Source organism: Columba livia, chromosome 18 (genome assembly GCF_036013475.1).
Source record: "Columba livia isolate bColLiv1 breed racing homer chromosome 18, bColLiv1.pat.W.v2, whole genome shotgun sequence".
Taxonomy (NCBI): Eukaryota; Metazoa; Chordata; class Aves; order Columbiformes; family Columbidae; genus Columba; species Columba livia.
Genome location: NC_088619.1, coordinates 7,394,547 through 7,501,701, shown reverse-complemented (window position 1 = coordinate 7,501,701; position 107,155 = coordinate 7,394,547). Strand labels below are relative to the sequence as shown.

Genomic DNA, 107,155 nt, shown 5'->3' with positions numbered 1-107,155 from the left:
GTCACAGGTGCCAACAGGTGGGCTGGGGCCCCTTGGTAGGTTCGACCCAGATGTTTCTGAGCTCTGCTTTATGAAATACCAAATTCCTCGTGGTTTCAGCCGTTTAGGAGGTTGCGGTGGGAACGCCGAGTTTGCCATGAGCGCGGGGGTCCTGCCGCACGTTAAACACCGACTGAGGAGCAGGAAAAGGAGGATGTGGGTACGTGACCTCGCGTGGAAATCAGTGGGGGCTGCGGGCCGGGCTGTGCGGGGCTCACCCGTCCGGGAGGGGTAGCCGGGAGGGGCCGGAGCCCCCGGGCGGGCAGGGCCGCGCTTCGAGGCCGCGGGGGCGGCGCTGCACGCCCGGCCCGGGTGTGATCAGCAACCGGGAGCCGCGACGGCACCTGGAGGCGGCTCCACCCCCGTCCCAGGAAGGGAGCGACCAGCGGGGCGGGAGGGAGGGAAGGAGGGGAGCGGCCGGATCCGACGGGACGAGACGGGGCTGCCCCTCAGAGGCTGCGCGACCCCGCGGGCAGCGGCCATGGCTTTCGGGAAGGCTCCGAAGGACCCGTTCAGCACCGTCGTGGGCAGCCTGATCGGTGAGTAACGAGGGGAGCCGGGAGGCGCCGGTCCCTGTGAGGAAGGCGGCAGGACGGTACGTCCCCGCTCTTCCCGGCCGGTCCGGCGGGGCTCGGCGGCGCTCGGAGTCCCCGGCCGGCTGTACCGCGGGTCCCCTTGGCTTTGCAGAGCGGGCGACGTTCGGAGCGCTGCAGACGGAGGAGTGGGGGCAGTTCATGCACATCTGCGACGTGATCAACGCGACGGAGGAGGGGTGAGTGGGGCTCGGGGGGGTGTCCCGGGGTCAGAGGGACCGGCAGCGCTGTGACCTGTCCCCTCTTCCTGGGGGAGATGAGAACAGCCGGGTTTTATCACAGGGGTAGCCACCAGCATTGCTGGAGGGCAGGGCACAATGAACAGGTGGCCTGCAATGCCTATGTAAAGTTACCCAGAACAAAATAGCAGCAGGGAGCAGGTGACTTTGGTTCTAGGAAGAGTTTTGCCGATTTTGGTGCTTCTTGCTCAGCCATCAGGACTTGCAGGGATTAGACTTGTGGTCCATTCCCCATAGACAAGCCTTAGTGATAATGTAGGTTTCTCATCTAAGTTGAACATATTTCATATAGCCTGTATCACTTTTGAAGTTAAGTACCCCCATGCTCTGCAACATCCAGCCTGGAAAAGACCTTGAGCGTTTGGTTGCCAACAACACTATTTAAAACTCTGTGCTTTTGACTGAATCACAGTTCCCTGTTAGGCACTTTCTTGGGAACAGAAGTGGCTCCTTGCACTGAACGGCCCCGTTCTGGTTTGCTCAGCCACTTGCTGCTTTGTGTGTCCTTGTTCCCACTCATAAGAGGAGGAGAAGATTTACTCTAGTGTGAGCTCTGCTGCAGCGTTGCATTGCAAGATCTCGCTGCTAGCAGCGGCAGATTTTAACACCAACTGGGCAGCTTTCTCCAGGAGACTGAGGTATGCCTTGGTTTCTGTGCAGGTTTCTTTTTCTTATCAGCTTTTCCTTCCTTTTGTTTTTTTGAAGCCCACACTCTCACCTGTGGTTCTTAGAGCTTGGAAGGTTGGTAATAACTCCCTTCTGCTCATTGCCATTAGCAGCAGCACGCTTTGACCCTCAGCGTTAGTTTTTATGGAGAGCTTCTACGCAACAGAGCTTTTTTAAATAAACTACTTCCTCTTGTGCACAGCTTATGCTTACAGAGGAACTCCTCAGAACTTCCTCCTAGGCAACTACTACTAGTCACACTCTGTAACAGGATACGAGGAACAGCAGAACTGCTGTATCTAATTAGGCAAATGGTTATTTTAATGCAATATGCAGCTTCTGACCAGAGCATTTGCAGATGCTTCAGTAAGAGAAGCAGGAATGGAATAGTAGTAGGTACAGCTTTCTGCAAAGGAAAGTTTTCTTCTCTGCTCTTGTCCATCACTTGATGCTCAACTGGTATGACTGGGCGTGACAAAGGATTAAGCAAAATAGAGCAGTCTCTTCTTTCTTCTGGTGAAATACAACATTCAAACTGAAAAATGCAGTAATGGTAAATACCCATTTAATTTCATTGGCTTTGAAACCTTTTTGACAAAGATTTATTTTTTTCTTATTGAAACATTGTATTTATGCCTGTTGCTCCATCTGAGGTACTAGAGAGATCCTGAAGAGACTTTAAGACATCTTGTTGTTGTTGATCACGAGTGTTGAGCTGGCCCTAATAATTGAACACTATAGATAGCCCATAGTAATCAGGCAAAACTGTTTCCTGCACGTGATAAGTTTGATACCATCTTCCACCCTTTTCCTCCTACAAAGATAGTTTAAAGATATGGGGTGTATATATAGAAATCAAAATGACTGGGCCAGAAATGCCACTATCTCTGGGGTGGAATGAGTTGTCCATCCGTACATGATAATTACTCAGATGAGTTAAAAGCATCCTGCAATTAGAAGATTGGAAGCTGACCAAGACACCTCTACCCCTGACAGCACTCCCAGGAGAATATTTTTTAATTGCATCATACATGATACAGCTGATAATTGTTGTTCCCTTTCACAGCAATAAATGCTAGATAAGTAAATCTACTGTACAGCAGTGAAATAACATAGTTTTGGAAGAAACTGTAGAGGGGAATAACTTTATTTCTCTGCACAATTCTCTGGAGTAATACACAGTCTGCAGTAACAAACCTGATTCACTGCTTTGTTACTCCAGCTCAACACTGGAGTGATGTTGCTGACATCAATGGGACAATTGCTCTAGTTTTATGTGGGTGTAAATACAGGGATGAATTTAGTCCCATATCTCAGGCCAGTATTTTTGGCTGTTGGATGAAGTTGTGAAGTAGAAAAACAATCAAACTTCACTGGTAACTTTTTTTCTACTTAATTTCTTGTCACAGGCCTAAAGATGCGGTTAAAGCACTAAAGAAAAAGCTTTCAAAAAACTGTAACCATAAGGAAATCAGGCTTACCCTGTCTGTAAGTACAGCTATGTTTATATTAATTAGACGCTAAGAAGGAAAACATTTTAAACGATAAGGCGGCATGCAAATTATCACTGATGCAACTCTCCGAGATGTTTTCTGTCTTTGTTTGTGCGTACAGCACTACCACAGTGCAGATCAGATGGTCTACTTGTGTTCCGTGGAGTCCTGGATGATTCAAATTCTTAAATTTAATGTAGCCTTCCCCCCTTGCCCCAAACCTGTGCTATGTAAAATAGTATAATCCTTATTTACTCTAGTGACCGTCCCTCTGAGTGCCCCACCTGTTTGTGAAAGATACAGAGGTTGGGATAGTACGTAAAAGCCACATTTGACCATTCCATTAGTCACCTTGTGGTACTGATCTTAGTTAAAGTAAGCGTGGTATGCAGCGTGGTAGAATGTGCTGTACTTGTTTTGTAAAGGTGTTATCGTGTATAAATGAGAAGCTTGAATGAAAGGGTAACAGTAGTGAGTTAAGCAAGGGAGCGAGGCACATGGTCAGCCACAAAAGATTTAGATGCTATGACTAAAGGTCGGAGCGGCTGGGAATGTCCTCACTTGAGATAACCTGGCCTTCAGCATCTGACTGTTTCCAAACTGTCCCAGAGTTTGGAGGGGTGTTGTGATTTCAGTCAATTTAAGATTTACAGGAGTACGTTTCCATAGCTCTCCGTTTTCCGCCACACTGATAACAAAGGCAGTAGCAGGAACTTCCCAACAGTGTCATAATTCCCAGGTTCCCCACTTGAATTACTCTTGACTACTAGTAGTGCAGCTCTGAGAACAATCATACCATTTGTATTGTAAGCTGTTGGGGATTTGTGTCTTTCATTATTTGTCTAGAAGTATTTTCTTTGCTGTTTCCTTTTTTTGATGTTGTAGAGGCCTGTCTGCATTACATTGGGTGCTACTCATGGGTTTGGTATTTGTTGTGCAAAATCATTATCTATATCAATGTATGCTGAGAAGTGATTAAGGAAGATGGGTGATTGACATTGTTGAATTGTAGGTCACTTAGCAATTGCCCAAGGGTCTCCTGATAAGTTAGAGATGCAGATAAATGTGTTACACATACTGATGTATATGCCTTCAGCTCATTCCACTTCCACACTTCTTTCTTGGCTTCCTCCTCCACTGTCTCATGAGTCAACTTTTGTGTTTTCCATGCGTTTGCATAACAGAAACATGCGGTTTCCACTGTAATTGCAATCCTGTATCAGATCTGCTTGCTTTCTCCTGCAGTCTTTGTGCACCTTAGTCCTCTTCTGAGTATCTAACACAGTCAGCTGGAGTTAGGATAACCCAATGCTTGGATTTCTGGAGCCCTTTGGATATTTACTCTGCAGATATACCCAAGGTGACATTATAGTGGGAAAAGAATCTTGTTTCAGATGTATCCAAGGAAGAACTTTACCACATTGACCTGGAAGCCTATGGTATTTACTTACAGGTGGAGCGTGTACCACGTTTCAGTTGTGCTTGTAGCTTGACACTGTTTTTTTTACCCTTCCTGGTCCCTTTCTCCAAGTCTGCTCTCACCCACTCACATGTACACATGTAACTGTACCTCCCAGTCAATCACATCCTTTTGGCCCAGTTGCTGTTTTCTGACTGCAGGTTTCTTCTTGAGTTCCTTGATCTTTTTTCTTCTTGTTTGTTTGTTCTTCTGTATTTTTTTTTAATTCCTTCTTTTTAAATAAGTGCCAGCCTTTCCTCTAACACTCCCTCTTCCTGCTTTGTAAGATATTGCCTATGTTTCCTCCAGTAAATGTGGTCTTCCAGCTTTTGAAACTTTACATCAAATTGTCTCTCCTACCTACATTAGATAAAACTAAGAAGGCAATGGATCTATAAATCACTTTTCTTTTGGAATGTACTTTGGTCCACTTTTGTTTACTCAACCTTGAAGTTCTGGAATTTAATCTTTCTAATGAAACTGCCAAAGGAACTTATTCCCAGAGAATACACACAAGAGTGAAATGTGAAAGTCTTCATCTGAAGTAGCATGACTGCGCGTGTTAGCCCTGATTCTGTCATCGAGACGTTAAATCTCAACAGTGCCTTCCTCCTCCTGGCTCACAGGCGCATGTTTATTTACTCGGAGGAGGAAGGGTGAGTGCCAGCTGTATAACGTGTTGGCTGTGGCTTGGCTTTGTGTACTCTGATCTAGGGACCTTACCTGCTGCTTGCGGAGTCACATGGATCGAGGTGTGTGCGTGTCGGAACACGGAGTTGCTCCATGCACAGCCTTTGATAAAGCCATGAGATCAGGCTCGGCAGCAGTGATTTGTCAGTCACGGTGAATAGGATTAGGATTTTCAGGCAGGAATCCAACAAAGTGCGTATGCATTATTTGACTCCTATTGCTAGCAGACTTTGGATACCTAAACTCTGTTTACACAGCGAGACACCTGTTCAGCTGTCTCCAAAGGTCTCCCTTGGGTCTGTAAAGCATTTACACAGTGCCCAACTTCTGGTGCCTGTAAGGTCTTAGGAGATGAACAGCACATGCAGGAGCAGTTTATTGAGCATGTCCCACTCTGTACCTGTGTCCACACGCACACTCTGACGTACAAAGAAATGGGGAGAAATTTAAGATGAAATTGTTGTTTCATTTTTGCACTATGTAGTTGGAAAATATTTTAAAGGAAGTTGTTGGTTAGATTTAAATTTTGGAAAGTTGTGGTTTTTTTGGGGGGGCAGGTTGTTGCCTTAGGCTTTTTTTCTGGTTTTCCTTTTAATATTATGTAAGTTTTCAGATGTAAAAAAAAAAAAAAAAAAAAAAAAAAAAAAGTAGCAAAATAGCATCACAAATGTGGCCTTCAGATTTTCGTTTGTTCAATTAACATTTCACAAAGCAGAGCATCTGAAAAACAAAAACATGAGGGAGCCTTCCTGCTCCCCAATCAAAAATGTCCAAGTCAATTTTATTACATTCATGGGATATGTGGGCAAAGAGGAAAAGAAAAGGACATTGAGTAGGAATAAAAGAAGCAGCTCTCAATTTTAACAGTTCTAAGGTCTTGCCTGTAATTTAGAGGACATTTAATGCTTTGGTTGAAGTTAATTTGCCCTTTCTGTTATTAAAACGTGTTTCTATTGAGATTCCATTGTGCTGTGTGGAGCAGTGGTTGACTTGGCCACCTTGGATCTATTCATTCCAATGGAACTGCTTGGGAAGCTGAAGTCCTATTTGCAATGTGAAATAACCATACTGAAATTCCAACGAAAGGTGTTATTACCATGAAAGTGGCTTGTTCATGAATGGTCCAGTTAAAAATAATTGAGTCAAGCTCTTCTTTTTCTTACACCAGCTGAGTTTCACTCTGAGTGAGTGGGCTGTACCGGCATAATTGAGTGGAGGATCTGACCCATTAGTTCAGTACTTTCATTCAGAGGGTAAATACTCAGTCCCTTAAGTAGGGAATTAATATTAGGGAGTAGCATACCAAATTTCCCATGCACTGGGTTGAAAATGTTTTACACAGACCATCTTTGAAGTACTGCGCAGGCAAATGATTTGGTTTATTAGCATATGTTTCATGTACTCTTTCAAATGAAAAATAATGATTCGAGCCAAGATTTTTTTGTAATTATCTCTCAGTTAGTTTTGTGCACAGCAGTCTGTCAGTGTCTCTTTGTTCTGCTCTGTTTTCAGTTCAGCAATATATTTTCTTCTGGTTTTAAGCCTCTTCTCCCATAAGTTCGTGATCACACTGGGAGAAAAATCCCCAAGTCCTGAGGCTAGAAAATGAGTTACTAAAATTATTTCAACTTAGTCAAATGTAGTCTGCTCTGAATAGGAAAGTATATTTAACCTACTTTTATCAAGATTACAACAGCATCCTTTAAATTCTGTGTAGCCTTTTGAGAATATATCTGTCTGTTGTGTGATTCAGGGGAAGTTTTGTCTCAAAACCTATGAAATTTGCAAACTTTTTTAAACTTCTGCCCTTTGCTTTCACCTTTCTATCTTCCCTCTTAAATTGGGATGGAAAGTAAAGAGATATTGTTGAAGAGCAAAAAGCACGAGAGTGACTTTTTTTCTCTACATGGGGCATCATAATCCTGTGGTCAATCTCCTGAGCCAGGGAAGATAAGTTCTGTTCCTGCTTCTGCACCTGATCTGACCTCAGTTTCCCATCGAGTCTTGTACTGGCCTGATTTCAGGTGATTGGGATGCAGTGACAGCTTTTGATAACTCTACTGTAATGTGGGAATTATAATCGGTCACCTTCAGGTACACAAAGGAGAAGTATTATGTCATTATCACATAGTGCTGTATTTGGTAGGGCGGGCATATTGTTTGCAGGGATCCTGCTCTGAGCATTCCAAGCAGAGTTTTGGAAGTAGACTTCTTCCGTGAAGATGAATCTGACAATTGGAACCATTCATCTCTTCTGTTTCAAATCAATGTGACCTTTAAAACGCATGGAGAAATTGTGCTCTGAGTTGTTGAATTTGTTCTTTTCTGGTTTTTTTTTTTTTCATTAGTTTCTCAGAGGGCGGATCAAAAGACAGGCATTTAGTAGCCTTATTTTCTTGTAGAGCTCTTCAGAATCTGTCAGACCAGGGTACCTATGTGCTAGGCAGTGAACTAATTCTATTACTAAATCCATACAAGTTGTTTTTTAAGCTATGGACAAATTTCACGCTGTTAAGGTACCATGTGTTCAGTAATTATTATGACACGGAAACAAGTGTGACCCTACTTCTCTGTAAAAAATAGTATAACTCTGGCTAACACATCTCATTTTGTATTGTGTTGGTGTAACAGTGCACACAGTGAGTTACTGTTCCCTGTAGTAACCTCATCAGACATTCTACTGAGATGGCTGGCAATAATCCATTCATATCCATTTGTACACTTCCCCATAACATTTGGAACAAATTAAACAAAAGGAAACAAAAGCAGTCAAGTTGTTTGGTGGATTTTTTTTTCCTAGTATCTAATAGAAGCTTTTTGTGTGTGCAGCTGCTTGACATGTGTATAGAGAACTGTGGCCCAAGATTCCAGTCGTTAGTTGTGAAGAAAGATTTCTGTAAAGACAAGCTGGTGAAACTGCTGAATCCGAGATACAACCTGCCAATTGACCTGCAGGAGAAAATCTTGACCTTTGTGATGGTAAGTCTGGAGTAAACAGTAAGTGTTTGTCTCTGTGGCATGGTAAACGTTTAATGATGCAGCCCGTTTCTGTTCTATAACATACTCATGGGAACATGTTCCTCAGGCAGACTGTTCTTGCTGTTCCTGCTGCGTGCAGGAGTAGCACAGGCTGGAAGACACGGGGAGGGAACTGGGAAACCATCAACTTCCACCCTTTCTGTTCCTGTCCCAGTCTGTGTCCCCACTGAGCCAGCAGGACAAGAGGTGACTGTGGAGCTGTGGTGGTTCCTGCTGCTCCCAGTGGAGTCACGTTAGGGGGAGTGGATGGAGAGACTGACCTGCCTTTAGGATCACGTGTTTAAGAGGTGCTTGTCTGACCCATTGACTGTCCATTTCTGTTCCTGTTATTTCGAAACTAGACGTGGGCCCGAGGTTTCCAAGGAATGGTGGATGTGAGCGAAGTAAAAGAAGTTTATCTAGAACTGCTGAAGAAAGGAGTGGAGTTTCCATCTTCTGCCACCAGCAGAGGGGGACCCAAGGTGGGGATACACAAGGATACTTCATTAACCATTGTCAATCAGCAACAGGATGTGTTAATTGTTTGAGCTCTGTAGATAAAGGAGGTGTGTTTGTTTTGTTGTGTTTTTTATTTAAGTGCTCCAGGGCACAATATGACCAACCTACTTAAGCATGTGAGCAGAAAACAGTTTCTGTTATAACAGCTAAGATAACAACAAAGAAACCTGGCCTATATAATAGTTTGTTTATTTTATTTCAAAGCTCAGATGAGTGGATGTGTTCTCAAAAAGGAATCATCTCTCACTTGAGGCTTTCAAAGTGTGTAAAGGATTTTGGTATGCCGTTTACGTCAAAATGAATGAAAGCTGAGTGCTCCAAACTTGTCAACTTCTGAAAGCTTCAACTAAAATGAGCAAGATCCAGATAGAGCAGATAGGAATAATTCAGATTTATCCTGAGTTTTTCTTATTGAATAGCAGAATGTACAAAAGCTTACGTATTGAAAGGTTGTTTGAACAAGCGGTGTGGAGAATGCTCTTGATAGACAATTTTTTTTTTTCTCACCAAGTACAGTAGAGACTAATCTCTGTACCACATGTATCTGCCAGTTAAAATCAGCTGCAAACCTTCTGTTGATCTCAGCAACAGCAGACCTGAATGCATTTTTTAGCTCAAGTCTGTAGAGAGTGAAGGACTTGAAGTGTGCAGGCTGGGTTTTGGATTTGGATTTTTTTAATTCAACTGCAATGCAAGTAAAGCTTTCTGCAGACGAAGTGTTCCAGCTTTTTGATCCAGAAGGCCTTTATAGTTCATCTTCTGCAGACACCCAGAGTTACCCACCCGACCTTTCCACTGCTTCCAAGTGTGATTGTATTCTAAGCTATCCTTCATTGTAAAATTGTAGTGGCACTTTGGGAAGGGTTCTCAGCTGTTAGATGGCTTAAGAGCTCAAGGAGCCAGCCTGGTCTTAGCCTTCCCACTTTATCCTGTGATGGAATTTCCTTGTAAACCCATTTTAAAAGTATCTGAATTCCAAGCCTCATTCATTACAAAATGGTCATTAGATTTATTCTTGTAGACCTTGCTCAACAAATTCCCTGGGAGTATTGATTATGAGAAAGCTAATGCCTAGTTGTCTAGTCTGACAAAGATGCTTTGCAGCTCTCTCAACTGGATGTGTTCTTCAATTCTTTTGTTAAATCCAAGCTCTGCTCTCTTATCTTTCCTCAGACTTCATCTCAGCCCTCTACAAAGTCATCACCATCTTCTGCTAATCCTGCAAATCGTTCCTTATTGCCTCTTCCCACAGGCCCAACGTTACTGTTGACTGCGGAGCAGGTGCAGTACCACAGGTTTAGAGGGGGGCAGGTCCATGGAAATGTACTGGTGATGGGCGATTGTGACAACCTGGGTGCTTAAACCACTGGTAGCGACCATCAGTTCAAGTGGCATTGTTCTGTATTTGGGGATTTATGTTCATTCTCCTGAAGATGTTTTATACGGCAGTGTTCCAAAACAAAGTAGGCAGAAGTGAGTTCAGTAAATGCTATGCTGTACCCCAGCCAGAAAGTGGAATCATTTACGCAAGCATGAGCATATCTAATGATGTCTTACAATGTTGTTATGCAAATCGGTAAAAGTTACTTCAAAGATAAGTGAGAAAGCCAAACTTATTTTTGCATAAGGCTTGTGTGAAGAGATTATTATAAAAGGCAGAAAGGAAAGGACACTTTACTTCCATTCCTGCTTGGCCTGTGGTTAACTAAAAAGACTAACAGTAATATTATCAAGAGGGATTAACTGTAAGGAAAATGAGCAGTACTATCATCCTTGGATCTTAGTTTGATTGCGAATATAAAAGCTAAGCTAATTCCATTAGTTTTCATGGTATGTCACTAGAGTGAAATAATGCTAATTAGGCCCATATTGTACCTAAGGCGGAAGAAAGTATGTACTAGAGCTAAGAATTATTCTGCTTGCTCAGTTCACCTACACAGTATTCTCTTCTGTTAACAGGTTGGGAAATTGTACAGTGAACTGGATATGGCAAAAATGAATGTGAGAGTCATGTCATCAATATTGAAAGAAAATGTTCCTGGCTCTGAAAATCCAGATGATATGAATCTTTTACAGGTATGTGACAATTCTTTGGTAGGGGCTATTGGTTTGATTTAGTCAAAGCTGATTTTAAAATATGTCTTATTTCTTGTAACATCTGGATCCAGATTGCCGAATAGAATCCAACAACAGGTTTCTGTCACTGGTTTTGCTCAGCTTTCCCCTGTTGCCTTCACCTTCCCGTGATATCATTATAGATAGTCAAGAAAGGAAAATACAGCTTGCAATGCAAATTTAAGCTTTAGGGAATTCCAAGGGCAAAGGGATTTCATAATAGAGCATTCTCTGTTAAACATGTTCTGTCAAACAGCCCCGAGAACATTCCAGTTGAACGCTGTTGCTTTGTGGGAAAATAGATGATGACACAGTCTCTCATATCCGTCCTGGAGATTTCTGTGCTCTCTTTATTATTACCAGTACCTTCAAGGCAGATGGAAGGCCGGTGAAGAATATGAAACATTAGTTTTATGTGCGTGACCTCAAAGACTGGGAGCTCACTGTGCTATAGATGAATCCATGTACTCTTAAAGTGTAGCCTGGAGGAAGTGTATTGCAATAGTCCAGTTTAGATTTGACAGTGAACGTGCACACATTCTTCCTCCTGTGACGTCATTTCTTCTACTTGCTTGTGCTGTATTTTCTATTTTAGAAATTTAAAATGCAGTATTACTTCAGTATTGCGATAGTGACCTATATCAATGGATATTTTTCTGTTTCATTTTGTCTGCAAGAATTTAAAAAGCTTTTATCACACCCTTATGTTTCTAAACTTGCCTCTGAACTTCTATGATAAGGAAGCATTTTTGGTAATTTTTCAGCATTAAATGTTTTGGAGAACTGAGCTAATTGTTGCAAGCTTTGGTGTGCATTTATTGCCCAGTGGAGAATTTTTTCTTTGCCAGGAACCCCGATTGGGTGCTGTTGGTTTGCCCTTGAGGTTGTGCTGTTTATGGGTTGGTTCACAGCTGGAGGTGAGATACAGAGACAGCAGCCGTTTGCCACTGTTGCATCTTTACAGGCAGTGCTGCTGGGCTGGGGGAACCAGACAGGAGACAGACACAACCTCTCAGTGGTTTTTCTTCCCCTGGGAATTCCTCGTATCTCCAACACTGTCTCTTTTGCAGAGATCTGTGGAGCTGAAGTCCAAGGAGGGAAGGGCCTGTGAAGCCAGGATGTGAGCAGAGTAGGCTTTAAACACAGTCAAGGCAAACAGCTGTTGTAATAGATCACAGAGGGTTTGTTTTGCCTGCACGGGAGGATAGAGTATAGGTTGTGCCAGTGATGGACGCCACCTAATCAGCCGACTTATGGCTGTTCTATAAACAATACTTCTGTACTGCTATTGCCATCAGGGAGGTTGCCAAGGTGCAAACTGGCCTCGATTATTTAACCAGCCAGAGAGACTGCGCTGGTTTGGTGTGCTCGGCTGCCTCTGTCCATCCATGGCAGGGGAAGCGTTTCGGGTTGTGAAACAGGAAAATTATGTCCTTGGTTTCCTGTCTCCTACTGCGGCCCTTCGGCATGTTGGCGCACAGATTAGGTTGCCACAGTAAACCAGTGGATTCTTATTGACGCTCCCAGTAATAAAATTGTTGGCAAAAGTTTGAGGACAGGGTGTGGAGTTCCCATTTGTGGGGGAGTGACTAAAAACTCATTCCTTCTGCGCTAATTTCACTGTTGTTCTTTTTGTTCTTTTCCTCCTTGCACCGGATGGTTTAAAGCACCAAGCATGGCAAGCTTGTTGCTTTAGCAATGTTTAATGTTCTCTTTTGTTTGTGGCTCTACCAGGATTGTTCGGATTAGGTTTTTGTTTTCAGAGAACAATGTCCTTTATGCAAAGAGCTGCTTGTTTAGGCTTTAAGTTGCAAATATTAAATTTCAGTCCTTCAGATTATCTGGAATCTCTCAATAAAAAAATTCTGCTAGGGTAAACTCAGTGCAACATATTTTCAGTTCTGTGGCTTCATTAGTGGTTAAGCTCCTCCTGTTCTCCACCCTGTTTTGAACAAGGCTTAAGGTGGCAGATCTCACTCGAGATCTTGTGCCGACCAGCAGCTGTAGTTAAAGAATAGCTGAAGCAGTGTCCGCCGAAAAGAATCACAAACTAGTGCATAGACATACCTGATAGAAATGTAGAATTTAAGTCCAGATCATGAGCTGGTAAGAATTATCACAAATTCATTGGAATCTCTGGTGATCGTTACACCAGCTGGCAGTCGATCGTTGTAAAACCCCGGTTTTCAACACGTAAGAGTGCAGGCATCATTGGGTGGGAACAGAACCTGGCAAATCCATGCTTGAAATGAGTATCTCAGTTTCTTTATTCAAAAGTTTGCCTGTATAATGGAGTCATAAGAAACAACACACTTTTTTAAATGCAAATCAGATAGTAAAGTGTGGACAGGTTTCAAATTTAAATTACAGATGTTAAACTGAATACATTTCTGGGTGTTTTATCCCGGGCTCTGAAGATACACGACTGGAAGGTACGAGACTCGTAATCCTTATGTAGATTTGGCAAAGGGGTGCAAAATTTCTTTTCACATAAATCATTTATTTACACGAAGTATATGGGGTTTTTGAGGAAAAATCGGATCACTTTGAAAACGATACCAGAACAATTTCTGAATAGTAGTGTGCAAACAGAGTAGTTTTCTTTCTTTTTTCCTTTTTTCTTAAGCAGAGCCAGCAAACGCGCTGTGGGGGGTGGGAAATGTTGGCTGAGATGAAGTTCCTGTTGCTAAAGAATTTGTTTCTTGGAACATGCAAATCTGCAGTGGAGAGGAATATAAATAAACCGTCTTCCATTTCAACTGGCAGTAATGCAAAATTCTGCTCACTAAACTCTCATCATTCCCCAATCAGCTGATTCTAATAGGTTTGCGTTACTTTCTCAAAAAGTGCGTAGAATAAGTGCATCCAGACTTCCCCTCTTAGAGCTCAAGATTTGCATTACGGAGCACTCCTGCCCTTCAGACTGTTCTCTTTTCTTCAAGCAGACGTTGAACAGGATCACATCCATGTGAAGCATCCTGCTGAGTTTAATCAGCTTCAAACAAGATCAAATCAAATTTGCTCTGCATCACCCAGAGGTGGTGGTGTTATTTTGCAATTTGTAACTTTGACTTTAGAGACAGAGATATCTTTGGAAAATAAAGGTGGGTCAAGAGGTAGGGCTTGAGTTGGGGTAGAAGTGTTGGCTGTGATGATAGGAGTTGTCAACCTGCCTTGCAGTGATCAAAGACATGCAAATAGCATAATTTTCAACGTTTGGTATGTGTATGGTTTGTATAAATTAAGGAATGATACTTGTGAGTCTGCAGCGCTCAAGCATCTTATCATTCTTCTCCAGAACTGAACAAATTGGGTGATCGCAGTTACAGTTTATTTTTTCTTCCTCTGGCAGAAACTGTATAAGACCTGTCGGATGATGCAGGAGAGGATCGTGGAATTGCTGGTGACAGTGGAGAATGAAGATGTGATAGTTGAGTTAATACAAGTAAATGAAGATTTGAATAATGTCCTCCTGGGACATGAAAGGTAAGGACAGGGCCATTCTCCTCACATTTGGTGTCGTAAGTGAATGAGCTCACTTAATGGACACAGATGGTCCCTACACCTAATGTTGATCCTCAAAAAGAAGGCAGATTTTTATCTAGAAAAAAAAAAATATATATATTGAAAAAAGATAATTTTATGTATTTGCCTTCCCTTAAACATTGCTTGCAAAAGTAGTTAGAGAACCATTAGAATGGGACAAAACAAATGAACAGCGTAGACAGGGAAATCAGATGGAGGCACGGAGGCACGTAAGCAAAAGTCACTTTGGTATTTGACATTCCTTTTTGGTGGTGCACAGTGTCACCAGTCTGCTATAAATCCTTTGGTACTGGCGATGGTCCTTATCTCTGTTAAGTGTATATACTTCCAGGAAAGAATATTTTTCTTCTCCTTTTTAAGCAACTTTGACAGCTTTACTGCAGAAACCAGCCATGGAATAGCATTCTGCCTCATTGCATGCTTAAGAGAGTTGCTTGATTTTTCTCAACTGGATTGAAACATGCTGTTCTACTTGTCTTACAGCAGAAAATGTTTGTTTGTTTTACACACAGAAGCACTGCAGTGCTTGCATTAACATCCTGTGTGTTCGTCTCTGAGATCATTGGTAGCATGACTAGCTGCTAGCAAAACAGGAATTAGTTTCAAACTCAGAATTCCAGTACTGTTTCCCAAAACATCATAGTGAATATACTCATGGAGACTACTATGGTTTAATGGGAACTAGCCTTCCGTGTTAAGTAGTTTATCTCCTCCATGGCTAAGAAATGTTCTAGAAATCATTATGCATCAAGTACAATGGTTCATTATTTAAATTTAACAGATCTAGAATTTAGTCATCTTTCCTTTTTAAACCTCTTTTGAATGATGCACTGAAAATATCACTAATTTTTCTAAGTGTCCTGGCACAAACTTCAGGCCTAATCTTGACAATGTTTAGTTTTCATTTATCCTTAAATTTTGTGTCTTCAGCAGTGTTAGTGTATTTTACAGCAACTGCCTTGTGTGCTCACTACTTGCTTTGGGAAGTTTTTCGTTTTAGTAAAGCAAAAATAGGATTCTGTTCAGCTTCCATAAATCCACTGAAATCAGATGTGGGCTTATAGTTTTTATATGACTACTGAATACTGGCAAGGCCAAGAACCTCTTGAACTGTGAATAGCGGCTTGTGGGTATCATTCAATAAATTCCTTATGAGAGACTCAACTGGTGATTGAAGGAGCAATTAATTGGTCATTGTGAAACTGGACAGAAAACTGCATTTTAGTACTATAATGTTATAGTTCATATGCAATGAGTCTTCCTGGTTTAGAGTTGATAAGTATTAAAATGTATTTGTTTAGTGTTTGTTGCAGAAGATCTGTTCTTTGGAACTCCCTCTGAGCAATGAGATGTGTAAAGGACAAACTAATTTTAACAAGTTGCATCTGTTTCATACTGTGTGTATGGTTTGAAGACAAGTCATGCTGCATTCTCTGTTTCTGGTTATTAACATAGAGTCCAAATTAAATCAGGAGCAATCACCATTGTGCAATAAACCGGCCTTGTGTGTGTAACAATGACTCCCTCTAGTGGCTCCACCAATTTGTTGGTTCTCCCTGTATTTCGGATAAATATTTATGTTCTGCAGTTGGAATGCTTTTTTTCTTGTGTTCCTACCCATATAGATATATATATATATATATAGTCTTTGTGAGCCTCACCAGTATCGTAACCCTGAATAGCAAATGCAGTTGTGTAGATCGTCTCATGTCTGTATCGCTTAAGGCTCTGACTTCTGAAATGGGTGGACCTTGTGGGTGCTGAATGTCACTGGCTGGGTCTCCTCTGCACCCATTGCAGCGCTGTTACAACTCCCAGTACATAAATATTCATGCAGGTGGATTTTCTGGCTTCCAGTTCTTGTAAAAGGTGATTTCAAATGCCTGAACTAATGAGAGGGCTGTGTCCCAGAGTAGATGTGTGGTTTGTCCTGAGATGGTGTGAGGGAACATGGGGAATCTCTGAGGATTGAAGCTTCCTGGAGCTCGGTTGGAAGAGTCTTCTGGTCAGGAGGAGACAGATTTGGCACAGTGCATGTTCATCTGGCATGAACAGAGGCCAACTTCATTGTCAGCTGTGCCTTGGTTTTGTTATGGAAGAAACAGGTTTCTGTCTCCAAAAGTGAGCCCAGGAACAAACCAACTGGTGTTAGAGGAGGTGATGAGAGGACCACAACCCTGGGCTGGAGAGAGTCACATTGTAGTGCTGACAGAGAAAAACACCTGTAGTGCTTTGATAATCAAACTTGGATCATAACTGGTTTCCTGCTCTTACGAACGACATCACAGAAATGTCAGAATGAACAGTTAATTCTGCAACTCCAACAGGTTCTCTCGGAACAGAGTTCGGTTTTTGGAGAATCAGAGGATACAACGTGAACGCGCAGAGGTGAGTAATTACAGATGAACTTGTGAACTGCAGGACTGTAAATATTCCTTTTTGTGTTCATTGTGAAAAATACACTTTTGATATACGCAGAATTTTATTCTCTAGTTGAGAGGTCTAGGAGGGAGCAGCCTGGTGCTGCTCGTGGATTTTCTAAAGCCTCGCTTGCAGAATTCAATGCAACTTCACGTAAATAAAATAGCAAATAATGTCAAATCTAAGGTGGAAGCTTGGTCAGGAAAATGAGAGAGAGATCTGTTCAAATGCTGGTTTATTACCTCCACAGCTAAACACTATTATCTGCAATGTACAAAATTAAGAACTGTGATGTTTCTTTTCATTTGTTCTTTGTTAAGCATTTATAGACTGAAATATTACTACATTATTAGAATTCATTATTACTGATGTTGTGGGGGTTTTTTTGAGTCAAATCTTTTTCTGAATTATGAATAATAGCTTGTAGCAAATCTTTAATGATTGTCCTTGCTAATTATGGTTGTTAATGATTGTTGCCCAAAGTAGTTTTGCACGTTTCTGCTTCTGCTAAGCCATAATTGTATAGCTGCCTAGGCCTCAATATGAAAATGACTGCATTGTGAATGCTGAAATACAGCTGACAATTATTAAGAAAAAGGTAGATGATGATCTTGTTTTCCTTGAACAGCTGCTATTACTACATTCTGGTTATGTGGGTGGATGTTTTTGCTTGATGGATATACTGTTGGGTTAGTTAATAGTCCAAATGGTGCAGTCTGAACATTTTTATATTCCTCAGGAGTCTCCGAGTTTAAAATACATCTTTTCTTTTGTTAATCTGGTGTGACCAAGCCCATATGACTCAAGCATATGGTTTTATTAAGATCTTTGGTTGGCTACATTTTTAATTCTAATACATTCACTGGAGAAACAAAGGAAACCCTTTTCTGTGTCTAGGAAACATTGTCACGATTTTGAACTTTTCCTATCCAAAACAGGACTGAAAAAAATCAGTCTCCTAAGTGTGTATCAAGTATTAAAACACAAATAAGTGGCATGAAAATAATTGCTCAAGATCAATCAGAAAGTTAATGTCAAACCTGTATTTCAGTAAGCTGACAATTGCTGTTTAGAATTGAGTCCCACTCCTAGTTCAGGATTGTTTTTCTTAAATTTTTGATACGGCAACATTGCTCAAACTGGTATTTTCTAGAAAGTATTGTTTTGTTTCATGGGCTATCTTCCACATGCACAAAAAAAGAGGAAAAAAATATATGTGTGTGTGTATATATATATTTATATATATATATATATATGTCTCTCCTGGTCTTCTCTCATACTTGCCAAATTTTATTACTGTGATTTTAAATCTTATATTCTGTGAAAACAGCAATTTGTTTAACAAGTTCCTTTCAAAACAAACAAACAAAAAAAAACTCACCAAGCTTTATTCCTTTTCTAATGTGAAGCTGTACAGCAAACAGCCATCAGCGCCCTCAAGGGATCTCCTGGACCTCTCTCCTGTGTCAACAGTGGCGAAAACTGCCTCTGCAGCATCTCCTTCGGGCCTTAGTAAGTGATGAATTCGCATTTCCCTGTGGTCTGGTGTCCTAAAGCAAACCAACAACAGCATAGTGGAGGAATCAAGAAGCTTCTTGTAAGAAAGGAAACAAAAATTATCCTTAACTTTAAATATGTTCTTTATATCTCCTTAAAAGAAGAACCAATGTATATAAGAAAAAAAGATAGTAAAAGGTTTCCTGTGATTTGTTTACAGTGGAAGCAAGAATCTTCTCTTTCCCCATTACTTAAATTTGAACAGTAGAACATGCTCCAGTTCCTATTACAATGAAGCCTGCAGAATACTGTGGTAGTTGTGTGTTCTGTAGACTTGGAAGGACAAAACAGAGATTGGCTTTTCTCATGCCCTCTTGGTTTCCAAAGTTTTTTTCAGGAGGCGCTTGGTGTTAAAAACTGTTCACATCTCCTCTAACTTCAGACTTTGTCCATAGTCAGAGGAGTGAGTAAAGCTCCTGACTTTGCAGAAGTTCCTCCTTTATCCACTCTAAGGGAGTCCATATATTGAAATTAAAGGTGTGAATGTACCCCCAGGAATAAATGCCAATAATTCCATGTCCATCTTTTAGAAATAGTGAAAGGAGTTTTAAGTGGTATCTACCATGTATGGCATTAATGATGGTGTTGGACATTTAAAGGAGATAAATGTGTTGCATCTAAAACCTTCTCAGAGTTAAGATTTTGCTTCTCATGTTATAAACAGCAATTTGTTTCAGATTCTTTATATGTCTTCCAAACAAAACTTTACCCTATCAATGTTCATAGTACAAGTAACTAACATTCACTTAATAATGTTTAAATGATCATTAATTATTGCCTTGAATTTCAGATTGCGTGTCTGCACACCCTGAAGATAAAAACAGGCATCATCCATCAATTTATCCACAGCTAGATTTACCAACTGCTACAAAAGCTCAGCAATTCCCGTGAGTAATCTCTTATCAAGAAATGGTAATGGATAACAGATCTTCAGAGTTATTAGTACTCTGTAATTCATCTAATGAGTTTGTAGAATGCTCTGAGAACACTGATTTACTACTTTTCCACGTTAGGCCAGTAAAACAAGTGAAAACTACCTGTGTGCTAGACCTTGCTTAACATGCTTGAAATTACACTGTTCTTGCAGCAGTGTTTAGTCATAGGCATAAATTTATCTCAACAGTCAAAACATACTTGAGATATTATGACTTTCTGCTTGAGTGTTGCCAGTGTTGCAGCGAAAGGGAGAAACAGATGAGTTGTATATGTCATTGAGAAGAATTAAGGTAGGAGAGGTGTCCTTGTAGCTCCTGACTTTTTATGTGAATGGGCCGCTGGCCCATGTGCCCATGCTGCTGTCAGTTGTGTCATAAGGTAAAGACAGACCAGCAAAAAAATAATATAACAAGCAGAATGTACAGTTGTGGTAGTTTCTCAGTCACTTTCAATGTATTACTCTCTCCTAGATCTGCAACTGAAGCACAAAACAATAGTGTAAGCAACACAGCTGGACACTCATATAGCAATGTGAGTAACACTTGTGTTCAGAACAATCATTCTTTGCTGGCAACTGTCAAAATGAGAACTGTTTGGATTTACCCCGACTACTGTCCAAATGCAATACAAAGATCTACTCTGTGGCCCTTCTCTGTACACCAGGGGACACTGTATTTGGTGACCAGGCCAACTTTCCTCTTCTGTTACCACAGATGCTAATATGAAAGCATATTTTCTTAGGTCCAGCACAATTTCAGTGGGGGGTTTGCGGAAAGCAGTTGCTGTATTATTTGTGTATTTGAGTATTTCCACACACATGAATGTGCTACAGATAAGTTCAAAACATCTTTTAGTGTTTTTATGGCGATAAGTTAGGTTGGTAACTGTTGACCTTAGAATTTACCTGCTATAGTTTGAGAGTCTAAAGAGAAGTCAGCACTTATGGAAGTTAAGTCAAACCAGTTCTCGCAGAATAACATGGTGATGTGCTGTTTTGCTTGGTGTCCTTAGTTGGCCACTCTCTTAAGCCCAGTGCCTCTGCATCCAGTAAATCTACAGACTGGAAATACTACATCGTTAAATGGACCATCACCAGCAGGTAAGGAATAAAGCAGACCACCTAACCTTCATGGAGATGTATTTTGCTTGCTAGAACTTAAGGGCTTTACATAATGTTGCTGCTCCCACCCTTTAACAGCCATTAACAAAATCTCATGTTCCTCATGTCTTCTCTTAAATGCATCTGTCCTCTGTAGCATTTAAAACAACTAGGTATGTCGGAGCTAATCTGCCACTTTTAGGAAGATGTAAAAAAGTAACATGCAGTAAGCATGCTTTTCATTTAAATATGGATTTATGTGCCTGTCTTTATTCTTCAGCTGGATCAAAGAACAAGTCACAGTCAAGTCATTACTATGAGATAATGGAATTTGATCCCTTGGCTCCCACAGAGTAAGTGACTTTTAAAATAGATGATTTACAGTTTTCTTAGGTGCCAAAGGTAAGAAGGCTTCTGAGATGGCTTTTTCTTCTGGGTGATAAACCAAACCACACTCTTCAGACTCTTAACTGACCAACTGGAGTACTAATGTTTTGTAAATTTTCTTCCGATAATTGGGTATAACCAATTAAGGAATAAACTTCTGTAGTGTGTTCATTGAACAGAATCTGTAAAAAAGTAGTAATGCTGTGTCAAAAACTAGCTACTAAAATCCTCTTTAGTGACATAAAAAGGTGAATAAAACATGGTAATTGTCCTAGGGGAGGAAGCTGATTGGCACTTCAACACAGGTAGTTCCATGGCAAGGTAACAGAAGTTATTCCTATTCACTGCAATCATGTTTTTTTAAGGACGTTGTTCTACTGCATATCAAGAAAATCCTCAATTTAAATGTAAGTTACAAAAGGGAGTGGGTGCTGAGGCTTTCCAGAGGCCAGACAGTCAGATAGAAAACCAATATGAAACTAAACGGATGGCAGAACTTTACTTTTTGCCAGTGAACTGCAAAAAAATTGAGCCATTACACAAAACCTTATTTCTGAGGAACCATCGAATTCTGAGGTAGAAAAATCCTCAACAAAGTTTGGTTTAGTAATTGCGTGACCGTGGCATGCTGGCCACTTGCATTTTGCAGTCCCATTTCCAGACTTCATCAAAAGTCATGATGTCCAGAGGTATCTCATGAAATGTTTAACCACAGAAGCACCATGGGATTGGCTCTTTGTTTCCATGGAAACCTGGGCATCCTACAACTGGTGCTACCCTGTTAGGCAGGGACTATAAACTCTTAGCAGTTCAAACTTCAGAAGGATTTTGTTGGTGCATTTTGTCTAAATGAAGCAACTGTGGTGCAGGAATCTCCCTGTTCCTCTTCTTTCAGAGCTATTTATGAAGAAATTGATGTCATGCTGAAGGCAGAAGTTAAAAAGGATGCTGAAGGTGGAGGTGAAGCCTTTTGCTGATGCTGGTCCTGTGCAGCAGTTCCTATAACGTACAAGTGAATAACAGAACAGTTTTGCTATTCGGACACAACAAACAACTATCAGAATATTAAGCTTTGTGGAAGTTGAAGAGTTACTTGAATCTACACCTTGATAACTTGTCCTGTGTATTTTTCAAGGTGATGTGCCCAATTATTTATTGAGTATTTTGGGGGCCTTTAAAATATGATTTCCAAATTCACCCACGTATGAAGTTAACACTTGACACCTGACACAAGAAAAAGGACTCTTGCAACTATAGAAGAAAGATTTTTCTTCCAACTGCTTTTTTTTGCTGCTCTACCCCTTTATGCAGCAAACAAAACAAAATAGAATGTTACGTTTACAGAAACTGCAGAATCCAATTTCTATTTTGGCCTCATTGCTGTCTGTGCTTATCTCCCTAGAAATTTATGATGGGTTTTTATATGGACGACTTTTCTAAAATGGATCCTCTTGATAGATACCTGAAAACACACTGTTCCTTTCCTACGGTCATATTTTGAATACAGATTGTTTTCTTCCTAAAAGCCCACAATATAGCTGAATTTTTGTCTTGGTAAGAACTTGAGCTGGGACACAAGGTGCTGTTATCCACACTTAACAGAACAGAAAAAAAAAACCCTGCTTGTTCCTGTGGTGTTGTTGCTTTTATTTACTCAGTAAATATTGGAGGGGATCAATCGTTTACTTCAATGTTCCTGCCCTGCAGAGATTGCTGTTCTGGTGAAGGAAAAACCAATCATCTACAATGCAGATGAGCAATAGTTATTCATTTATTTTAATCAAGTTGTTTAACCCTGTTAATAACAGTTTTATCTTTTAAGAATTAAAGTGCCTTATCTATTTTAATGCTGAATGCAAAATGTGCACTTTAACAGGTATAGTTCTCTGAATTTATAATTGATATAAAATTTGAGAACTTAGTTCGTGTTCATAGCTGATAAGCTAATTTTTGTGAAATACTTCATTTAAAGTGTTTATTATGTTAACTGTTTAAGTGATAAGTAGTTCTCAGTCGGTTATGCAATTTTGTGGCATAATATTCCAAATAAAAGCAAGCACTTACTGAGAACCCCCATCACTTTTGAGTTTTTACCAGACTATATGTGTATTCCAAGTACAAAATGCAGACAGTGTTGGAAGTATTTTAGTGTGAATCCATGGTGTTTCATCGCATGGTTAGCAATTTTGCAGCTTGCTGTAGTGCCATTAGAACGCCTTACTTCTATCCGAAAGACCTTGAAGAAGCTCGGGGTTTTTGGTAAGTGGAGGTGAAAAGGTAAGCTGCTTTATTATTATTTTTCTGGTATTATTGTCCATTGTTTGGACAGCAGCCTGAGAAAACTGCTGAAAAAGGAGGTGGATCAATGTTTTTTTTCTTCCACTTACAGTTTAGTTGCGTTGTTTCAAAGCCCAGCCCATTGAAGTGTAACAGATTAAAATAGGCTATTTCAATATGGCAATCCATAACCAATGAGTGCCAACTGAACTTTTCCATATATAAAGAAGAAACATGGTCACAAATAGATGGAAGCTCTGAAGGGAACTGGTTCGTTATTGAGGTTAGAGAGCTTGTTTAATATTGGGAATGTGCTCAGTATCTGTGCAAACTTGAGCTTTCAAACTGAGGGAAAAGCCCATGTTTTTATGGAACTGGCACTTGCCAGGATATTTGTTTTCTTGTGAAGCATGTGGCCAGAATAAAGCCATGTGTGGAAAGCTCCCATAATCAGCACAACTGTCAAAAAGACAATGAACAAAAGACAACCCAGGTAAGAAGTTCTGCTGGATCATATGCATCAGAGAGATGAATGTTTAAAAACTTTAATAAATACACAGTGAAGACCTGACATGAATGTCATGCAGAATCTATTTAAACACCACATATAATTGGTACAATAATGCATTTTAAAGGTAGCATCCATTTATTTGCAAAAAAAGCACTTTTGAAATTATGGTATGCAGACGTAACTGAGACTAACTGGAAGTTATTCTGATATACCCATGACCTTTATGGAATCCAAACCAACCAACATTAGTCTTACTTTCTTAGATCTCCTCTGCTGACGGGGTAGAAAGAACTGGCCTAGCAGATGAGATACTGGGCCGAGATAAATTCCTGCCTGAAAATGAGGAGGTCACTTGAACTTGCTCTGCAACTCCTCATGTGCAAAGCTGTGATAAAGTGTTATTATCCTGACCCCACAGATAATGACCAAAAGTTGCATAAATATAGGCTAATGTGTTCGGATGGTAAACAGGGAACCTCAGGTACCCCTGAGCAACTGATGGGCTGCTGGGCAGGCGTTGTGGGACTTACTGTCTGAATGTGGTTGGTTTCCTTTTGGTTTTGGGGGAGGCTCCTATATTATTTAGCCTGCAATTTAGAGTATTTGTTTATGTACTACCTTTCCCTTCAGAGCATTTCATACGTAAGCCAAGTTTATCTGTGTAGAGGTGTACAGCCCTCTGCAGAATGCAGGTGAAGTCAGTAGCAGTACAGATATTTTAAATGGGTTGAACACAACATTGAAGTTTGAAGATGTTTTTTCTAAATAGAACCCATACGACATACATTCAAATTACTGTTCCACATTGAAATGATAAGTTTGAGAGCAGCCTGCTCTTACCAAATGAACTACTGATTCAGTAATAATTTGAGAGAGTGCATCATCTTCTGAATCATCGTATCCTCCAGTGCCACAGGAGGGTTACATAGCAATACAGTCTCACTTTGTTTACTTTTGAGATTTCATGAACTGATTAGTTACTTTATTAAAAGGTAAAAGCAGGTACATAGAAGTTATTCTTCAGAGCCAGAAATGCAATTTTAGATGTGTAATAAACTGATTTGTTCCTCTGTATTTAAATGAAGATCTCAATTTACCCTTGGGTTTAAAAATTTGGCTCACCATATTCAGATAACATGTATCACTTTGTAAAAAGATGGCTTCAGAAAACCTCTCTCTTCCAGGAACAGTGTGTTCCTTTCTGTTGTCTGATGAAGAAATACTATTCCTAAGAAATAATATTCCAGCTACATAAGGTTTCTTCTTAAAAAATAGAAGTATGTGCTTTTATAAGAGCAGCATGTGCCCACAATGGTTTAATAATACAATTTCATATTGCACAGTACTCCTGCAGTTTTTTTCTTCCACGGAAATATAGTTTCACAACTGGTAGCAGAAGTCAAATTGTGTAGAGATTGCCCATTACTGATATCCAGGAAGCGGTAACTTCTGTCCTTCCTTTGCTTCAAAAAAGGTGTAAGAGAGGGTGATCAAATCAACGTTAGCCATTTTAGGGTCCTCTACAAATTCTGGATCAATGTAGAAAAAGACAGGCATGTCCACTTCCTCTTGAGGATTTAGCCGCTGTTCTTCAAAACAAAAACACTGTATGAAGGAGGAAAAACAAACACACCACAACAATTAAACAACAGCTATGGTAAACTTTACCAAAATGAAAGCTTTAGCTTTTACAATCAACTCCTATTCTACTGTTCCTGTACATCCTTAAAATGCTGGGATGGAGCAGTAAGACAGCAATTCTGTTCCTCTTGTGTTACAGGAAAAAATAAAAGCTTTTATTGAAGTGTCTAAATCTGCAACTTGGGCAGGCTACTTCACATCATTACCACCTGTGCTTGAAGTCAAGTGTACTAAATATCATGTATTTAGGAGCCACTGTACCAGCAGGTACTGCAGCTTGGTATGAAGGCAGTATGGATAAGAATGAACTGATGCACCATCACTTTAAAAAATCAAGTTATTTTCTTAAAACATTATAATATAAAGAACACTAACCAATATGAAAATTGTAAAAGTTAATGTATAGATAACTATTTTCATTCATGTAAACAAAAAGGAAACCTTTGCTTTGTTCACACTTACTTGTATTTTATTGAAATACTGCCCTGCTTCAAAGGGTATTACATTGTAGGTAGAGATTCCAATTATTGCCTTGTCAGTAGGATTCTTTGCTTTATAAAATGCCAGTGCAGTCTCTCCTGGTACCACCTGTATAAAGCAATTGCATAGTGATTTTTAATACACTGCAGCCTTCCACACCTCAAACAGATTTCTTTGTATGCTAGCTACAACTTGTTCATTTTTCTCTTTTGCTGTTTCAGGCTGCTTACTTTCAGAATTATTTTCCTTATAGACAATTCACCCCTATTCAAAAGTAAAAGCACCAATACTGTTATACATGTGCATTTTTAATATTACCCAGTTTGCCACTGAGACTTCTATTATTCTCAGTGTAGCAGCATACAGTGCTTTTCTAATATGTCACCCTCACTGAGAAGTTTCTTCTCATATTTAAGTGGAACCTCCTGTGTTCCAGTTTGTACCCATTGCCCCTTGTCCTGTCACTGGTTGTCACTGAGAAGAACCTGGCTCCATCCTCACGACACTCACCCATTACATATTTATAAACATTAATAAGGTTGCCCCTCAGTCTCCTCTTTTCCAAGCTAAAGAGATCCAGCTTCCCTCTGCCTTTCCTCATAAGGGAGATGCTCCACATCTATATATATTTAGTATATATGCACATTTTTATGGTGTATATACAATTCTGAACTGGAAGTACTGCAGAGCCAGGTGTCCCCAGGGGTGTGTTTTTCCAGCTCAGATTCGCAAATCGGGATCAAGGTGACTGAAGCGGGGGAGGCGGAACCTGGTGCTGCCCCGTCCGGGTGTGCGCGGTTCCACGTGAGGGTTCCACTCACGTAGATCTCGCTCTGCTGGGGCCTGAAGTTCCACTGCAGGCTGGAGTGCACGTCCGCGTTGAAAGTCACCCTGATGACCCGCTCCCTCACCGGCTTCATGCGCTCGATCTGCTCCGAGCTGTGCCCGGTGCCCGTCGTTCCGCCCAGGCCCGTGGTCTGTGGGAAGGGAAAGGCGGTGAAGGGGCCGCGCCGGCCCGTTCCAGCGACCGGGAAGGGGCTGCGGGGCTCCGGCGTACCTGGCAGTAGAGACGGTAGAGCGGCACGGCCGCGTACGACATGCCCACCATGCCCACGGCGGCGGCGGCGATGTAGGCCAATGCCGAGCGGTTCCGGCGCCGCCACTCTTCCTCCTGCCCGCGGGTGAAGGGGTTGGAGCTCCGCAGCCCGCGGGCCCCCCGCGGGGCCAGCGCTCGCCCGCCCGCCCAGAGCCCGTACCCAGCCTTCCCCTCCGGCCGCGGGGGTGCCCACCCTCCGGTACGGCACGGCCGGAGAGGAAGGGCCCGGCTCAGCGGCAGCGCCCAGAGCGGACCCGACCCCCCGGGGAGCCGCAGGCCCGCGCAGCGCGCCCAGCCCCGCCCGCACAGCCCCATCCCGGCGGCTGCTGCCGGCACCGGCCGGGGCGCGGAGGAGCGCGGCTCTTCTCGCGAGAGGTGGCGGGTGAGTCCGGGCACCGCCTCCTCCCGCTGCTGCGGGGCTGCTGATGGGGAAACGGGGCGGCCCCGCCTTATCCCCTGCCCGGCGCCCGGTCGCCGGTTTGAGGGGCTAGCGTGTGCGCCGCGTTCCCGGGGAGGCGGCCGGGCTTGGGCTGCGGGAGCGGGGCGGGCAGCCCTCGCCCGTCGCTCACCCCTCAGAGCGGCGCTGAGGTGCGGGGGCGATCCCTCCAGACCCCGCCGGTTGTCTGTCCCTCCCCACCAAGACCGCTTGGGCGGTAGTTTGCGCATCGAGGTAACTGTCGCAGCCCTTGAGGGCGGCGGGTTTTTGCACTCTCGGAGCCGCCCCCGCATGGCCGTGCACCCAGCCGGCTTTGTCCGAGCGGTGCCGGGGACACCGAGAAGTCCGCCAGGAGCGGGTTAACCGGGGCAGGCGCGGCGGGAGGGGCGATTATCCGCTGTAAGCACCTCAGCGGGGTCGGGGCGGGGGACGAGCGCCCTGGCGAGGTGATGGACGCCGGGACCTTCCTGGCCGGTTTCTTTGGGGCTGGGAGCGCAAGACCAAGCGCTGGAAAGTCTCCTTTGTGCCCCCGTTCCTCTTCTTTCAGCGCCGCGCGGCTGCGGGCAGCGAGGGGGCTTCGTCCCTTTGTGTTGCTGCCGGGCTCTCTGTATTGCGGACACTAACAACGATGATTATTTTTTCCCTAGTGGTGCTTTGATTACTGGTCAGTTTCCTCTCTTTGTGTACGGGTTTGTTTTTGTTCAGGCACAAATATTGACATGTTACAAAGTGGAAACTTTCACTGTTTGTAAACAGCAATAAGTTCAGGTCAGGCAAATTCACAGCTGCAATCTCTTCATGGGATGGGTCCCATACACTGTAGCAAACTTTGCTGTGGCGGTGCTTGAATTTATTGCTTTAGAGCATCTCTCGTGATGGGAATCACACAGTGACTTTGCCAGCTCCTGGTACTGCTTCATTTTCCATATAGATGTGTTGGATAAGAGAATGATAAAGCCTGGAGCAAAGCAATATAGTGGTGTTTCCCTTGTATTCAGATGACATTATTTTTCATCCTTTAATAAGAGATGTGAAAATGCTTACTGCAAGAAAATTTGTGGTATTCCAAAGGAAATTTAGCAATTTTTTTAATGCAGAAATACATACTTGCAGGAATTGCTTAGTGTGCTTGGTGGAGGCTGATGCCGTGCAGCTGGGGAGCTTGCTTCGTTTTAGCCCAGGTTTGTAGTGTTCCCCTGGTACCATTAGCACCTGTGGCTTTTTTTTGCCTGTGCGTTGTTTGAAGAGTTCCTTGTCTCCCTTTTACCGAGTCTTAGAAGTAATATCTTTTTCTGGTTTGTGGCCATGGCAGGGGTTAGCTGTACAGCTTACGAGGTCAGGAAGATTTGCTACTGATACAAACAGATATTTTTGCATTAGTGCTTTTGCCATAATTTTTCAAATGCTGGTAGTACTTTTATGATTGTGTTTCTTATGGACTTGTCATATGCACTAGTAATAATACAATGCAAATTAATGTTTTTTGCTATGTTAGTAGTACATAACCTTATTTTGCATGCCTTTTGGCCTATGTCATACATACTTCACATGACAACTCTATATACACCAAATACTAGACACTAAGTTAAAAAACATGAAAAGAGACACAAAACACCTTATGTTCAAAACAGCATTCCTTCCCACAATAACCTTTGCTGAAAGAAAAGTAGAGATTATTTTTGCCTTCAGCAGTTACATTACTTTATCCTAGAATTGTAATCTCACTTCATTTTTTAGAAGACTTAAATTACAGGGGGTTCAGGTTTACTCCTGATTCCTCACTCATAAAAGGACGTTAGGCTGCTGGATGTTTAGTATAATGTACTGCTAAATCTGAGTTGTTATCTGCTTACTGTTTTCAGCAATGAAGGGTATCTGTTTTATCATTATAATTCTCCTTTCTCACTTGATTTTAGCTGGTCAGTAATAAATAGGAATTGCTGTCAGGGTCTGAAAATAAACATAACCATGTAAATTTCAAAAAGTGGTTTCTCCTTTTTTACAGAAGTTATTATCTTGGTTACGACCCAGTGCTTCATGTTTCAGAATTCTTCATTTTGAACTTGTATTAAAATAGCGCACCTAAGAAGATGTGCAGTACAGATCCCCTAACAAATCCAGATAAAAAGTAAGTATTTTTCCCCACGCATGCAGAAATACAACAATTACTGGGTTGCAATGTGAAAATCACTACTGTTTCATTAGTAGGATCTTGTCTTGATGAAGTCGTAAAGAAAAATAACTTTGATATTGAAACAGTCTGAAGCAACTTTGTAGACAAACTCATATCAACACCAATTTACACATAAAGGGAAGAAATAGCTCTTAAGCTTTTCATTAAGTTAATCAGCACTTGGTTTGGACTGGTTCTGTAGAGATGAAACTCTGTGTAGAAACTCCTTAATGTTTCTGTGACATGGTCTGGGCAAGGGCAGCTCCGTAACTGCAGCATCTGCCGAGAACAGACTGGGCAGTGTTCGGGAGCGACAGACGATTTATCCGACAGACGGGATGGGGAAGGGGGGGTGGAAAGAAGAGGCCAAGTCCTGCTGTGTGATGCGTGCTGTGGAGCTGTTAAATTGGGTAGATAAAGGCTTAACAAAAGGGCTGGCTGAGGTGTTAGTGAGACAAATGGGTGATTCATGATGAACTCAGATGCGTTCCCTGGCAGGAGCGGGTGGGAGAGACTGACACTGACACATGGCTGGCCGTGCTGTCGCTGGAGCCGTGCGAGGCACGTCCACGTCCCGGCGTGCTGAGGGCTGCCGTGGGCAGATGGGTTGCTGCTGGGGATGTGGTGGGATTGCTGGGAATGGGGCAGGGTTGCTGCTGGCACTGTGGAGGTGGGGTTGCCCAAAGTGAGCACGACAGCAATAGTGTCTCTGCAGAAAGAGCTGGCTGTATGAATCCATCAACCCAGCGTGACTGTGAAAATGTATATAGCAAATTAACTCCTTGCATGTATATGGTAACTACAGTAACATAAGACACTTTGTACACTTTATGTATTATAATGCATTACTTATTGAGAATACTACCTCTGCATGCCTTTAATGCTATGCTTTGGAACCATCTTATTTTTTACCAATGCTATGGGATATATAATGATAATTATATTCCTTCTATAAACTATAATGTTGTCCATTTAAATGCTAAAAGTTGGATCAGATTCTAAATGGCAAACTTGGAATCAGTCATGATTGAAAATCGTAACTGCAGACCCTGCTAAGTGACCATGGCAACACTGTCATCAAAACCATAATTAAAACCAGGCACAGACAGCTCTGGCTGGACTATCGTGTTTCCTGTGCTTAGGCAGCAGAATACAGCGAATAGTATTCAAAAGTATTGTCAAACAATTTAGCATAGATTACGCCACTTCACAAATAACTTGAATTTTTTTGGAAAAACAAACCGCAAAACATAAAAAATTGCTTGCTTTTTTTACTGGAATCTGAAGAAGCAAACACTTCACTTGTCTGATGGAAATGCAGGGTATGTGATACAAAGACACATCTTTAAAACAGCTATGGTTTGCTAGATTCATGTGGAAAGTATAGTATGTGAAGAATTACCAGATCACTGTATTCCAAAGGCAATTTTTCACCTAAGAGATGAACATGAAAGGTGCCTATAACTGCTCTTTATCTACGTGATGGTAGAAAACTATCATTTTCTATCCTTTTTTTTTTTTTTTTTAATCTGGGAGACAGTATCAATGCACAATGTTCCAAGAATGTGCTTATTATATGTTAATTGAGGTTTACCTAACCTTTAAATAACAGCTTTCTTCTCTACACACGGGGTTAGCCTCAAACCATTCATGCTTCTCCACAATTACAATGTTGCTCAAGCCTTTTTTTCATGTTTAACAGTTGCCATATAATGACATATGTTTTCTTCTAATCTTTATGACCTAATCAGCAAAATGTATTTTAAATAATTAGTGATTTGGGGTAGATCAGAATTGTCTGTTGATGCTATATGATACTGCGTTCTTTTGGCTGTGGTCCTTAGTATCATCATGAATTTTTATCTTTTAGGGTTAGTGAACCTGAAAGGCTACACTTGTATAATGGACTTGTATAGGATGTTTGTAAAAGACCTTTGTTTTATTTTTAACCAAAAGATCTTGTGCATCTTGCTCCCAAAGATTCTGCATATCTTTTTGTAATCTGCTAAACTGTCCTGTAATCCATCTCAGTTGCTAAAGCGTTACAAAACTTCCTTTGGGAGAGGTGAGGTCATAATAACGTTGCCAGAAGAGAATAGTTATCTAGCTGTTTGAAAAAGAATCTTAGTTCGTTTGCTGCATAAAATAATACATGATGCATTTTGAAAATTTATTTACTGATAGTAGGTTTTATGGGGTTTTAAGTTATAGCATTTCTAGATCTTTCTGGAAGTAATGAGTAATTTGTGTTCCTCTGAGTAGGTTCTTGAGAGGCGGAGACCTTGCAAAAGAAGCAATAATGCCATTTTTCTAGGAGACTATTTTAGAAACATTAAAAGCAGCAGAGCAGCAGAATTTTAAGGTAAAGGGGGTTAGAAGCCTTGGGGATGAGTTCAGGAAGCTGAACAACGCATAGTTCACTTGGAAGAAGGGGTGGAGGAGCAATTGTTTGAACAAGTGGTGTATTCTTGACAATAACTAATAAAAAGGTGTGGGAACAAAAAGAAGCTCAACACTAGCTTGTATCTGCTTAAATTGCTGGGAAGTTTGTCGTTCCTGGTCTAATAAAAATCATCCTTTCACTCATTAATAATGGAAATGCGTAGCCTTGAGTCATACTTTTAATTGGGGGTGTGGTGTGTTTGCATTTCTGTTGCAGAAAACATGACACTGGAAACTAGCCATATTGGTCTGAGTGGTTTGTGTTGACAAATATTCCTGATACTGATACAAGTTGAATTTAGCTGATGTTCAGGACAATTTTTTGGAGAAAGGCTCTTTTCATTTTATCGTCTATAACCTCACCTGGAGCAAATCTGATTGATACGATGCATAAAATATTAACAGCTTTTCTTTCATTGGACTGGAATGCCAGTAATACCTGCAGGGTTAAACCAATTGAGGAAAAAAACTATGAAGGGCCACATTTTCATCACAGAATGCATGTGAGCAATCCAAATTATGCCAGTGGAGCTCTCCCACTTTGGGAACTGGGGAGGCTGTGGCATGTTCCCACTTCCACCACTGATCTGCCCCTGAATGTGTGGTGGGTCCGTTTATTCTTCTGTGTGTGGATTGCTCTACGGCCCGACCTCTGTATACATGAACACTCTATAGCACGTTGCCTATAAGCAGAGAGATCCCCTCCAGGGAACAATGATGTGCTAATGAAACCGCAGTCACTACAACTTTAAAAAAACCCAAGAGATAAGCGTGTGCATTCCCCCCCCAGCCAAGCTGTCCTGCTCGGGGCTCTAGATGCTGACAGATGCTGTCTGGTCACAGAGTGACTCCCTGCTAGAGAGGATTCACCTTTCTGCTTAAACAAAGCCCTCGGTGAACACAGGATATTCAGTTTTCGTTTTAAACTGTCATCTTTTAAAGCTCTTTCAGAAAGAGGGGGAGGAATAGGAGTGCATCTTCTGCTGCCTGGAAGAAAATAGCAGGTAATCAAACTGATGTCAGAAGCTCTGAAATTCTGAAAATATGTGTATCTGTGCAAGACCAAGCCTTGTTTCAGAAGAGAATCTTGCCTCTGGGAACAGTGGTATAGTTTTTACTTTTTCAACTACATTATTAGCAGTGTAATGACATAAATTCACCATTTTTATTTACTTGCACATAAAACACAGGTGTGTCAGCTTCCACTTCTAGGGGAAATATATAAACCAAATCCCGTGTTAAGGTTTGACTGTTGCATATCGAAAGACTGAAAATGAAATTGAAGCACGACAGAAGTCAGTAGTACCATGACTGAGAATGCAAATAGCGTAATGGCATTTGTTTCATTAATGCTTTCAGTCTGCTTTGTTGGCTTTCCCTTTTGTCCATAATCCAGTCTGCTAGGACAATTGCTTTAGAAAGGTCATGAGTTATTGCTTTTGACCTTGTTTGGAGGGAACATGTAAATAAATTATCAGAAGAACATGAGAAAATAAGCTTATTTTATTATTTCACTTGCCCTTGGCTGCTAAATATAGATTGTAGAGCAGTAAATGAAAGTAAATTTTCCCTCCTTTGCATTTATCGGTCTTTAAAGTTGCTAAGAATTGCCATTTCAAACAGGAAAAGTAAACATTACCTCGATAGGTGAATTAGTCCATGTGACGCAGAGGGTTTCAGAGCAGATTAAGCAGGCAGACACTCATCTTGAACACTGTCTGTTTGGGTTTGGTTTTAGTTAGGGGCAGAAATCGTCCTGCATGGAACATTTATCCAGCTGAATAGGAAACCTCCAGTGTGTTTTGGTTGTGCTGTCTTTGCTGCCGTACTGAAAAATGTCCTTGCTCTCACCAGGAGATGAAGATGAACCCGAGCGTTTTGATGGTCTTTCTCTCTTATACTGGTATGCTTAACCATTAGGTTCTGACGGCATTTTCCTAGTCTGTAATTGCGAAAAGTACAGTAAAGCTAATTTTAAAACTGTAGACATTTTCAGCTTCTTTTCATTAGCAGGCAGTTTATAGCTTAGATTTTTGTTGAAGTGTCAAGTAATATGTGTTCTGTGAGGGAAAGGTGTTATTCTAGATACATCTAGATAAATATTGTGTTTGTTCACATAAATGACTAATAATTTCTCAGGAATACAGTTCACAAGAATACCCAGAGCCAAATGTTCTGATAAGTAAAGCTGTTGAACTTGCTTGTATATGGGGCTAAAAAGTAATAGAAAAAGAAGTATGAAAGGCTTCATTTTAATTGCCTTTGCTGGAACATCTACACAAAATCATATGCACTTAGTTTATTAGCATTCCAGGACTGCAGTTGGAATATTGAGTTGAGGACCTTAGCATGGCAAACTCAGAGTGTACATTTTGTAGTCGTGCCTGTTTATTTTATCTGTTGCCTCACATCTTTTCTTCTTGGGGTGCTAAAAGCTCACTCACAAGTATTTCTGCATGGATTGTGGAGGAATGAGCAGTGACATCTAATTATTTAATTTGCATATTTTTCTACAAAGAACATTGAAATTATTTTATGTTACTGCTGCCAATTGGTTTAGAAGCTCCTTTCCTTATTTGTACTGTTGAGCATATTTCAAATGTTTTGGGGGGAGTGTTCTAACACTTCATGAATATTAAATAATGATAACATGAAATAACTGTTGGATGGGTGCTAAATCCAATCATCTTTATAGTGAAACTGTTAAAGCCCTGTTTATTTGATTAGAATTATGAGAAGTAGCTTGAAGTTCCATTTCTAAGAGTCATAGGAGAAAAACTAACATTGAAAGTCAGCAAAATGTGGTATGCTAAACAAATTTGGGGTGTTTGAAGATCTTTGTCTTTACTTTTTATGTGATAAAGTGATTTTAAACCACGTGTATTGGAGGGATTTAGTATTTAGAGGATACACACAACTAAATGCCTTGTAAAGGTGCCTGTTCTATGTGTCAGTTTTTCTAATCATGGGTGGCAACTTTATGATAATTTCACTGTTTCAGAGGTATCTTCTTCCTCTCCATTGCAAATTATTCGTTTGTATTTTCTCTGTATCCTCTGTCAGAATCCATTTGATGTCATTAGGATCTCTCTTTTGCAATATCACCTGTTGCTTGTAGAACTGTAGGTCCTTTCCTGTTAAGTGTTCTGTGCCCAGATTTGGCCACATTTCATCATCTTTTTGTGTGGTAGTACATAAATAGGTTCTACCACTGCTGGTGAACTCTGAACTTGAGACTTAAAGTTTGAGATTTGATCTTTTAAGACTTCACAAAGGTAAACTTCTGTGCGGGGTTGAAATAACATTTGTTCTTGTTTTTTGTTTATTTTAATAAAAAACTGCTGTGTGAAAAGTGTGGAGAGCATGGCAGAGCAAGAAACAGACCAGTAGCAGCAAAGGGCAAGACAGAAGAAGAATATAATAATGATCTACTTATTTTAAAGAGCAGCGTAGTTTGTTTTAGTTTTCAGAGATGGATACAAATCAGGACAGACCTGTAAAGAGCATGACTAGGATGTTGTCTTTCAGCTTCAAAACAATTTAAATTCATGGGATGGTTGAAATGACAGTGCTAGGTATTAATGCAAAATACTCTGCTGTTGTAGTATAGAAGTAGTTTATCGAAAGTGTTTTAGTAGAGAAGCAGCAGAGTCATGATTTATTGTTCCTTTCAGCCTGGGGTTAAGACGCAGTTGGGTTCACTTTTAGCCTTCCCAAGTGTGTCCTGTGCTGGGTTATGTGGCAGCAAGGCCACGTGCAGTCTCAGCAGCGCCCAAATACACTCACTAAGTTTCATCGTTTCTTTTTAGCCTATGAAACAAATCCTGCAAGAAATACTAAAATGAAAATGATGACATGTTTGAAGCATAGGCTCCGTGTTTGTTTCTAAAGGTGAATGATTAGCTCTGTTCTTATGGTCAGCCTTTCTCAAGCAAAGGCTAATTTTGCAAATACTTGGGAGTTTGAGGTTGTGGAACAAATTGTTGCTTTTCAGAGCAAGTGCTTTTCTCTTGATAGAAATGATGTGTACTCTGGCTTTTGCAGAAATACCCGGTTTCAGGTGTGGACTTCACGCTGTGTGCTGGATTTGGTTGCGTGGGAGGATTTGGGTCACTGTGTCCTCCACTTTGATCTTCTTTTCCCCTCTGCTAATGAATTCTAGTTGTTCCATTTCACTTTAACATCATGATCTAGAAAATGCAATTCACTGTCCAATATAGAACAATATGTAGGTCAAAGCAGACAATCCTGAGTGGTGCTTCTGCTTTTTCCTAGAAGGGATCTGATGAGTCTTCTCCAAATATGGTACAGTGGAGGACAAAGGAGCTATGGTGCAACTTAGATATTTTATTTAATAAGAATTCATCTAAATTAAAATAAAACATGGTAAAAGGTAATTTGATTTGTAGTAATTCTTAATACCTTGCATTCTCAGAGCAGTATGCTGGTAGTGTATCCAATGTAACTCTAAATTTAGGTTTCAAAACTCTAATTTGAGTTTGTATTCTTCCTTAATTCTTTACCATTATCAACCACCTCCAAAATACTCAGGCGCCTTCAGGCAATTTCAGGTGCCATCCTGGTGTGTTGCCTTGGGGTGGGAGGATGCACAGGGGAGCAGGCAATGGAGTTTGGAAAGAAGCCTTTTTTAAAACAGAGAAAGGTAACAATGTTGATTGAAGAAATAAGCAACTGTAGGGAAAATATTATGTTCATAAATAACCACAAAGTTATATGCTCAATATCACAGAATCCCGGAATGTCAGGGATGGGAAGGGAACTCAAAAGCTCATCCAGTGCAATCCCCCCATGGAGCAGGAACACCCAGATGAGGTTACACAGGAAGGTGTCCAGGCGGGTTGGAATGTCTGCAGAGAAGGAGACTCCACAACCCCCCTGGGCAGCCTGGGCCAGGTTCTGGCACCCTCACTGGGAAGAAGTTTCTTCTCAAATTTAAGTGGAACCTTTTGTGTTCCAGTTTGAACCCATTACCCCTTGTCCTATCATTGGTTGTCACTGAGAAGAGCCTGGCTCCATCCTCCTGACACTCACCCTTTAGATATCTGTAAACATGAATGAGGTCACCCCTCAGTCTCCTCTTGTCCAGCTCCAGAGCCCCAGCTCCCTCAGCCTTTCCTCACACGGGAGATGCTCCACTCCCTTCAGCATCTTTGTTGCCCTGCGCTGGACCCTCTCCAGCAGTTCCCTGTCCTGCTGGAACTGAGGGGCCACAACTGGACACAATATTCCAGGTGTGGTCTCACCAGGGCAGAGTAGAGGGGCAGGAGAACCTCTCTGACCTACCAACCACCCCCCTTCTAATCTACCCCAGGTACCATTGGCCTTCCTGGCCACAAGGGCCCAGTGCTGGCTCATGGTCATCCTGCTGTCCCCAGGACCCTCAGGTCCCTTTCCACTACGCTGCTCTCTAATAGGTCATTCCCCAACTTATGCTGGAACCTGGGGTAACTGAGTACTGAATGGGATATACTAGAAAATATTTTTGTACGCAGTGCCTTAGCTGTGGTTTTGGTTTAGTACCTGGTCTAAGATATTATGATGTGTTTTTCATGCCTAAATGCTAAACTGGAACAGGTAGTGGGGTTTTATTTCTGTGTAATTTTGTGTGTGCTTTATTTTCCCCTACTATCTTGCATTTGTTATGATTGATTTTTCATCGAGGGGAAGGGTTGGCACAGAGGTATCAAACAACATAAACTTGTCAGCTATAGAAAACTGGTTTTGGTTTCTGTTAGAGTTAAAAACGTGCTCACTGTAATTTCTTCTATTTTAACATAGCTCTGCGTGCATTTCTGTAATTAGGGATTTAATGACTTTTATTATATTCCTTAGGACTATTATGGGCCCTCATGGAATCAATCGAGCTGTTCACCGCATTTCTTTTTCTGATTGTCAAAACGGATTAGGTAATTATATTGCACATCCTGTTGATTCAGAGTAAACCAAATCTAAAAGCACCTGGTGAGCTTTTCTAGTTCACACTGTCATCCGTAGAAGTTTAATTTATCTGGCTTTCATGAATTCGACTGTAAGTCTATTTAGCGTAGTAGGTGGAATAACCAATTTCTTGCTTGTTTCTTCTGCAGGAGTTAAAATTATTGGAGGTTATCGGGCACAAACAGCAGAAGATTATGGGATTTTCATAAAGAGAATTCTACCCGGAGGGGTTGCTGCTGTAGATAGTAAGTAATTTTCAGATTTTTCTTACAAGCACACTGCATATTAAAAGCTGTCAAAAGAAGTCATAGTTATTTTACTTTGTGGCTAAGGATATTTAAAATAGCATCATTTAGTCAGGATTCATGATTTTGTGGTTTACAATAAGATAGAGAAATGAAGCTTGGACCCAACATGGCAAAAAGTTTTTCATACTCTCAGTTCTTGAAAATGTGAGAAAAAAAGAGATGTCTTTATTAATAGAGAAAAACAGTAATGTATCTATATGTGGTAACCTAGATGTATGCTAAGAGTGAAAATCAGCTGAAAGCTAATTCCACAGCTGTGAAATGTAAATTCCAGTCCCACAAATATTTATGCTATGTGTAAATAATACAAATAGCTAAATAACACTTTCAGTGGCTATTCTGTGCTTAATAAGACTGATTGATAATTATTAGTCTTATGACAATAATGTAGCTTAATTAGGATCAGAACCAAGTCTGCTAAAAGTCATAAGGTTGTTTATTGCATTAGGTCACATGAAATTGAAAGAAAAAGCCCTATTTTATTACAGTGATATAACAGTTGTTGATTCATGCATTACTCTTGATTTCATTACCAGGCCGTTTGCTTGCTGGTGACCTAATTTTGGATGTCAATGGAGAAAACCTAATTGGAGTAACTAATGAAAGGTATGTTTGTACTGATTACTAAGTGTTTGTTAGAGCTAGAATATTATATGGGTGCTTTTTGGACATTACTGACTGCCGATTAAAAGAGCACAACTTTACTGAGGTCCTTGGAGTTCAACTGGCAATTATTTTATCCTATTAATCTAATTCAACAAAACTATTGTGGAAAAGTGACAGGACTTCATATGCTTTTGTAATGACAGAATAAGCTAGTTTCTTAATGATGTAGATTATAGAATGTGTGTGAAAAGAGCATGAAAACATACTAAGCTGTTAAAATATCTTTATATCTATCCGTTGGTTCAATATTAGCATATGTAACTGATACAGCTAATGAGTGCCATTGTAATGAGAGAACGAAGGAGGAATTGTTTAGAAAAATCTGTAGAATACGTTGGATTGTTTCTGTAGCTGGGTCACCGGAGATTAATGCAGCTTAGAGTTGGAGATGTAAATTCAGAATTCAAAGGAAAATTATAGTATACATTGCTGGGGGAAATCATGAGCAATGAAGCATTTGTTCATTTTTTTCTGTTCTTTCAGCATCACTCACCGTGTACTTCTCGACAGGACCCTGGTATATTTATTTGGCTGTTTTTCCCCTTTCTAGGGCTGTTGACATTTTGCGAACAGCATCAGCATCCAATCACATGTCTCTGCTTGTTGCCAGAGATGAAGAAGCAAAGTAAGAGGAAAAAACATAGTTTCAACCACAGAACTAGTAAAAAAACAACACTATATCTAAGGTTGGGCGGGCAGGCTTGTGTGTATTTTTTTTCAGATTAGTTTAATCACAAAATTGCACCACATGTCACATTTTTCTGTGTAGTATTTGACACCGTTCTGAGACTGTTTGCATCAGTTGAAGTAGCAAGCTCAGACCAATTTTGGTTTAATGAAGAGGATTGAAATGTTATGTTACCAGCTAATACCATTAAAAACTATTTGCTGTGATTATGTTTTTAATACTTCGCACATTCTAAAATAATAATAATGAGAAATAGCTTAGACCTACAGTACCACAGAACTGTATGCTTTAAGATGGTCTTGCCTTCTGAAAAGCAGACGGATTTAGCTCTGGTTTCCCCTCAGAAGTTCGCTTTTCAATTCTTAATGAGCTTTGAATTAGTTTGGATAAGTAGGTTAAACTGTTCACTGCAGCATGTAGTCCAAAATATGTCCATTCTAAGGACATTTATGTTAAACCTTGCTTTAACCTTGCTGTCTGAAGTTACGCATATAAACCAATATTGGCAGAGAATCATCAGAAATGTGAGGATCCAGGTCTCTATCCCCTCCTGACTTAAATCTCTGGAGTAGACAGCTGTTATGTAACTGTATTTGAGAATCATTGCAAGAGTATCTGCTGTTATTTGCCTTTCCTGGGATGTTCCCCTTACAGAGCAATCGATTCATAAAGGAATCTTCTCTAAATTCCTTTAGCCTTTTGTCCGATTTAAGCTTCCTTTCTCTGCTCCTTTATACTTTTTGTATTTGACAGACATTTAAATGATGCTGTAGCCTCTGATCTCTCCTTTTTTCAGACTGCCTAGATATTTGTGAGGTCCACTCTTAATCTGCTTTTATCTAAAGCATACTGACCTAGTTCCTCTAAACTCCTTGAATAATTAAAATCCATCAGTCCTTTTACTGTTCTGGTCGTATGCCCAGTGGTCTGGGCAGAATTTGCCACTATATACAGTCCCTCGCTCAGACACCTGTGAATTAATTTCTTCTGACTGTACATTCCTGAGCTCAAAGATTATTTGATTTATACCCAGCTGTGTTGATGTTTGTTGCCTGGGTTGGGCATCAGTTCAATACATTTTGTCACTTAAATAATGCACCCAGCAGATTTCAATAACCCTCTGCAGCCAGTGGAATTACTTGGGAATTATGTTCACTCCAATCAGTTATGTTCTCTCTCTCTAATTCTATAATATTAATTTGCTGATGTTTCTGGGTTTACATCATTCTAGATTATTTTAATTTTTTTTTAATCTGTTATCACTGTAGCTCAGATTATGAACGTTTTTGATTGGTTTCTGCAAAGAACTTCTGCTTTTATTTTTAGTATTATTTTTCTCAACAGTGCACCTGACCAAGAATTGCCCTTTATTTAATCCGTTTTTAAAAAAAGATATTATAATGAAAAAGATAAAGCCCAAGCACCCACAATATTTAATACTTAATGATATTTACCTCGGATGAAAGACTGCACATTTCTGAGAAAGCTAAGTGGAAGTTAAAAATTTGCATCGGTTTTACTGATTCTTGAATAATTAATAAATATTCTTCTGTTCTCTTTTTTGAGGTGCCCCAGCTTTGTTTGCTGGTCTCTACTGAGTTCTTGTTCAGTGTAGTTGAACTAAAAGTGTTGCTTAAAAATACAGGTACACTTATGGGTATATTATCTGACTCCTTTTGATATAAATTACTTGTTCTAGACCTAAGTCATACCACTGGCTTTTTATCTTGACTTGACTTGAATTACAAGTTTTTAAAGTTTTATAATCCAGGGTAGAGAGAGGTAATAATGAAGCTTTTCTACCAATAGTCTGTTTCATTCATAGTCTATTGCTGTTCCATACTTTTGCTTCTGTATTGCGTTATCTTTTCCTGCCTCTTCCAAACGTTTGACAGGGCTTTTTGCTTTCACTGGAGGTTGAGCTTCCTTCTCTGAGGAAGGGTAACTCTTCAGTGCAAACAGGAGCAGCTTTCACAGAATCACAGAATGTCAGGGACTGGAAGGGACCTCGAAAGCTCATCCAGTCCAGTCCCCCCGCTGGAGCAGGAACACCCAGATGAGGTTACACAGGAAGGTGTCCAGGCGGGTTTTGAATGTCTTCAGAGTAGGAGACTCCACAACCTCCCTGGGCAGCCTGGGCCAGGCTCTGCCACCCTCACCAGGAAGAAGTTTCTTCTCAAATTTAAGTGGAACCTCTTGTGTTCCAGTTTGAACCCATTGCCCTTTGTCCTACCATTGGTTGTCACCGAGAAGAGCCTGGCTCCATCCTCCTGACACTCACCCTTTAGATATCTGTAAACATTAATGAGGTCACCCCTCAGTCTCCTCTTGTCCAGCTCCAGAGCCCCAGCTCCCTCAGCCTTTCCTCACACGGGAGATGCTCCACTCCCTTCAGCATCTTTGTTGCCCTGTGCTGGACTCTCTGCAGCAGTTCCTTGTCCTTCTGGAACTGAGGGGCCACATCTGGACACAATATTCCAGATGTGGTCTCCCCAGGGCAGAGTAGAGGAGCAGGAGAACCTCTCTGACCTACTGACCACCCCCCTTCTAATCCACCCCAGGTACCATTGGCCTTCCTGGCCACAAGGGCCCAGTGCTGGCTCATGGCCATCCTGCTGTCCACCAGGTCCCTTTCCCCTACGCTGCTCTCTAAGGCTGCATTTAAACTACTGCTAAATCCTAACAAAGAGGATCTTTTTGTTGCCACAGGAAACAATTTCATGACCTGATGGATAAGTATGGCTCTCACAGCGACACCAGCTCTGCAAGAAGTTCTCCAACACAACTATTAGCTGGTGAGAAATGGTGTCCTGGCCTCACATAACCATGCAGGGCAATAGTCACACCTCAGCAGAGTAGGAGCTTGCACTTAAAACTCTTCTCGTTTGGGGTGAGGGTATATTGGACAAAGCGACTGAAAGTCAGGAAGACACACGTTTCCTTAGGCTTTAACATTTAGTTTGTAGTTAAGCGTGTAATTTGATGGGTGTGTGTGTAATTTTCCCCAACTCTTTAAATAAATATCCAGCCACCTGCTTTCAGCAATTTAAATTAATGAATAATGTGAAATGTATCTGGTATTTGTAGATTAAATGTACCATAAGATTTCAAAGCACTAATAAAAATTTGAGCTAGAATACCATAAATTCTGATCCTCCTAGAACTGTTGCCTAATTAGAATCCCTTTATATAGCATAAGCAATTATTCAGTTTGGATTATTTTTGCAAACAGTTTGGATAAAAAGTCATCACTTGCTGTGGTTTATCAAATTATTCCTGCAACCCCGGGTGGCTCACAGTTCTTAGCTGTGTAGACTTAAGCTTTCTTTTAGTTATTTGATAGCTTCTAGTTTCTCTGTTTTCTGACATGAAAATAGTGCTCTTGAACTTACATGGGCTGGGATTTTGTGCTTTTTCCCAATTGTGTGTTTTATTTCTTTTTTTCATTATTTCTTTAAGCCAAATCTATAGACAGCCCTTCTTCTGGGTCATCCTCAAGGTCACAGAGTCCTCAGTTGCATCCGAAGGATAATATCACCACCATCAGCAAAAATAATTCTGTCCCAGCACCATCTCCAAATCTTGCAAAGTAATTTCCAAAACTGACTGTAACTGTCTTGTGTGAGCTGTAGAAAATGCTTTGTTTGACTGGCCAGGAAAATTTTGGGTTGAGTACTCGTTGTTCAAATTATTTATTTATTTATTTTTAATGCTGTACCATGTAATACCATTGATATTGCAAACTTTCCATTTTAGTATGTTTTGTTTTCTCATTTATTTATTGCTTACTTGGTAGATTTTGACCTTAGCATCTCCTAATGAATTAATTCTTCTGATTTACATGTACCTAGGTACTTCCATAGGCCTTGGATATGTATGTGGTAGAGAGGAGCTTTTATTATTATAAAATAATATATCCATTATTTTTGTCATTGGTGGAAGTAACACCTGAAGTTCCTGATTTTGTAGTAAGTAGGCAGTGTTACTCTGATACATATTTGTGAAATCAATAAGATAAAGATACCATATCGCTTGAGTCTTTATTGAGTATCTAGTTCAGTGAAGTAATTCCAGTTTTCTTTCTTCTCGTAGGGATAGTGCATTTCAGATTATCTCTGTTTGCAAAGGAACAAGCCTGGGTTTGAATATTGTAGGAGGAATTAACAGAAATGAAGGGCCTTTGGTATATATTCAAGATATTATCCCCGGCGGTGATTGCCATAAGGTAAAGACCTTTTTTCCTTCCCTTCCCCTTCAGTCACCTGTAGTTTTGGCTTCATTTGGTACCTACTTCTGTATAATATTTTATATATACAGTTATATTTTAAATACAAAATTTGTGTTTCTCCTCCCTCTTCTTTGAAAAGAATTATGTCATTGCACCATAGCATGGTTACATGGTAATGAAAATGATTCATTAATTCCTTTGAGCTAAATGAGGGTCTTATTCTCCAATTTACCTATGAGAAAGTAAGAAATAAACTTCTTTAAGAGGTTGCATGATGCAAGTTAAATCCACAAGGATGAGACAGAGATGCATCTCTTCTTTTTCTTGGACGTTTAAAAAAATCATTTTTCCCATAGACTTAATTTAGATGGATCCTTGCAGTTGGAAAGCATTGTGCAGGCAAATTAGAAAGAAAAATTCTGATAGTGCAGAGTAATAAATGTATGAATCAGTACTGATTACTGTTTTCATGTATGACAAATGCAATATGTAAATCAGGCAGATTTGTCAGGTTAAAAAAATAAATAATAACAGAACTGTCTGGATCAAGTACACAAAGCTGTTTAGCCAAGTGTCTCCTTTTGCATCCCGAGTTGTGGTAATTTTGCTGTGTGGATAACCAGTTTTTGCCTCTTGCCAAGGAAGAGGGTACAAGTTAATTGCATAGGCAGTGAGTTTTGCCTGTAAACAGTCTTTACCTTTTTGTGACTGAATTTTGGTATATTCAGGTTAATGTTAAAATGCCAAGATGGAAGGAAAAAATGACATGTTTTCTAGGATTTCTTTTAGTAGATAAATGGTAATAATTATTCTTTTTATTTTTTTTTTCATATTTTGTTGTGGCTTCTAAAAATATTTTCTCATTGCAAGTTTGCTGATAACATGAAGCTGGGAGGAGTGGCTGACACACCAGAGGCTGTGCTGCCATCCAGAGACCTGGACAGGCTGGAGAGTTGGGCAGGGAAAAATTTAATGAAATATAACAAGGGCAAGTGTAGAGTCTTGTATCTGGGTAGGAACAAGCCCAGGTTCCAGTATAAATCGGGGAATGACCTATTAGAGAGCAGTGTAGGGGAAAGGGACCTGGGGGTCCTGGTGGACAACAGGATGACCATGAGCCAGCACTGGGCCCTTGTGGCCAGGAAGGCCAATGGTACCTGGGGTGGGTTAGAAGGGGGTGGTCAGTAGGTCAGAGAGGTTCTCCTGCCCCTCTGCTTTGCCCTGGTGAGACCACATCTGGAATATTGTGTCCAGTTGTGGCCCCTCAGTTCCAGCAGGACAGGGAACTGCTGGAGAGAGTCCAGCACAGGGCAACAAAGATGCTGAAGGGAGTGGAGCATCTCCCGTGTGAGGAAAGGCTGAGGGAGCTGGGGCCCTGGAGCTTGGAGAAGAGGAGACTGAGGGGTGACCTTATTAATGTTTACAGATATCTAAAGGGTAAGTGTCAGGAGGATGGAGCCAGGCTCTTCTCGGTGACAACCAATGATAGGACAAGGGGTAATGGGTTCAAACTGGAACACAAGAGGTTCCACTTAAATTTGAGAAGAAACTTCTTCCCAGTGAGGGTGACAGACACTGGAATAGGGTGCCCAGGGAGGTTGTGGAGTCTTCTACTCTGCAGACATTCCAACCCGCCTGGACACCTTCCTGTGTAACCTTATCTGGGTGTTCCTGCTCCATGGGGGGATTGCACTGCATGAGCTTTCGAGGTCCCTTCCAATCCCTGGCATTCTGTGATTCTGTGTAAAGATATAACTTGAAGTCTATCATACATAATCGATGGACTGAAACTAAGACATTAATTTGCAACTTTAGAGATACTAGAGGTGAGATTCTAATTTTGTTTGTCTTGAGAAACCTGAGTAACAAGCATATTATGTCTCTGCCACATGAGGGCAGCATCGAAGTAGGTATCTTTTAATAGGCTGGATGCAAGCAAAATATAGATCTACAAATTTTTCTTTAATCAAAACCAAAACACTAAAGTGACAAAAAAATGTAGTAAAGTGCTATCAGAGGTTTGAAATAACACAGCTAAAATTATAGTATATGGGCATTAAATATGTAAAATAATACTGGTCTTAAAAAGGTTTTTACTTATTTCCTATGTATGTTCTTCTTAACACAGTTTGTTTCACATGGTCATGTTCGTTCTGTGATTAATTTCTTATGAGCTGAAGAACACAGACATGTTATGTGTAATTTAATGTACATTACATCAGAAAAATGTAATAACTATGTCACCATAAGTGAATTGCATGAATTTTCAGATACATTGTTGAGGTCTCTCTTAAAATGTGAGTAAAGTAAACTTTATCTTAGTAAGAAATCTACCCGGGCATGTTTAAAGTCTTGTCGTAGAGTCTCTGAGACAGAAATGTGATATGTTCATGTGTTGGTAGAAAGTTTGCAATGAGTAATTCAACAGAAGCACAAAGTAGACAACATTATTTCTATCGTGGTTCAGACTGGTGAATTCCAAGTAGACTAATTTTTCTCATTAATATGGCTAGTAAATTTGAGAAGGAACTTCTTCTCAGTAAGGGTGCCAGAGCCTGGCCCAGGCTGCCCAGGGCGGTTGTGGAGTCTCCTCTGCAGACATTCCAACCCGCCTGGACACCTTCCTGTGTAACCTCATCTGGGTGTTCCTGCTCCATGGGGGGATTGCACTGGATGAGCTTTCCAGGTCCCTTCCAATCCCTGACATTCTGGGATTCTGTGATTGTGAAAATGTAGCACCGTTCTTGCTATTTCTTGTCTTAACAGATCCAGAGGAATATGTTGAAGTGCTGTCATTATACAGTTCTTTCTACAGTGTTAGCAATTAATATAAAATTTGTGGGTTTGTTTTTTTATTCGTTATGCTAGGATGGACGATTGAGACCTGGAGATCAACTTGTATCCATAAACAAAGAGTCAATGATTGGTGTTTCCTATGAAGAGGCAAAAACTATAATCAACAGAACAAAGATGAGGTATCTGTTACTGTCAAACAGCCAACCTTCCAGAATGGTTTATTGTGTGATGTTTATGATCAGAATAATGTGAAAAGTCTTGTCATGTGCCCGTAGAGGAGACTCAAGGGATATTAATTTTTTAAAACCATTCAGTTGCATTATTTTATAGAAAAGGACTCAAATGCACACTTTAGACAGCTAAAATTATTATACTTTCATTCCTTTTAAAATAAAAACGAAACAAAAACAAAAACAACTATTTTTACCTTTTTAAATGATGGGGAATAGAATGTTCTTTCAGAAAAATAAATAAATGGAATCACACACAGTGTTTGGGAAAATGTAATTTTTGCAAGAGTGACATATAGTCTTGTGAACTTTTTAGTATACAACATGTTGAAACTTTTTAAATTTTTATTTTAGGTTTGACAGTTTTTGGGAAATAGCTTTTATTAGACAAAAGAATATTCCCAGTTATTCAGAGGATCTGCAACGTCCTTCCAGCCTCTTAACGCCTTCTGTAGCAAATGGAGAGCAGCAGGCTGCAGTACTTAGTTCTCTTGCAACTCCTAATGGGAAGCTTGTTTCAACGTTTGCTCCGAATGCTGTGAGTATACTTATTACTCCTCTTAGTATAAAGGGAGCCAATGGTTGTTTTTCCTAATTTTATTGAAATTTCAGTATAGGATTATTTTAATCCCGTTTCCATTCTAGTAAGAAAATGACTGGCTCTTTTTCCTACACAATGTAATTTTTTTGGAATATCAAGACTTTTCCAGAAAAAAATGTTGTATTACAGTAGAGTAAACCACGCTCATGAGAGGAATAGTATTAGTTGACTTGTGGTAAGAAAGAAAAATAAAATAAGCATTAACCATGTTCTTAGGTGCAAAGTTCTCCTTACTGTTTCTCTAGGGAGTGAAGTTTCAGAATTAGATATATATAATTGTACATTTCATCTGATTACTACATGTGTGAGCACAGAACAGTCTCACAAGTTGCACTTGATGCATGGTGATGAGATTTTTGCTTAAGAATCAGGCCTAGAAGAATGTGGGGTTTTCCACCTTAGTTCTGGCTAAGCAACAATTGCTGGTTTAATTCGCACAGCTCACTATTTATGTAAAGAAGTAATGTTTATCATAAGAAAGAAGTATTTAAACTACATTATTATTTCAATTTTTCAAAAAGCTTTTGCAATTCATCATATTTTTAAATAAAGTGTTGTCTTTGAATGAGGAAGAATGAAGTGTTCCATGTCAAATATGACCCCAAACAGGTGATTCTTAATTGTCCTTATATTTGTACTTAAAATTCTTGCCCATTTTTCTTTCCTGTTAGAGATCTAAATATTGAAACAGGTTGCCTAGAGAGACTGTGCTATCTTAGTCTGTGAAGATATTCAAAAGCTAACTAAGGTTTTGATAAGGCCCTGATGGAAGTGTTTTGGATGGTGCTTCTTCCCACCACCACCACCTTACATTGTCTCTTGGGGTTGTTTCGATCTGTCCAACCCTATTTCTCCCTCTGGTCTTCCTTCCTCTCCCTTTCTTTTTACATTAGTGTGTATTTCCAGGTTGGCTTTTGATCTGCTTTAGAAATGATGTCTCATGACTTGATTTTCTTTCCTAGATGGAAACTGGGGTCAAGACAGGACAGCAATCTCCAATTACTTCTCTAGACAGCAGTCCTGCTGATGTGTCTGCCACGGGTAAATGCTGATTTAATTCTCTGCCACCCTTTTTTTTCTTCAACAACTGTCATACGGAAAATAGTGCATACTGAGACTCAATGATCTTTTAAAAAAGCAATATTGTACTATTTTTGTAGTACCAAGTAAAGGACTGAGTTCAATGAATTGTTTAATAGATTCTGTCAAATATAACTTACATTGTCTTTAACAAACAGCTGAAACCAAACAGAAATGAGTGATCACAACATTTGCTATACAGCAGTAATGATAATAGACTCAGTAGAAACCAGAGAATGAAAACTCACATATAGATCAAGATTAGGTTGCCATAGAAACCGGGCTTTCTTGATTTAATGCAATTCTGTGGATGTATACTGCTTGCTTGGTTAACTCTTGGTTAATAGAATGCAATACACAGGAGCATCACTGTTGCTTAAAGAGACCAAGAAGGCCACCGTCCCTTAACATATCTGAATAATGTAACTAGTAGAGTAGAAAGCAGAAATACTTGCAGCTCCAGTTTGTGCTGTTTCTTGTCATTTTTCATTTCAGTCTTAGCACATCTATAGTCAAAGCTGCCACTTCTCTCATGCTGCCCTTTTTCAAGGATAAACTTTCAAAGATAACCTTGAAAAATTAAAGTAGCTCTTAGATTATATTTTTTTAAATGCTATAAGAAGAATCAGCATGATTTTGAGAAATTCTTGCACAAACTCGTACACAGGCTTTTTCATTCTGAGTTGAAAGGAAGTGTGCCAATTCAGCTGAGCTTCTAGCCCACTGTCTTCAGAATTTAATATAGCTTGTGAGAGGTGTTAGTGTCAGAGATTTTCAAGATGTTTTGGTTTATACTTTTGGCATAAAAAGAGAATGTAAATTACTTTGAGCTTGGAAACAGATATGCTGTGAAACTAAAAAAAAAAAATCTATGCAATTCCTTCTGTTCCTTTAGAGAGAATCTTGAACTGCAAGATCCTTTAATTTTCAAATGCTGGGTTTGGTTTCAGTACCTCTCTAGTGCATGAATGAAATAATGAATTACGATCTAAATTATATTTATAAATAATGAATGCAGGCAAGTATTCCATATTCTGCTGCAAAAAATAGGTCATTGAATTTGTTCCATTTATGTACATCTAAAATCCAAAGAAACCGATAGGTAACTGCCCTTTTGCGTGCTGTCTGTGATCAAAGGCTTCCAAAGGTTTCTGCTTCTTGCGTTGGATCCACAGGTGTGTCTGAAACATGACAAAGTTCCATTAAAACTAAGCACATACACCAAAAAAAAGCACAATTATTCTGAAATCTTGCACGTGGGCTGCTTAGTACTGCTGGTTCTTTTCCTTTCCTCAGCTTCACCATTTGTGTATGTTGGAAATAAAATAGATGCACCATAAGTTATTAATGCAATTATCTAAAATTGTGCAGACTTGTTGTATTTCTGACTGCAAGGACTGGAGAGGAGGGGATGACGGACAGTGGCTTTAATGGATGTAGTTCTTGGAAAGAGTTCCTCCCCAGGAAAAAGTGCTGAGGAGCCTGCTGGAATTCAGTCTAAACTACCTCCAATCAGCCCTTGGTCGTCATTCCCTCTCTTTCCGGTGTTTTCCACATCACTAGGTTTGCTTTTGGGGACTGTTGATTATGCTCAGGGTATGCTTGAAGCACTTTCTCAGAATTCACGAGTGTGTTTCCAGAGTAACTGTATCTCTGAGTCAACAGAAAATACCACAAGTATAAGCCATATGCTTGATGGATCACTCAAAGTTATTCCTGGTTTATTCCTGCTAATTTGCTACTTGTCACTTTTTGATGTGAAAAAATCATTTAAGTGTTTGATACCCATAATTTTTGTTTATTACAATTCTGTCCTTTAAAAAAAAAAAAAAAGGTCAATCTAAATATTAACATTTATTTGTCGCAAGTGGGTGTTTAGCTGGCATCCATTTAATGAGCAGAGCTTCGGAACAAATTTTTCAAAGCAATAGTTACAACTGTATTGTTATTGAATGTTTTTCTTTCTTCGCTTCTTAGTTATTGCCCCGAGCCAGAATGGTGACTGTGAGCTGCAAGGAAGGGACTCCACTCTTCATCTCAAAGCAGAAAAGCTGGAGAGGGTAAATACTTCTAATATTTTTGGTTTTCCTTTTTCCCCCTTCATGGTGCATGTAAAACATCTGGAGAATATTTCTAGGTTGACAAACTTTAAGGTATAAATTATACACCAAATTTTCTATTTAGAGAGTTCTTTCAGGTTGCTGGCCAATATTTCATTTTATATATTGGGCAAATTACTGGTTTTGTTAATCTAATTACTGATTAAATCATCTGGGAATCTGAACATCCCTCAGGATTTTTAAGGCAGTTATTAAGGACAAAGAGTTTTGCTTATTATGCTCATCTGTATTCAAGGTTAAATAATATCTGAACATCTCTCAATTAAAAGGAAAAGCCGTTGAGTGGCTCTGGAATAAAAGTGTTGTCAGCGAGAGCGTGCTATGATACAAAGGCTCTTTGAAGTGTAGCTCTTTAATTACTCCCCCATGTCCCTGCAGTTGTGTTCCCTGGTCCTTCCTTTTTTCTCCAAAATAAGCTTTGTCCTTCCAGGCATTGAATTATCTTGGGATTCAGCCCACAGATGAACAGCAGCAAGCCCTGAGGCAGCAACTTCAGAAAGATTCTAAAGGAACAGTGTCTTTTGGAGGTAATAATTTGTTAATTACCATGGAAAATAATGTAGGAAAATAGAAGTGATAGATAATAACCATTAATATATTTTCTGTCAGTATTGGATTGCTACTGAAAATAAAACGATACTTTGAGGCAAGAACCTTATTCTACTGTGTTAGAGTAAGCTTGGAATTCTGAAGCGAAGTCATTGGAAATCAAATCACAAATTTATCTAATTAAGAGCAGCCTTGAGAAAGTTTGGATTTTGTGCTCACAAATTCTGAAATGTTTGCCTTGACAATGGAGTACTGTAACTGTTCCAGAAATTACTTGGGAGAGTATTGATGGTTAAAGAGGCATCTTGAAGCAGCTCTACTGACGGATTATTTAACTTCAGTTTGTGAGAAGTGGGAACATTTCATCTATTGCATGTAGAAAGAGATTTGCATGGAGACCATAGTGATTCTTCTAGCTAAACCTAATTCTGATGGGGATGAGTTGTTTCTGTTGGTTATGACAATTTTGGTAGGTGACACTAACAATTTAAGAATATTTGTCATAAACTGTGAGACATATGATAGTTCTGATGCTAAAACTGATGGAAATTTCACTTTTCCTTAAGTTTATGAAAAACAGCATGAAACACTAGTGTATGAAAAATAATTTCTTGTACTTATCCATGCAAAACCACACTGGACTTTCAAGAACCTTATCAAGAAAGATACTGGATCTTCCATCAGATTTTATGTCATGGAAACAAACTGACCTTTATATTTCCACTTTTCTGTCATATTGTAGCAGATATTGGGTCATCCAAGCTACGTTGATTAAAAATGCTGTAGCGTTTATATTTAAAACTTCCAGCTTGGCCGGCATCACTTTTGCCAGGACTCTGTTAGGGGCTTAAAGGACCTGCAGAGGAAACAATGGGCTTTGAGCTGGCCTGACGTTGTTCCTTTTCCCGCATAGGTGCTGTGTTGCCTCCAGTAGGGTCAGTTCACTGGGAAAGGCAGATGTGTAGCAGGTGTGCATGTTGCTTTTAATTTTTCACATGGACCTGCCAAATGTAGAGCATCTCTAACCAGGTACTTTGAAGGTGAACTTCACCTTTTGTTTTCTTCTCCACAACTTGATTCAGGGGTATTTCCTGCCAAGACCTGATGAGCGTTTTTGTTCTTCTTCTTACCAGCTTTACCAAATGTTTCTGTTCAGCGAGATGTGTCTGACAACACTGTAGGTGAATTATATTTTCCTTAAGAAAACTTACGGAGGGCACTCACGGCATTTATAAAGAACAGCCCTGCAGTGGGATATCAGTAGTTGCGTTGCGTCTAGTGATGCTGGCACTAAACTGAACTTGTAGACTAAAGGAACAAAATCTAAACTTTTTCTCCAGATTTTGTTGACGTTTCAAGGAATCTGCTCTCTATGCAGTTGAATGCGACGGATGATGGCCAAAAATCTGTCACATTTGGGGTCAATGAAATTGCCAGCTTTCTGGATTCACAGGTAAAATATGTGCCTGTACGTTGTGTAACTGTTGGGAGGAGATTATTGGAGAGCTTATTGTATGAGATTGCTCCAAATCTTGAGCAGATGTTTAGAACAGCTCCGTATCATGGTGTTCTCTAAGATAACCTACTTTCTGGGAAGCTTTTTAAAGCAACCTACTTTGCAGAAAGCAATTCGCGTAATTATGTTGTGATTTGTTGTAAGTATGGACAACAGTGATTTACTGAGGTTTCCTGATGGAAAACATATTGCTACTGCCTGTGTGATAAACAATTATTGGGCCCAGTGATTTGAACTACTGCCACAATAAAAATCACTTTATTCTAGAGGTGACTTCAAGAAAGAGCATTTGCAGCATAGGAATACTAAAATAAATTTCTGTATTATTTTTAAAAATGAAGAAAACAGGGGCTAATAGTGTTGTGTTCTTGGTACTTTCAAAAATATTTTGATTAATCCTTTTAAACAGGAAAAATAATTGGTCATTTGGAAGATAAGTTACTCAGAATTTTCTTAATAATTTTTAGTATTTTCAGAGCTTTAAATAATTTTAAAATAAAGATTTTCCTCTCATTTTATTAACAAGACTTTTTAAGATAAGATGTTAAAGGCCGTGAAGATGCAATTAGCAATACATTCTAATGTTATCTATTTAAATATGCACAGTTTGTAACCTCTGATTCTTTGGAGGATGACGTGGAAAGACTTAAGAAAGAAAGAAATGAAGCTTTAAAAGAAATTAGTAAATTAAAGGTAATATTTAATTTTTATTTGCTTTAAGTTATTCAAGAGACTGATTTTGAGTGTATATAGTACTTTTAAATTTTATGTGCAATTTTTTTTAATAAATAAAAAGGCAGAGCAAACAATCCTAATTATGTTTGAAGATTGTATGCTTACAATATATTTCCGAACACAGTGAATTTGATTTGTTATACCGATTACTGCCACATTTTCAGTCTGATTCACAGAGAAATGAGACTAGCAGACATTTCACAAAAGTTAATTTGGAGATTGGATTTGCATAGAAATTTTATTTAGAAATGTGTGATCCTAGTAACAGCAATGTCTGAACATATGCTAATATTTTTGAAAGAAGTCAGAACTGGAGGATAATACGTTTTCAAAATAATATGTATTTTCACAAACATTAAAAAATACGTAAGACCTAAAGCAGCAAACGTATTTCTTTTTAATAGTACCCTGGGTTACAGTTATGGTCCTATGGTCCTGAATTTCTTTTTTGACTACTCGGAAGATAAAAAATTTCTGGTTCTGTATTTAGTGTACCTGGCTCTTCTTGTTGGACAGGACTGGAAAACTGATTCGAGCATACAGGCAATTCACAGAATCCCAGAATGTCAGGGATTGGAAGGGACCTGGAAAGCTCCTCCAGTGCAATCCCCCCATGGAGCAGGAACACCCAGATGAGGTTACACAGGAAGGTGTCCAGGCGGGTTGGAATGTCTGCAGAGAAGGAGACTCCACAACCCCCCTGGGCAGCCTGGGCCAGGCTCTGCCACCCTCACTGAGAAGAAGTTTCTTCTCAAATTTAAGTGGAACTTCTTGTGTTCCAGTTTGAACCCATTACCCCTTGTCCTACCATTGGTTGTCACTGAGAAGAGCCTGGCTCCATCCTCCTGACACTCAACCTTTAGATATCTGTAAACATTAATAAGGTCCCCCCTCAGTCTCCTCTTCTCCAGCTCCAGAGCCCCAGCTCCCTCAGCCTTTCCTCACACGGGAGATGCTCCACTCCCTTCAGCATCTTGGTGGCTGCGCTGGACTCTCTGCAGCAGTTCCCTGTCCTGCTGGAACTGAGGGGCCACAACTGGACACAATATTCCAGGTGTGGTCTCCCCAGGGCAGAGCAGAGGGGCAGGAGAACCTCTCTGACCTACTGACCCCACCCCCTTCTAACCCACCCCAGGTACCATTGGCCTTCCTGGCCACAAGGGCCCAGTGCTGGCTCACGGTCATCCTACTGTCCCCAGGACTCCCAGGTCCCTTTCCCCTACGCTGCTCTCTAGTAGGTCATTCCCCAACTTATACTGGAACCTGGGCTTGTTCCTACCCAGATTCAAGACTCTACACTTGCCCTTGTTAAATTTCACAGATATATGTTGTGGCCTAGAAACACAGCAGTTGTATGGAAGGCAGTAAGCACATTGATGGAAGTATTTCTACCTGTAGTTTCAAAAGACATAATTGGCTTTTAGGATTAACAACTCTTTTAGACCTATGTGTTAATTATTTCTTCCTTTTTTCTTCTTTAATCAGGAAAAATTATCTGAATCCCTGAATTTACAGAAACAATTAACAGAGGAGCTACAAATAGTCAAGCAAGTATGTTGAAATGTGTTAAAAATGTAATAATTCTCTCTTTTTTCACTCTTTTATTATGGGAGGGAGAAGGGAGCACTTTTTTCTCTCTTTGTGTTCATATAGACTATATCCGCATACTGATTTCAACACTAAGTGGTTCTTTTGTTACAACAAAGTTTTTAATTAGAATTGGAGAATATTGATCCTTAAGTTTTTAGAGCAACAATAACTTCTGTGCTGTTGAACTGAGGTAGGAACTGTAAGACAAGCTGGATTAGATAAATTGGATAATAATGTAGTAGTACCTGTCTGGTCTTAAGTGTTCTTGAAGTGATTTTGCTGTTCGTAGGCAACAATGTGCCTAATCTACAGTCCTCACTTTAGCTACTTCATATGTCAACCAGAGTTTTAAGTATGAAAAAATAGACACACTTGGCAATTCTACCTGTTATTTATCAGGGAAAAAAATGGCAGTAAGTGTTTTGTGAGGAATGTGTTGTTTCTGTCTCCATATCGATCTATAACTATGAGAGAAGAAATCAGAACAACTTCCGAAATTTAGCCTTCTTGTGTCTCTTAAAGGAAACTTCCAACTATACGTAAGTCTCATGTCATTTATAGCCTGGATTCAAAACCAAGTGACTTTCCTGTTTCCCGGTTCTACTGAACATCATCCTGTCAGCTCTTTTCTTCTCATGAGCTGGTCGCCTTTCTTCTCTCCTGTGCTGCTACAAGTGTGCTATGTAGGCTTCCAATGGCTACCTGTTCCATCAGATGTCATGCATCAAAATGCAAGATACAGCTTAAAACTCTTTCCACATGCTGTTAGATTAAGACTAGTTTTACATTTTTATTCGTATACGTAGATTTATTCAGCGCCATCATTATCACCTTTTATTCGTTCAGTATAAGAGAACTGCTTGAAAGCTTCTTCCATTAATATTGTGCTGTTGCCACCTGTACACTGTAGTACAGCAGGGAAATAAATTGGATTCTTTTTTGGATAAAATTTAACTGGAAGGATGTTCCAGTAGTGCACCTCGTGTTTCCATTCACTAGTGGGTGTTCAGTCTGCTGCTTTAGATGAGAGCAAATATTCAGTCTATCAGTCCAGACTAAACCTAGCACAAAGTACAAACCCCAAAATGCCAACAGGGTAGACATCAGGTCCTCGGCATTTAGTGTTTCCATTCACATACTTGCTGTTATTAGGAAGGCAGAGTTGGGCAAAGAAGGTTTAAGATGGTCTGGTTTAAGTGGGCGCAATGCCCGTTTTCTACCACATGAGGTCCTTGTTACTTTTCTGTCCAGCACTGTCATGTGACAGTGAAGGTCAAATTTGCAGTACAAACCTCCAGAGGATAAATACTCTGAATTTCTATTAAATGTTTTAAGTAACTTCTGTTGAAGAGGTTCCATATAGTGAAATGAAAAAGAAATAATAAATTATATGTAATTACAGCACTGTGTGACCTATTTTAGGCAATAGGTTACTGAAAATACAAGTTGCCATTTATGTGATGATGATATTTGTGCTTGAGCTGAAGTTAGTGAAATTAGTTAATGAGTACATTATTGAGCCCTAATAGTCTGATTAAAAGTGAACAAACAAACCAGCTTAAGTACGTGCTTCTGGTCTTCTGAATTCAGTACCATTTAAACATTTTCTTTAAAATCACTGCTTTCCTGAAAAAAAAAAACAAGGTTTTAAATGAGGATACAGGTACCAGTCGTATATAGGAGTATCTGTTGTGGTATTTCTATTGTCTACTAATTACAAATTGCAGGAATTACAGCTTAATTAGGACAGGCGTGCAAATATTCTGGTTAATGCACATGTTTTGTTAGCACCCATTCGTTACGTGATGCTTGAATCAGTAGCTAACAAGATAAAATCTTAAGACTAGAAATATTGCTAAATTTGAAATGAGGTAGTAATTATTTTCTAATAGTGGTCTATGGCATTTATATTAGTTGATATATTTTTGCTTTGAGATTTTGCTGCTCCCTTTAGGTCTTCCTTGAAATCATAGGGAAGCTTAAATTGGCATAAAACATAAAAAGGCACTTTTGGGTACCTGAAGTCTGTTCTTCACTGGTGAGGGCCCCATACCTGCCCAAGTCAGAGAACACACCAGGTCCCCACAGTTCCAGCTTCAGTAGCGGTAGAACGGGGAAACCTGATGGTATCATTCCCTTTTGCCTCCCTGCTGTAGCAAACAGCGCTGGTTTGTCAGGAAATTTTTCTAATTCAGTTGTAGTGTGGATAATCACTTAATTGTAATGTAAGAATCCATTGTTCGTTAATTATTCCTTTAGGTCTTTCACGGTTGAAATCTGGTCATACTTAGTCTGCCATTACAGAGAAATTAATATTCAACAATTGGGTTTCTGAAAAAACAATGGAGGAGTAAAGGCAATTCTGGATTATAAGTGATTAAACCTTTATCTCAAGGAAGTTGTATTTCAAAATGAAGACCTCCCTTTTCATTATAGCAATTTTCCCATGACTTTCCTGGTGTCAGTTTATTTCAATAATTCCTACGTGTGCATTTTGAAGATGCCACCCTTTGTCAAGGCCTCTGTGTTGAATTATATTAGTCAAACTTAATACCAGAGCATCTTTTCACTTTTGTCTCCAAGAGTCTTTTTTCCCACTGTCAGCCCATTATTGAAGGATACCTTTGCTCCTGAAGACCACCAGACCATCCCCTGTACCAGCAGGGACCAGCTTTTCTCGCTGCTGAGTTTCACTGTTTCTGACAGTGGCAAGAAAACACCCTCTACAGAGGCACTAAGTTTGACCTTTATTTATGTAGTCTCACACCTTCTTAGAAGCCCCTGTGTTCTCTGAATTGCTTCTAGGAAAAAAGAACTGGGATGAGCAGCTTGTAGGAGGGTGGATTGTTCTGGTGGCCACAAACTGGACAGGCTTTCAGTGGGGGTTTTCCTAACAGCCCCTTGCACTGCTGGTCCTGCTGTGCAAACAGCCTTAAACTGAACCAGCCCAAACCAGAAAGACACGTGGCAGTGGGCTTTGGAATATTCTGCATTTCCAGGTAGAAATGATGGCCATGTAGAACAGGCTTATCTAATGTTTTTTGCTTCCAAAAGAAAAGAAAATAAAAATTGCTATACTCGCTGTCAAATTAAAGGTTACTTAAATGTACCTCATCCCTTGTGTCCCTATAACAGAAACCTCTAAACTGTATAACACCAATGTCAGCTGTAGTCACTAATGATGTTGCTCTTTGCTACATATGTGATTACTTCTTCTAATGCTTTGTTTTCTAAGAGACTAGAATGTCCCTTGGTATTATGTTGCAAAACCATTGTAAATATGAAGAAGATGATGTCCTATATATGTCATTGAGATTAATTTACTTACCGCCTGAAATAAATATATGTTGTTTATTAAGGCTAACAGTGTACAGATTAAAAGTAATCTGAAACTGAGATTGGTAGATAATTTTGCAGAGAAAACGTTCTAACAAAGTATAAGAAAACCTGACTTGAAGAGTATTGATTGCACAGAACAAATGCTTCTAAGTTAGGAAAGAATAGGATTAAATCTGCCTTTATAAGCTTATCTGACCTGTCTAGACAATTCTATTATGACACCTGTTAAATATTATCTGACATTTCTTCCACAAAAATTGGAAGATTTGGTCATTTAGGTTTTTCAGAAACAGTGATTTCAAGTCTAGTTTCTAGAGTGTTATTTCCTACTTATTATAGATTCTTATTGTCTGTTTCTTCTCTGTCCCTACCTGTTTCCCCTCTAATCCCATTCCCAACCAAGATATATTAATAGTTGTAATAATAAAATACCGTAGGTAAACTAGGAATAGGACTTTCACCTAAATAGCCTTAGCTCAGGAATTTATAAAAAGAATTTCTAGCTCTATGAATTAGTATATTTAAAGCTTATAACTCAAATCATTCAGGAAATTCACATAAAGTGAGTTTTTCCACAGATTAATTAAAAGGTAAGGGGAAAGATGACTTACTGGTTTTGGTGCCAGTGAACCTGTATGTCTGCATAGTTTTGATGAGCAGTTTGTTTTTTCCTAGTGTAAACTCATCTGGTATCCAGACCTTTAGTTTGACTTGAACTAATATTCAGTAGTAAAATAACTGAACAATATCCTTCTCTAAATCAGATTTTACGTTTTGGGATTACTTTGGCTGAATTAAAAGCTAACAGTTTCTAATTCCCTGTTTTCTATATATTATTTTTACCATTTCCATATAACACTCTTCAGCGATAACAGAAGATAATAATGTAAGAGTGGGAACTAGGCGAAAAAATAAAAACCAGCACTTATTTTGAGCACAATGTCAACTGAATATTTGCTTTAGAAGTCCATCTACATGATGTGCAAACTCTGAATTGTGTGAATTCAGGCAATAACAGTAAAGTGAAATCACGTCTTGTTAAAGTACGGAAATGATGGGGCAGATTAACAGCGCCAGATGCACTTTTGTAAAACCTTTCATTCAAAGTAATGATAGAATTTGTGATTTAATGTATTAGGAAAATTATCTTAGTAAATACCTGTTCTTTGTTTGAACATCATACACTTACAAATTAGCAACTGAGCCATCTAACCATGAATACTAAAAGGCAGCCCTGATGCCAGCTGTGGTACTTTTGAGCTAAATCTGTACTTCTTTGTTAGCTGGACTTGTAACTTTTCAATTAAATCCTATCACCTGCAGGAAGCCAAGGCAGCTGTAGAAGAGACACGAGCCCTGCGAAGCAGGATTCACCTGGCAGAGGTGGCACAAAGGCAGGCTCGTGGGATGGAGATGGACTATGAAGAAGTAATTCGCCTATTAGAAGCTGAAATTGTAGAGCTGAAGGCTCAGCTCACCGATCATTCTGGCCAAAATAAAGTAAGCAAAGCAGTCGCCTGTCGTAGTTACCATGGTTTCCTCGCTGTTGTCGTGTATCTTGTTTTCATTTTCTTTTCATCTGCTTTTCTAAAGTAGGTCACTGTTTGTCTTGTATTATTCAATAACTGGAAGGATGCGTAGTGAAGGGGGTAATGTGAAGTGTGTGAGCTTTCTTTTATCGAGATGTCTTTGGGCTGGAAAAATAGAAGCCAGAAGCAAATGTGGGTCATAGGTCAAGATGGCACATCTCGAGCATTAAAGCATGGAACAGTTTTTGGACTGCAGATATATTGTCTCTAAAAACTATATGTAATTTGTATGCTTTTGTGTTTATATAAAAATGGCCTTCATATTCATGTTTCTGTTAGACAAATAATAACAATATCAAGTCCGGTACTGTTCTTAAGTAAATTTGGATTTAATCAAGGTAATAATTTAAATGCTACTAAGAGTATCCTGCCAAAATTCTAATTTTTCTTTTAATTGAACCTCATATTTTAATACGACTTCAGTGAGGCATTTTCAAAACGTGCTAAGGAATAGAATATTTGAGGCACTTCTAAATTTTTCCACATAATTGCAGATCATTTTCTACATGCAGTTTGAACAAGTGCAGGGTGGTTGGCATTGGTGTGGTTACCTTGTTTTTCTCATAAAAAATGCATGTGCCTATGAATCGATGAAGAAAACCTACTGAAATATTACCTTATTTCATCCTGAGAATTAATTCAATATATTACAAGATATTAAAAGGTAAAACTGAGCTCTGTGATATACTTGCAAAGAAGCAACGTAGCAAGAACACGTAGCTCCCAGGGAGGAATTCCTCTCATCTAATTGTGAGTGTATGTGATGAGGTGAATCACACCCTAGAAGTTCTTATTTGAGAACGTCTGGTGAGATGCCCCATCCATATCATCCTTATGTCAGGTGTTTTTGAAGCACTGCTTGTTTTCTAGCAGTTGAATAAATACCAAAATTTTAAGAAATTCAGAGCGTGTGGGTTGTTCTCTTAGAGATTTGTCTCTGAGATGCCAGCTCAAATTCCTGAATTTCTGAGCGAGTGCTCAAAAATCTGAGGTGAGATTTGATTCTGTGCATTTCTTATTCAAAATAAGCAGTAGCAAGTAGGTATGAAATAGAATATACTCATATTAGTAGAAAAGAATGAGGTACGTCTGAGGGCTTACCAGCTCCCTCTCCATTAGTAAAGTGGCTTTTTGGGGTTTTTTTTAATAAGAGTTGTATACTGGGTAGTGGGCTTTCAGAAAAGATCATCTACAGTGATGTGAAAGTTGATGTTTAATGATAATGGTATTTTCTTAATTTTGGAGAGTGTTTTGCTCAGGATCTTCTCCTCAGCCTGGCTAAAGAGACGTCCCCATAGACACGTGAAGACTTTACTCGTGGTCCTCTCACACAAACAAGCTGAAACCTTGAGCTTCCAGAACTGGACTTAATGGGGCTCCCATTCTCTGTAGCTGAAGGGACATATAACGCTGATTGATGTGTTATACAAGCGCATGTAGGGCAATCCTAGGGGGTCGTTTTCTCCAAGATATGCCGTCATTACTCTGTTGGCCAAAGGGTGTACAGATACAAATTAGTGAGCTGAGCTTGTTCACATACTGGCTATTTATGCCACCCTGGTGACAGATACTGTCACCATCAGGTTGATATTTTTGATCCATTCATTAATCAGTTCAAACTGTCTTAAGATTTAGCCCTATCATTGCTGCTAGCTGCCAGTTTCAGTTTACCTTTATATCACTTCCTAAAATCTGTTGCAGTTTGGGAGCTGATTTGCCAGCACACCTGCCTCAGGAGCAGTTATGTTTTCCAGAAATGCAGAAAAGAATGTATGTTAAACATTTCAGATGTCCGTTTCAATTCACACATTATATCTGCGTGCGCTATTGGAGAAAATGATTAGAATAAAAGCCTTAAAATATCCCTCCCAGGATAACATCCAAGACTTGAGAAAGAGAGTTACAGTGCTTGACTGCCAGCTGCGGAAATCTGAGTCGGCCAGGAAGACCTTTGAGGTGGCTACTGAAAAATTGCTGCAATTTATAGAGGTAACTTTGCTTGTCATTTCTGGCAATGTTTTATTTGGAAAAGTTTTGTGTTGATGTTTCTGAGGAATAAACACAATAAAGTGCCTACAGGCTAGTTTGCCAAGATCCTTTCATTGCTAGAAATAAAGATTGTGTGTGTACAGACGCACAATTTACTTTATGTTTTGGTAAACAAAGTAAACAAATGAAACTGATCAGGTTTTTTTTTTCGCCTAATTTTTCACAACTCCTATCAATTTCTGTGAAACTCCTGAGAGGAAAAAGGCAGAAAAAGTATTATTTGGTAATGTTTTGAAATGTTGTGAAACAACAACAACCAAAAAGTGACATTATGATAAAGAGCTTATAATATTGTGGTTTTTACTTTTACATTTCTGACTGAGTGACTAGACTTTAATTCTAAATCAAATCCCCCACACCGAAATAGAACGTTGAATTCTAAGATATTAACTTATTGACTGTGTTGATCTATGAACCGTTAACTTGTTGCCTCTCGCCAACAGGTTGTGCATGAAATACTTTCAGATAACTCTACTTCTTCGACACTTTTAAGGTAACGAATGGCATAGTTATTAATATTGGCACAGCAATATTAACATAAAAAAACTCAACTATTGTTTCAAAGTCTCCAGAAACTGTCTGGTAGCTCTTTTTCCTATAGTCTTTGCTATATGTTTCTGAATGTCCCTTTATTGGGAGGGGGGGAATGACATGAATTATAAACTAGGCTTTCAGGATACAGCTTCATTAAAAACCCCAGAATTAAATTAAAACAGTTAGTAATTACATAGCTGTGGTTGCCTGGATGTTTCCATGAAGTAATTATACTGTGCTAAGGATTAGTTAAAATTGCAAGGAACCTTAACAGTGGGGTATAATTTTTTTGTTATTAATTTTTAACTTTCCTAATACCTGTATTGTACAGACAGAACTGCTGAGGCGAACTCATCAGTTTAGTAATGTGAACCTTTGTTCACACAGTAAGACCAAAACCAATCTAGAAATACAAGTTTATTAAAAGTAACCATTGCTTTTATAATCTTACAAATACACAATTCCTATGTTTTGTTCTCTTAGCGACAGAAGAGCAACACTGTCTACTAAAGCATTTCTTGCACGCCTGGGAAGGATTGGACCTACTGTCACAACAGCCCTTGCAGCAGAAGCCAGAGACCTTGCCAAGTCTGTCCGTGCCATTTTGGAAGTAGATTGTGAGTGAGTGTTTGTGTCTGCATGTATACACACACATAAATACTTGCTTCTTCTCATCAAGTGTTGTGGCTTTAGCATCTTGCTTGCTAATTGAGGATAACATGTTTCAGTAGTCACCACATGAGATTTTTTTCCAGATGTGGAAAAAGGATCCTGAGTAGGGGTTACGATAGTACACTCTATTCCCTCTGTTTCCTTATGTTATTTCTGATAGCATGCTCTGTTATTTCTTTTACTAGCTTTCAGTAATAATAATACTGTGGTCTAATCAATCAAGAAAATATTTATTCTTCTGAGGTTTAATGTGGGAGTAGGTATACACTTCTGAAAAGACCTAATAATTCAAAGATATACAACACATTTCATCCCACTCTAGAAGAGCTGACTGGGCAAGAGCTTCTTATGCAAACTGAGATTAGTCACCTGTAGTGAAGCATATTAAAGTCAATGGATGGTACTGCTACCGAGCAGATTGTTTAGAGCTACAGTGATCTGATCTCTCAGTGGACTCAGTTTTTCTTTTTACTTTTGTTCTTCTGTTAATTTTGCCTTTTGCGCTCTTCACTTTCGGGTTCAGGCTTTTATCTAACAACAACCTCATGAAAGGAAGAAGTGGAAGTGTAATATTAAAAAATTGTATGGTTCTGTTTGATAACATTCATCACTCTTCCAAAAACAGATACTGAGGATTTCTGTAGTTCAAGACCATCTTACTCTAAACATTAGGAAAAGTAAGGAGTACGCATCCCATGGGATTCTAGAGCCTTGGGTTTCCTTGTCTGAAAAGGCATCTGAAGCTCATTGAAATTGATTCATAGCAATATTTCCACAGACCTTGGGGGGCTTTAAACCAAAATGGTGAACGCAGTGTAAGTCAACAGGATTCTGGAAGAGAGGCTTTAATAACTCGGTGTCTTAAACCACACAAATACAGGTCCTTCCAACATGAGAAGGTTGTATCAGAACGAGAAGATTTCTCTAAATCTGTAGAAATCGGAGAATTATTATTAAGAATTTTTAGATGTGAATTTTGAAGTCAGGAAATGCCCTTGAGGACGCAAACCCTCCAGGGCTTTTAAATATGATGTCAATTCATTAGCAAAGAAGATATTTTTATCTAAAATTGGATGTGAACCAGCAGAATAAATCATTCATAGCGCTGAAGGGTGGTGCAGGTTCAGTGTCAGTTCAATATGCACCTTCATCAAACTGTAATAAGAATATGATGTTATTCCAAAGTATATATTTTCCCGGAAAATCCGAAGCAGAAAATTAATGCTAAAATGAGGAATATGAAGATTTCCGGAATCATGCAAAACTAGCAAGATTTCCTCACTCTGATGCTGTATCCTCATACCAGAATGTTTACAAAATGTTATTCTGTTGAATTTCCATGAACATGTGTCAAATAGTGTCTTCATGAAGATTTTATTGCTGTAGGGAGTGAATGTAGCCTGCAGTTTCATTTTGAGATACGTGTATATCCTCAGGTCATTAACAGAAATCTCACCCATTGGTAAAAATTCCGCTAGTTCCTAAGTGGTTACTGTAGTAAACTGCCTGCAGTTGGAAATCTAAGAAAATCTGTGGCTTATTATATCATTGCCAGTACAGATAATGGAAATGATTGTATATTTTGATTGTATTTACATATAGTTGAGCAGACATCTCAGTTCTAATCCAGGTTAGGTGGACTGATTTGCAGAAATGGAATGGAATGGCCTGACATATTACAGGAGTTTCTGTGAAGCTGGTGAATTATGGTCAGCAATAACCATTGTATCAAATATTTGAATATCCTCTTTACATTGTTTGGGAACTAATTTAGAAAGGGACTGAATAAATGTATTTGTTGAGGAATTGTTTCAAGATACGGAAAATGCCTTATTTGACATTATATATATATGCAACGTGTGTTTATTACATCACTCTATGGAGAAGAAAACAAAATAAGAAGGTGAAAAAATTGCTCAGAAGTGTCTGCAATATCAGAATTAGAGTTACTGGTGGAAGTGAAAACAATACCAGTGGCCAGGAAAGGACATAATTGTGTGACAGTGGTGGAGTTCTGTCACATTGAGTTGTTTCGGTCACACTGCACAAGAAATCATGCAAGGAAAACTTCTAATTCTAAATGCAACTGAATTCAAACATGTGGTTGTGTCAAACGTAATAGGTAGGATACATGTTAGAAAGCTCTGGAGCCATTGCGGGGATCCATTTTATAAAGCCGAGAGTTAAAAATAGCTTTGCAGAGAAGGATTTAAAGATTGAACGTCATCCTTCTGAGTTCATTCTGATTTGGAGAGTATTACAGATAGATTTGGGCTCTGACGAGCCTGTATATGAGATTAAAGCTTTAAACCTCACTCACTTTCTCTCGCTAAAAAAAAACGAGTAGATAAGGCAGAGTAACTATTTAATAGCATTCTTTCTGCAGCCCTCCCTGCCAGATTCTCACAAAAGATTTCCCAAGTGATCTTCAGTTTTCTTGCGGATGGACTGTCATAAACAAGGGCCTCTCATGGATGCAGCGTTTCATAAATATACATCAAAGAAAAAAGTATAATAGACGCTACATTGCAGACTGAAGGTTTTTCTTTTTTTCTGGAAAGATGTTCACAATATATTAACTTCCTAATGAATTCTTAGAGAACTGGAGTTAGGATTTCCGAGATTGCTAAGTGGATAAAAATGCAGAGCTGGGCAACCATCATCATATATTTTACCTTCTAAATAGAACTTATCTTTCGTTATTTTCTTCATTTTGTACAACATGAAGTGAAGGAGCCCCAACCAAAATACCTTTTTGATTCATTTACAGTACGTGTGAAACAGTCTAGGTGCAAAGACAAAGCTGTGGAGTGTTCTTCCAAAAGAGAATTGCTTCACCTGTTAAAGATCATCCCTTGCAACCAGGTCAAAATGATGTATTTATGAATTAGCCACAGAAATGTTCTTGTGCAATATCATGACATTTTGCTGGAAGGAAGAGGTTTAAAGAAGTTCTGTGTATTCCTGAGAATCTCCAAGGACATATTGCCTAGCGATAATGCTGCAGATCAGCTTTGCAGGTTGAATGACAGGTGTGTGAAGTCGGTTTGGCGATTCTTCAAGTGAGGGCTCTGCTTAAGAAAAAAACAACTCATTTTCCAGCGCTTGCTACTACGGGATCCTCAAGATCCAGAAATGCAAATAAAGAAGTAATAAACAGAATAATCAAGCTTATCCCTTGAAAGATTCATCCTTCATCTTCTTGAAAGACTCTAAGCTATTTTTAGAAAATAAGTCTTGAGAGGCCTTTCTGCTTTGTAGAATACAAGTATCTCCTGAAGACATGAAGAAAATTACTTTCATCATACAATGGATAATAATGCCTTAGTGAAAGAACTGTAGCATTTGAAAGTAGTTGCTGGCTGCACTTAGTAGTCCATATGGTGCAAATCGTACTAAAAAGAATTGAGCTAAAAAGAATTGAGAAAGCATTTTCTTTTCTATTACAAAATTAGAAAAGAAATACACTTGGTGCTGGTAATGGCAAAAATCTGATTAACCTTGGAACATACTTATCCCTTCATAAAATAGCAGGCAATCGGCACTTTGAAATGTGCACTAGCTTAAGGTACTTTTAAGTATTTTGACTGCTAATTTCCTCACTCTGCCTCTGAAATTTCTATCCAAAAATACAATCTTGCTCTTGTTGATATAACCCCAGTCGCCAGTATCCATCAGGTGCTCTGAAAGCCGCTGCTCTGCCCAGCAGGACCTCAAGCAGCACATCTTGAACTATTTTTTCCCATCATGTTCCTTTAATCTGTTGTCAGCCTGAGATCTGACACATGATAATGATGCTGAAGTTCACTAAAACAATCTCCAAATTAACATAGCTTCCAAAAATCCTGCTTGCCTCACTGATACTGATCTTACGAGTCACGGTAGTTACTGTACCTTTGCTATTTTGAGAACAGCTAATTTTCTTAAGTATTCATATTCCTTTTATTTGTTGCAGCCTTGGTGTGTTTCTTTATTACAACTGGATTCATGCCATATACATTATTACAATTTTGTTCTTGAAAGTAAAGATACAACAGTGCTATAATTGTGTATAGATAATTGGCTGTAATTCAGCAGGAGAGTTCTGAAATAGCTGACAGGTAACCATGGGCTATTTCCTGCCCCCTATTTTGGTTTACGTCTGTGCATCAAATTCCAGATGTAATTGCAACATGGGTAGGCATACCCTGGTGAACTTGACTTTCATTAATTACGCTAGTGATATTAAAAAGATGCATTTGCAGATACTGAATATCAACATATGAGTCCTCTGTTCACCCCAAGAATACTGTCTGATTGCCAGCGTTTGCTGCAGCTCATGCTGCTTGTTTTCTTATATTTTTAGTATCAGAAAGAGAATATTATTTCCTGCAAGATCATCTTTATGAGGCTAATTCTGCCTTGGGAGGATAGCATACCTTTAACATTCTTTCAGCCAATAAACTAGAAATGTACCTTTTCTTCCTTACTGGAAGAGCTACTCGGGAAGGAGCAGCATAATGATAACTAAAGAGATAACTCTGTGGATTCATTGTTCTGCCAAGGCCGTAAATATTTCAGTGAATTACTGAAATCAGAAATAGAAGAGACCTATTAAATTATACCATGTATATCCTGAATGCATCTGTACAGCTCCTCTTTTTAATAGCTTTTGACTAGCAATAGAAATCTTAAGATCGGTGCCATATGCTTTAAAGCTAAAGCAGTTATATTTGTCAATTAAACATTTTCTGATACACAATTTGAGCCACAAAGCAGCTGCCCCAGTCATGGGCAGGGAGTTGGGGAGGGTGGGGATTTAACAGAAGTTTCCTGAGTTATATAAATGTGATCTTGATATTTCTTCCTGGACAGTAACTTACTGTTACTATGATCTCTTACAGTATGGATAATATTCTTCTGTATTCTTAGATAACTGTCAAGTTTGTTAGTGATTTATCAAAATACTTTGTCTCTGGTTTATCATTGTTGAACATGGTATTTATGCATTGAATTTTCATTGAGCAGAAATGTCAGTTGGTGCCTTGACTGCAGAACAGTGTCGAGTGGTACCTTTGCGCTGTCTTACCCTCTTAAAGGCTTCATCAGAAGAGGAGAATGATTAATGAGGAAGCAGAGACTTAATAGCGACAGCCAGTATACACTTCGCGAAGTTTTCTGAAAAAGTTTTACTGGTTTTGGTTTCTAGTACTGTATGTATGGTGATATATTTCAGTGCTGTGTACTTGATGTGAATTAAATTTTTAATACATGTTTATCCACATATTTCAAAGGAGTTTAGAATTATAGCTGTGGTTTCCGAGCTGTAGTTTGTCAACAGCCACTGAACCACAAAACTCTTATAACTGATTTACAGCTCGTCTACAGAAACTTAGCACTTTTACATTCTTTTCAATTAAAGATTAATTAGGATAATCTATGAGAATTTTTGGGGGTGGGTAGCGATGCCTGACTCAAAAAATTTGAGACCACTGAGCTGTACCTTCATCACTGCTGTAGTAGCAATATTGAAGTGCATACCTGTACTTAGAAGCAGTGCCTATAATGTTACATTGAAAGGCCAGAGAAGCCAAATCAAGGTTCAACAGTTTATTGCAAAGCTAGTACACAGCAAAAAAAGCTTTCACGGTTCCACCCTTGGCTGTGTTTTTGTTGTTATGTTGGTTTGGATTTAGTATTATTGGAGTCTGAGTTCAGGTGCTGACAAGTCTAAAAAAACATACTCTACAGCCCGTTTCTTTGGCCAGGATTGGTTTGGGTTTACAATAGGTATTTGGAAGGAGACGAGTGAAGAGTTTGGCACGCATAAAGATTCCTTGCAAATGGGAAGCAGAAGAAATGTCTGCATGTAATGCAAATTATGCAACAGTTTAGAAAACTAGCACTTAGATAGTACTTTGTCACCAAGGAATCAGAAAAGATTTGGCTAGAAAGGACCTCTAGGAATTAGGTAGCTCATCCACCTGCATCCAGCAACATGAATTATATCTACATTAATCCATCAGGTGTTTGTCTAGCATATTCCAGAGCTTCAGTATGTTAACTATTCCCTTCCTTAATTATCTTTACTATTACAAGGCTTTTCCTTTGTCTTAAATCCTCTTCATTGCAGTTTAAGCCCATTGCTGCTTGTCTCCATCCCTATAGTTATTGAAAACACTCTACTGCTTTCCCCTTTGAGGCAGCTTTTAAAGACCTGTGGTCTTTTGAAGACCATATCGTGTTTCCACTCCCTTTAGTGTTCCCCAAAACAAACCGATATTAGTTTTCTTATTTTTTCATTGCAGAGCATGTCTTCTAGCTATGTAGTCACCCTTGCACTTCTCTGAGTTCTCCAATTCATCAAAACTGTGTTGAGTTCCGTAGTTGAGACCTTCCTGTGGGAGACCAAAATGGAATAATAAGTTTCTTTGTTTTACTACATAGCACACCAGCTCTCACATCCCCACATGGTGTTTCCTTTCCCTGACAGCTTCATGTCACTGATCCATATGAAGTTTGGGCTTTCCTGTGCTCCCAGCGCCTTTTCTGCTGAACCAAAGGCCAGCAAGACGCACCTTACTTGCTTTTGTGCAGCTGATTAGTCACACCTAGTGCAGTACTTTGCTTTTGTCTTTATTGAATTACACCCTATTTTATTTCAAACATTTGATCCAGTTAGTCAAGCTCTTAAAAAATTCTAATCCTGCTTTTCAATGATATTTAAAAGAAATGTCTGTGTACAAATGGGTTTTAAATCCTGAATTATCTCTGAACTCTCCTTACTCGACTAAAACCACATTTTGTTGAATATGAGTGAGGAATGACATTGTTTTCACCCAGCTGGTCTTACTGGCGGGTGTTGTTACAGGACGTAGAAATTAGACCCCCCTTGTTAATTTGATGGCTGAGAATCAAAACATTACAACTTGTGATTATGTACAAGCTGAGAAACTAGATAAAAGGTGACACTAATAAGGGTGGAATAATTTTATCGCCTGATCAAATAAAAAATATATTTAAAGTATTAATTATTAACAAGTTGCTAACTAATTTAATGGTGATTGAACATGTATGTTATTCCCAGTGTTTCACAGCAAGGAAAAAGACAATTCGATGTCTAAAGCCTGTATTTAAGACAGTTCTATAATGTGACCTAGATTTCAGAACTCTGTTGTTACTGCTAGAAAAGCAATTTATTCTCTCATTCACTTACCTTTAATGAGAAAAGATGAGTCAGCTTTTGAATAGGCACTGTCTGTACTGACTTTCAAATCAAAACATTTTAATAATGAAAAACAAGTAAGTGATATTATTATACCTTAAAATGCAGATCAGCTAAGAAGATTAGTGCAGTCTTGTTAGCTTGATTTCCAGCATCTCAGAAGGAAGACTTCATTAAAGACCAGACCTTTAAAAGTCTGTGGACTCATTTAGCTCATACTGTGACCCAGCTATGAAAAAAATTAATTGACTTTGTGCCTCTTTCCATACAAATTGGACTTGCTCTTGGTAACTATGGAGACTAAAGTCAAAACTCTCCAGAATCAACAGTTTTACTGGATAGTAAATACTTCCTAAATTATCCCTCTGTTAATTTCTGTTGACACAATGCTTAAAATTTTGGTATATTAATCCTTAATTATAGTAAGATGTTTTGACATAAGGGAGGAGGAAAAAAAGCTTTCAAATTTGGAACAGGCTGCCCAGGGCACTGGTGGAGTCACCATCCCTGGAGGGGTTTCAAAGAGGCAGAGATGAGGTTCTCAGGGACATGCGTTAGTGATAGTGTCGGGTTGATGGGTGGACTCAATCTTGAGGATCTTTTTCAACCAGAATATTCATGTGATTCTATGGGTACAGTATGGAGCTGAACCAAAGGAGTTGCGTGTACTTTTGTGCAGCTAATGAGTTAATTTTCTACACAACTATGCACATCCTCAGAGAGCTGGATTAGCAGGAGCGGGGGGAACGAGCAGCCCTTTGTTTCGAATGTCAATGTGTGCTAAAGCTCTCAGAGCTCATCTCGTGGAAGAGGGTTGGTGTGCTTTCTGACAGCTCCTTCAGTTGTCACATTTCTTTACTTTTTTCAGTAGGCAGGAGTGAGAAACTGAGGGCTAGCAGAGTTACTTAGACATATATGGTGCACAAGTGTGATAATTTAAATGGAAAGAAGCACAGAGAAAGCTGATTGCCAAGAATGATATAGAAAGCTTTTTAAAAGTGTATTTTAAGGAGAATTTGCAGGAGGAGAACATAATGGCTTGGTGCTTATGGAGGAGACCAAAATGAGGTACAAAAAGTCTCATACTAGATCTGTTACCTCATGCTATAAAGCACGTGTGTCGTTAACTGGGAGTTAAGGATGGAGACTTTGCCTTGCATTGGTGATTGCTACAGGTGTTACGTTGGGAGTCCTTTACAATTAAGGTAAATTATGCTATTTTGGGTACATCATGGAATATTTTTCCCCTTCAGGTTTATAACAAGAAAAGGAAAGGCATCCTAGTTTCTAAGAACTTTTGACATTATTTTTAAAATATGCTGGCTTTAAAGTCATATCTTCCTGTAAATAAAACCCTTCTTGTATTTGTTCGTAGCTACAGTGGCTTTACTAGCAGGCTAAAAGGAGATCTTGTTTTAATGTATTTCTGCAATTTTTGCTTCAAAAGGAAAAAGTATTACTTTGGTCTGTACTTATTGCACAATGAGCTCAGCAGAGAGTAGTTTTGTGTCGCTCAATTGTAGGCGGTTCATTCCAGCCCCCTGCACAGTTTAATGTCATCAGCAGCGCAAAAAAGTAAGATATTACTTAGCAAGAGAGGCCCATGAGATAAATACTATAGCTTTTTAAATCTCAGACAATTTCTGCTCAATTCTAATTTTAGAGACATCATTTTAATTTGTTACCAATGAATGCTTTCTAATTAAACTTATATTTAACAGTCACATGCGTCAGCGAGCAGTGTGAGCTGACAGTGATGGAGGTGGGTGGATAGCACAATAGATGGTGACAAGAGAAGTTGATCCAGTAAGGAAAGGAGGAGATGGATGAATTCCGGAACAAAGAGTAATCAGAGGAGCATAAGGGTAGGGAAATTGAGGAAGAAAAATAAATGGTTTAGAGCTGGGCCATGCGGTGAAGTACTCCAGGGCATTCCTAATGACCTGGTCCTGGTGGTGAATGCCCTGTGTGCAGATGTTGGTATTTCTGCAATGAGAATGTTTTATTCCCAAACATTTTCATCAGCTGGAAGTGGATTGTACTAACTCAGAACACGAATGTTCTTCAGAGAGTACTTTACTTTAATGAATTTAACTTTTTTAGCCTATGTGTAGAGGAACCTAGGAACCAGTATTAAAATCTAATATATGGCATTTCTGTATCATCTGCCAATTATGGACCATTTCTCCGATTTAATACTAAGTAATGTGTTTCATGTCTTCAGCAGTTTAAGAAGACCTGTACATGTAAACAAAAGTAATTTTAACTTATGCCATTTTTCCTTCAAAATTACTTTGTAAATTGTGATGTATTCAATCAGCAATGGAAATAATAGAGTGTTCTTGACCCATCCCAAACAGACAGCATCATGTTAGTGGCCAGCACTGGAGGACTGTAGAAAAAAGCCTGTGATTAATTCATAGAAAGGATAGGGGTTTTTTAAGCTGTTGCTTAATGAATGGATAAGACTGAAAAAAACGTAATGGGGAACACACCATTTTTAAGATCTTATAGGAAAGCACTATAGCGATACAATCCTAGGATACTCTTTCTTTTGCTGCGTCACTGAGATGGTTACTACAGCCTTTTAACATTAAAAATGGAACAAAACATTCGAAAGGCAAATATTAGTCTGTGTTTGAAAAACCTGTAGTTTTGTGGGTTTTGTTGTATTTCCAATATTCTGCTTCTTTATCCTTCTCAAAGACAGGCAGCAGCAACGTCATTGCTCGGATGACTGTAGCTCTCACTCATTTGTAAAGAACTTCATTGCACACGCTGGGCAGACTGTTCTAAATTTGAATTTCCTTGTTTATTAGGTGGGAGAGCAATATGTTTACAGTAATGTCTGATCACATGTACTGATTGAGATCATTCTTATTTCTTTAAATTAGTCAGCTGACTGTTCATTGTTCATATATTACAATTTCCGTTGTATCCATAGTGTTTCTAATTAACTGTTCCAAGTTATACACAGACTAGTATTAGAACAGAAGAAAACCGTTTCTAACAGTTTGTCATTTCAAAATTACCGTAAAGATGATATAATTCTTTAGCGCAAGAAACAAGCTATTTTATAACTCTCATTTTAAGTCGTAACTTGATGTGATGTAATTGTTTTAATAAGATACTAATGAGTTTGCCAACATAGATGGATCAGTATCTTATGATTAATAGGAAATGGGAAAACACAGGTTACCTTTCACCATGTGCTGAATAACCAAAGTAAGAAAAATACTCTTCCTGAAGCGTAGTTTCTAGGAACAAGAGTGAAGGGAGTTAAGCCAATCTGCCAACCATACCCTAAATTAGTGTAGATTTCAGTCACTAGTATTTCCCAGATGTCCCTGCTTGAAAACTACTTACTCCATCTTTGTTTTATTAAATTACCAACAATGAAAGAAAAAGAACAATTTATTCAAAATGGAATTTGGTATATGAAAGAAAGGCATGGAATGTCCCCTTAGCGCAGTATTATTCATAAAATGAAACACATTTGTTTGTGGGAAGAGCACTTGAAACACTCTAAAGAATAAAGCAACACACAAGCAAATGCCAGCAGTGCATATTCACTTCTGAAAGCTGGCTTTTTTTGAACCTGAGTTTTTATACTTAATTCAAAGTAAGCAGTAAAACACAGTATGTATTATCTATAGCCCCAAAAAATAAAGGGCCATTTTATGCCTGCACCCTGTTGAACACACTCAACAAGCAAGCCCGGATGTTCCTTCACAGATTTTTGCTTTAGCTGTGTCAAATTATATGGCTCACAGAGAATTTCCCCTGCCGGTCTTTCATCATATGATACCCCTCATCTCATACCTGGGATGTTCCCGTATTCCAGTAGCGCTCAGGAGTCCAAGACCAGATAAATTAGGACCAGCAAGTCAGATCTTCAGCTTTCCATCCTCATTGTATTGCCTTGATAGCTCAAAGAGAAGAGCCAAAGCACTGGAGATCTTAAGTAACAAATTTTCTATTATTATTATTCAGGCCACATGAGGAAGGTTTACATGTTGGTAAGAGCTGAACTGGTGGATATTAAATAGAGATCAGAATTCAAACACACATTTATCAAGTGACAGATAAAACTTTATAATGCCCTTTAGCAAATCTTTTATATCAGAAATACTTTTAACAGGTGGGTCCTATTTCTCCAAAAACTTCCTAGTTTTGGAGAATCGTTAATGTTAAATATAAATCAATCATTAGGAGGTAAATAAGGGGTAGTTCTGAGCTAGCTTATGCTGTCATACTTTAAAAAATACGTATAACAGGAAAAGTGAAGCTAGCTAAAAGGATATATAAAAAAGACATCCTTACTTTTGTTGTTGGTCATAGAACGTGGTTATTGCAAAACTGAGTACTTGTACTGTGTGGCTTTTGAATGCCAGATAGATATCGCATCCCTTAAGCTCGATACTTCATATTAATTCCAGACGAGGTGGTTTAATGATAGAGCCATGTGATTGTTCAGCTCTGACAGGAAACGAACTGTAGCGAAACATCTTTTTCATGGTGGATGACAAAGCTGTGAACACAGCTGGAAATAGGATTATGCTCCAGAAAAGAGTTTTTAGGGTGGGATGACCACCTCTGGTTGGCAGCAATGCCCACGCAGTCTTTTCAGATTCATCAGTAATGCTTGTGTGACTGCTAGAATGGAAGCTGCGGTTGGAAGTCTGGTCTTAAAACCAAAATAGAGCACTTAAGGACATGCTTATCTTGAAGCATCTACGTAGTCTCACTTCGGCCAGATCCAGATAGAATCGTACTGAAAAGTACTTTTTTGAACAATTCTTATTATAGTCTCTAAATCTCTCATTTACTTTGAGTAATTTTGTCAGAAAATAAGAAAATTAAAACATATTTGACTGCAATATATAGGCGTAGGGAAATAACTGTAAGTTTTGAGTCAACTGAAGATTCACGCTATGGTATCTGCTTTTGTTAGTGTCACCTACTGGTTTCCATATTTCACAGAATCCCAGAATGTCAGGGATTGGAAGGGACCTGGAAAGCTCATCCAGTCCAATCCCCCCATGGAGCAGGAACACCCAGATGAGGTTACACAGGAAGGTGTCCAGGCAGGTTGGAATGTCTGCAGAGAAGGAGACTCCACAACCTCCCTGGGCAGCCTGGGCCAGGATCTGGCACCCTCACCATGAAGAAGTTTCTTCTCAAATTTAAGTGGAACCTCTTGTGTTCCAGTTTGAACCCATTACCCCTTGTCCTATCACTGGTTGTCACAGAGAAGAGCCTGGCTCCATCCTCCTGACACTCACCCTTTATATATTTCTAAACATTAATGAGGTCACCCCTCAGTCTCCTCTTGTCCAGCTCCAGAGCCCCAGCTCCCTCAGCCTTTCCTCACACGGGAGATGCTCCACTCCCTTCAGCATCTTTGCTGCCCTGCGCTGGACTGTCTCCAGCAGTTCCCTGTCCTGCTGGAACTGAGGGGCCACAACTGGACACAATATTTCTTTTGCTTTAATATTTTTTAACTAACTTACTGGAAAAAATCACCCAACTACACTGCTGCACAGTTTCTAGGTTTGATAACTGCTCAGTAAAATGAGGCTTTTTCCTCGTATCTGTATTTTGCTCCTTTTTTCTTTAGGAGCATACTTTGATCATGCTATGTGCAGCTTTTACTGAGGGAGAATATATGGATTCTGCTGTGGCAACAGCAGGCAAAATCTCCCATGTCTGTCACAATAATTTGGGCTGATGCTTTTCTTTATTGCCACCAGCCAAGTACCGACACTGGTGCATTTTCTTTGTCCAGTTATCCCAAGGAAGCGATAAAGATCGATGAGACCCACACTTGATTAAGTATCAGGCAAATTTTGTTTGCCCTAGAGTTTCATTTCCATTCTGCTTTATGTAATATTAACTTTACAGTCGTGGTTATCCCAGCAGGTGTCTTGCAGCTGCGGCGTGAGCGGTCGCCGGGGATGCTGCATTGCCGCTCTGTGACCAGCTGCAACACTCCTGGTCCACACACAGCAGCCAGCGGTTTGTTGGTTTTCTTTTCACATAGCATTAGAGAAATCTCTTTTGCATTAACCCTAATTAAGTGCATATACTCAGAACAAAATAATGGTAGGTTATAAGGTATTTTGGCTAACACGCACTCTCTCAGGAGGCTGTTTATTCTCTTTGGGCAAAGGGTGCTTTGGACTGTGTCCATTTCTTTTGCACACAAAATTACTTTAGCAACTTTACCTTTCCTTTACCTCGCAAAAGATAAATAATCACAAATATTTGAAGAGTAAGAAGCCCTGTATTTTCTACTGAAAATAAATTATTCTACAATACTGCAAATCTGTATTTTCTTAAGATTCTATATGCAGACAGCTGCAGCCTAGATATATTATTTATGAAGTTTCATCAAAGGCTGTAGCAATTCACAGAAGAAATGCTAAATGTGTAGGAAACCTAAGGCTGCCAGAGTTTATATAGGCTAAATCCTGGATCTTTCAGGCTGTATTTCTGATTGTTTGAGCTCCTTTACCTCCCATTTACTCCAGGTGATAGCTTAGCAGTCTTTCAAAGTCTTAGGACAGGCAACAAATCCAACCCTGGAGGGGTGTGAAAAAACGGCAGTAGGAAGTGGATCAGCTCATGCATGATTCATGGAGAAAGTGAGCTTGAAGGAAGGGAAGATGATGTCTAGAGAAATACGATGCAAAACATGAGAGCCTCTTGGCTACCAGGGGAAATACCAAGAAATGTAAGTACAAATCTAACTGAAGGAAAGGAGTAAAGGGAACAGCAGTGGGAAAACTAGTGGAGAAAGTCAAAAAATGTGGAAAATAAAGGCTCTAAGAAACCTACAGATGCAGGTGGAACTTCGAAGCATATATAGAGTAGATAGGGTATACAATCTAATGCATATAAATCAAAAAGGCAAATAAAGCTGTGGAGATATCTCCAGAGTTTTGTTTTTAAGTGAGAATCTATTCAGTGTTTTTGAAAAGCATAGTCTGGTGTGTTAAGAAAAGAATACAGAGCATCAGTTATCACTGCTACCTGCCATTGGTACTGTTCTTTATTTAGAAGAAGAATAAAGAATATAATCAAATTACTAGTGGAAAAAAGTATAATTATCACTGGGGAATGAAGTAGATGGTGTAGGTGATCCATGTGAGCACAGAGCAGATGCTGAGCCTGTATTTGTAATTGAGCAAATCCGTTGTCATTTATTTTGGATACACACATTGCATGCAGGAACGAAGAAAGGCCAGGGCAGATGGAAGCAATTGAAGGATGAATCCTATTGCCTTTTAAATCACTAAAAAATATCCATGTTGAATAAAGGTCCCATCTTTATAGGAGAGGAAGGAAGGACTGGTGATCATGTCTAGCATATTTAAAACTTTAAACCTCCTTTCCTTCCTTCCTTCAGCGGAGTCAGAGCCTGAAACCTGTTACGCAGCAACTACCTTGTGTTTAAAGGGAAATAGTTGTGGATTATTCTCTCTCAGCGGTGGTAGGTGGCATGTTGGGAGGAACAGATTGCATAGATCTGTGCTAAATTGAAAATGGAAGCAGCCTGAGATAAGTGACTAATACGGGGTAAAAGTAAATGGGAAAAAAAAAAGTCCAATGTGCTTTTTAAGCTGTACTGAACAGTAATGGTGCTGTTCTACAGTGACCAGTTCTCAAGTTCCCTTCCTCAGTTCTGGGGGTTTGGTGGATTCACTTGTTGCTCTTCCCTTGGTGCCTACAGGAGTAATTACTTCTCATCTGGTTTTACCTGTTCCATTGTGCCAAGTGAGGATTCAGTAGCTGTAATGAGCTCTGTTCATCTTTGAGGACTGGAATTACCCCTTTCCAGATGTTTTGAGAAGGACCACACTGGAGACAAAAGTGTGACAATGGGAGAAAATGAGCCTTTCAAGAAAGAACTAAAAACCGAAATATATGTGTGCGCTTAGGGCTTGTCTTGGTTTGAAGCAGCTTTCAAAGATCATGGTGCGTGCAATCCAGCACATTTTCCAAATAGAAGTTTTAAATCTGAAGCAGGCTCACAGATGGTCCTAATGAGCTGGGCTTTGAGATATATTGTGACTTGAATGAAAATAGTTTAACCCCTAGAACACAAACATTTCAAGATGACTTTCAAGCTAAAGAACTTACAGAACAATTTTTCACACGTATTTTAACTTTATGTGTGTATTTCTAGTCTCAAAAAATGGGGAAAATTTTCAGGACTTTGTACCTTTTATATATTATAGCAATACAGTATCTCAGAAGTATACATCAGGAGCGTTTTTGCACATTCTTTCTCCAGCATTTTTCAAACACTACAGACATTTGGGTTTCAACAAATAGTGCTAGAAATGGTAAAGATTTCCTATGAAAATTGTATTTTTAAAGTGAAATAGTGCAGTACCTTACTAAAAGTATTACTTTTCCTTCTCACGGCTGGGAATTCCAAACTAAGAACAAAATTCAAGGCTGACTTTTGAAGATTAACATGACTGATAATTACAAAAGGTGAAAAGAGAGCAGCTTCTTAGTACGTGTAAAAATGGCACCCTTTCAGAATTACTTATTTTAAGCTAAACATTGCAGCGTTAAATACTTTAACTCCCAGAAACATTACTGTAAATCACAAAATTAAACAGTACATTTAGCAAATTAACTTCTGCCAGGATATGTAGACATAGGTAGGTATACATAGAAATACATACATAGAAATACCTGTACATATTTTCTCTGAATCTGCTCCTAAATGTCTTGGAGTTTCTGTCTAAATTCCCAAAGAATGATGTATGAACACAGCAGTTGGTAATAAACCAAACAGCAGAGGATTTCATTCTGCCCAGGTTTCTACCTCATATAGTTATTGGCAACTGTACATAATAGCTGTGAAAAGAGAGTAAAAGAGACCTCAGCAGACCATAGGCATAGGGGGTTTTTTGGTCACTTCATATAGGTATAAATTACAATAAAACGTCCAAAAAGACATAGTGGCTACACTCTGATTTGACCAGGCTGTCAGCTTCTACAAAAGAAATGCTAGTAATAAAAGTATCGTCAAATGGTTTATAGCTTTGTGGCCCAGCAAAGATGTATTAAATTGTGTTGTTTATGTTATTATCTATTGCAAAAATAGCCAGAATTCATTTATAATCTTTTTATGACACGGCATTCTAACACCGTTTCAAAACCATGTTCTTTGTGTCACCTAATCTTTGTGAAATACCTTATTTCTTCATTTCATCTTAGGTTTGCCTTATGGATGGGAAGAAGCTTATACAGCAGACGGAATCAAGTACTTTATCAAGTGAGTAGTTCTGGCGGAAAATGGGTCAGAGTTGAAATAAAAGCACAGCAAACTAAACACATTTTTAAACCTAGAATTAATGGAAAAATAAGGAAAATAACAAAAGCTGTCATATGTGATATATACGTCTTTATTACCAACATCACTTGTCCTTTTCTGGGTTTTTTTGTGACTTCACTGTCCAGGGGGTTCTAGAGGAGTAAGGAACAGGACTGAAAGCATTTAGTTATATTTATTAAATGATCAGAAGATTTCCAACTGCCACACCATTAATTTGGAAGTCATTATACTCTTAAGGTGATAAATGGAGGTTTACTGATTTGAGTGTCACAGAATATTGACATTTCACAGTAACACTAATGGCAGGTTAGGCAACTTTCATTCCATTAATAATGCCTCTGAAGCTACACCAGGTGCTAAAGCCTTCCATCATATTCTCATATATACTCCTTTTTGTTCTGGATTTCTACCCCGTGAAAATTATACATATGGTTTCCATAGGGTTTGCTAATTCTCTTCATAATTGGCTTATCGGAAATACTTATATTAACTAATGGAGAGGTTCACAGGTGATACACATTGCAACAGTGAGCAGATATTGTGCACCCCACCAAAAATATTACAGAAGAATATGTCTGTTAGCTGTGACTTTTTAGAAGATATTGCAAATAAATTAATTTTTCTAAACTCTCCAGAGACTAGAGGAGAGGTGACATTGATGAAACGTTACAATAACACAGTGTCTAAAGCATAAAGAAAACCTCTACAAAAGCTTTAAAAGCAGTAATCACGTGAAGATGTAATCACCTGGGGGAGAAAAAGAAACAACAAAGCACTGAGCTTGGGCCCTTGTTATTTGCTTTTTGACTTTCCTTAACGATAAGATGTCCATAGTGACAATTTTTCTGGAACACAGGAGGAAAATATGCAGCGCAAATTCATTCTTTACGAAAGGTGGGGAGAAAAATTATATTGTTATTTTAACCAAATCCAAAGTATGGTTTGTATAGTGCTGATGTCTTGCAGGTAGAGAATTGAAAGCTTCTTCACAAAGACCTACTTGATAAAATTAAAAGAATTTGTTGTATACTATAGGAAAGTGGGTTTTTTAAATGGTATTATTTGATTCCGGAGGAAAAAGGCATGAAAATGAAATAGTTCCTGTTATACATCCCAGAAGCTTCAGGAAGCGAACTGGACAATATGCTGTTGTTTTTTCCAAAATATTCATATAATAGGGGGGTTTTATTATTCCTCTAAAACTTTGAAACAATGAGTGAAAAATGTAATTCCTCCCCATTATATGTATCATGAATCATTGTTTAATTAATGCAAGTTATTCTAGCTGTTGAAATTTGCATATTGTTTAATTCTTATGGGTTTGAGGAAGTCACCATTTTGCAGGTGGACTCGTAAAAGACAGAAAGGGCAACAGATAAATCATTGCAGTGAGATAAAATGACTTTTATCCCAAACTTTATAAAAGTCACGTAAATAACCTTGAAATGCATGTGTTAGGTGGCCAAGAAAAGCAGGGACATTTTTTCTTTCTTCTTTTTTCCAAACATACAGCTCTGTTGTCCTCGACTCACCCCGTGGTGCCTCCAGCAAGATGTATTAAAGCAGACATGTTTTTTTACTGCAGAGGTTTCCAAACACACCGTATATGATGCTGCATTCCAGCTCTAATCAAAGGGCGGCTTTTCTTTTCAGACAGATGTAGGTTACTACATGGAATTCTACCAAAAAAAAAAAAGTAGAAAAATAACTTAGGAAATGAAAGTGAATGAAAAGCCAATTTCATAGCAATGGAAATAAATACAAGAGCAGCTATTAAAATAGAGCACTGTTGCCTTGGTCCCCATCTATTCATCCAGGGAGCTGTTACGGGGCAGTTGGAAATTTAAGGTGGATGCTGTTCTGAGTCAAACACTTGTGATACTCTGGGTTTATACTGGCGTAATTGGAAGCTGAGCTTGAAAATAGTATTATCTAGCAATAACAGCGAATAAAACTTAACAGCACAACAGAAGAAATCTCACATTCTTGAAACATTTTCCCCCTCTCTTTTTGTTTTCTGGTTTTGTTACTGTGCTTTTCATTCAAGTACATATCTTGATGACTCAGCAGAAAGCTCGATTTGCTGAATACGCGCAAGACGTGTCTTTGAAATTCTGCACTTGGATGCTGAGCTGCTGCAGATGTGAGGAGCAGATGCGTATTAGCCACAGTAGAATCTCAACTCGTCTAGGTGGGGGAAGCCTGATTCGCAGAAAACATCAGATGTTTTGCATATTATCTCCACTTGCTGAAACTACAGATTTGAATTGAGTAGTTCACATGAAAAAGCTTTTTCAGGAATTTTTGCATATCTGATCTTTGATTGTTAATGACTGAGGAATGTTTTTGCCTCTTCTTAATGTGCTCCTAGCTTTACAAGTGATGGTACTGCAGGTTTTCTGTCATTGTTACCTTCTGAAATCTGTCCTATATAGTTCTGCCTGCCAGTCTTCACGTGGCAGGCAAGGAAATTCTATCCATTTTAGTTTCAGAGAGGGGTATGAAATCACTCTTCATGACCACTGTTTAAAAACCTCTGTTCTGAATGGAGCCACCCCTCCGAAGTTGTGTTAAGAGCTCTGAATGCAGTTAATTAGAGTGGAATGAACTGAGCATTGCAATAAGACATCATGGTGATTAATATTCCTTTTAACTATTTCCTTATTTTGCTGTCACCGCTGTTTCCAAACGCCTTTACAAAGCATAAGTCGGGCTTTTCGCATGCTTGAAAACTCCTACCTCTTACTACACTTTGTAATGTGTACTTACTAAGCCTGAGAAAGTGAACCATTTAGAGCAAGGAGCAGGGGTTGCAAAAGTCCCTTGTTTCTAACATTGAAAGGTAGAGATTTCATGATGAAAATTCTAATCAACACTAAAAATACCCTTTTCTAGGAGGAACTTAGCTTGAGGTGCATCTTATCAGCTGATCCTTTTCAGTAGGATTTAATCTAATTGTTTAAATGGGGATTAGCAGAATAGTTGATACTTTACAGCCCTGGTATTAATGCTGTAACCTTCTTGTTCTCTCTGGCTGTGAATTTCAATCCTTTTATTCTTTGGTGTTTAGAACAGCCAAGGCCATGAGGTGCTTAAGAGTATTTCAACGCTAACCCACTTCCATGTGTACAAACAGATGGAAAAACAAGTTATAATCCCCAAAGTGTAGCCACAAACTGATGTTATCTGTGAATTGTTGGTTTTCTTCTTGTGCAGTTGGGCAGTGAGGCTATATAGAAGCTGGAATGGCTCTCTTTAAACTCACAGCACTTTTACAATATGCTAAGGACAATCAAATATTATTTTAATTAGTGGTTGCCTTCAGTTCCAATGTGCTTTATTGGGCCATCAAATAGCTGAGTCCATAAATCTCTATGTTATAAATCTAATGCAGTAAACACCCCAGAATGGAATCTTAATAGCACATAAGCTTGAGACAGCTTGCTGTGAAATTTCCATAAATATCTCTGAAGGGGGTGTAGCAATATGAAGTGCATGAGAAAACAGAGTTTAAAAGAAGCAAACCAGCTGGCTTGTGTTACACACTAAAGTGAAACCCACTTATGTGAATAACTGACATGAATAAAACATTTACATGGCTATATTCCTGAGGGGCCGAACAGCTCTCTGTACCTACCAGGAAAAGCTGTAGCTTGCCCATGAATACTAACCTTAAGACAGTCTTTGAAATCACCTCTTTCAGTCAGGAAATCACTTCAGTCTCTCAGTAACTGATTTGCAATCAACCAGGTTGCTAATAACAGTGACAGAGTACTGGCGAGTGTGAGAAAAACGACCTTTTAGACTGCTGGTGTGTCTTACAACATAATTTAACAGTTATCAGATGGACAAAAATTACACTAGTAGACTAAAAGTTTGGGATCAGCTTCATTGCTAGTAGAACTGAGATTTCCTAAGAGTAAAGGTTGAGTTTGGCCCCAGCCAGGTTTTAAGATAACCTAGTGTAATTTAAAGTAATGGAGAGAGGAAGCACTGTTTTATTCTGCGTGTAGCAATGCAGTCAGTCATATCCAATTTATACGTATCACCAGATTGATGCCCCATCAATTAACGTGTAATAGAAACACATTCCTGGTGCCTGTTTTCTCACCAATTTACATTTGACATTTCTATCACGGTTTATATCGGCCTTTTTGATTAAGAAGAGTTGCGATTCTGACCTCATTTGCTCAAAGTGACAATTGAATGTAGCCTAATGGGGTTTTCAGCAGTCCATTCAAATTCCAAGATCATAGAGTAAAACCATAGGAAAGTCGAGCTTGGAAGGGTGTCTGGAGATCATCTTGTTTAACCTTCTGTTGAAGCGTAAGTAATCCAGAGCCCAAGTCTTGGGTATTTCCAATGAGGGAGATTCCACCACCTATCGGGGCACCCTGTTCCAATGTTTAATTGTCCTCATGGTGAAGAACATTTTTTTAACGTAGACAGAATTTCCTCTGAAGCAACTCGTGCCCATTGCTTCTTGTCCATCACCGTACATCTTTGTGAGAAGAGTGCCTCCATTTTCTTTATAACTACCTTTTAGAGACCAGAAGACTTTGATTAGACACCCACACCCCAGCCCCTGAGCTTTCTCTTCTCTAGACCAAACAAACCCAATTCCTTCAACCTTTCTTCATGTGCCAAGTTCTCCATCCCTCTAATCATCTTGATGACCCTCCACTGGATCCTCTCCAGTTGTTCCAGTGTCTGTTTTGAATTTGGAGGACCAGTGTACTGAAGAGACCCCACGTAATAAGTTACATGTTAATTAATTTTACGTACTAGATGATGAAGATGGCCGTTCTTCTGTTGTGATAAATTCAATTACTTGTGTTCTAATATAAATTCCCCTCCCAAATAGACATTTTGTCTGTAAAACCCAGAAATACAAAGGGGCTGACAAGCCCCCGTGATGTATCACCCACATCCAGACGTGTGTGTGTGCACCAACCAGTCAGCCAGAAGGCATTGGGATGGGAAAAGCTTTGTAAGAGAAGCTTCCCCTTGTTCACTTTTAAAGCTGGTGATGTGGCTGGGTTTGCCCAGGCTTAGTTCAGCTGTAACACTGAATGAGTTTATTAAGTGTCGTAACCATTATTAGAACAAAATCCTGGGTTTGATTTTTAAATAGGAAGAAGAGTCTATGCATAACTTTGCTCTCCCAGTGAAGTACCACAGATGCTAATTAATTAATGGTTATACACTGGTGGTTTAGAATCATACAGGAACAGTATAAAAAAGCATACCTAGGATGCCAATTTTTTCCCAGAAAACGCATTATAGTTAATCTCTTCCATCCTTCCACTATGTTCACCTTTAACATATGGCAGCTCTGTATCATGAGACTGGCACCTAAAATTAGGTAAGGCCTTGCTATTCTCCCTCCCACTCCCACCCACTCCTTGCATATGTATACAGTTTGTAAGGACCAGCTGTGAATTTTGCCCCTGTAAACACTGTTTTTCTAGCTTTTTAAGAGGACTAGGCTCCAGCTATTCCACATTAACTGTTATTTTCCTCAAGAACATTTATCTTAAATTAGATTTTCCTGAAAAGCAAGGAAAAGTTCTGAGGTATTTTCATATTTTTGGATCTTTTCCCTTAGATATATTAGGGTCTGTGGTGTTTTCTATCTTATACCAAAGGGGAAATGGTAATATTTGATTTAGTGTTACCTTTCAGCAGAAAGTTTCATATGCAAGTACAGTGTGCTTCAGTGTGACAGAATAGACAATGGAAGTGTTCTGAGAGTTCACTGGTACAAGTGAGAATAGAATTTGGTTCATATTAAGTAAGAGACTTAAGTCAATACTTGTAAAATACAAATAATAAAAACCATATGTGATGTGTTCTGGTGGCTTTTGAAATTGTTCCTAACAAGGCAGGCTTCTACCTGGAAAGCAAATACATCATACTTATTTATTTTATAATATCCTATTTTGTTTGAGTTTGCTTGGGAAGGAGCCATCATTAATTTTACTGGAAGCTGGGTTTTCACAGAAGCTGTTTATGATTTTATGACTGACCTAAGAATAGCAAAGCATGTGTTGTAGATTAAGAACTTCTGTAGTATAAACATTGATGTTTTGTAGCACGAGAGCTAAAGGTATCATCATAAAGGGAAAATAAATCACAGTTGATTTTATTTACTGCATGCTAAATTGAAAAAACAAAGCTGTTCCTTTGATAAGTGTACTTTACACATTTCTACTGCATTATAAAAGAAGGACCCAAACCCAACATACTGAGGTGTCTTCAGCTTCATCTCTGCTGTCGTGTTCCAGGATATACTGGTACCTTACAGTTTACCACTTAGCTGCAGGTTATCTAAGTCATGGTTGGAGTGACCCTTCCTAGAAGAAATCAAGTTCAATAAAGTTCAAATCATAGCAGAGCTGATCTAGAAGTAAAATTCTGTATGTCCTGCTCGAGTTTCGGTGATTTCAGAGCAACAAACTAAGAAAACCCGTGATCTGCTGCACTGAACATGCAATTGAAACCCCCTGGACTGAGGCCAGCGCCACCAGCTCTGCTCCCAACTCCCTGCATAGCGCTACACTAGTTAGTTGCATCACAATTATCAGCTATAAAACCATCATTGTAGGTGTCCCCATCTTAATAACATCAATGTTTTATGAGTAGGAAATGGGTATTTTGGGGCATGGAGTGCTCTCTCTTTTCATTGAGTTCAAAGAAAGATGCAGTTGCTTTGCAACTCTTAAAATTGGACCTTTCCTGTTTTACATATCACTCAAAAATACAGGTTGCTTTTTAAAATGTTTCTCTTTACCTGTCATCCTCAAGCCATCCCTATCTGAAAATAGAGGAAAGAATAGTTATGTAGTCACAAGAAGCTGCAAATATTTAAATAAAACTGGCTCAGCACTTAGTGCTAACTGTTATTTACTAGTTTTTAATGTAGAATGATCCAAATCTCTCTGCATCTGTCAGCTCAACATCAGTTCAAACACTTTCAGATGTGACCGTATGAATTTGGGTAATCCTGACATTTTTGGTATTTGCATAACCAACTTAAGATGTCTCAGAGAACTTGTATTTTCACCAAGTGTTGACACCTGGCATCTGAAGTACATGACTCTTTGCTGTGTCTCAAGCTGGTCACTAGGAATAAATACATCCAGAAGTAATAGTCCTCTTCTAAAACTGTGCCCACTGGTTGGTCTTTGTTCACAGTCACTGCTGAATGAAGGAAGACTCGTTATTAAAAGACACAGCAATGATTTAATGTGAGATGTTTTGCTAACTAAAAATTCACGAGTACTTACAGATAGCCAGGATCAGATGAAAAACATTTAAAATAATTTCTAAGGTTTAGAAATAGTTTATTGACAGATACTTGGGTTGCAGGGAATTCAGTTTCCCTGATTTTCACTGAAATCATTTTGCATGGCCAAAAGGAAAATAACCTCCGATGTAAAAGTAGGAAACTTGGCACTGGGTTTTATGATAACATGAGCTTGTAATACAAGAATGTTAAGACTTTAAGCTGCTTTTGGTTGGGCAATTTTTTTTATTTTATTTTTTATTTTATTTTTTTTTCCTGAGAGGCTGTTTGGTGTTGAGTATCAAGAACCAAAATGGAGAAAAATTCTTTTGGCTTCACAGATACCGCACCCCCGTCCAGGTTCTGGCCTATCTTATAAGGCAGTTAACATTTCTTCTGTGAGAAAATATATGAAGTTATTTTTTTGCTCTAGATCTACAAATCCCACTGAACTCGGTGTGCTGGTTTTTGTTACCTCTGCTGGGTAATTTTACTCTGATGGAATCAAAGATCTAATTCACACCTATCTCGTTGCTTTTGTGACGGGGACTGGAAATGTGCAAGTTCAGACTCCTATTAAATCTTCCATTGTTAGGGTAGAATTTGGCACTTGTGGAATAAACATGCACCCTCAGTTCTCCAAGATCTCCCAGGGCTTTGGGAGACTCATTTGAGGCAGAACAATGCACAGCAAGGGCTTGAAGTATGTGTTTCGTCTGAACCAGGGGCCCAAGACATCACTTTGGCTTTAATTCATTTTAATACATGCTTAAACATAAGCTTTGAGCATGCTCTAGCTCTAACACAGCTGATCTTCACGTGCTGATGCATTCGCAAATAAGCTGCACCAGGATTTTTATGGTGTTCACTTACAGACACAGAATTATGTGTAATTGCATATGTTAAAACTGAATAATAGCAGTTGGCTAATACTGCAGCGGGTGTGATGTCTACAGGACTCTTCATGATTCCCTGTTGGGCTCCAGAGTTTGACCTCAGTTGGAGAATACAATTTAAGGTGAAAAGCACATCTTGATAATGCTCAAAATCCTACAAAGGTGCAGACATATTTTTCATTTGAATAATTATTTCCTTAAAGGTTGCCTTAAGTTCTCATTTTAAAATAAATCATCTTACCTACAAATAAGTAAGAGCCATAGTGAGGGTAATTATAATGGTGTTTTAAATAATTTGCTGCCGTTTCTGTGCCAAAAATTTCCCTGTGTTCTCATGTTTTGTTTTTCCAAGCTCTGAAATTTGACCAGCAATTTAGTAATGTTAAAAAGACAGCTACCAACGTATTTCCAGATCAAATGTTTCTGTTTCCTAACAATAAATTTGGCTACCCTCCAATAGTAATGACGTGTTTAAAAACCTAAAAATCTTTAAATATTGTTAATTGCTCTGAAAATATGAAATTAATCTTTTGAATGAGAACATTTACAAATGGAAAACATTTTACATTTAGAATTGGTAATACTGGCTTTCCGAATATTCCTTTAATATTCAAAACAGTTTCATCAATTAAGCAAAACCTAGAGGCAGATTTGAATTCCCTCTCACTTTTATTGCTGGCCCTAACACACAAATCAGAGAGGATGTATTTCTAATACAAGAATGTTCTGCAAACCAGTAAATCTGGGATTATCTCTTTGGACTGATTATGTCAAAGCTCTTTAGCCACAGCACTTTTGGAGAGCTAAAAATAAATAGCAGCAGGGTTTATACATTTATTCTGTACCTAAATAATCTGCACGTATTGTGTGTGTCTGTCTACAATGTGAGACATGGTATCTGGACTTAATGTTTATTTATAAGAGTTCTTTTCCTAGTAAGGATTTTGGCAAAGGGTTTAAAACAAACCATCCTACCAGAAGCATTCAAAGGATAAAGACTAGTGCAAGTTTAAAAGAACTGAGTTTAAATCAGAACCATTTACAGCAGATCGACATTAGAGAAAAATTTTGCCCGTATATTTTGAAAATGGATGAAAAGTAGTTCTCTTCTTAGTGGTGACTGAACAATGTTATGCCGTTGGATATAGAAAATCATAATCTAATTTCAGTGCCACAACTCAGCACTACTAAAGGTCAGGAGAACCCTTGCATTTATTTGTATGAGAACACAAGTTCTTACAGGGCTCAGCAGAAGGTTGGGCGTGCTGTCATTTGCCTCCTGGTCCTAAGTATGTAGGAGGAAAAATCTTCTGAAGAATAAACACTTACCAAAGAATTTTTTAATTGGTTACATCAAAGATCCATGAGTGCTCTTCCACACAACTCTTCTACTCCTGTGCACTCTCTCCCATTTCACAGGAGTGATACTGTGTGCTCATGAAAAAATAGAGCTAAGAGTTTCGGGACACAGGAGGTCGAGTCATGGTACCTGGGGAAGTCAAATGGGAAAAACATGAAATTTAAAATTAATTTTATTCTTATTTAAATTGAGTAATTCAGTGTTGCTCAGAAGTGGTTTGATAAAAGCAGACGATATAAACACTCAGAGTAGTACTGCAGGCAATAGATCTTGCATTGGCAGAGCTGGAATGGGTGGAATCTGGTTCATTCAGCTCCCGTGGTTCTGCAAGTATTGCAAGGAGTTCTGTGTCATTGTGCAGATAAATGAAATCACATGCTGAGACTTTAGTTTAGAGTTATATCTTCAGTATTAAGCCATAATGACTAATTCTGTCTCTTGAAGACAGAAAGACAAAATCTGTTTTCACTTGAAGAAGTAAATATAGAGTAATTCCATAGTGGCACTTCATATTTAATTAAACCAGTGCGCCTGAAAGGTGTGTATAGGCTTGTGCTTTAGGGACACTCTGTGTTATAACCTGTGAGAAGAACTGTTTGTCTGTCATGGTACAATATGTATGTACAGCATTTTACATGTACAGTATTTTTCAGCTAGTTCTTGTAATGAACTCATATTACAAAATTCATCTTTGCACCGACTTGACTGTAAAAACTGTGAATTTATTCGCAAGATTTTTTTAAGTGAAAAGAAGCTCTTTCCTTCACCAAGAACACGTTATTCCAGAAGGCAGAAGAGGCTGTGTCTTGCCCACACACAGTATGGCTGGCGCGCATACCGCCCGTCAGGAGGTGTGCAGTGTTCTCACCTGCAAACAGTAGACCTATTCCACTTACCTGTCCTTACTGAGCCTTCATCAGGTTCTCTCCATTCATATAGAATCTTTAAAAAAAAAAAAACCTATAAAGCACCTTACACTGCAAGTCAAGTGTAGGGCTTAAGCCTTAAGAAGTAGTACTGACTCCCTTCTATTACATGTTTAAAGGCTGTGGAAGCATGTCCGGAATTTGGTCTAGAGGACGTAAAAAACATCGTTTTCTTTTTATTTATTCACCAGCCTTTTTCTGCAAGAAGAGAAATGGCTTAATGGAGCTAGAATATTAGTTCATGTTCTGACAAACTGAGTGTATTTCTGCGTTGTGATTCCACATTTGGTCAACTCCCTCTTGACTGCTGTGCCTCAGTCCTTAACTGGTATGATGGCAAAGTCAATACCTTGCTAACTTGTGGGAGTTTTGTAAGACTTTGCTAATCTGGGCTGTTCACTGTTGTTGGATTAATTGTCTACAGCTCTGTTCACAGGAAATGGCCCCAGCCTGCACCAGGAGTCTCTAACAAAAGCATTCTCTCTAATATATTGGAAAATGAGACCTTCAGTCCAGGTTCTAGCACCCAGAAGACTCCACATTTTGTCCGTAGAATCTCACAGCTAGCAAGAAAAAGAGGATGCTGTGTTTGAAAGTGTTGTCGTCATCATGACAACTCCAGGCTCCGTTTGGTATTGTGAACCTCTTTTGGGTTGCTAATAGCATTTCTGGTTTCTTTTTAGCCATGTGACACAGACAACATCATGGATCCATCCTGTACAAAGCGCACTGAGCTTGCTTTGCTCTGAGGATGATGACGATGGAATAAGAGAACTCCCCGGGTCCAAGAGCTGAGGACGTCTGTTGGCAGAAAGTAGTTTGTCTAGTTTCCATACATTAGTGAGAAGATGCACGCTTTTTAATCTACGTGCTTTCTAGTCTAATGTAATAGTACCTGATGACGTTTCTCCTCTTCAGGTCAGAGGCAGTTCTGCCAGCCTTTCAGGTGGGTTTAATGCTGCTACAACAGATGCAGGTGTTGCAGAAATCTCCCTTAATCTGTCCCAATTCAGTGTGCAGGGATCAGTCTTATCCTAGAGCCCAATCCAGTCTTCCCATGACTTCTCTCCTGGCGTAATTCCACTGACCTGAAGGGAAATTTTCACTGCTTTGACCAGCGTGAGAGCTGAGATTGGGCCACTGGTTATAATTTCACATGGTAAATTCCAGGTAATAGTTGACTGAAAGATGCAAGGTGACCTTTTTCCTTCTGTTAACCAATGCTAGTGAGTGTCATGTAGACACCTTTTCTTCAACTACTGAAAAAGTTTATTTTTATGGAAGCAATTTTCAAATATCTTTTGGTAATAGAAATTTAGCAATTTATTACAAGTATTGGAGCCCTGATGACTTTTAAAATGAATACTTAGTAAGGTTGGTGGCTGGGCTTTAGAAAAATGAGTCTTTGATAAGTTGTCAAGTAAAAAGAAACAGTTTTGGTAGAGGACACCATACTCTGTCAACAATATGAGGCAAGAATGAAAATTATTCTCCTTTTGTGTTTGTTAAACTGATACATACATGCAGCAAATACTTGAGTGGAAGCTGTGAAGTTTCAAGTACAATGAAACCTGTGAAACCACCTCCAGGATCAGCAGAAATCAGTCACCTCCTCAAAGTTGATCTGTAAGTAGAACAAAATCATAGAAAAGAAGAAGGGTAAAGAAAATGGCAGGGGGGTGCTAGTACAAGCTAATGAACAGGTTACACTGTACCTTAATAACACAGGATATTTTAAATCTCATTATTCACAGCACAATGTATGATGTCAGCTTTGTCAAATATATGATTCTATGCTACGTTTTTCTGGTGGCTTTTTTGATATTAGAACCATAGAGTCATTTCAGTTGGAAGAGACCCTCAGGATCATTGAGTCCAACCATAACCTAACTCTAGCACTAGCATGTGTATGTGAATAATAGACGTGGTAGGTATCAACTAAAGACCTGAAACTTTGCAGAAGCACTGATGAATATGCCAAAGGAAAACTCTATCTCTGACCTTAAGTCCGAGAAGGAAAATGGGATTGTAACAGCATGAGGAAAGCCCAGGCTGCAGTCTGCGTTGTTCTGAGCCTCACACTTAAGGACTTCCGAACGTCCCCGGAAAGGTTCAGGCACACTCTGCACTCCAGCTTAGATGTGTTGGCCAATACAAAGGGATGAGGCTGTGCAATCACATTTTTGAGGTCTGTCTGCTGCAGGTGTGGCACTGGATTTAAATATCCTTGTACTCTGAGGAGTGGATACGTAGACCAGACTTATCTATGGTTCTGGTGCTTATGCCGCACTCTCTGTCCTTAGCCGAGTTAGGCACACTGTAGCTGTTGATCTTTTTGAATCAAAAATTATATCCCTTTTTATAAAACCCGAGTCAAGCCCCTCCTTTGAATAGCAGTGCAGCAATCCGCTGCATTTGGCCTGGGGGCTCTAGAGCACATCACCCAACGTTCTGCCTGCCGGAACAAAGCGCAGCTCACAAAGGAGTTTTTTGCAGGCTTCACTGGAAGTAGATGTCAGGATATATTGAATAAGCAAATAGGAAAAATGTGGTTTGTACTTTTAACTAGGTCAGAACCAAATTATCCATGAATCTACACAGGTGGTGTGGATTAGGAAGAAGCTTGCTCAGCAGACCCGCAGTAACTTATACTTCTAAGAAAACTTCTCATAGCAATAATACATAAATGCTTTAGTCACGTTTTGCTCCAATGGCTGCTACGTGCTTCACAGCCTCCTTTGTGTTCCCAGAGAACACAACCTGAAGGGACAGAGCATGTGCTTCAGTTTCAGGTTTGGACACCATAGAAGCATTTTTATTTAAACATCTTTTCTGAAAATGGCCCAGCCTCATGGCCCATAGAGGATACATGATGTTCTGAATTCCTTGTTTGCTGTAGCCTTAGTAGTCATTTGGATGCTTTATGACAGGCACTTTCACTTCATACTTCCATGCTATCCAGCTTGCATATAGATTCCAGTTTTCTGAGAGGTTTGAGTCTCCCCTTGACCCTCGCAGTCTCGATTTACGCTGCTTGTGGCTCTGTGACAGCAGCTGGGTGTTTCAAACGGGAGAAGCTCTCAGGGACAGGAGACTCCAGATCAGGCAGGCTGCACGCATTCATAAACAGCAATTCCAAGCCGTCCGTCTGTCCGATCCGCGGGAGGAGGACAGCGATGTGTTCACGTCCTGGGGAGCTGGTAATGAGCTTGACCCCGAGCGTGCGGGGCACGAGCTGCCAGCTCCTGCTCTCTGCTCTCCGCACCCACGCAGGACAGCGCTGCAGAAACTTGGAGACTATTTCTCCCTCTCTCGTATAAATTTGCCTAGAAATAGATCTCCGCATCTATCTAGCTGCTTCTCCAGCAAGCGTTACCTCTTCAGATAATCCGCTAGTTCAGATTCTCCATTATTGAGACTGCATTTTCATACCTGCAATCTCCAAATGTTCTCATCTATTTTTGTACGCTGGCATACTTGTTTCCTAGGTTATTTCTCTCTGTCTCCTCTTGCCTCTTCCTTTCTGTGAAATAGTTTGTGAAATTATTTTGATTAAGCTGAACCGTGTATATGGAGAAGATGATTCTAGGATAACTTAAAAAGAATTTGTAAAGAGCAGTTGTCAAAATATACAACAATGTAAACAACTTTTCATTTTTATTCCAGAATAAAAAAAAAGTGGAAAAGAAATGAAAGTGCACCTTGTATAACTTAAAATAATGAAAAAGTGACTATATAAGGGAATGGCCACAGGGCCAAAAGTTATTCCTGTGTGCCACAAATTATTTTCCATGTAAAGATGACATCGTGAAAAATACTGTTCTGGTGCATACTGATGTTAATCTTTACCTGAATACGTGTACCACACTGCCTTTCAAATACTGCACATATTCCAGTAAATTTAAAATTGTACATCCTCCCAACAAAACAAATAGTTTAACACAAATACTGAGCTTCACAGGTGCTAAATAACTTCCTTGTAACACTACACAGGGTCTCAATAAATTCGATGATCCTTTCGTCAACCCCACCAGATAAACATAAGCACGTGTATGTATGTGAGCGGCCATTCCATAAGCATCACATAAGCACAGCGGTCAGACGTATGTGCTGGCGGGTGAGTGGCTGCGCTGCCATGTCACAGCTGCCAGGGACAACTGGGTTTCACCACCAGTGTTTTGCTGGGGAAGATGAACCTGCCAAGCCGGAGCGCTGAGAGACAGGTTCAGTCAAAGCAGAGTGGTTGACGCGGGTTCATCTGTCCCACAGAATGGTCACCATCTATTGAAATAGGGGATTGGACTTTGGGGGATTGGACTAGATGATCTTTTGAGGTCCCTTCCAATCCCGAATATACTGTGGTCAAACATACTGTGAAATGCATCTCGTGACAGGCTGCTTTGTGAAGCCAAAACAAATTATTTGGTAGATTTCCTTAAGCTTGTTTCTTAAGGACAGGAAGGTGTTGATGGGCATTAAGGGAAGGGAAATCCTTAAAGAAAACTGTTTGTGGTTGTGGAACAGGCCAGACTGCAGGACGGGTGGGAAAGGCTCTCCTGAAGCTCAGCAAACGCTGCCATGACCTGCCCTGTGAAATCTCGATTTTCCTGGGAACTGATGGGATTCTTAACACCCCGCTGAAGAAACTCCCTGAGTCACACACCTTAATGCTTACTCCAAGCACCAAAACCCAGTGGCCTTTTCTGCAGAGATTGCTTTCCGTGACTTTTGTGTGGCTCTGCCCTAAGTCAGCAGCAAAACCTGGAGTCAGCTCAGCAGTTCACGCGTGTGCTGCTGGTCCTCGTGTGCCGCCCGGCCCGGCGCGCTGCGAGGAGCATCAGCCCGAGCTCCGGCCGCTGCAGGTGAGCGGAGATACCTGGGCACCCACGGGATACCTGCTGGCACAGGCTGGGCGCCAGCTCGGCATCTTTAGCAGCTTAAAGATGTTGATGGAGTTAATGGGAATTAGGCACCTAACCTACTTAGATGCTGCTATAAATGCCACTGGGGGATGTTTAGGTACCTAAATACCTCAGTAAATCTTTCCCCTTACTGCTTGCAATGATAGCACACCAAATATCAAGTACTAATGAATAAAGCCGAGCCTTTGTCCTCTGTAACCAGCTTTGCCTTTCCCTGGGGATTGTTTTCATGTAATACTAAAAATACCAGCCATCTCACAGGTTGTACCGTCCAGATTCTGTTCATATTTTTTGGTGGTTTGATGATTTATTACTCATTTTAGATCTTTTTTTCCCCAAACAGTGGCTGGTGTTGCCATGGATTTAATAGGTTGATATTTCCATAACACTCTTTTAAGATCAGTTATTTTATTGCAAGATAGTAGTATTAAATTCTCTTCCCAGAAAGATGGAGTCAGTTTTGTGTCATTGATCATTAAGCCATATAGTTGGGGGAAAAAAACGGAATGGGCTAAAATCTGTTACAAATAGAGCCTCATGTTTCCAAATATGAGGATGGGTAGTTGAAATCCAATAATAACCAATAATAAAGCCACGCATGGGTCGGAAATGTCTTAATCTGTTTTTAAGTACCCTGATCTTTAGCCATTAAGCAGTCAATATTTCCCTATGGCCCAATTATTATTATCATCAAGAACAATCCTTACTCTTGTATGTGAAGAGAACTCATTAAATCATACGATTAAAATGGAAAAAGAAAATTGTTTGTGGCCTAAAATAAAAATATAACAACAGTAGCACTGATATGGGAAAGAAAAATTATCTAAGGAAAGGCAAAGCATTGGCGTTCCTTCTAAAGTTCTCATTTTTACTCCAAAGCCTGGTAATGCATCCCAGCTCCTTTCCAGCCACAGTGGCCTGAGAAAAACAAGTGACTCTCTTCTTATTTGGCTATTTGAAAGATGCAACACAAAGGAATTACTTTATCACTCAAGGAAAATGTGTAAATGTAATTAATCTCATCTGCATTTCTTCAGGTGCTCATCTTTAGGAACAGTCTAATCACTTGGGCCTGAGCTCCCAGTGTATGTGTTCAACCCATTCTGCTTTTGGATGCTGAAGTAGCATCGTAGTACAGGCTCCGGTGTTCCAATAACCATTTAGAGTCCCACAGAGAATGATATAAAAACCAAAACCAAATCAATAGTAAATGTACACTAGCAGGCATGTCCTGGGGCTGGCTGGAGATAACTGAGAAATCTGTTCTACTGCTGCGCTCAGGGGTGGTTCGGCAGAAAATTCAGGAGTCTATTTCAGCCCAGGTTCATTATCATTGCTTGTCCTGTCTGTTATGTATCCACACATCAACCTACTTACAAGTGAATGCAGTCTCAGGAAAGTGAAGCTAAAAGCCTTAGTTACTTCACCATGTTCATAAAAACATAGATTCCCTCTTACAGGAAAACTCGTTAGCCAGGGGAAATGCAGTTTGTTTGGTTTTTTAACACAATTGGGTGCTACGAGAGGACTCATCCAAGCAAGGGACAGCTATCACCCAGAGAGGTGAGCAGCACGGCAGGGCCATCAGCAACGTGGTTTCTGATTTGGCCGAAATGGCTGCGCTCCAAGTAAGGAGAAACCGCCGGGTTCTGTTTTTGCTGCAGCCAGACGGGAAGGCAAGCGGAGGGACACTGAGCTGGGAACGAAGGCAGCGACACATGGTCGGGCCCGTCCTCACGTCCTTGAACCCCCAGGGCACGAGAGCTGGTTCACTGCCAGGGAAGCTCCTCCTTGCTCTAACAACTTATAGTTTTTTGTAGCGGAGTATCCTCAACCCAGAAAAAAGAGTCTGCACTTAGCTCCAGGCAGGATGCTTAAATATCCACAGAAATGTCTGTAATTTCTTGTTAAAACCAAAGGCACAGCACAGCCTCCTATCTCTTTTTCTACTAACTGCGTTTGGTAGTTGCTCACGGTTCTGATGCCAACACAACATCCACCTGTATCTCTCCTCTTGCCCTCCCCAGTTCTGATCACTCCCTAGAGAAAAGCCGTTCTCAGCTTCCTTTTCCCTGCTGTCTACCACGTTTCCAAGGGAAAGCCTGTAAATCTGACAACCCCAAACAGGTAAATTGAGTTTGCTGTAATCCCAAATACCTAAGATAAGAAGCACGGCTCTGCCACGGAGGCTGAAGGGTTTGAGAGCAGGGAAGGACAGGAGTCAGGTGGATGTACGTGCCTCACGTCATGCGTCCCTGCCAGGGCTGGCGCCTAATTGGATTTCACAAATGCGACTTCTGTGTCTCTTGATCCCAAAACCAAATTAAACCTCAAGAAGTTTCGAACAAATCCCAACCTGAAAGTTTGCCTTAAAAAGAGAATTGTGAGAGTTTGTCTCGTTTCAGCTTTTCCTCTGCCGCGAAAGGGGAGTAAAATGAAGAATTCTAAACTATTACTTTAAACCAAACAAGAAGAGAAGCAAAGTACAACCAGCAGATCTGCTGAATTCCTGGGTGCACTGAATAAAATCAGTGCTGTGATAATGATGGGATTTTCTAGAACACCTTTTAGGCATGCAATTTCTGTATTAAAACTATTCTGACGCCCCTAGAACATCTGTTTCTTCTATAAAATGGGAATAAAAGCCCCTTTTTACAGCACACTGACAGCTACAGATAAAAGCATGGTAATTGCTAGTGGTGACTACTGCCTAACAAAAGATTTGCTTGAAAGTTAACCTGTCAAGACTTTTAAGACTATTGCACATATACATGCAGCTTCTGGGTAAGACCCTCAGCCATGATAGTGCTGTGCTGGTTCATGCCATTTTGGGAGGTGTGGGACGTGTTAAAATTACAGATAACAATGGGATTCAGATATGTTCGAGCCTCTCTTGAGGCGAGATCACAAGGGGGTGATTCCCAGCCTGTCTGGAGCGGGAGCACAGCCTGTTCCCTCCGCTTTGCCGTTAACGTGACCTAAAATCAGCCGGAGCTGCTGAGCACGGGTGCGACGGGCGGCTCTGCCTCCCTTCGGGGAGACACCGAGACACCTGCCGCTTATAACAAATATATTTATAAAACACTGGGTAGCCCAGCAAGAGAGGAGCCGCTTGCAGTTAACGCCGGGAAGATCCCCAGCTCTACAGCAACACAGGTCCCGGCTGCTTTTCATCTTCCCCCATGTTTATTCATGAGTCGGGGTGCAGGGAAGATGAAAAGGCTGCTGGCAGCTTCTCCCCGGAGTCACCGCTTGCAGTGGCACCACGTTTCCAGGGAAGCCTCCCCTGCGTTCCTAACATGACCGATACCCGTGGGAACGCTGTAGTTCCTCCGCGGTTCTCTTATTGTCCAAACACCGAGGCACAAGGAGAAGTCACTGAACCTAATCTGCTTTGGTAAGACCCAGAGCTAGAGTGAACATCCACCTCTTTTGAAAAACCCAGTGGCGATATTGCGATGGATTTGCTTGCTGCCAGCTTATTGTTCTAGTGTTTATGGCAGCCACGTGCACAGCAGTAAAATAGCACCTAAAAACCAAGGGACGGGGAAATGTGGACAACTTCCACGCAGGGTTCTAGCAGAGCAAATCTCTGCTGCAGGAAACCGGGCCGGCGTATTTTTTCACATCAGGGAATGGCAGCTATTGGAGCAGAAGAAAAATCATGCCTGAATTAAAGCGAAAAGACTTCGGGGAGGTGCCAGCTCGGAATAGCTGCCGCTGTCCTTTGTTGCCCCTCACTCAGTGATGGGATGGCTGGGAACAGGCTGTCAGGGTGCTCAGGTCTCTTTATGCCCTTGCTCAGGAGTAGCATTTACTCCCCTGGAGCACCTACAACCCGGAAAAAAGCTAAATCGGGTTGATTTTTGTAATTTTGAGGGGAACTGTTATAAATATTGGAAAGTCACATCTCCTGTTACCTACTATACAACTGGAAAGCTTTTTTTTTTTTTTTCTCAGTTGATTTTCAATCTCTCATTAGTGCTGGTGCCTTATCATAAGGGTGTTTCTGAGTGCTGAGATGTGTATTCTCCAAATGAACCAGAAGCGCAGCATTTTGTGTCTGCGGCTGCAGCATGTGAGATCCACAATCCTCTCCCTTCAGCTCATGCATTTTTTACTTTCTGTTAAAATTTACAAGCACCTACAGATGACAGCATATCTTACACTTATAAATAATCCAGTGTTACCTTTTCGAAAAGACAGTGGCACGGAGCACAATGGACCCTTTTCTGACCTTTATGCCCAAAATGCAGCATTCCCACTGATGTCTTTGAGTTGAAAAACCAGTCTACGTGGCAGTGAGATACAGAAATTTCAACAGCCTAGTGAGAGTTGGTTTAGTAGGGATTACTCAGGAGCTACTAATCTTAGCATAATAAAGCCTTTGACTGACTTCCAAAGGACCTCAGTGCCATTCACAGGTAAACTAGTCTTGTCTACTAGTAACCCAGAGTAACCGAGGTGTTTTCTGGTGGGACAGCATCTTGCACAGGTTCCCTGTCCACACCAGATGGGACCCACAGCACAGATTGGGGCCCAGATCTCAATCAGCAGCCAGCAGGATCAGACCCTCAGGATCTAAAGGGGATCTCAGCAGTTCAGATTTCTTATTATGAGCAATCATTAGACTGCTTGTCTGTGGCAGCAACGTGCAGAAATCTGCAATAACTGCGATCAGTCCTGACGCTGGCACTGGGCAGATGTCGCCTCCCAGCCCCCGAGCAGCTCAATAGGGCTTGAGAGAGCAAGAGGATATTACTGCGAGGTTCGGAGAAACATAAAGTACTGCTACAGGACTTATTACTGGAAAGAAGTCCTTGGCTGTTGTGTACAAGAGGGCTGCAGCCTGTCAACATCATAATGGGCCTTGTTACCTTGTTTATGTATGAAAGCACACAGCTAACTCCTGCAAATATTCACCTGGAATACTGATGCTGCTCTCTTAAGATCCTCCCACCTGCTCCTACAGGAAACAGGGACAATGAGACAACAGCGATAGACACGGAGTGACCTGCCCGAGGTCACGCAGCAAGTGGTGGCAGAGGCTGGAGAGCTGAGCGCTGGTCCCCAGGCTGGTGCTTTAACCCCTGTACCCAACCGTCCTGATACGTGAAGGCTGCAGAGCACGAGTAAAGGTTTAAGTCAGAAGAAAACTTTATTTTCCAAACACAGTATTTATAAAACGGTTCTGAACTTTTCCATCGGAGAAATGTTCCAATGATCTTGTCTAAAAGCCTACAGCAGCTGCCGTTTTGTTTCTGTTGCATGGAAGCTTCTTGGCCAAAGCGGCGTTTCAATGCCCATTGGCTCCGGTTCTTGCCAGGACACAGAGGAAGGAATGCCCCGAGGAGCAAAACAGTCATCCAGTTGTACATGTGCAGGTGCAAAATATTGTGAAAAGCTGATTGTACTTAGTGGAGTTAGGAGACGAAACGCTGTATCCATGGTATCTAAGAAAGTGACTCATGTCACCGCTATAAATACTAACTTGCTTGCAAATAATGTACTCTAGTAAAATCTGCATTTGCACAATGAGCTTGTACTGAGGTTCCACTTCTTCCAGTGTTACTAGTGCATCTCCCAGGACGCAATACTGGTGTGAAACCACCGAGGCCCGAAGAGGCGCCGAGCTCCAGATGCTCTGCAGCTCCGTGTCCCGGCTGCCAGCACTAAGGACTGACCAGAAAGTCCTCCCCAGGCTCAGCCTATTACCAAGAATTATTACAAGTGCTTCAAATCAGCGAGGAAACATCCCTGTGCACATCTTCAAGAGCTTAGTGCAATAACTGTAATTCAAAACGTTTGCTTCATGCAGAAACAAGCCACCAGCTCCTCCCTGACCTTGTTAGAATATAGTGATGCCACTTGGCGAGAAGGGCAGCTGCAAATGGGATAACCATTAAATAGCTGCATGCCAGCTCATTTGGACCTTTCCTGGGAAGCAGGAACGTTGCAGCAGGGCATCTGAAAGTTCCTAGAAGAAACAACAGAGCTCATAAGGTAAAGGCATCAGGCAGAGCTCCACTGGCAATCTGGGATTCGCATCAGCTAAATGGCTTTGGATGTTAGCGCTTGGAGAGGAGGCTGCAACCTGCCTCCTCAGGAAAAAGAGGAAAGAAAATGAAAAGGCAGCCTGTCCCAATTGCCAGAAGCGCTGGTCATTTCTGAGCTCGGTGCCCCTGAAGCAAATGCAAAGATATCTGTGGGTTTCAGACCGTGCTGTTCACCCAGCACATTTAATGAGCGTGGAGACGCGCTCCCTCTGCTTCTCTGGCTAAATGTTGAGGGGCACAAGAGAGGCCTGTATTTGTGCATGCTCTGTAGCCAGAGCGCCTTAAGTGATAGAAATAGGATCTTTTAAAAATAATACGCTGAGTTCTTAATAATTTTTAGGAGGTACAAATAACTTTCTCATTGCAAGAACCTTCTTTGCTCTCCTTATTCAAATATTCTGTAGCTCAGTGAAGGTGGAAAAAAGTCAGAAAGCTGAGCTGGTTCAACACGACAAGGCTCTGAGAAAACAATAATGATGGACACACACTTCTCAGTCCAGGGTCACAAAACAGATGAAATCTAGCCGCTTCATAGGTTTTTGCATGTGTTATTGTACATCTTGAGGTTCTGATAGAATGGAAAGATGATCAAATTGGAATCCCATTACTATGTACCTTTTGTAAGAGTAGTCATTTCTCAGTATATTAACTTTTTCCTAGATTAGTTTAAATGCGTAATGGTTGATTTAACAGGGAAGCATGGGTAGACAGTATTCCAACATTGCTGTGAACATCTGTTCCGAGTTACCAAAATTCCAGCTGAAAAACAAATATTTCCACTATAAATCAACCAAAACATTATCCAGAGTGTTGTAACAGATGCGAAATGATTCTGGCTCCCTCTGCCCCGTGGTTTGGCTCTTTCCTTAGAATTGCTGTGGAGATATTTATTTACACATTTCAAGAAATAGACATTTGAAATGGCTATTAAGCTTACTTAGAATATGTCTAATGTTAGTTCAAGCTAATGGTCAGTTGATAGATGATTTTATTAACTCCAGATGCTGCCAATTAGCGTAAACTCTAGTTACAGCTTTCCAGATAAACTTGGTCTAGAGCAAAGTCCTGCTCAGTTGTTCTGGACACTTCAGCCCAGAGCTACTGGAAATGATGACCTGGAGCTTGTGCAAGGGGGAATATTTGGTCTGGGGTTTATATTCATTCTGTTCTGCTGCGCTTTGGTGGGTTTGTTACCCCCATTGTTACTGCTGCTATTAATCTTTAGTTTCATGAGCTGAGTCACAAGATATATTTATTTAACTGGAATAAAGAACTGAGATTTATTTACTAAACATGAAATTTGGAAGAACGCTTTGCAAGAGACTTCCCGGTTCATGGCCAGAGTATGTGGATAAAACGGTTTGTTCAGGCAGAAGCTGCAATTCTGTACTTTGAGGTGGTTAATTGCATTAAGCCGCATCTGAGCAACTCCGCTTTCCTTTTTTTGGAACATTTCATATGTAACAGATAAGCCAAACAAGGAACTGAAACATAGTACGATAAATAACAACAAAACCCTGCAGGGGTGGCAAGAGCAAAGTCCTTTTGTTTTGTCCCTCTTTGCACAAAATATACTTAGGGGGGAAGAAACAACACTGTGTTTTGAGGATGATGCGTAGTTAATTATTTTCTGTCTTAAATGCTTGGAGGAAAAACAGCGTGCGTAGACTAAATATAACCCATGCCTTTTTGTGATGGTTGGGAAACGGGCGCTGCGGGCGGGTTCTCCAGCACACAAACAATAGGCGTGGCGGTGGCAACCAGAGCATTTGGGGGAAGGACGAGGGCCCAGCTCCTGTGTCCCACTGGGCTTTTCGGGAGCCTGTGGCCGAGCGGATGGAAATCGCACAGGGGGTTCAGCCACAAGCGTTCGCGTTATTCCCCTTCCGAGATGGCAAAGCCGAGGAGCGCGTTTTCTAAAGGCAATTTGTTAATTAAGGCATAACAGTAATAACACACACACAAAAAAAGCTGCGCATGTTTAAACCAGCATAAGAATGTGTATTGTCTTCAATATTTCTATTTGTAAAGAGATTGAAACGCGTTCTATATGCAGTAGGCTACATCCCTTTTATGGCATTATACGTTTGCTTTATATATGGTTAATTAGACCTAATTTAGGCCTTGAAAAGAAAAATCTCATTAAGATTCTGATTAGTGATGTTGGCAAGCAGCCATCTAAAAAAGCCTCTATTTCTTCCTTTGATAAGTTTGAAACCGCTATAACAAACAGTAAAAATAAGATCACCGACTTCTTTGTCATGCCAATCGACATAATAGATTCTCCAGGTCAAAACCATTTGTGAGAAAATACAAGAGGGGGACATCTTTATTTCCTTGCACACATGCTCTCAGATGGTTATAGGAAACTGTGTGTTTGTGCCCTTTGGTCATTAAAAAGAAGTCACCCTGCCTATAAAAACGCTAGTTGTCAGCCTTCCAAAGCAACTTACTCTGCAAGGCAATTAATTAAATAGGGTTTTCTAAAGGTTTTTTTAAATGAATGGAAATTTTTTAAAAATACTAGCTATGTTTGATGTTTTCTTTATAACTTTCTTCCTGATGCTTTCAATATAGCTTATAGCCTAAATGTGTGGCCAAAAAAAACGTGTGGACAAGAATATGTGCGTATACAGTCACTTATGCACACACATTACTGCAGATCAGGGCAGGTCACTTTAAAAGAAAACATGACATTAAAAAAAAGAAGTCAAAGGCAGAATAAAGCAACAAACAATAGCAACGCTTCCCTGAGTCTGCAAGTGTGTGGAAGGGTTATAATGATACAGCTGCCAGCTGTCATTGTACTCATCCCAGTTAACTTCAACATTCCGCTTTGATGCATAAAAACAACTTTACAAAGCTGAACGCTGTTGGAAATGGCCAATATTACGCATCTCTTCCAGCGCGCATCCTTTCTGCACACATCTGTCCTCACTGGAGTTGTTGGCAATGAGTCTGCGCTTTCGGAAGGTGAAGGGGGGAGCTGCCAACTGCAGGGAGCGGGGCAGGAGGGGATGCGGGGTCTGAACGCTCCCGATCTGTCCCCGTCCCCAGCACGGTCCCAGCGGCTCCGTCCCGCGGCACAGCACGGTGCCCGCACAGCGGGAACACAAAAACAACCTGTGATGATGGGAAAATAACCCCCTTCCCTTCCGATAAACACAGAGCCATGCGGCTGAAATCCAGCTCTGGGATGCTCAGTGAGTATCATTACAGCTGATTGTCTGTTTGAATATACACTAAAAAAATCCAAGTTACTAATACTCTATTTTTTTTCTGAGCCCTTTTAAACTGTAATCTTTAGAGATTTAATCAGGCTTTCTGTATCAAATAAAGCAGGAAGACACATGCATGGGATGCAGGGTACATTTACCTCTTCGGACAGTGTTCATTGCTGCTGTCTCTATGTTGCATTATGATATTTGCATAAATACGTCTCAAAAAGGGAAGCCTTGTTATACGCTGATATTTAACATATTCAGTGTGCACATTCTGATACTGAGATAGCAACTGGTTTCCAAGTGAAATTTCTGATGAGAGATTTAAACAGAATAAAATGGGCCATAAGAGAGATGATAATTTAGCAGAATCCCTCCAGCTGAGCTGAGGAATTGACCTGCAGGTCGACATCGATATCAAGAACTGTTCTGCTGCTGCAGAGAACTGAAGTGGGATACGCTAAAAAGAAGGCGTATGGGGGGAACCCAAACCAGTCCCATCTGCATGATTTAATGAATCTAAACCTACAGGATAAACTGCATACAGATGAATAATATGCATTTCTGTGCTACTTGCTGCTCTTTTAAAATATGTGGAGTTATGATGATTCTTTCCTAAAGAGACATAGCATGACAATGCTTTTATCTTCATAAGCCTGGTTTTTGTCTGTAGGAATTTTCTGCAGAAGGTCAGGCTTTCTTGTCAAAGATAAGAGAGGTCTGCCACATTTCTGGGTTCTTAATCTAAACCCACGGGATTAAAATCTAGTTTGAGCTTTCTGCAAGGTTTTTTGGTGTGTGGGTTTTTTAAGAAGGAAAACTGGGAGCAAGGGGGATGTCACGGAACTGGTCACAGAAGTACAGGACAGAAAGAAATCCCAAGCTTAGGGCAGCCTTGCAAGCCTGAAGCCCAGGGTACTTAGTCCCTTCAGTGGTTTTTCACAGACCGCACTGAGGAACATGGGTTTTCAGTATGATGTTCTACAGATCCAGGTCTGATCAGCCCATGCACGCAATTCTTGAGGCTGAATTCTGCCTGACCTTCCCCGGCGGCGTGCCTGCAGCAAGCTCTCTGGAAACAGCCATTTGAAGTCAGAGAAATCTGGGTCATTGACTTCAATAGCAACTCTGAATAAGGAGCAGCAGCTCAGCCCCTGCACCTTTCGCTCCTCCCTTCTGTGACAGCTCTGCCTGCAGATGGGCTGGTTTATTCTGCGCTCGTGGGTGCTCTTCTATCTCCAGCAAAACCAGTGCCAGCTGCCCAAATCAAACAGCCTGAACATGTAAGAACAGCTATTTCTAACTGTCTCTCTGCAGCGTGCAAGGCAAAAGCCAGAAAGGCAGAGGAATGGGGCGCAGAGGAGCGAATGGAAGGGTCGAGTTGTTTCTGCCATTGGCACCAGCTGGGAGTTGTCCTTATTCAGGGGAAGACCTGGCTGCAAAACAGGCCAGCGACACCCTTACCGCTCGTCTCAATTCAGTTCTGTCATCTGGCTGGTTATACCTACTGGGTCTAAATAATTCCCCAAGGGCACAAAATGGGCTTGAGAGGCTGGTTAATGCTTTACAAGGTTACGGTTGCTTTAAAAGCACAGCGGGATATTTGTTCCAAAAACGTAGTCATCACTGAGAGTAACACTCGCTGAGTTCAAACCGGGTCAGCTGTCCAGGCAAGTCCATGTATTTGATCCACTGTCGTGGTGCAGGCTGGCTGTAAACTTTGGCACGGAATATTATTCATCTTTCAACTCATAGCACATAAGCAATGACTAGTAATACCTATTTTTCTGAGAACTGGAGTGCCTTCTGGAACCACCCCAGATTACTTAAGAGAAGTTCCTCTGCCATCACCCAAAAGCAGCTCCAAACCTGTCTCTCCCACACTCAATTAAACCTTAAAAAAAAAAAAAAAAAGCGGGGGCAGATCATGGTTCATTCAACAAGTATTTTTCCTCCTGGAGGAGCCGCAGCAGCTCGCTCAGCTGCACACCACGTGGGCAATAAACATCAGTTTTTAAGTAATTCAGCGCTGTTGGTAGCGGCTTTCACTGGGAAAGCCAAGCCAAGCTGCTTCCAGAGCCTCTGCCATGGGGACAACTGGGGCACGGACTTTGCTTCTCAGCACTGCCCAACCTTACTGCAAAAGGTGCTGGTTTAGCTCCAGCTCGGGTGTGGGTATCTGAACGTGCTCATGTGGCTTTTTAAGCAACTCTTGAGTTATATGTCCCATAACACAGCTGGGAATGTCCCACTGTCTGGGGCCAGTGTGGAAACGTTTCACTGGTGTAGGGCAAATCAGGGCTAAAACAAAGGCTGAGCCTTAAGTCTCTGCAGGTTCTCTGGGGTTTCTGGTGCGTTTCCCCGTGTTCCCGCTCCCCGAGGGCCGCGAGCTGCACAGCGCTGCCCGCCCCGCCACGCGCCCTCCCGCCGCGGGCAGCGCGCGACCCGCCCGGGCCCCGCCACTGGCCCAAAGTAGGTCAGCCCGCGCGCTCACGTGACGGCCCGCGAGCGCCGTTCGCCCCGCCCCGCCCCGCCCCGCTCCACGTGACGGCGGCGGGTCCGTGACCGGGGCGGTTTCGGAGCCGCTCCGGATCCATCGGTGTGGCCGCCGCTCCCCGCCGTGCCGCGCCCTCCTCGGTCCCACCGGGCTGCGAGCAGGGAGGAGCCCACGCGCCCGCCGTTACTCCGTCCGGTGCAGAGGGAGCCTGGAGCTGCCACGGCGCTCCTCGCACGGGGGTTGTTCCAGCTGGCGCAGCCGGGCTGGGTGCGGTGCTGGGGGTGAAGCGCTGCAGATGCCTGTTCGTAAGCCTCCCTACTTCAAAACAAAACAAAACAGTGTATGA

At 40.1% G+C, this 107,155-nt stretch overlaps 3 protein-coding genes across 22 annotated transcripts; 2 read left to right on the top strand and 1 right to left on the bottom strand.

Annotated features, from left to right (window-relative positions):
• The first annotated feature begins 338 nt into the window (after positions 1 to 338).
• Positions 339 to 24,820, top strand: TOM1L1 (target of myb1 like 1 membrane trafficking protein). Its single transcript, XM_065034778.1, has 15 exons — positions 339 to 578; positions 727 to 811; positions 2,947 to 3,025; positions 8,009 to 8,158; positions 8,560 to 8,679; positions 9,890 to 9,997; positions 10,676 to 10,792; positions 14,184 to 14,317; positions 16,705 to 16,765; positions 18,208 to 18,310; positions 19,146 to 19,242; positions 19,762 to 19,822; positions 20,303 to 20,390; positions 20,671 to 20,743; positions 21,673 to 24,820. The coding sequence occupies exons 1-15, from the start codon at positions 521 to 523 to the stop codon at positions 21,752 to 21,754; spliced, it is 1,416 nt and encodes a 471-aa protein (XP_064890850.1). The 5' UTR covers positions 339 to 520; the 3' UTR covers positions 21,755 to 24,820.
• Positions 23,584 to 27,097, bottom strand: LOC102091483 (cytochrome c oxidase assembly protein COX11, mitochondrial). Of its 2 annotated transcripts, none has more exons than XR_010467037.1 (4): positions 26,744 to 27,097; positions 26,350 to 26,663; positions 25,669 to 25,794; positions 23,584 to 25,170 (listed from the first exon to the last, which is right to left on the bottom strand). XR_010467037.1 is itself a non-coding variant. In XM_021288525.2 (4 exons), the coding sequence occupies exons 1-4, from the start codon at positions 27,095 to 27,097 to the stop codon at positions 24,988 to 24,990; spliced, it is 819 nt and encodes a 272-aa protein (XP_021144200.2). In that variant the 3' UTR covers positions 23,584 to 24,987. The 2 variants fall into 2 exon arrangements, 1 of the variants encoding a protein (XP_021144200.2); XM_021288525.2 differs by having other exon boundaries at positions 26,508 to 26,663.
• Positions 27,029 to 93,803, top strand: STXBP4 (syntaxin binding protein 4). 19 transcript variants are annotated; one of them, XM_065034760.1, is made up of 26 exons: positions 27,176 to 27,452; positions 28,332 to 28,399; positions 29,224 to 29,346; positions 32,776 to 32,837; positions 33,688 to 33,736; positions 37,687 to 37,760; positions 37,941 to 38,036; positions 38,636 to 38,705; positions 39,316 to 39,390; positions 42,163 to 42,248; positions 42,913 to 43,042; positions 43,546 to 43,678; positions 46,550 to 46,656; positions 47,062 to 47,245; positions 48,271 to 48,349; positions 50,366 to 50,448; positions 50,939 to 51,035; positions 52,398 to 52,510; positions 53,180 to 53,266; positions 54,794 to 54,859; positions 59,561 to 59,737; positions 61,699 to 61,815; positions 62,319 to 62,368; positions 62,893 to 63,030; positions 79,526 to 79,583; positions 81,156 to 81,655. In XM_065034760.1, the coding sequence occupies exons 3-26, from the start codon at positions 29,309 to 29,311 to the stop codon at positions 81,270 to 81,272; spliced, it is 2,286 nt and encodes a 761-aa protein (XP_064890832.1). In that variant the 5' UTR covers positions 27,176 to 27,452; positions 28,332 to 28,399; positions 29,224 to 29,308; the 3' UTR covers positions 81,273 to 81,655. The 19 variants fall into 19 exon arrangements, with proteins under 19 accessions (XP_064890833.1, XP_064890843.1, XP_064890840.1 ...); XM_065034761.1 differs by lacking the exons at positions 27,176 to 27,452; positions 28,332 to 28,399 and adding an exon at positions 27,029 to 27,164; XM_065034759.1 differs by lacking the exon at positions 28,332 to 28,399 and having other exon boundaries at positions 81,156 to 81,654.
• Positions 93,804 to 107,155: the final 13,352 nt, after the last annotated feature.

Bases quoted from the DNA above. Each gene is read 5' to 3' on its own strand.
- TOM1L1 (XM_065034778.1), top strand. From the start codon at position 521: ATGGCTTTCGGGAAGGCTCCGAAGGACCCGTTCAGCACCGTCGTGGGC. The intron at 9,998-10,675 runs GTGCAGTACCAC...TTCTGTTAACAG, and splicing joins TACTGTTGACTGCGGAGCAG to GTTGGGAAATTGTACAGTGA. The intron at 18,311-19,145 runs GTAAGTGATGAA...CTTGAATTTCAG, and splicing joins AGCATCTCCTTCGGGCCTTA to ATTGCGTGTCTGCACACCCT.
- LOC102091483 (XM_021288525.2), bottom strand. From the start codon at position 27,097: ATGGGGCTGTGCGGGCGGGGCTGGGCGCGCTGCGCGGGCCTGCGGCTC. The intron at 26,664-26,743 runs GTACGCCGGAGC...CCCTTCCCACAG, and splicing joins TCTACCGTCTCTACTGCCAG to ACCACGGGCCTGGGCGGAAC. The intron at 25,795-26,507 runs GTGAGTGGAACC...TGCTTTATACAG, and splicing joins CCCAGCAGAGCGAGATCTAC to GTGGTACCAGGAGAGACTGC.
- STXBP4 (XM_065034761.1), top strand. From the start codon at position 29,309: ATGTGCAGTACAGATCCCCTAACAAATCCAGATAAAAA. The intron at 43,043-43,545 runs GTAATTTCCAAA...TTCTTCTCGTAG, and splicing joins CCATCTCCAAATCTTGCAAA to GGATAGTGCATTTCAGATTA. The intron at 59,738-61,698 runs GTAAGCAAAGCA...TATCCCTCCCAG, and splicing joins ATCATTCTGGCCAAAATAAA to GATAACATCCAAGACTTGAG.